The sequence below is a fragment of the Pseudoliparis swirei genome, chromosome 3, assembly GCF_029220125.1.
Source record: "Pseudoliparis swirei isolate HS2019 ecotype Mariana Trench chromosome 3, NWPU_hadal_v1, whole genome shotgun sequence".
Lineage (NCBI taxonomy): Eukaryota > Metazoa > Chordata > Actinopteri > Perciformes > Liparidae > Pseudoliparis > Pseudoliparis swirei.
In genome coordinates this window covers 16,447,351-16,591,529 of record NC_079390.1, presented here as the reverse complement: position 1 = coordinate 16,591,529, position 144,179 = coordinate 16,447,351, and the positions used below count along the sequence as shown (strand labels likewise).

The following is a 144,179-nucleotide window of genomic DNA, read 5'->3' as shown; positions in this document are numbered from 1 at the left end:
ACATGAAATGGCATATATCAAACATATGTACGGTATATATCAGCTGAACTACTACGAGTCCTTTTATCACATGTCAAAGCTACACAATAACAATCTTTTCTGCACGATATGAGATAATAGGAGTCATCAATGCTGTGACTAAAAAGCCCAGAAGATGTACTGGGCCACAGAAAGCGTCTGATTTGTATCTTTTCTTTAGCTTCAGTCAAATATGCCGATGGGGCAATGGATTTGATTATGTTTGAAATGTTACGATGCGTCACAGTTTCATTTTATGATGGTGGGTACGTGAGGCGTTAAAAACAGGCACCTCTGGGTTATAGACCATAGACATACAATACATTGATTATAGTCTTTACCTTTACTGTAGTGATGTGTCGGTCGCGAACGAAACGGCTCTAAGAGCCGGCTCTTTGACGTGAACGACGGGAGTCGGCTCCTGATTGGGAGCCGCTTTTTTTTTTTTCTCTCTCTCTCTCTCTCTCTCAAGCCGCATTTGATTGGTCAATATGTGTTGTGTCGTCTCTGTGCCTGCGCTGAGCAGAGGGGGGAGGGGCGGGAGTTACACACACACAACAAGCAGCACACGAACAGGAGGGAGACGAGTCACGAGAGAGAGAGAAAGCAACGGACTGGAAAGGTAAAACAAAAAAAAGTTGAGAAAATGAGCATCAACAGAAAACGCAGCAAAATATGGACACATTTCAATTACATTGACCAAACAAAGGCAGAATGTAGAGTCTGCAAGACTAAAATCTCATATCGAGCTGGCTCCACAAACAACCTGCACAGGCACATGAGAACTGTTCATCCGTTAGTGCAATTGGAAGAAAAAAGACAAGCAAGTGAGCCTGATATTCATGAAGGTGCCAGTATGTCTACAGCAGGGGTGCTCACACTTTTTCAGCATGCGAGCTACTTATTATGTGACCAAGTCAAGGCGATCGACCGACGGGGGGGGGGCTAGTAAGTGTGCTCACCTGCCGCGCGAGCCGAGAAGAGTTGTTGACGGGGGGGGTGGGGTGGTAGTGACTTTTTCTTTGCTCCGTCCCGATGCGCGCAAACCGGTGTCGGGAGCTCCGCGGCGCACGAGACAGCGAGCAGAGGACTGTTAACGCAACACGTAGAGACAGAAATGACGTGCTTCTGCTGTAATGTGACGCTATAGAGAAAGTGACAGGGGGGCGGGCCAATTTTTTTTAATGTCATGCGATCTACCAATACTACGCCGCGATCGACTGGCAGGTATTGAGCACCCCTGGTCTACAGCATCGTCCAGTACACCACCACAACCACCTAAAAGTACACCCCAGAGCTCTATGAGCCAATTTTTTCAAAAGTCTATGACCACAGCAAGACAGAAGACAATTGATGAAGAACTGGCCAAAATGATTGCATGTGATTTCCAACCATTTTCAGTTGTGGATGACAAAGGATTCAGAAGGTTTATTCATGCACTCGATCCAATGTATGCAATTCCAAGTAGGAAAACAGTCTCACAAGGAATCATCCCAGGCCTGTATGACAGAGAACGTGCTACACTGCAAGAGAGCGTTAAAAAAGCCACAGCAGTTTGTCTAACAACTGACAGCTGGACATCCCGTACCACCACATCCTACTTGTCAGTTACATGTCACTTTGTTGAAAGTTACAAAATGGTGTCCTGTCTTCTGGATTGTTTTGAGTTCAGTGACAGACACACTTCTGACAACTTAGCAGAGGAGCTGCTCAAAGTGGCAAAAGAGTGGGGGGTGGAAAACAAAGTGGTTTGCTGTGTTAGTGACAATGCAGCTAACATAACCAAAGCAATTAAAACCCTGAAATGGACCCACCACCCATGTCTTGCACACACAATCAACCTGTTTGTAAGAGATGCTCTGAAGGTGATGAAGCCCACTGTGAACAAAGTGAAGACGATAGTGGAGTTTTTCCACAGGAGCACAACAGCCACACACAAGCTCAAATCTACCCAACTACAGATGGGCATGCCTGAGCTGAAGCTCAAACAAGACTGTGTCACAAGGTGGAACTCCACCTTTCATATGATAAAACGGATTCTGGAGTCCAAGGATGCAGTCATCTCTACCCTGGCTGTTATGAATGCATCAGTTGATCCTCTGAGCCAAGAGGAATGGCATGCACTGTTCTGGAGCCATTCGAGCAGGTCACTGTGGAGATCAGTGCAGACAGGTGTAGTGTACAAATGTTATCACATGATTATTATTGTTATTATTATTTGTTGTTGTTGCATTATTGATATGAAAAGTGAATTAGACATGACCAGAAGTAAAAATATATACTGCTAAATAAAACAAAGCATAATTTTAACACTTATTGTTTACTCTTTTTCAGCTATGTCACAGCCTCCAAAATGTTAATCCTCTGCAAAGGTGTGCAGAGAGTGACAGCTGAGCACCAGACCAGAGTAAAGTGACAGAGTTAGTGGCTGCTCTCTGTGCATCCATTGACAGAAAGTTCCACAGAATTGAGTATAACCCTATTCTCTCAGAATCCACCGTTCTTGACCCAAGATTCAAGAAGCTGGCCTTTCATGATAACAGAGCGGTTGATGAAGCTCTCCAGAGAGTAACTGCAGCAGCAGCAAGGTCCGGCCAGCCAACTTCACTGCCAGAGGGCCAAGAGGGAGAAGAAGCAGCAGAGCACGAGGAGCCACAAGCATCTGCTGTTTGGAGGTTCTTTGAAGAACGTGCAAGTGGCGACACTACAAGAAGGAATCCTTCAGCAGATTCGATTCTGGAAGTGAGATCCTACCTTGAGGAGCTCCTTTTCCAGAGAAGTGCAGACCCACTGAGCTGGTGGGAGACCAAGGCTTCAGTGTACCCACGCCTTACTTGTGTGATGGCACGGAGACTATGCATTGTAGCAACGTCAGTCCCCTCAGAGAATCTTCTCCAAAACAGGGCAGATCATTACAGAGAGAAGAAACAGGATCAGCCCCTCAAAGCTGAGGCACTTGATCTTTCTCAATGCAAACCTTCACTGAAGGACAAAACTGCTGATTTTTTTCTTTTACACATTTTAATTTATATTTTGTTGTGTGACTCTGTAAGCTTCTGTATGTTTCACTTTAAATTTGTTCAGTATAAAAAAGCTAAACATTTTAAATAGTTAAAAGTTAGTTAAGTTCATTTGTAAATAGTTAAACGTTTGTTTTCGCACTTTCTAATTATTATTTGTTATCACTCTGTAGAGTGTACAAAAGTGTATTTATATAATAAACATTTGATATAGTGCATTAGTAATTCATATTGTGATAAATTTTACATTATTGTTGGTAATAAATTAATTTAAGCACCCAAAAATCTGAAGAGCCATTTGGGAGCCGAAAGAGCCGGCTCTTTTTAGTGAGCCGAGCCAAAAGAGTCGGTTCACTAAAAAGAGCCGGAATTCCCATCACTACTTTACTGACAGAATATGGCTGTTTTTTGGGCTGCATCCGTTCTTTGGACTTTCTTGTTTTCTTTCTCAGGTAATCATCCTGATAAACCAGGAAGGTCTCAAATAAGGAATAATGATATTCGGAATGAATTCAGGTTTTGGTTTGGAGTGAAGACACATTGCTGAGAAGAAGAAGCTGGTTATTGTGAAACTACTGAGTTTGTCATGATGAGGATGAGGATGAAGGTCAAGATGCTGTGCTAAAGATAATGTTTTGAAGGCAAAGCAGAATAATGAAAATTAAACTGGTGAACATAAAGAGACAGGACGTACGGATCGGTTAGTTGATGGGCGCACAGCCGATACCCGAGGTATGTGATCAACTCGACGTGGAGCCCTTGGATGTCTAACAATTTTGACCAGTGAGTAGTCTATCAATTCTAGCCTTTTTTCTTTCTTTTTTCACAAGTTCACCAAGAAATGTACATTTCTATCTGCAGTTCTCGGTCCAAGCTCTCCTCACAGACTGGTAGTTGACCATCACCACAGGGGGATGCACGCTGAAATCTTGATTCCCTTAAGAATCTGCACCACAAAAAAGAAAATAGAAAACAAAGAAGACAAATTAAATACATTGAGCAACTACATGTAAAGAATATATATTATAGCTTAGCATAGCCTAGTATTGTTTGCATATAGATTATGTGTAAGGTGGAAAAACACTGAATGAGAGTTGAATACTTCAGCAGGGCGCTCTGGTGCCTGACTGATCTAAAGAAAGATAACAGTGACACCTAAGGAATTGTTATGCACCCCCCCCCCCCCTTCTGCACTGCACTCATCCAAGAAGATGACTAGACAGAGAGCTCATTGTATTCATAGTTTAGAAAGAGCAATCACAGTCCTTACCTCACCAGGAAGATAGATAACGAAGGGTCCAGATGGGGCCATTATTCTCCTTTTTAGACACTCGAGGCCCATCACTGTCCCTCCTCACTTTCTCCCCCTTCACCTATCCCCCTCACACGCTCACACACTCACACGTGGGAAGAAGCCCCCCGGTGTGTGGACGACCTTCGGAGAAGATCCAGGCCCCATTCCTGAAGAGATAAGGCCCCGAAGGGAGTCTTCTTACAAGAGAGGGACTATTAAATCAACTACCTCCCCTTCTCACACTTCTTTTCACAACATATGCACTCATTGGCAGACGAGAAGAACCAATGAAGGAGCGACAACGGCGGAAGCAGAGGAACAAGAGCCAATGAGAAAACCCCACCCCCTTATCTCCTGACGAATCAGAACTGTTCCTTTCGGCTATTTAAAATGGCTGCGCACTCTGAACCGGCGTCTTCTCTCCAGCGCTGGGGCCACTGGTCCCAGCTGAGGAGGGGGGTCCATGCATGATGTCTACTTGTATCCTGATTTCTGAATAAAACGCTTATAGATGTAACGTCGAAGTCTACCGCTCTTTCTTCCAGTGAGTGTCGTCCAGGTGGTGTGTCGCTGTCCAACTCCAACATACATCTTCCTCAAAATGTACAGTATGCCTCAAGAAAGAGTCTGAGCAGTGACGTCGTTCCGAACATTCCCAGCATGAGTCAGCTCAGTGTTGACGAGACGTCACTCAGATTCAACCTGTCCTAGAGCTCAGGTGCACAACTCAACCGGGACCAAAGCGCAAGCTTCAGTAAGTCAACTACAGTGAGTCAAAAGAAGTAGTGGGAAAAGCCCTGCAAAGGACGCTCATTACCAGTCTATTACACACAGCGGAGACTGAGTCATCTTCCCTCTGTGCCTGCAGGCTCAGACTGGGTTTGATTAAAATCTGAAGCGTCTGGTTGATGATCGGCGTTTCTCAATATGCGTACTTGTGCGTACTTTCCTCTACTTGTGTCCTCGTGACTCGTGAAACGTCAGTCTCAGCCCGAGTACATGTTCCAATTCAAAGTTCGCTTCTCGCAAAGCACGGTCAAAATGTCCGGATGTGACTTGATCCTTCCACTTTCCGGAGGATGCATCAGAGGAGACTTGTGCGTACTCTGGCCAGCATATCTCCCAGAATGCATTTCACCAGCAACCGGAAACAGTAGCGGATGCATGATGTCTACTTGTATCCTGATTTCTGAATAAAACGCTTATAGATGTAACGTAGAAGTCTACCGCTCTTTCTTCCAGTGAGTGTCGTCCAGGTGGTGTGTCGCTGTCCAACTCCAACAAAATGGTAGCAGAGGATGGTTGTGAAAACCGGTCCAGAGACCTGAGGAGGGACAGCACCTGAGATCCCAGACGGACCACTTGTTCTAAGACCCGCTCCGAGAAACTGATCGAACCGCGCGGTGTCCAAATAAGGTAAGACTGAACCTGTTTATTTCCAAATCAGTCAAATTGAACACTCTAAATTTGATCAGGAGTATTGGATGTGAGTATTGGAACTGCCAAATTTTTTGACTTGATTTAAATAAATAGAATAAAGCGTAAAAAGGGAAATCACGATACAGTTTGACACAAAAGTCCTCTAACATAAGTGAGGCCAGCGAGTAACGCTGGGGAGACGACCCCGAAAGGAACCGGGGCCGCGCAGTCTAAAGTCCTCTAACATAAGTGAGGCCGGCGAGTAACGCTGGGAAGACGACCCCGAAAGGAACCGGGGCCGCACAGTCTGAAGTCCTCTAACATAAGTGAGGCCGGCGAGTAACGCTGGGGAGACAACCCTGAAAGGAACCGGGGCCGCGCAGTCTGAAGTCCTCTAACATAAGTGAGGCCGGCGAGTAACGCTGGGGAGACGACCCCGAAAGGAACCGGGGCCGCGCAGTCTGAAGTCCTCTAACATAAGTGAGGCCGGCGAGTAACGCTGGGAAGACGACCCCGAAAGGAACCGGGGCCGCGCAGCCTAAAGTCCTCTAACATACGTGAGGCCAGCCATAAGGCTGGAGAGACGACCCCGAAGAAGTGTGGGCCGCATTGTAAGTCCTCAGATATTACGTGAGGCCAGCCATAAGGCTGGAGAGACGACCCCGAAGAAGTGTGGGCCGCATAGAAATTAAACACATGTGTATGCATAAAACTGTGAATGAATGTTGAATACCGGTGGTGAATAAAAGTTGTCAAAGTGGAATCAACAGAGCAGAGTCGAAACCTCACGGTGTCAACGCAAGCTCTAGTCTGTTGAATTGCACGAGTGATAAATGAGGATTTATTGTTCTGAAAGGCACGCTGTCGAGTAAAGAACACATTGTATGGCGACTATGTACTACGTTTAAGAGCAGGTACGAGTTTGAGATTGAGGAGGATACTGAGAAACAACGAGGAAACTCCGCTTAACAAGAGCAGAAACGTAAACACAGGAGGGGGAGACAAGCAGTTGCGCGGCTCCGCTGAGGGCACGCGCCTTTCACACAACAGAGCAGCCCCTCCCCTACCCACTTAGCTGCGCGCGCCGTCCTCCACCCTGCAGGCACCCAGAGCGAGCCAAGTTGAGAGCAGTACAGAGCAAGAACAGTAACGGAAGAATTCCTTTTGAAGATAACTATTAATTAGTAGAGTGTGCGACCATCTTTTACTTTTTGAAATGATGTTTTAAAGAAATGCATTGTTTTGCCAAATTTTAATTTTTCTTTAAATTAACTAATCAGTTGTCCGGCTAGCTCAGTCGGTAGAGAATGAGACTTCTAATTCAAAGGTTGTAGGTTATTCAGTTTTAAATTGATCCTCTTTATTATTTTATTATATAGTCTATTTTATATTTTTATTATAATTTTTCCTCAGTCTCTCTTAAAGATTTGACCCCTTTCAAGCATAACTGCAGTTTTTCCCAGCCACAAGGCACCTCTCTTAGCAGTTCAGATAAAAATAATAAAAGAAAAAACTGAGAAAAAGGTTGATGTTTCTAAGATAATGATGATGCCACCATTTGATGGTGAGGGAGGAGCAGCCTATTTAGATAGAATCAGAAAGTTGTAGAACGACAAACTAGGGAAATATTTCCTTGAGGATAGCATGACTGAACAGTTTTTAGGTGATCAATAGAATCATCAGTGACTGTGACCATACAGACCGAACTGAAAGGGATAGGACTAAAATACATGAACTTCTATGACTGGGAAGCTCAGGTCAGACGCCAAATAGATAAAAATAAACAGAGCAGAGAAAAGATGAACCTGACCAAAGCAGAAGTAAATGGCACAAGCCACAGTGCAGCAGACTGCAGCACAACTACATGGACCTTAAGTCCCGTATAGTCCGTATCCAGCCCCTCCTCCAAATCCATAAGCACTGATCTATCAACAGCTACAGCAAGCCACGTTTGCACCGCTTCAAGCTTAGTTCCCTCAAACCTTATGTTCCGCAACAGGCGGGTCAGCAGCCCATAAATGGGGCCCACAACAGAGAGAGAATTTGCATAAAAGAAGCCCGTTCAGGAGTAAGAGGGGTAACAACTGGGGCAACGGAGGCTTTAGACGAGTATTAATAAATTTTTAATTATAGTCAGGCTGGACATTGGGCTAATTTTTGTCCTTATCCACCACAGGGTTAGCAGTCTCAGTCAGGACCACTTCAGTACTCCCATAATGTCTAACCCCGCCATAACAAGCACCCAACAAATAGCCACAGCCACAAGGCAATAGTGATCCACGGCACCAGGCCCGGACCAGAGACACACAATTAGGCGTGCCCAGATCCAACAGCTGACAACGAACTGTATTCACTGAACAGAAATGTGCCACACCCACTAGTCACCCAATGATTCAACTGGAGACTAAAGAGACACTGAACAGGAAGCAAAGGGTCCGGTGGAACAGAGTAGATGATGATGACATCACACCTCTGCATGACAACAGCCAGCAGTGGAGACTTTGGTTCAAAGTCCTGCATCCCTACTCGCCACCAGGGGACCGAAGACATTGTGCCCTTAACTCCTCCTTGATACAAGATGAGATCTGAATTCCTGAGGGACTGCCTGCAACACGAGATTGAGGTTCGTGAAGACCCAGCTGAGGAGGCTTGGAGATCTATGCAGAGAAGCAAGGAGTAGCAGCGGCTCGTGAATAAACACCAGAGTTGCAGATTGTATGCAGTCATTGACACCGCAGCTCCACATCACAGTGTTTGTCCAGAGTGGAGGCATAGAGAAGAACAATGGTGAAAGCAGAGGTTGAGGCTACGGACTGGGTACACACACACAAAATTAACACTTGCATTACTCCACATTTGAGAACATGTAAAGAACTGCACACACATCGGAGGTCCAGTTAGTATTAGAGACACATGCTTAGACATACACATAGTAGAGAGAACACTGATCATGGGGACACTGACAACATGCGTAGCTTATTTCCAGACACTTTTAGGACTAAAGGGTGAACTGATGTGTGACTGATTCCGATAGCTCCCGTAGAGATAGAGTTAAAACCGCATATGATTCCAATTTAATCGTCACCAGCATCCCTTAAGGATGGAACAGACTGTAGATATATTTTTTTTTTAAATCATAGAATGGTTGTTATAGACAGGTGTACTGGAGAAGACGAGGGCTCCCTGGGATACATTAATTAATTAATTTCCTAAAACCTGGAAAATGGGCCTTGATTTGGGGCCAATAAATAAATTTGTAACCCGTTCTTTACTAATTAGGCCGACTTATTATGACATTCCTTACCCAAGCACAATGATGATGCTGTGAGTTCAGACAAGACATGGTTCTCCTGCATTGATTTGACAGACGCAAGCATTTTTTATTTTATTTCTCTTTCTTCATGAGTTTTTTTTAAAATTTTTTTTAAAAAATTTTTTTTTTAAAAAAGGGGGGGAAAAAAAAATTTGGGAAAAAAAAAAGGGGCAAAAAGAAAAAAGATAAAAGGGGGGGAAAAAAAAAAAAAATTTTTTAAAATTTTTAAAAAAAAAAAAATTTATTTTTTTTCCTTTTGGGGGGGGAAAAGGGGAAAAAAGGTTTTTTCCCTTTTAAAGGCCACCCGGAAAAATTAAAAAACCCCAAATTTTCACCCCCAAAAAAATTTTCAAGGGGGGAAGGTTTGGGAAACCCAACCAAAATTTTTAAAAAAAAAAAGGATTTCCGGGAAAAAAGTGGTTTTAAAATACCAAGGGGGGGAGGGAAAACCAACCCCTTATTTTTTTGGGGGGGAAAAAAAAAAACCGGTTTTGGCCCCCCCAACAGGGGAGGGCAAAAAAAAAGGGGAGGGAGGGGTTTCCCGGACAGAGTGGAGGTTTTGGGATCTTAAAGTGGGAATTAAAACCCCCCGGGGTTTTTTTAAAGCAATTTTTTTTAAAAAATTTTAAACCGGGTTAAAGGGGGGTTTTTTTTTTGGGGAAAAAGAACAAAGGGAAAAAAAATTTTTTTGGGGGGACCCAAAAAGTTGTTGGGGGGTGGGGGAAGGGAAAAAAAAAAAGAAATTGGCCCCGGGTTTTTTGTAGGCAGGAAAAAAAAAAATTTTCCCCCAAAAAGTTAACAAGGAAAAAACAAAACAGGGGGGTTTTTTGGGGGGGGGAAAAAAAGGCCCGGGGGGGAAAAAACCGAAAAAAGGGGGCCCCCCAAATTGGGAAAAATTGGAGGGCCAAGGTTTTGGGTGACCCGCCCTCAAAGGACGGGTTTAAAAACCTGGGTTAAAAAGGGACTTTTTTGGGAAAAGGGGGAAAAATTAAAAAAAAATTTTTTGAACAAAAAAGACCGGGGGGGGGGGATTAAAAAAAAAAAAAGATTAGCGGGGTCCATCACCCAGTAAACCCTTTCAAAAGGGTTGGGGCCCCTGAAGGGGCAGGGGGACCGGGGGGGGCCCCAATTGAAAGGGGAGGGGGAAAACCAGAAAAACCCGCCCCCCCATGGGGGTATTTTTCCAGGGCCCCCGGAAATGGAAAAGAAAACAAACCCCCAGGCGATCCGCTAAGTTGAGCCCGGAAAAGCCCCACAAGCCGGAGGAAGGGGAACGGGGCGAGGAAGAGGAGCAGGAGAAGGACCGAGGGACCGAAGGCTTAACCCCCAAACCCGGTAAGAACGAGTCCCCCGGGGGAACAGAGCTTCAGCGGGGGGGGAGAACATCAGGACCAAGACCAACCGTAAATGAAAACCCCAATAATTAATTTAGACAGAAAAGTTTAAGGTACGATTCCGGAGGAAGATTAAGATGGTCTTTTTTTTGGGGGAAAAAAAATGCGTTTTTTTTTTGGTTAAAAAGGGGGAGACCCCCGGGGGGGGAATTATTAAAAGGACAAAGGGGACCCGCCATTAGCTACAAAAACCCGGGGCAACAAGGACCATCGGCCCCACAAAAGGCTTGTAAAAAAAGCAGAGGATCGCTGGGGGGTAAACGGGGCCCGGGTGAAGCGGGGGGGAGGGGTCAGCGGGGGTTTTAAGGTGGGAAAAAGGAAATATCGGATTTCAAATGAAACCGGGTTTTTGAGGGGCCCATATTTACCAAAAAGAGGGTGAAATTTAAAAAACAACCGGTTCAGGGGTTTAACCGCCTTAACAATGGGCTTTGAAGTAAAGTAAAAAGCCCCCTTTTTCTGTTTGACCCCCGGGTTTAAAGGGTTTGAGCCGGCTCAAGTTTAAGGTCTAAAGGCTGGGGCCCTAAGGCCGAGGATAAAGGAGCACCAGACGGCACCGGGGGACCGGCCTTAAACCAGTGACAAGTCCCCCCCCCCTTTAAGGGGAAAGGTCTCCCAGTCTCAGGAAAAAGGGGGGGAAAAAGACCCCGAGGGCGGTATGGTAAAAGGGGGGGGGGCCAGGGGGTAAAAGGGACGGGCAGGGGAAAAAGGTATTTTTAGGGGGAAAAAAAATTTTAGGGGGGTTTTTAGGCGGCTTCCCTGAAAGAGTAATTTATTTTTCCCTTTTTTTTAAAAAAAATTTTCCCAGTTTTTAATTTCAGGTTTTCCACGTTTTAACCATTTTTATTCCCCCCCCGAGGCACCCCAGCCCCCGGGTAGCTGCCGGGACCCCCGACCTCATCCCCCCGGGGATTTGAGCCCCCACATCCAGAAATTTTTCTGCAAAAAATTCATGGAACCCCCCGGGGGGGAGGTGGTTGGGTGGGCCAAAGAGGGGCCTAAATGAGCCCGGGAGGGCCAAAATAAAAATTTAAAATGGCCCCCGGTCCAGCCTTTGGGGGTTTTGGGGGGGGGCTGTAAAGAAAACCCCTTTCTCCCAGCGCTGCCCCCCCCCGCGAATCCTCCCTTCATTTCCCCCTTCTCGGCCAACGATCGAAATCTAGGGGGAGTTAGAGCCCCCCCCCCCCCCGCCGTTTTTCCCCCCCCCCCCTAAAGGGGGATCCTCCCCCCTGTAAAAAGGCCTGGGACCTTACCCGGTTTCCCGGGACATTAGCAAGGGGGAGCCCGGGGGCGGGGGACATTTTTTCCCCTGAGGCCCCCCCTGGAAAAAACCCTGCTTAGGGAAATTTCCCGGGGTTAACCCGATGAAGAGAAGTAAGATTTTTATTTCCTTTGCCAAAATTTCAAAAATGTAAAGTGAAACGGAATAAGTGAAACGAGGGAACCGGTATAAACCAAAGAAAATTAAATCCAAAAGGGGGAAAACCCCCTCAAAATCCCAAAAGGATAACCCCCCAAAAAAACCAAAATTATAATAAAAAGAGCAAAATAAAAAAAAAGGAAGATAAAATTTGAAAACGAGGCATAAATTTTTAAACCCGGGGGCTTTTACCCTCCAATTTTTCCCCCTTTAAACTTAACAATAAAAAAGGGGGGAAGAAAAACCTTGGGCCCCCCGGGGGAAAAGCCCCATCAAAAAAAAGCCCAAATCTACAAACGGCCAAACATTATTTCCCTAAAACCCCTTTTTCCCCCCCCCCCTCCCTGGGCCCCCCTTAAAACCCCCCTTTCCCCCAATTTTTTGGTTTCTTTTTCCCCCCCGAAAAAATTTAAACCTTAAAAATTTTTTTTTTTTTTGGGGGGAAAAAATTATTTTCAGGAGTCTTCAGTAAAAGGGGACTAAAAAACAAACCAGGAACATAGCCCAGGGAGGCCGGCCCTACAAAATCTGGCTGGGAAAAAAATTTCCCAGGAAGGGTTTACTCCCGGGTTGAAAAAAAAGGGTTTGAAAGAATAATTTTAAGCTTAGCAACCAGAAGCAAAATTAGGTTTAAGTGGAAAAAGAATAAATTTAAACTTACGCTCTTCCAGTCTAAAAAAAACAGGAACCCAAAAATTTTTTGCCCCCCCTTTTGACTGTATAAAAAAAAGGCTTTGTATTAAGTTTAAAAAAAACAATCACTCCTTACCTCCCGGAAGTAAAAAGGGTCCAGGGGGAAATTTCCCTTTTAAACCAGGCCCCCAATGTCCCTTACTTTTTTCCCCCTTATTCCCCCCCCAAGAACAATACACTGGGGCCCCCTTTGGGGGCCCCGGAGAAGACCAGGAGAAAATAACCCGAAGGGCTTTTAAAAAACTTTAAAAAAACCCTTTTTAATTTTTTAAAAAAGATATTCAGGAAAAAAAAAGGGGACACGGGGGCAAGGAACGGCCAATGAGAAAAACCCCCCCCTTTCTCCTGGAATGAAATTTTTTTTCCGGATTTAAAAACCGCACCGAACCGGGGCTTTTTGCGGGTGGTCCCCCTGGGGGGGGGTCCTCAAGTCCTTTTATCCTGTTTCTGAAAAAAGCTTATGATGTAACGCCAATCTGTTTTTTTCCCTTTTCCCGGTTGTTGCCCAACCCCAAATACATTTCCCCAAAAGTACATTGCCCAAGAAAAAACCCCCCCCCAAAATTCCCCGAATCATATTTTGGGGAAAAAGAAACCTTCCAGAGCCAGGTGACTCCCGGGGAAAAAACAATTAGAAGTAATACAGGAGCAAAAAAGTAAAAACCCCCCAAAGGGGTATTACCAGTTATTAAAAGGGAATAGCATTTCCCCTTTTGGGCCCCAGGTCAATGGGGATTTCGAAAGGGGGATGCGGGTTTTTAATAGCGGGCTACCCCCTTGTCTGGTTGATGATGGCGTTTCTCAATATCTTGCGTGCTTGTCGTGCTCCTCTGCTGTGTCCTCGTGACTGCGTGAAGCGTCAGTCCTTGATACATGTTTAATTCAGTCGCTTCTGTTTAAATGTCGGATGACTTGATCCTTCCACTTTCGGAGGATGCATCAGAGGACATGTAAATTACTCTGGCCAGCATATCTCGATGCATTCACCAGCAACGGAAACAGTAGCGGAGGAGAAAATAAACTGCAGTAACTTTTTATGACACTGTTGACGAGTCCGCAGATATAATTTTGAGTTGTTTTGTTTGTTGAGCTGTAAAATAATTTACAGTGAATAATTAGAGTAAACTCCAGGAGCAGGAGCAGCTGATGTGGTGGCGTCATCAAGTCAGCACATTGTCATGAAAGACCGTCCTCCGTCGGTCCGATACTCGGAGTTTGGACTCCCAGACCAGACTCCCAATTCCCGAACTCCAAAAAGAACACAAGTCTGTACTACATTGCTTTAAGATTGAAACTTGTAGGATATCTCTCTCCCAGGTCGGTTTTTATCAGTGCAACAGCACACTGCTCTGACCTAAATGAGCAAATACAAATCCTTTGAAAGAAGAAAGATTCAATTCAATTCAATTCAGTTATTTAACACTTAGCCCAATTTACAAATTTCCTAGGTGACCACCAGTGCTTTACAATCTGTACACATAGACATCCCTGCCCAAAACCTCACATCGGACCGGGAAAACTCCCAAATAACCCTTCAGGGAAAAAAGGAAGAAACCTTCAGGAGAAACAACAGGGTGGATCCCTCTTAGGATGGACAGATGCAATGAATAATGTGTGCAGAAGGACAGGTTGGTTAAAGCCATTCAATGAATATGACGAAGTGAGCATAGTAGGCATTCCTGATGGAACCTCCGCAGTCCATCAGGCAGATGGCGGTGGGGAGGAGGTGGGCGGGTCTCAGCAGTGGTCTCAACAGGACAGTGGGCGTGTCGGTGGCAGGAATTCCACGGCCCAGACTGGAGTGATCCATCAGGCAGATGAGGATCTATGCCGTCTCATAAGGTCCGATGACCCATGGGGCGGTAAGTCAAGACTCCGGGGAGAAAGCAGAGTTGATAGCGTGTGATTGAGAGATGAGAAATGCATCCTTAAGGAGAGAGAAAAAAGAGGAGATAGGTACTCGGTAGAAATCTAAAACGTCCCCGGCTATAATATAGCAGCATATCAAGAGGCTGGACCAGGGCAAACCTGATTCAGCCTAACCTCGCTCTGTCAAAGGAAAGTCTTTGATCTACTCTTAAGCGGTGACTGTGTCTGCCTCCGGACTGAAATTGGAAGCTGGTTCATAAAGGAGCTTGATAACTAAAAGGGCTCTAACCATTCTGCTTTTAAGACTCTAGGAACCACAAGTGATCCGCATTTAGTGAGCGTAGCTCTCTAGTGAGGCAATATGGTACCTAAAGCTCCTTAAGGAATGTGATGGTGCATCACCAATCAGGAGGCTTATGCGTTAAGAAGAATTTAAAGTGATTCTTGATTTTACTGGAGCTAGTGCAGAGCAGCTAGTGCAGGAGTGATGTGATCTCTTTTCTTGGTTTAGTGAGAACACGAGCCTGGCATTCTGGATCAACTGGAGGAACCTAAGGACTTATTAGAGCAGCCCTGACTAATAGAGGTTGCAGTAATCCAGTCTCGGAAATGTGACGTGAACCAATTTTCTGCATCTTTTGAGACAAGATGTGCCTGATTTTGAAATATTACCTAGATGAAGAATGCAGTCCTGAGATTTAACTACGTGGGAGTTAAGGGCAAGTCCCATCAAGATAGCGCCGAGATTCTTTTGCAGTGGTGTTGGATGGTTGGACAATGCCGTCTACAGAAACCACATCACCGAATATAATTAGTCATGAATATAAGTGTCAAAATAATTTAGTATCATCACTTTTTATATCCCCAGTGTGCACCTGTATTCTGTTGAACCTCTCATTTTATCAGTAAGCCTGGGTGGTATCATCTATATATGGTATATGTAATCATCAGTGTTCTGGGTCATGGTCTCAGGTTCATCTGGGATCCAGTCTGATGAATGAGAGTTTAAACCAAATTGGTGCACGTGCCTGAAGTATGATAAACTGCTCCAGTCTCTGTAACAGGATGTCATGGTCAATGGTGTGAGATGCAGCACTAAGGTCATATTACTGGGACTTGAGAGGAGTCCTTTGTCTGCTGCCATTGAGAGGTCATTTGTAATTTTCTGAGTGCTGTCTCGGTGCAACAATTGTTTTCCTAAATCTGATTGAAATTTCTCAAATAAACTATTATGATGTAGAAAATCTTCCAACTGATTTGCGACCCTTTCTCAGGATCTTGGAGAGGAAGGGAGGTTAGAGATCGGTCTGTAGTTAGCCAACATCTGGATCCAGAGTGGAGGCTTCTTCAGGAGAGGTTTAATAACAACCACTTTGAAGAGTGTGGTACGTGTGTGAGACACATTGATAATATCTAATGAGAACGCCAATTAAAACCGCGTCTTTAAACAGCCTTATAAATGGATAGGGTCCAAGACGTGTTGAGTAGAAACCGTTGAAGATAATTGGTCACGGTTGATGGGAGAAAACTCTCCAAATACACCAGGGCATGCAGCGGTTTCCAGGCCATTCCTTGAGGACAGATTGGCACTGGTTAAGGGCAGAGAATATTAATCTTGTCCTAATAGTTAAAATCTTTCATTAAGAAGTTCATAAAGTCATTACTACTAAGGTCTGTAAAGATGCTCGGCTCCACAAACTGACTCTCTGTCAGCTGGCTGCAGTGAAGAAAACCTAGGGTTGTTCTTATTTTTCGATTACTGATGATAGGCTGCTCTGGCATTACGGAGGCCTTCTTATAAGTTTTTAAGACTATCTCGCCAAACTAAGCGGGATTCTTGAGATTAGTTGAGCATACATATGCGTTCAAGCTTCGTAACGTTTGCTTCAATTTAGAGTCTGAGGGTTGCTCCAGGGGCAAACCTCCTTCACTCACTGTCTTGCTAACTTCTTCAGAGGGGGCTATCGAGTCAGTGTCATTCTCAGAGAGCCTGTGGCACTATCCTTAAGATGATCAATCTGGGACGGACTAAAGAGATTAGACCAAGGTCCTCTGTTATAGTGAGGCATTAGTAGCAGATAAAATACAGAAGGGTCTTCTTTAAATTTGCTTCTAGCACTGTCAGTTAGACATCTGGTGTAGAAACTTTTGACCTAAGGTACACTCCATTAGTATAAATTCAAAGTTATGAGTTGTGGTCTGACAGAAGAGATTCTGTGGGAAGATGTTCAAATGCTCAAATGTCAGCATACATAAGCCAGAACAAGATCAAGCGTGTGGCCAAAGCTGTGAGTGGGTTTCTGTACTCTCTGACAGAAGCCAATCAGGGGTCAACAAGGAGATGAATGCAGCACTAAAACAATCATTGTAACATCACATGAATATTGAATCTACAATGTAATAACTTTATCAGTTTTAGAGCAAACTTGGTATAAATTCTGGGAATTTAGATATAAACTCTGAAAATGGACCTGGTGGCCGGGACAGACTCACAAAAAGAATTGGCTGTAGTGGTTTTCCAGGTTGGATTAGCGAAAGACTGAGAACAAGGCTTTCAAATGAGGTGTGAGTGTAATTTTGGTTTAGGATTAGTGTGGGCTGGAATTCAAGATGGCTGCTCACCTCCTAGGCCGGTGCCTCGAGGAATGTAGTATTAATATGACTTGGAGGTCAGTTCATTTAGGCAGACATATTCTTCATGGCTCAGCAGGTTCCAGTTAGGCAACAAATCGTGTGATTGTATCGATATTAAATCATTTAAGCCAACACAGCTTTTGAATGACAGAGATCGAATATTTGGAGACCACATTTAATAGTCCTGTGTTGTGCACTGCTGAAATAATTGGGGTTAACTTGTATAAGGTTATTGTGTCGATCCTCTTCTGCTTACTTTTGATTTATTTAATTGAAGTGGCCGTGGGACAGACACAGTCTCTACTCTAAAGTCATGGGTGGGTAACTGCTCGAATGGAAGAGCAGAGAAGGGTGTTAAACTACAACTCTGCTCCCGGTTCCTGATCTGAACGCTGGGTTGTCATAGATTAAGTCCGGGGATCAACTTGGGCATATTCGCAGAAATGAGAGCGCCGTCCAACGTGGGATGAATGCCGCCTCCTCATCAGATCAGGTTTTCCCAGAAAGTCTTCCAGTTGTCTACGAGCCCACATTATTCGCTGGGCACCACCTCGACAGCCAGCGGTTGAAAGACGACATTCGCATACAATTGTCTGTCTGCAAATTTGGGAGAGGGCCAGAGAAAATTACGGTGTCCGACAACGTCTTGGCATAAGACACCGATTCCACATTAATTTTAGTGACTTCCGACCGACGGCTCGGCGCCATTACCACGCGTATTACAATCTGACTGTATCTCCGCTTCCTTAGCCAGCAGCTTCAAACAAGTCCGCGCCCGCTCTGGCCCCGGGAGGCACACGACTGTGGTCCGGGCTCGCTATTTTCACGTCCTGACTATAGAGCTCCCGATAACCAGGTGTGTTCTCAGCGGTGTGTCGCTGAGCAGGGAAAACTGGTTCAAACGTGAAGTGGTTGGTGCACAGCGGGGTTCTGTAGACTTACTACTCCTGCGAACAGTTACCCAACCACCCGACGCACGGTTACCGCTGGGAACAGCTATCAGCTGACTGTAGCTGCCCGACTACGGGAGAGGGCGGCTAACTAGCATAGCTGTCTGAGCTCGATGCGCGGAGCCATGCATCTAACCCACTTAGACCTGCCTCCAACCTAGCAAATAAACTACACTTGTTGCATGTATCGTTATCATTAAGGGAGGCAGGGGATAACTATACATGAGACACACTGAGCAAGAGGAGCGGAGGAGAGAAGAAGAAATCATGCTCGCTGCTGAGCTGGCAACCAGAGCTTACGAAGAGTGAGATGATGCGTTCAGGAGATTCCTCCTATGTCAACATAGGATGGATGCCACATTTCAAACTGAATTTGGGCATAAACTTAAATCAGGTTAAGACCCTTATTCAATGCTTTGTAAGGCATGGATAGTCCTCACTTTAGATTAATAATTACATTTACAAATACTTTGTAATTCATAGTAGTCCTCACTTTAGATTAATCATTACATTTAAAATGCTTTGTAAGGCAAAGATACTCACTTTAATAGGTCACAAATACTTAACTAACGGTAACTAACCTCCCAGGTCGGTTTTATCAGTGCAAGCTGCACACTGCTCTGACTATAAAGGGATTACAAATCCTTTGAAGAAAGATTCAATTCAATTCAATTAAGTTTATTTGTATACCCAATTCCAAATTACAAATTTGTCTCGGAGTGCTTTACAATCTGTACACATAGACATCCCTGCCCCAAAACCTCACATCGGACCAGGAAAAACTCCCAAATAACCCTTCAGGGGAAAAAAGGAAGAAACCTAGGAGAGCAACAGAGGGGATCCTCTCCAGGATGGACAGATGCAATAGATGTAATGTGTACAGAAGGGGGGGGGGGGGGGGGGGGGGGGGGGGGGGGGGGGGGGGGGGGGGGGGGGGGGGGGGGGGGGGGGGGGGGGGGGGGGGGGGGGGGGGGGGGGGGGGGGCAAACCTGATTCAGCCCTAACTATAAAGCTCTGTCAAGAGGAAGGTCTTAAGTCTACTCTTAAACGAGGTGACTGTGTCTGCCTCCCGGACTGAAATTGGAAGCTGGTTCCATAAAAGAGGAGCTTGATAACTAAAGGCTCTGGCTCCCATTCTACCTTTAAGACTCTAGGAACTACAAGTAGTCCCGCATTTAGTGAGCGTAGCTCTCTAGTGGGGCAATATGGTACTACAAGCTCCTTAAGATATGATGGAGCATCACCAATCAAGGCTTTGTAGGTTAAGAGAAGAATTTTAAAAGTGATTCTTGATTTTACTGGGAGCCAGTGCAGAGCAGCTAGTGCAGGAGTGATGTGATCTCTTTTCTTAGTTTTAGTGAGAACACGAGCTGCAGCATTCTGGATCAACTGAGGGACCTAAGTGATCTATCAGATCAGCCTGATAATAAGGAGTTGATGTAATCCTGTCTCGAGTAACGACGCGTGAACCAATTTTTCTGCATCTTTTGAGACAAGATGTGCCTGATTTTTGAAATATTACGAGATGAAAGAATGCAGTCCTTGAGATTTGCTTTACGTGGAGTTAAAGGACAAGTCCCGATCAAAGATAACGCCAAGATTCTTTACAGTGGTGTTGGATGCCAGGGCAATGCCGTCTACAGAATCCACATCACCAGATAATTGATCTCTGAGGTGCTCAGGGCCGATTAAAATTACTTGGTTTTGTCTGAGTTTAACATCAGAAGTTGCAGGTCATCCATGTTTTATGTCTTTAAGACATGCTTGAATTTTACAGAGTTGGTTGCTCCCCTCTGGTTTTATCGATAAATATAGTTGAGTGTCATCTGCATAACAATGAAAGTTTATGGAGTGTTTCCTGATAATATTGCCCAAAGGAAGCATGTATAAGGTAAATAAAATTGGTCCAAGCACAGAACCTTGTGGAACTCCGTGATTAACGTTGGTGGTTATCGAGGCTCATCGTTACAAATACAAACTGAGATCGATCTGATAAATAGGATTTAAACCAAATTAGTGCCGTGCCTGAAATGCCAATCGACTGCTCCAGTCTCTGTAACAGGATGTCATGGTCAATGGTGTCGAATGCAGCACTAAGGTCTAACAAGACCAGGACAGAGAGGAGTCCTTTATCTGCTGCCATTAAGAGGTCATTTGTAATTTTCACCAGTGCCGTCTCGGTGCTGTGGTGTTTTCTAAATCCTGATTGAAATTTCTCAAATAAACTATTATGATGTAGAAAGTCGCACAACTGATTTGCGACCACTCTGGCCAGCATATCTCCCAGAATGCATTTCACCAGCAACCGGAAACAGTAGCGGAGGAGAAAATAAACTACTGACAGTTAACTTTTTATAAATATTACTGTTGTTGAGTCACGGAATGTAATTTTAGGTTGTTTTGTTTATTTGACTGTAAAAAATAATTTACAGTGAATAATTAGAGTAAACTCAGGAGCAAGAACAGCTGATGTGGTGACGTCATCAAGTCAGCTGCTGTTCCAATCGCAGAAAGACCGTCCTCCCGTCGTCCCGTCCTCCGGAGTTTGGACTCCCAAGACCAGACTCCCAATTCCAGACTCCAAAAGAACACAAGTCTGTACTCGTGTACTTTGAATTGAGAAACGCCGGATATCTCTCTCCCAGGTCGGTTTTATCAGTGTGCAACGCTGCACACTGCTCTGACTGATAGGCAAATACAAATCCTTTGAAGAAAGATTCAATTCAATTCAATTCAGTTTATTTGTATAGCCCAATTTCACAAATTACAAATTTGTCTCGGAGTGCTTTACAATCTGTACACATAGACATCCCTGCCCCAAAACCTCACATCGGACCAGGAAAAACTCCCAAATAACCCTTCAGGGGGAAAAAAAGGGAAGAAACCTTCAGGAGAGCAACAGAGGTGGATCCCTCTCCAGGATGGACAGATGCAATAGATGTAATGTGTACAGAAGGACAGATTTAGAGTTAAAATACATTCAATGAATATGACAGAGTGTATGAATAGTTCATAGTAGGCATATTCCACGATGGAGACCTCCATGATCCATCAGGCAGATGGCGGTAGAGAGGAGGAGTGGGCGGAGTCTCAACAGTGGGCGGAGTCTCAACAGGACAGTGGCGTAGTCGGTAGCAGGAATTCCACGACCCAGACCTCGATGATCCATCAGGCAGATAGGATCTATGCCGTCTCATAGGGTCCGATGACCCCATGAGACGTGAAGTCAAAAGGACTCCGGGGAGAAAGCAGAGTTAGTAACGTGTGATTGAGAGATGAAAATGCATCCTTAAGGAGAGAAAAAAGAGGAGATAGGTACTCAGTGCATCCTAAAACGTCCCCCGGCAGCTATAAGCCTATAGCAGCATATCAAGGGGCTGGACCAGGGCAAACCTGATTCAGCCCTAACAATAAGCTCTGTCAAAGAGGAAAGTCTTCAGTCTACTCTTAAACGAGGTGACTGTGTCTGCCTCCCGGACTGAAATTGGAAGCTGGTTCCATAAAAGAGGAGCTTGATAACTAAAGGCTCTGGCTCCCATTCTACTTTTAAGACTCTAGGAACTACAAGTAGTCCCGCATTTAGTGAGCGTAGCTCTCTAGTGGGGCAATATGGTACTACAAGCTCCTTAAGATATGATGGTGCATCACCAATCAAGGCTTTGTACGTTAAGAGAAGAATTTTAAAAGTGATTCTTGATTTTACTGGGAGCTAGTGCAGAGCAGCTAGTGCAGGAGTGATGTGATCTCTTTTCTTAGTTTTAGTGAGAACACGAGCTGCAGCATTCTGGATCAACTGGAGGGACCTAAGAGACTTATTAGAGCAGCCTGATAATAAGGAGTTGCAGTAATCCAGTCTCGAAGTAACGAACGCGTGAACCAATTTTTCTGCATCTTTTTGAGACAAGATGTGCCTGATTTTTGAAATATTACCTAGATGAAAGAATGCAGTCCTTGAGATTTGCTTTACGTGGGAGTTAAAGGACAAGTCCCGATCAAAGATAACGCCAAGATTCTTTACAGTGGTGTTGGATGGTTGGACAATGCCGTCTACAGAAACCACATCACCAGATAATTGATCTCTGAGGTGCTCAGGGCCGATTAAAATTACTTCGGTTTTGTCTGAGTTTAACATCAAGAAGTTGCAGGTCATCCATGTTTTTATGTCTTTAAGACATGCTTGAATTTTACCGAGTTGGTTGCTCTCCTCTGGTTTTATCGATAAATATAGTTGAGTATCATCTGCATAACAATGAAAGTTTATGGCGTGTTTCCTGATAATATTGCCCAAAGGAAGCATGTATAAGGTAAATAAAATTGGTCCAAGCACAGAACCTTGTGGAACTCTGTGATTAACGTTGGTGGTTATCGAGGCGTCATCGTTTACAAATACAAATTGAGATCGATCTGATGAATAGGATTTAAACCAAATTAGTGCCGTGCCTGAAATGCCAATCGACTGCTCCAGTCTCTGTAACAGGATGTCATGGTCAATGGTGTCGAATGCAGCACTAAGGTCTAACAATACCAGGACAGAGAGGAGTCCTTTATCTGCTGCCATTAAGAGGTCATTTGTAATTTTCACCAGTGCTGTCTCGGTGCTGTGGTGTTTTCTAAATCCTGATTGAAATTTCTCAAATAAACTATTATGATGTAGAAAGTCGCACAACTGATTTGCGACCACTTTCTCAAGGATCTTGGAGAGGAAGGGAGGTTAGAGATCGGTCTGTAGTTAGCCAACACCTCTGGATCCAGAGTGGGCTTCTTCAGGAGAGGTTTAATAACAGCCACTTTGAAGGAGTGTGGTACGTGGCCTGTTAGCAGAGACACATTGATAATATCTAATAGAGAGCCGCCAATTAAAGGCAAAACGTCTTTAAGCAGCCTCGTCGGGATGGGGTCCAAGAGACAGGTAGACGTGTTCGAAGTAGAAACCGTTGAAGATAATTGGTCACGGTTGATGGGAGAAAAGCTCTCCAAATATACACCAGGGCATACAGCGGTTTCCAAGGCCATTCCACTTGAGGACAGATTGGCACTGGTTAAGGGCAAGAGAATATTAATCTTGTCCCTAATAGTTAAAATCTTTTCATTAAAGAAGTTCATAAAGTCATTACCACTAAGGTCTATAGGAATGCTCGGCTCCACAGAGCTGTGACTCTCTGTCAGCCTGGCTACAGTGCTGAAGAGAAACCTGGGGTTGTTCTTATTTTTTTCGATTACTGATGAGTAATAGGCTGCTCTGGCATTACGGAGGGCCTTCTTATAAGTTTTAAGACTATCTCGCCAAACTAAGCGGGATTCTTCGAGATTAGTTGAACGCCATATGCGTTCAAGCTTCCGTGACGTTTGCTTCAATTTGCGGGTCTGAGGGTTATACCAGGGAGCAAACCTCCTCTTCCTCACTGTCTTCTTCTTCAGAGGGGCTATCGAGTCCAGTGTCATTCTCAGAGAGCCTGTGGCACTGTCAACAAGATGATCAATCTGGGACGGACTAAAGTTAGACCAGGAGTCCTCTGTTATATTGAGACGTGGTATCGAATCAAATACAGAAGGAATCGCACCTTTAAATTTAGCTACAGCACTGTCAGTTAGACATCTGGTGTAGAAACTTTTGACTAACGGAGTACACTCCGGTAGTATAAATTCAAAAGTTATGAGGTTGTGGTCTGACAGAAGAGGATTCTGTGGGAAGATGTTCAAATGCTCAATGTCAACGCCATAAGTAAGAACAAGATCAAGCGTGTGGCCAAAGCTGTGAGTGGGTTTCTGTACTCTCTGACAGAAGCCAATCGAGTCCAACAAGGAGATGAATGCAGCACTAAGGCAATCATTATCAACATCCACATGAATATTAAAATCTCCTACAATAATAACTTTATCAGTTTTAAGAACCAAACTTGGTATAAATTCTGAGAATTCAGATATAAACTCTGAATATGGACCTGGTGGCCGGTACAGAATCACAAATAGAATTGGCTGTAGTGTTTTCCAGGTTGGATGTGAAAGACTAAGAACAAGGCTTTCAAATGAGGTGTAGTGTAATTTTGGTTTAGGATTAATTAATAGGCTCGATTCAAAGATGGCTGCTACTCCACCTCCTCGACCGGTGCCTCGAGGAATGTGAGTATTAATATGACTTGGAGGAGTCGATTCATTTAGGCAGACATATTCTTCATGGCTCAGCCAGGTTTCAGTTAGGCAACATAAATCAATGTGATTATCTGATATTAAATCATTTCGTAACACAGCTTTAGATGACAGAGATCGAATATTTAGGAGACCACATTTAATAGTCCTGTGTTGTTGCACTGCTGAAATAATGGTGTTAACTTGTATAAGGTTATTGTGTACGAATCCTCTTCTGCTTACTTTTGATTTATTTAATTGAAGTGGCCGTGGGACAGACACAGTCTCTACTCTAGAGTCATGGGTGGGTAACTGCTCGAATGGAAGAGCAGAGAAGGGTGTTAAACTACAACTCTGCTCCCGGTTCCTGATCTGAACCCTGGGTTGTCATGGATTAAGTCCGGTGATCAACTTGGTCATATTCGCAGAAATGAGACGCGCTCCGTCCAACGTGGGATGGATGCCGTCTCTCTTCATCAGATCAGGTTTTCCCCAGAAAGTCTTCCAGTTGTCTACGTAGCCCACATTATTCGCTGGGCACCACCTCGACAGCCAGCGGTTGAAAGACGACATTCGGCTATACAATTTGTCTGTCTGCAAATTTGGGAGAGGGCCAGAGAAAATTACGGTGTCCGACAACGTCTTGGCATAAGCACACACCGATTCCACATTAATTTTAGTGACTTCCGACCGACGGGCTCGGGCGTCATTACCACCGCGTGTATTACAATATAACTGTATCTCCACTAGTCCTTAGACAGCAGCTTCAAACAAGACTCCACGTCGCCCGCTCTGGCCCCGGAGGCACACGACTGTGGTCCGCGGCCGCTATTTTCACGTTCCTGACTATAGAGCTCCCGATAACCAGGGTGTGTTCCTCAGCGGTGTGTCGCTGAGCAGGGAAAACTGGTTCGAAACGTGAAGTGGTTGGTGCACAGCGGGCTTCTGTATAGACTTACTACTCCTGCGAACAGTTACCCAACCACCCGACTGCACGGTTACCGCTGGGAACAGCTATCAGCTGACTGTAGCTCCGCGCCGACTACGGGAGAGGGCGGGCTAACTAGCATAGCTGTCTGAGCTTCGATAGCGCGGAGCCGTGCATCTAACCCACTTAGACCTGCCTCCAACCTAGCAAATAAACTACACTTGTTGCATGTATCGTTATCATTAAGGGAGGCAGGGGGATAACTATACATGAGACACACTGAGCAAGAGGGAGCGGGAGGGAGAGAAGAAGAAATCATGCTCGCTGCTGAGCTGGCAACCAGAGCTTACCGGAAGAGTGAGATGATGCGTTCAGGAGATTCCCTCCTATGTCAACATAGGGAGGGATGCCACATTTCAAACTGAACTTTGGGGGCATCAAACTCTTCCATCAGCGTTTTTAAGCCCCCTTATTCAATGCTTTGTAAGGCATGGATAGTCCTCACTTTAGATTAATAATTACATTTACAAATACTTTGTAATTCATAGATAGTCCTCACTTTAGATTAATCATTACATTTATAAATGCTTTGTAAGGCAAAGATAGTCCTCACTTTAGATGAGGTCACACAAAATACTTAACTAACGGTCAACTAACCACCAGTAACTACCTGAATTAATCATGAATTGCAGTATTAAAACACGTTTATAAAGGACATGTTAACATACCATCGGTTCATATCTAAATCATTATACGTATGAATAAACGCATGAATATATGACAAACTAACACTTTATAAAGTATCTTTCTATATATGTCCTTAATAATTTGTTTGTAATACATATATGACTTAAATTACAAATGGGAAATCCATCATTTATAAACTATATGAAAACCCAATCATGAACAGCATAATGGTCACACTTATTGGCAGTTATTACAAAGTCTTACTGAGGTGTTTTCCAACTATTCTCAATAGAACCAACACAGTTGGAAAGCTCCATGAAAAGCTGTGCCATGTGTGGAACGTGTGAGGAGACGTCCGCCTGCTGCACTGATCCACACAGCCACGGATACAGTCAACAGGACATGATGAGCATTGACTTGAGCAAAGTGTGCGTATGATGCCCAGAGAGGAATGTGGTGTCACATATAGATGTTGGAATCATCTCAACTTTCTCTTCTGACAGTATGAAGATGTCAAGGAATATTCCGGGCACTGAGGGTCCATGTGCTATTTCACTATGTAGCAGCTCTCGCCCCGTTACCCGTGGGTTTCCCCCAAAAGCACCAAGGATCAGCCACGCACACCAAGGTTCTGTTCGGTAACATTTCTTTATTGTGTTCCACACAGCACAGAGCAGACCGCAAAACTGCGCCTCTGCTCACTCTCCTCCCTCCACTCTCAAATGAGAGCTTTTATGAGGGCGGCCTCGGCTGCTGACTGATTTCCAATGGGCGGAGGAGGGGGCTCTGGGGAATCGGGCTCAGGATGCAGGGGCTCTGGGGGACCGGGCTCAGGACGTGGGGGCTCTGGGGGACCGGGCACAGGAGGAGGGGGCTCTGGAGTCGGCCGGGATGGGGGGACGGGGAGCTGAAGCCCGCCGGGACGGGGAACAGGGAACTGGGACCGGCCGGGATGGAGACGGGGCAGGGGTAACTGGCGCCGCCGACGGGACCCGGGGGTCAGGGGTCTGCGGCGCCGACGGGTCACGTGGTACAGGGGTCGGCCTTCGCGACGACGGGTCCCGTGGATCGGGGTTCGGCAGCGCCAGCGGGTCCTGGGGATCGGGGATCAGCTGCGGCGACGGGTCCCGGGTATCACTCCCTCCAGGAATTAGATGCCACCGTTGTTCTTTTTCATTACTGACAGATGTTTATTGGATGCGGGCGCACTTCGCCATCCACCATCAATCCACAGTCGAACTGTACAAAATACATTTAACAAGGTTGACGTTGACATTACGTAAAATACAGTTGACAAATATATGCGACGAAAACATTAACATAAAACATAAACGTACCTCACTGGCTGCACATAAACCACGAGGGAATGGGTCCACTTTAAACATGTATTCTTCTCTTACTTTACATTACATGTCATTTGGCTGACGCTTTTATCCAAAGCGACTTACAATACTGTTACATTCATTCACTGTAGACGCAGCTACAGGGAGCAACTCAGGGTTAAGTGTCTTGCTCAAGGACACATCGACTAGGGCGGGGATTGAACCTCCAACCCCCTGATTGAAAGACGGACCTGCTACCCACTCACCCATAGTCGCCCCTTGCACTTCCTAGCTTCACTTACTTGAACTTCTAGCTTCTCTTACTTGCACTTCCTAGCTTCACTTACTTGCACTTCCTAGCTTCAACCACATGTTCACCTGCGATTGTTGCAATCAAATGCGTCCCAGCGCAACACAGGACACGCAAATAGTTCCCACCAAATACAAAACAAAAACAAACCAACATTCAATAAACGAGTTGTACAAATAATATATTCAACCAAACTTACTACAAATGACATAAATAACATTCATGGCAGTTACACTCCCACCAAATCACATTCTTTGAGATTTCACTTCACAAAAATAACCATGACATTTATTCTGCTTCCAGCAGTAAAACTGTCTTGTGTACAGGCCTGTCAAGATAGACTGGCTTAGTGGTGCGTTTTCCCTGGTTATTTAAGGTTGAGTCACTAATTAACAGTTTTACCTTTCTGACTCTTCCATCAGTGCTAGGGTACACCTGTGCTACTCTTGCTAATTTCCATTGATTTCGTGGAGAGCTTTCTTCTTGTAGGATGACGATGTCGTTAACCTTCGTATTTCTCTTATCCTTTTGCCATATTGGTCTTTGCTGAAGATTAAGGAGATACTCCTTCTTCCACCGTGTCCAGAATTCATTTGCCAAGAACTGTACCTGGCGCCATCTCTTGCGAGGTAAAGATCTTGACTCACAAATTGACCAGGAGGGGGGCTTGTTATCTTCGACTTCATCATGAGGATATGGTTAGGTGTGAGAGGTTCAAGGCTTGTTGGATCATTTAAGTGCTCTGTTGTCAAAGGTCTGCTATTTACAATAGCCATCACTTCATACAGAAAGGTTCTGAGTGATGCACTGTCAAGTCTTTAGCAGATTGGTCAAGGATCGCTGTTAGAACGCTTCTGATGGTTCTAATGTGTCTCTCCCATACACCTCCCATGTGACTTGATGATGGAAAGTTCATTACAAACTCACATCCATGTTTCTTTACCTGTTCATGATCCAGGTCCTTCATTGCATTCATGAACTCTCTTTTTGCACCAACAAAGTTGGTGCCTTGGTCACATCTCAACTGTCTTACGTTTCCACGTATTGCGATGAATGCACGCAATGCATTGATGAAAGCATCTGTAGTGAGATCATCAAGCATTTCAATATGTATAGCTCTGGAGCACATACAAGTGAAAAGAAGACCATATCTTTTCAGTTCCTTTCTTGCTTCTTTTACATAGAATGGTCCGAAGCAATCAATGCCACAATATGTGAATGGAGGGGTCATTTCCAGTCTTTCTTCTGGCAAGTCTGCCATCTTTGGATCCTGTGTGTTCCTTCTATACTTTCTGCATGTTGTGCATTTGTAAATGTGAGAGGCAACTGCGCTGCTGCATCCTGTAACCCATATTCCATTGGATCGCAATTCATTGACGGTCATTCCTCTTCCTTGATGATGCACCTTTTCATGGTAATACTTGATGAGTAAGGAGGACACATGACTTGCTTTAGGTATGATGGCAGGATGCTTGACATGTGGGTGAGGGGCAGATCTTGTCAAACGTCCTCCAACCCTGAGCACACCATACTCATCGACAAAGGGACTTAGTTCGTGTAGCTTGTTTGTTTTGTCTTTGGGTTTTACTTCCTTGCATTGCTTTAAACATTTGATTTCACTGCTGAATGCTTCAGTTTGAACCAATTTGATGATGAAAAGCTCTGCTTCTTGTCTTTCTTCAACACTTGTGGCTTCATTTGTTTTTGGTTTGAAGCCTTTCATTTGCTTAGCATGGCGTTTAAGACGAGCAATAGCTTTGACAGCTCTGTCCCAGTCAGAAAACATTGTCAGACGGTCTAACAATGTCCTCTCTTCTTTTGCTTTGGTGTTGAGCACGTGTGCCTTTCGAAGTTCTGGATCATTGTCAACGACCTCGCTCACTTTGACATCTTCTGTAGGCAGCTCTTTTTTCCACAGAAAGCATGGCCTGTTAAACCAAGTAGAAGCTACAAGCTGATCTGCCTTTAGGCCTCTTGAAGCATGATCTGAAGATATTCAGAACGTACAAATCGCCATTGCTTTGGATCTGTAGTGGACTTGATTCTTTGGATTCTGTTAGCCACAAAAACGTGGAACCGTCTTGCTTCATTGTTTATATAGCCAAGGACAACCTTTGAGTCTGTCCAGAAGTACTCTTGAAGACCATCTATTTCGAGCTCATTTCTGAGCATAACACTTGTCCTTGCTGCTACCACTGCTGCAGATAACTCGAGGCATGGTATTGTGGTCACTTTGGTGGGGGCAACACGTGCCTTCCCCATGACTAACGAACAATGGACATCCCCTTTAGTGTTGATTGTTCTGAGATAAGTGCACTCCCCATAGCCTGTGACGCTGGCATCTGAGAAGTGGTGAAGCTCATACTGTTTGACATCCATGGAATTTGCTGGGAGATAGCATCTTCTGATCCTTACTTTAGACAAGTTTTGTAGATCTTGTAGCCACGCTTCCCACCATGTCTTGAGCTCCTCTGTGAGTGGCTCATCCCAACCGGCCTTGTCTCGACAAAGTTGTTGCAATATCTGCTTACCGAGGAGAATAAAAGGGGCTACAAACCCTAATGGGTCGTAGATGGAAGCAACTGTTGATAGTACTCCTCTCCTGGTCAATGGGTGTTCCTTAACTGTAACTGAACTGAAAGTCGTCAGATGACACGCACCATTGAATACCGAGAGCTCTTTCCATGAGTGGCTCTCCCAGAGCCATATCAAGGTCTTTGACACTTTCAGCACACTCTTCCTTTGGTATTGAATTCAATACATTCTTGCTGTTGGAGATGAACTTGTGTAGTCTTAGCTTGCATTTGCTGCAAAGACCTCTTGCTTCCTTGACGAGTTGAGTTGCCTCAGCATCAGACGTTACACTCACTAGTCCATCGTCAACATAAAAATTCCTTTGAATGAATTTGACAGCATTTTGGTTGAATTGATCTTGACCTTCAATTGCTAGATGTTTAAGACCAAAATTGGCACAGCCGGGTGAGGAGGCTGCCCCAAACAGATGGACTTTCATCCGGAAAGTTGATGGCGGAAACGCCAGGTCACCATTCTCCCACCATAGGAACCTCAGGTAATCTTGGTCTTCCGGCCTTACATGAAACTGATGGAACATCCGCTCAACATCACACATAATAGCGATCGGGCCCTTGCGAAACCTACAGAGAACTCCCACCAGGGTGTTTGTGAGCTCAGGCCCAGTAAGAAGGTGGTCATTCAATGACGTGTCTTGGAATCTTGCTGAGCAATCAAAGACCACTCGTATCTTCCCAGGCTTGTGAGGGTGGTATACTCCATGATGGGGAATATACCAGGCTGGTTGATTGTTGAGTTCTTCTTCGGGAACCTTCTCTGCATCACCACGAGCAATGATATCTTTCATGAAGTGCATGTAGTCTGAGCAGTATTTCTGGTCTCTCTTGAGCTTTCGTTCCAAACCCTTTAGACGCTGAACAGCACATGACTTATTATTCGGTAGATTTGGTTTGTCTTTTTTGAAAGGTAAGGGCATTTCATAATGTCCATCTTGATTTTGTTTGATTTCATCTCTTAGTTTAGTCAAGAAGTGAAGATCTTCCTGAGAGACTGTTGCATCTTCTTCAACTCTTTCACTAAAGTCAGATTCTAGCACCTTAATTACATCATCTGGACTGATCATTTCCTTGATCTGAGTCTTGCAAACATAGTGAACCTCACTTTTGAGCTTGATTGTTGGTTTGGGTTCAGGTGTCACTTTCCTTACAATGATGCGGTGACTTACTCCAATTGCGTCACTGTAGTGCTCTTGCGGGTCACCATAACTTACTATACTCCAACCTAGATCAGTTTTCTGAGCAAAGGGTTGGTTTTCTTCCCCACATACGACTTCTTTAGGCATTAGGGCTTGTGGGCAATTGTACCCGATTAGCAGACCAATTTCACATTCCGTTTGCGGCGCAATGTGTTCTGCAAGATGCTCCAAATGAGGCCATGCTTTAGCGGTCTCTGAAGTTGGAATGTGTGTCCGATTAGCAGGGATAAATTCACGAGTGTACATTGTTGGCACTGTGATCTTCTTGGAGGAGAATATCCCTCTTATTTGTAGGTCTTTGAGTCTTTTACAGAGTACAATTGTGCTTTTTGACGACATGGTAGATAGTTTCAGCTTCACTTGTTCTGTGTTCGTATCTAGAACGTTTGCCACTTCTTCAAGAATGAAGGAAGAATCACTTTGTGAATCTAGCAGAGCATAGACAAGAACTTCTTTACTTGGATCATCTTGCGTTGACACATAGACAGGTACAATCGCTGATGTCTGTGTAGTATTACCATCTTGCACAACTCTGTTTGATGTGGTTTCCTTGACAACGTCTTGCAGTTGTGTTGGCTGTAGCTTTCTTTCCTTGCCATAACTTGTGTATTTAGATAGCTCTCTCTTTGGTTCTTGTTCTTGTTTTGAGCGATCTTCGTGTAGGCATGTAGGATGACTTTTTGAGCAGGTGTCGCAGATCATCCGGTTACTGCAGCTCTTGGATTGATGTCCAGGCTTTAAACATCCGAAGCACAGTCTCTCACTCTGAATGAACTTGACTCTATCAGCGACAGTCCTTTCATTGAATCTGTGGCACTTGTGTAGACTGTGTCCTAATTTCTTACATAACACGCATGTGACTATGTTTCTTTCACTGGTGTTGGTTGTGAAGATCTTGGCACCTACAGTTTGGTTCTTGTAAGACAAAGGGTTTTGATTCTTGATCTTTGCTTTATCAGGTTCGCTTTGTCGTAATGCGTTGTAAGATGTTATAGGGTTGCACGCAATACTAGCTTCCATTGACAGGAACGTCACAAAATAATTAAAGCTTGGGAACCTTCTGTGTTCCAGTTGGTATTGTGTGGCCCTTCGGTTCCATCTGGTACTTAACCAGTCGGGTAGTTTGGCAGTTAGTTTTTGGTTCTCAATAGCGTCATTAAGAACCTTTAAACTCTCATTGTGAGCAATAGCGAAATCACAACTACGTAGGAAGTCCACAAATCTTCTTAAGTCGTCACTTTCCTTCGGAGCTAATTTTGGCCACGCATGTAGTTTGTCTCGGAAGGCCTTGGCAATCACAAAAGGCTCGCCGTAACGTTCCTTGAGCACGTTCCATGCTGCGTGATATGAATCTTCTGAATCAATCAGGAAATAACCTTCTACTGCTTCTTTAGCTGCTCCTCCCACATATTTCTGAAGGAAGAAGATTTTCTCTGCAGTTGGAATATTTTTTCTCTCAATTAGGGTCTGAAATGAAGACTTCCAATGATTAAACTTGAGTGGATCCCCACTGAAGATTGTAGGCTCTGGAATGGGAAGCCTATTTGCTGATATGGCCTCAGCCAGGACTTTAACAAGCTCTCCTGTGTCGTTTTGAAGCACACTTCTTGGAGCCACATCTCTTCTTAGTGGTTGTGGGTCCTGATACACAGGATTCACCTGGTCAATTGCTTGCTCGAACCTAGGCAGCTCATACTTATGTGGACTAAGCCTTTGGTCTGGATAAAACTCATTTTCATCGTAGACTTGAAGCCTTGCTCTGGCTGCATCCAGTCTTTTTAGCTCCTCTAAACGTCCAAGCTCTCTTTTCAACTCTTCTACAGAACCTTTTCTTGCAGCATTCTCTTCCTGCTGTTTCTTTAAGAGAGAAGCTTCTTGTGTCTCCTTTTCTATCCTACGTTCAGTCTCTTCTCTCCTACGTTCACTCCTACGTTCAGTCTCTTCTCTTTCGCCTTGAAGACGGCGAGTTAATGCAGCTGCTTCTTGGTCTGCAACTATCCGCTTGTCCTCAACTTCAAGTCTTTGCAGTTTCTCTTGCTGGCAGTCTTGCTCGGCCATAATCTTCAATACAGCTCTGGTAGCTGCATACTCCGCAGCGGCTTCTTGTCTTTTAACGGAGGAAACGTTAGAGCGAATGGAAGTAGCCTTAGAACACTTTGAGTCCGGAGATGAAACACTGGACATTGTAGATGCGAATACAGAGCTTGCATCAGGCCAAATCAGTTCCTCCTTTGTTCCTTGAATTTGAGACTGTGCATTGTGTACAACAATCTTGGTGACTGATATACATTTATCCAGCTTCCGGCGCATCTCATGAGGTGGGCTGTCGATCCTTCGATAATCTTCATAAACAATATTCAGTTCAGATGATTCTCTTTCAATAGTGCTGATGTGATCTTGTAGGATGTTGCTAGGATTTTGTTTGATAACAGATTTCTTAGCCAACTTAGTTAAGGCCTTCCAGCGCTCGTAAATATTGTCAAAGTGAAGTAGAAGCTCTTTTGTTTTTTCTTTCTGCAATTATTTCCCTTTTTCTGTTAATGTACGGGCTCTATAACTTCGTTGAGGCTCTTCAAACTGTTCTGCTTGTTGTACAACGCTAGAGTCATCTCTCTGCTCTGCCTCTGCTACTTGTTCTACAAGTGATCCTTTATATTGACTCTCTTCACTCATTTGTGACATTTTAAATTATTTGAAAATAGCCTGTACACAATCAAGTTGTCTTAAGTTGCAATGCAGTTTACAATACACATTTTCCAAACATACTCAAGAGAATAGGATATGCCATGTTAGGTTACTGTCTTTCAAATTAACCCTTCAAATAAAATACAGAATTTCAAACTTCACTTCAAAATGGCAGCTTTCTTAAATGCACATAAACGAAAAATGCACTTTTCTTAAGGAAATCAATTAACTATTTATAATGAAATAATTAATGATCAATATCACTAAATATCTTGCATTAATGACTCTTAATATCTTGCTAAACACTGTTATGTTATTTGGCTACACACAGCCCTTCGTAGTCCATTGTACTTTTTTCAATCCTTGTGTCACCTTTCAGAACACACACTTAAGTGCCTGACTTACGGGCGTCTTCATGAAAAATGGATGAACTGGTGTGTCCTTTAAAGGGTACCTGTAGTGCAAAACAACAACGTGCTACATCCATTCGGCGCATCAAATAAATAATATTTACCCCGCCGCTATTGTCAACAAGTCATGCATAGCCCGAGGATTTACATTTCTTTGTCAACATTCCGAGTCCGTGAACACTTCAGGGCGCAGCCATTTTGCTAGTTATTTACTCATGTCAAAGCTAACTATGACGTTGAGTCGTTGAAAGGAATTCAGCCAATCTTGGGATAGATCGGTGGGCTCAAACCAGTTAGGCCTCTCGCTTATGGGAGAATAAAGGTGAATATATTCAGAATATTAGTAATAATCACACCAACTCTGGTGATTGCAAATTAGCCTACATGAAACAACTGGCAAACTTACCGATTTGACAGTTCTCCCTCGGGTGCAGGCCCCCGAACATGTCGGCCGATCATTGCATCAATGAAAGACATCTCCAGCGCTGGCTTATGCGCGATGTAGCTATCAAGCTCACTCTTTTGTGTGAAGCAGATGAGGTCTAATGACATTATATCATCGGACATAAGTTCGTGCTCTTTACAACAAATGCACTCTATGTCTGTTTTTTGTGGCACACATTTCCCACAACTGCACCAAACATCCGCCGACTTGCGTGCACGGTCCGCACAGTGAAGCATCTGGACCGGCGGTCCTTCAGCATCAACTTCATCAGAATCATCGCTATCATCGCTGTCACAATTCACTAAATGTGGATAGTCTGCTTTTAAAGGTTCAAACAAGTATCCAGTTGCTGAATCAGACAATCTTTCATCGTCCATTGTATCAATCTCTCAGCATTTGTTTGCGAGCGCTCAACGTTGTTTATATTGGTATCTGAACACATCCGCTGTGGCTGGCTGTCGATCTCTCAACGATTTGACGTCACACCACCCGCGACATATTCAAGCTCCAGTGCAATGTCGCATGTCGGAGTTGAGGACTTTGAACAGCCTAAACTACGTATTGTTATTGAATACTGGACCGTCAGTGCATGAATAACCTTTAGAAACACATTATCTTTTGATCTGGCTACATATTCGCTTTCACTACAGGTACCCTTTAACAGTGGATGTGACTCCGTCTTGACGAGCTGTCTTGCACGAGCAGGTCCGGGGAATCAGCAGGCTTGAGTTCGACTATCACTCCCTCCAGGAATTAGACGCCACCGTTGTTCTTTTTCATTACTGACAGATGTTTATTGGATGCGGGCGCACTTCGCCATCCACCTTCAATCCACCGTCGAACTGTACAAAATACATTTAACAAGGTTGACGTTGACATTACGTAAAATACAGTTGACAAATATATGCGACGAAAACATTAACATAAACGTACCTCACTGGCTGCACATAAACCACGAGGGAATGGGTCCACTTTAAACATGTATTCTTCTCTTACTTGCACTTCCTAGCTTCACTTACTTGCACTTCCTAGCTTCAACCACATGTTCACCTGCGATTATTGCAATCAAATGCGTCCCAGCGCAACATAGGACACGCAAATAGTTCCCACCAAATACAAAACAAAAACAAACCAACATTCAATAAACGAGTTGTACAAATAATATATTCAACCAAACTTACTACAAATGACATAAATAACATTCATGGCAGTTACACCGGGGATCGGGGGTCTGCAGCGCCAACGGGTCAAGGGGAACATGGGTCCTGGGGATCGGGAGTCGGCAGCACCGACGGGTCTTGGGGATCTGGGGTCGGCAGCGCCGACGGTTCCTGGGGATGGGGAGTCGGCAGCGCCGACGGGTCCCGGGGATCGGGGTTCTGCAGTGCCGACTGGTCACGGGGAACGGGAGTCGTCCTTCGCGCCGACGGGTCACAGGGAACGGGAGTCGGCCTTCGCCCCGGCGGGTCTTGGAGGGCCTTGAGGAACTGGCGGTTCTCCTCCGCCTGTGCCCGCCGCATCTCCTCCATCCGGGCCAGCATCTGCCCCAAGCTGCTTAACAGCTCCTCTGGCTGGTCTGGCTCCACCCCTTCCAGGCGCTTTTCTTTATCCGGGGGCCCCACGTTGGGCTCCACTGTAGCAGCTCTCGCGCCGTTACCCATGGGTTTCCCCCAAAAGCACCAAGGATCAGCCACGCACACCAAGCTTCTGTTCGGTAACATTTCTTTATTGTGTTCCACGCAGCGCAGAGCAGACCACAAAACTGCGCCTCTGCTTACTCTCCTCCCTCCACTCTCAACTTAGAGCTTTTATGAGGGCGGCCTCGGCTGCTGACTGATTGCCAATCACCAGCAGCCGAGGCCAAATTGGAGACAGCTGCCACACACTCATTCACAGTGTAAAGTTTAGCGAGCAAGAATATGCAGCAGAGTTGAAGGAAGTATTCAGACCTTCTATTAAAAGTAGATAGTGTACAAAAACAGTTCGAAGTGGAAGTCTTGCGAAATTTTTCGAAAGTAAAACCAAATGTAATGAAAGAACCAAAAGTGAAATCACTTATTATGTAGATTGGCCCCTTTATCCTAAATTATTGGATTATAATCATCAATAAATGATTGCACATATCACTTTCATATCGCAGCTTCTTAAAGTGGAGCTCATTTTAATGACTCCACATGCTGGGCAGCTTAGTGTACACTAATACATCACAGTGGATTGGGTGATCTACATTTTGTCATTTTAATCTGAAATTTTAAATGGTCTACACAGCTGTCAAATACAAAAAAGGCAAAAATACAATGTTTGTATAACTGTAGCAGAGTAGAAGTAGGCTGACATTTAAAAAGGCTGACATTTAAAAAGATACTCACGTAATTAAAGTACGAGTAATATCACCTTGTAACAAACACCAGAAAAGGACATGTGGCAACGTATACCTCCTGGATATCCCCATAACAGGAAGCTCTGCTTTCAATTCAATTCAATTCAGTTTATTTGTATAGCCCAATTTCACAAATTACAAATTTGTCTCGGAGTGCTTTACAATCTGTACACATAGACATCCCTGCCCCAAAACCTCACATCGGACCAGGAAAAACTCCCAAATAACCCTTCAGGGGAAAAAAAGGGAAGAAACCTTCAGGAGAGCAACAGAGGAGGATCCCTCTCCAGGATGGACAGATGCAATAGATGTAATGTGTACAGAAGGACAGATTTAGAGTTAAAATACATTCAATGAATATGACAGAGTGTATGAATAGTTCATAGTAGGCATATTCCACGATGGAGACCTCCACGATCCATCAGGCAGATGGCGGTGGGAGGAGGAGGGCGGAGTCTCAACAGTGGGCGGAGTCTCAACAGGACAGTGGCGTAGTCAGGAGCAGGAATTCCACGACCCAGACCTCGATGATCCATCAGGCAGATAGGATCTATGCCGTCTCATAGAGTCCGATGACCCCATGAGACGTGAAGTCAAAAGGACTCCGGGGAGAAAGCAGAGTTAGTAACGTGTGATTGAGAGATGAAAATTCATCCTTAAGGAGAGAAAAAAGAGGAGATAGGTACTCAGTGCATCCTAAAACGTCCCCCGGCAGCTATAAGCCTATAGCTGCATATCAAGGGGCTGGACCAGGTGAACCTGACTCAGCCCTTACTATAAGCTCTGTCAAAGAGGAAAGTCTTAAGTCTACTCTTAAACGAGGTGACTGTGTCTGCCTCCCGGACTGAAATTGGAAGCTGGTTCCATAAAAGAGGAGCTTGATAACTAAAGGCTCTGGCTCCCATTCTACTTTTTAAGACTCTAGGAACTACAAGTAGTCCCGCATTTAGTGAGCGTAGCTCTCTAGTGGGGCAATATGGTACTACAAGCTCCTTAAGATATGATGGTGCATCACCAATCAAGGCTTTGTACGTTAAGAGAAGAATTTTAAAAGTGATTCTTCATTTTTTTTTCAGCTCATAATCAATATCTTTGACCTGCTTTTTTACCACCTCAGCATGCCTGTACTTCAACCTGTACCACATACAACCTGTAATACAACCTGAACTACATAGAACCTGTACTACAACCTGTACTACAACCTGTACCACATACAACCTGTAATACAACCTGCACTACATAGAACCTGTACTACAACCTGTACTACAACCTGTACTACATACAACCTGTACTACAACCTGTACTACAACCTGTACTACATACAACCTGTACTACAACCTGTACTACAACCTGTACTACAACCTGTACTACAACCTGTACTACATACAACCTGTACTATATACAGCCTGTACTACAACCTGTACTACAACCTGTACTACATACAACCTGTACTACATACAGCCTGTACTACAACCTGTACTACATACAACCTGTACTACAACCTGTACCACATACAGCCTGTACTACAACCTGTACTACATACAGCCTGTACTACAACCTGTACCACATACAGCCTGTACTACAACCTATACCACATACAGCGTGTACTTCAACCTGTACTACATACAACCTGTACCACATACGACGTGTACTACAACCTGTACTACATACAGCGTGTTAAAGGAACCCTGTCCTTTACTTGGGCTACTGAGGCATTTTGGTTCCTCCGGCTAGATGATTGACGCGCTCTGTGGTTCTGCTGCTTGCTGTTCGTTTCAGACAACTTGCCTCCGACACTCTGAATGTTATTCATAGGTTTTTAATTGTGTGAAGTCAGGTACAAAAACAGCCTACCAGCTCACCGTGATACGGTCAAAACTTTTTTCCCGTTCCGGGGTCAAAACACCTCCCGTCGCCAATTACCTGGTGATTAATATAGGCGTACAAAACACCAGCAACAGCGCCACCCAGTGTATACATAAAACATACATTTACCTACACAACATTTGGCTCTTACACACCGGCCCCTAATTGTTCATGCAGGCAGACATAACAATTCAAACAAAAATACAAAAAAAGGTAGCCAAATATTGAATTGCCCAAGTGTAAGTTCAACTCTTTTCTCAACATTGAATCCACTCTAACAGTAAGTACGGCCGCTGATAACTCGAGTCTGGGAATAGTTACAGCCTTCAGGGGTGTCACTCTAGCCTTACCGAGCAACAAGGTGACCTGGATGTCTTTTTGTGATTTAACATCCGGGCGTATGTTACGGTTCCGTATCCACCTTCGCTGGCATCCGCAAAGTGATGTAGTTGAGCATGTCTGACCTCTCCAAAGTCCACTGGTTTGATAGACCTTTTCATCTTGAATGTAGCCAGCAGAGCCAAATCCTCCAACCACCTTTTCCACTGGTGTAAGATGTCTTGTGATAAACCATCATCCCAGCCACAACCTCTCCTACAGAGTTCTTGCTGCATCATTTTGGCCAGCAATGTGACTGGTGCCAGGAACCCAAGGGGATCATACACTGAGCTAGTAACTGACAGCATACACTCACTGAGCTAGTAACTGACAGCATACCACGTCTGGTAAGAGACTGTTGCTTTAACTCCATCTTGAACCTGAAAGAGTCAGTCTCCACACACCACTGCAGGCCCAGAGCTCTTTCCACTGGCAGTATGTCTTGGTCCAGATCCAATTGCCTTAGCTCCTTTGCCTTTAGATCCTCTGAAATGGCTTGCAAAACAACACGACTACTGCTGCTCCATTTTTCTAAATTGAAGCCCCCTTTCCGACACAGAGCAAAAACATGACGTCACAACTGGTCCGACGTTTCCTAAACAAAATAAACAAACAAAAACTCACGAAATCCGTGATTTCAAAGCCTTGTCCAGACGTTAGTTATGTTTAGAGAATAGAGAGAGGGAGAGAGAGAGAAGAGAGAGAGAGATAATTCTTATTCCGTTCTATTTAACAGGAGCTAGTCTAGGATTTGCTGGCCAGACTGAAAAAAAAATCATAAGGCCTCTCTTGTATTGTTCAGAGGGCCGGGCCAAATGTGGAGGCGGGCCGCATCCGGCCCGCGGGCATTAGTTTGAGGGCCACTGCTCTTGGCTGTTGATGTCTATCAATATCGCTCATTTTGAAAATGACGTCAGAGGGCTATACGGATCCGTATCAGACCAGCAAGGAGGGCGATACGTGGCTGGCATGACGACCATTAGCCAACCAGAACGCTTGTACTGTTGTTGCGATATAAAAATGTATCTTTATTCATAAAGAAAATGTAAGTAACTCTGTCAGAATTTTTTTTTGGCATTGGGTGCCCTTTTTTTTGGTTTGAGCACCTGCCCCCCAAAATGTCTGTGCACGTGCCTGTATATTAATAACATAATATGTACATTCACCCATCTTTTTATTTCGTTAAATATAATGTTTTAAACCTGGTAGGCTGTTGCACTGTCACCACATTGAGAGATGTTTAGATCCAACAGATACATTGGGACTGAACTTAGACTGTAGCCTACCTCACTACTATTTAGTCCTGATGTTGGTCTCTAAACATCTGTAAATAGCCTGCTGCTGAATACTGAACCCTGTTAGCAATGATACCATAGACCTACATTGCAATCAAAGATGTAACACATCCCTTTAAACAGGTGTGTGGCACTAAATATGAAAAGCTAAACACATCGCATATGAAATATGCTCAACGGAATGGAAATAAAACAGCAAACAACGGAAATGTTTGTTCCCATGAAGCTTTAAAGTGTACAGGACAATTTACATCACTGTCATTATGCTCAGACATATTTGTGAGCCGTGTTTGCACCAACATGCTTTATTGCGCATAGCCTACGGCAACACACAGTACACACACACACACACACACACATACACACCCACACACACACACCCACACGGTCAGCCCCTCTGAAACCTGTAGGCGATTCCTTGTGACGAACCCAAGCGACTGACTAAGGTTTCAGTGACTAAAGGAGTGAATCAGTAACTGCGACCGTGGAAGAAAAGCCCGAGTGACGCACACAGGGAGCTGCTGTGGTTTTCATTCTCTGCGGTGATGCAAAGAAATACTTCCTCGAGGGGGTAGACAGTTCCTTCAACTCCAGCATGGACTGGGCTGTTTGCTTCCACGGTGGTGTTGTCAGAAGTGTGAAGTGATGACGTTCTGTGTTTGTTTACAAGTACATTTCCTGCATCTGTTCTCTGAAGAGTAATTCAATTTCATCACAATTCTGTTTGTTTTGTATAGCTCAAAATCACAAATTACAAATGTGCCGCCTCAGAGGGCTTTACAATCTGTACACATACGACATCCCTGACCTTTGACCTCACATCGGATTAGGAAACAACTCCCAAAAAATTTACGGGGGAAAAAAGTGAAGAAACCTTCAGGAGAGCAACAGACGAGGATCCCTCTCCAGGATGGACAGAAGCAAGAGATGTCATGTATACAGATGAACAGCGTTACAACACTCAGTATGACAGAAATTATGAAAGTAGAATATTGATCTAATCAACTAATCAAAATCAGTAGTGGAATAATAACAGCATCAGTGAATATAGTAAGATACTAATAATAATACTACTATGTAAACCTGTGAGGAGAGAAAGCGCAAAGACTCCCGGGAAGAATTATATTTTATTAATGTCCATTAATGGGACATACAATCATACAGAAGGAGAGAGAGAGGATGAGAGAGGAGCTCAGTGTATCCTAAGATGTCCCCCAGCAGTATAGGCCTGCAGCATATCTATAGGGGCTGGACCAGGGCAAACCTGAGACAGCCCTAACTAGGTTTCTGGGAACCATAATCTGAAGGGCGAATGTGGGTCAGTGATGAGCAGCATGAGAGTAAACAGAAGCGTGCGAGCACCTTCAGTGTGTTTGTGCCACGGCCACTAAGTGACAGCCACACCCCAACAATATAACAGATGTGATAAGAATTGCAGATAAAACGTCCGTGAGTCACATGTTAGTGTTCCATTGAATATCATTGACATGCATTTGATGTAAGGGGCTGCTCTTCATGAGGTGGAAGACGCCATACGACTCCAGAGAGAGGACGAGGACAAAGTGAACTTCTTCCGTAGACAAATGGTCCGACACATTTTCTTTTATTTGACAATACAGATATACAATACAAATCATTAAAGCCTGGTTCGTGACCAGAGTTCAACAGTTTGCTCTTCTGGCCTCAACACCTATTGTTTTACTTACAGCTACAGTGAACATCATTAGAACGACCTGTAACTTAGATGCTGGACGAATGAAATTAATGGGGCAGTTGAATGGGTTTGTTTATCACCATCGTCAAGGCAACTCGGATTACTTGGACTGCGAGGACAACAATAAGGCACCCGCTCTGACGGCCGCTCACCTCTGCTGATGAGCAGCCATGTCAACGATGTTAACACACATTGGAGGTTCCAAACAGACATTTGAACAATGTTAATACTTTTTTCTTTCACATGTTGTGCTTATGAACACTTGTAACTCTGGGTTAGCAGAGTGAAAATGCATCTTGATATATGGATGTAACGTGTGCCGTCTCTGGAGATAACCCGGCACACAGCCGTTCCGGAGCCCCACACACAAACAACATACTTCATGTGCATTTCCAGAGTGCCGGCTCTAGGTTCTATTGTTACCATTACAGATCCACGTATTCACAGCAGCAGAACAAACACACATACACACACACAAATCCCTTTGCTTCACGCCTCAACTCCATCAGAGGAAAAGCAAGTCAGAGATCCTCTTCTACAGTAGGTATAGCTCATCAGTGCACTGTGGCACGTTTGGCAATGTCTGAAATAAGCTGGACACTGATGCCACCTAGCGGTTGTATCATAAACTGTTTCCCTGACAAGATGCACATGGACCATTGGACTCTTCAGCATCACGCCTCGGCGTAAATAAAGGAAACAAAAGAAAGGACGAATAAATAAGTGGCATAAATAGAATGTAGTGGTATCGTCGAGTGTTTTTATAATAACTAGTTATTAGTTATGATAAAAACACTCGACTATAAAGGAGTTGAACAAAGCAGGAGGCTGTCTGGTCCTCTGCAGCAGGACGATGCAATGACGCAAATATAAAATCTTCCTCTTCAACATGTTGTCTGTGTTAGCCTGCCTCGTTAACTGTGTCTCAACTATCCATATCTGATCCACACAGGTTTCTTAACATAACACACCCTGAGGGAGGCTCATGGGGATTCTGTTACCACCCAACAGTCGACCCATACGGGGCTGAGGGGGGCTGTAAAATCATTGTCCCTCTCAGATGTGTGCAGTACCCCCTTTAAAGAGTGTGAAAGCGCTTCTCTGGCCACAGAAACCCGAGCTGTCGAAAGTGGTTCGACTGGCTTTGTGTAACTGGCACATTCTTATCTGGTGTCCTTAAACAACACAAGGATATGTGATAATGCCATGGAACAAAGGTGTGAGCGTTGCATTTCCTTCTCCAACACAGCAAGGTAAAACATGTAAAAGTCTCTCTCATTACGAGACTCTTTTAAAATTCCAGAACAAATTTGGCAAAGAAAGAAAAGAGCAATTGATAATTCCAGTCTTGGCTTGGTTAGAGAGGAAAAGAGGAAAGTCAAAATGAAGGAAGGCTAGGCTTCAAGGACACAGTCTCACTTCCACTGTCTCGTTGGCACTTTCTATCCCGTCTGTAGTGATCACATCTAAAAGCAATACGATACTCCCTCAAACGACCCTGTGTTAAAACTACTCATATGCAAAGGTCTTAGTTATACTTTAGCTTCGGGATCTATTTAAATATCTTTAGGTTTCGGAGATTCAAATATACACAGAATCAAACATACAACAATAAATATGCTCATGGACCAAGACTGAATGATGACAGAGCTTTTCCTGTTCCCAATCTCTAATTAAGAAAATACCCATCCCCTTCAGTATTTACCACTGCGGTGGCCGACACATCCTTTCTGGATTTAAATTGAATGAGCAAATACAATTAGTACACTTCAATAAGATTACAGAAAAGCTAATTTAATTAATTGTGAAAAGAATCTTACATTCCTTTAAACTGGACTGAGTGCTTTACTGTTCTTTGTAAAATCCCCACAGTGCAGAGTTGAGGGGTCCCCAGGGGGGTGCCTTGGGGTCCACCTGGGCTGAGTCCCGAGCAGTGGGCATTGGGCAGTTCCCTGTGCCGATGGTGTCTGGGTATGGCAGTCACCGGCCTTCAGTCGGCCCCCGTCCCTTCAGCTCAACTCGTCTTCTGTGGATCAATGTGCAACGTGGGCCAAACTCCACAAAGAAACTGGACAGAACCAGGATAAGACAGGACAAATAAGGAAATGAATTAATGAAGGCATTTAAATCAAAGCTGCAGTGCATACAGTGGCTGCGGGCTGGACGTACCTTTACGTTTGGTCTGTGCTTGAGGTAGGTTGACCTGATCTGCAGGCTAAAAAGAAGAGGAACATTAGATTGTGAAACGAGTGAGTATGTCTCACCACAACCACAATCACTGCATCGCAGTCGTATGCCTCAGCCAACCTCTCATGTCACAGTGTAAATCTAGGTGTGTCATAAATATCATCACCTCTTCACTTTATCCGATCAGACATTTATCTGAAATTGTCCGAATTAGAATAATGGATTCTTAAATGATGACATAAATGTGTCTTAAAGGTCACTTGTTACCTAATTCTAGTCAATTAATTTGAAGAACTTCCCTGAAAGCTTAGTGTGAGTACATACAGGTAAATTCAGGAGGACAATCCCCCTGGAAACATGATTCCACCGCTGCCGCCGGTGCTTTGCCGTTATAGCCACTGCGCATATCTCCTGTTGCTCACCTGAGAAGTATGTGCAGGTAGGACCCGAGGCCTGTGAAGATGTGCCACCAGGCATGGAACTGTGTCACTACTCCGACCCCAGAGGGAAGTCTCTGCCGGCTGGTTCTGAGAGACCAAAGAAAGTTAAATTCAGAACAAAAGAAAGAAAACTCCAACAGAATGGGATTGACCAGAAGAGGATGCTTATTAATTGTCTTTATGAATGTTTTTTTTTAGATATGATTGTACTTTACAAATGGGAATCAAAATGTAACATGATTGCATCGTGCATTTTAGTTTGAAATAAATCATGTTACGTTTTTTATTCCACAGGAAATGAGCTGATATTACTTGGAATTGCCTGACTTGTCCTTGAGATAAGAAAATGATTAGCATTATTGTTATGATGTCACATGAAGGTTAATGTCACTGACTGAACATATTCCACACTGCTGCTGTTAAATGTGATCACATCTCAAACTCAAGCACATTAATGCTTAATAACAAGACCCGCTGTGTTTTTCTGCTGCAAATACTCACCTCAGTGTGTCACAGAAGATGTTGTCAATGTTCCACAGCAGGAAGCCCAACATAAAGACTCCTAAGGAGGTGTAACACAGTGGCCGCAGCCATGGGTACACCCTAAGGTCGACAAACAAAAGACACAAAGAAGAAACCCTTTCGCTAGTTGTTGCTGCATTTTATATTATTGACGAGCAATCATTTGGTATGGTAATGTTTTCCATTTTAAACGTCCTCTTGGCTAACTTACCATGTCACAATGAAGATAGATCGTATCACTAGGCAAGCTACGAGCGCGCCATACATGACCTAGAGGAAGACCCAGTTATTAGTCCAGAGGTGACCAGAAGATGAACATTGAGATCAGAGGTAACATCAACGCCAACACAGCCTAGACCATAAAAAACAAAGTTGTCTCTCAGATGTTCTGCCATCCAACAAGTTTGTTTCTTTGAGTGTGGTAACTATTACGTCTCTCTTCTTTATTAGAGCGACCGACTTTTAGTCATTTTACAGGAAAAATGATTTAAACTATTTCTACATCTTCAGAGGTAATAATCTAGAAAATGAATCGGCGAAATAAAAAATAAAACACTCTTCGGTTGCGCTGAACACAACTCGTGTGCATAACACAAGTGACTGTTTTTAAAGGTTTATATGATCAGGATTATGAGATTATTCTTTATTTCATAGAGTAAGACACTCTGGGGACATGCCATTAACAGCACAAGTTATTTCCTCCCCATTCCTGGTCTTTAGCAGGTCCCTTCATGTTGCTGCTGATGCTGTTATATTGATCGACGTTCCTTTGTGGATCTCTGAAAGCAGGACTTCAATCTCAGACGCATAGGCTGGCATAGCACTCATTTACACACAGGTGCATCCATCATGTTCACGCTGATCATTTACACAGCGTATGAAAACCAAGCTGAGATAAGAATATTAAAATGTTTTTCCGTAAGGTCCAGTGTTCAGTTTTGATCCCACAGGATTCAGCAGTTTAGAATTTTTTTGAATGTATCTTTTTTTAATTCTTTTATTCTACGTATTATAAACATCAGCAAACAGTAAAGAAAACGTTAAATGTTGAATACTTTCGTATATTTGCTTTGGTATGAAATGCTACTGTATTCGCATGGAGCACACTGAGTGAGATTGAGACACATTTGTCGAACCCAATCTGTTGACACAAGGTAAGAAGTGAGTGAAGGCACGCTCAGCCCAGATGGCAAACAATGAGCGGTGTGAGCGCGTTGAGCGTGACGCAGCGCTCTCCCTCACCTGATGAAAGACGGGCTCCTTCCACTGCAAGTACACCTGCAGACAAAACCACAAGAAGCACTCAAGAGGAGAGGATGGATGGCTTTTACATCGTGCTTTAAACAAAATGACCCCGTTACAGTGCAAGAGGATACTCACCAGAGTGACCGAGACGCTGAAGATTAACAGCAACGCAATCGTAAATAAACTGATGCTCTTCTCTTGTTTGAAACACTCATATCTGGTTAAAAAAAAAGGAGAAAGAAATAATTGTGATTATCTTAACAGTTTGGGTTATAATAAATATAATATAATAAATAGAGCAAGTTATAACGGAGGGGTTAATGTGTAACCAAGGGGTGGTGCTGATTAAAACAGAGCGCAGAGGCGTGTCACTAAAATGAGAATAACTGGTCCACCTTAAAAGTCAGCTCACTTTAAATAGCAGGTGCCACGGGGACTTAGCGTTGGTCTCGTAGCATTTATTCCCTAATAGATAAACTGTACACAAACAGCTGTAACGGTGCTGCCAACTCTCAACCGCACACTGTTGCACACTAACGCTTGGCCCTCAACCCAGAGGAGGTCTGTCGGGCTGCGAGGGCTGGAGCCGGCTCTTCCTCCTGATGAGGTGCAGGTGTTTAAAGGGCTGCAGGGGCCGTCCCACATGGTTTCAGCCTTGCTTCCCAGAGCGAGCACCCACCACCCAGTCGTTATTACACAGTCATTCCTGGGACGGCGTCCATGCACCTTGTTAATGTGCTGAGCGATGTGGATATAATCAAATATCACGATATCTTTACCCAGATACCTCGATGTCAAAACAATAGTGGAGGGTTGACTATTGGTCCCTTCACAAAACATTTACACAATGAGATTTCTGAAAATTGTCTGGCAAATGCAAATTGAATGTCTCGGAACACTGATTCAAGGAAGAAACCACCCCGGGCGAACTTCTTCACCGGTTGACACAGGTCCAAGACTTTCTGGCGAGCACAGCATCCATCATTTTCGTGTTCCCGCTTGGGCAGCTCTGCTTCCCCAAGTCAGGCTTGTAGGGGGACACTGAGACCCACAAGGTTTAACAGCAAGTTCCCTCCTAACCATGCACACATGGATGCTAATGTTTTAACATAGACCTGGCCAGTGATGATATGGAAGAAGGACTAATGCCCAGTTTAGAATCAATATCCACAAGAAGATGATACACAAATTTCTTGGATTGGATGAAGTGACCAGTAAGGTATTCAGAGGCTCATTTTACAGCCACAACCACACAAATTCTGTCTTCATCAGCAATAAATCTAAAAGGTTGAGCCACTTACAGGCAGTAGACAAAGACGCATGTACTGTAAATCATCGGCAACTCGTCCAGTAACTGCAGATGAGAATGCAAAGAAAACACAAGTTAGTACCAATGTACGACTACATTGTTTATGCATAGCCTAACATGGTGGTAGGCAGAACATGTTTGACCTCATGAATCTATTACAAATATTTGTAATGTATAGGTATGATTCATCAAGGAATTGATCAAAAAAGGCAAGATTCCCAGTTTTTGCTGACATTGCAGGATGATTATTTAACACTGTATCTCACCTGCATCTCATACAGCAGCGTCATGTGGAAGCACCAGGAACCAACACCGACAGCTGGCCGATGGACAGACAACCACACAAAACATTACATTAGAGGACGTCAGGATGTATTTGAGTGTGCACAACGTGATAGGCGGCGCCAGCAGACAATACCGCACAACATATTATATTATCACTAACGACGACATGTAAAGCAGAGCGATTCAAACTTGTGATTTTAACGAACTAACCTGCCAGTCCAAGGAAAGAGCAGATGTAGCGAAACTCGAGGCCGTCTCGGAACGTCTGAATGGCTCCATAAATGGGAGGAAGGATCATAATCAGGTTGCTGACAGTGTTCCCTGTTCAAAAAGACAACAGACACCAATTAGAGCCGGACAACATGGCCTGTGCAACATTAGAACGCCTCTGAATTATCACCTCTGTGATTGGCCACGTGACTGTGGTGAGAGTTCAGTGAGACGGGCTGGTAACATGTGATCATTATAACATCTGCATACATTACAGTAGTGCACTGTTAACTAAATGCAGTGCATTGTAATAACAGTCTCTCTCTCCATTGAGCAAACCTGAACCCTATTTATAGTTCATTTATAGTGATCTAATTGGTTCCAGGTGTTTTCAGTTGTGGGTACAGATAATTGATAATTGAGTGTGGTGTTTCAATGGAAGTCTTTAGCACACACAAATGAGTAGTGTGTCGAATGGAGATAAATGTGTGTTATTATTTTTTTGTTCCAGAATTTCAGACTACGTGAGTTATAATAGAGCCATAAGTAGTTTTTGAGGCCTGGCAATTACAAAAGAAAACTGGGAGTAGTTTGAAAACTTCTGCTGCTCACTGGTGTTGACACATGTCCTTTATCTGCAGCTGTCTGATTAAAGACGACAGTTCGTTGCTAGAGTCCTTTTTAAAATGGGTGGACTTTGGTTACTGATAACAAATGTACTACAACATATGAGTGTTGTGTTTTTACACATTTCAACGACAACCTCAAACATCTGAATGCGATGGGACGCCCGTGTGAGAGACTCTTTATGAGCGGCCTCTTTGGCTCTGCTTTCTCCCCCGTAGCCGTGTGCTGATGTAGATAGTGCACAACGGCACACGTCGAATGAGGATTAAAACCACGCCGGTGTCTCTGGTCTTCTCCCCGTGAACGATGACACATTCCATTGCCATTGTAACCTGGATCGACGTTTAAATGCCACAGCTGGGCCCGTGTCCTCTGTGCAAACAAAAGCTTAAAATGTCCTTGATGTGCGGCTTCCACGCCAGTGTTTGTGTTTTAGAAACAATGAAATGTGCTGGATCCGAGTCAGCCCACAACTAGTGGCCTTGAGTAAAACCTTTTAGGACAATAACATTAAATGTATCACAACAAAGGCGTGGAATGGACAAAATACACAGAAGATAAACAAGCAATAATATAACTAAACTTTGACCAACTTGGCTTCAGATTACCTGGGACTAACTGTGGCGTCACTGAGCAACTGCAAGTTCCTCAACATGGAAGTGAACATTGTACTAAAAAGAGTTAAACTTCTATTCTACATTGAATCTATATGAATAGCACAATACAATAGTGTTTGTTTAGCTTAATGTCACATTGTTGTGGCAAGCATTCATTTAAATGTATTGTGAATTAATACAAACACTGTAAGAGGACACATAGTTTAGTACACAGCTTAGTTCTCTTGATCTTCCTGAGCTATTGAGTAACTTTACATCATTATTTGTGAATGTTCCAGTGTACAGGAGTTTGGCTCAAAGCTTTTCAATGAAACCGTTTCACTCTTCCTCATTTCTGATTAAAGCCCCGCTGACAGTCGTTTCTGGAACAGCTGACACATCTAAATCTAAGATAATGGTTCCTGAGGAGCCCGTTTTTTTATTCTTGTTGTTGTTGTTTATTTATCATGAGACTTTCCCGAATTGTATGGAGGAAATGCGTGAACGAGCGAAACGCACTTCGGGAGGACCGGTTGGAGTAACGCCCCGGTGAGCGGAGCGACACGGAGCAGGTGTACCGGACAGCGCTCGTCTTTCCCCGTTAGCTCTCGGTGCCATGCCGCCGGAGCTAGCTAACGCGGAGTTCGGCTACACTCAGCGGCCGTTCCCATTGGCCGAGCGACGCCTGGAGCACGAAGCCGTCCATTGGGATGAAGCTTCGGCCGCTGCCCCGCGTCATGTGTCCGGATTTCAGGGGCGTTCGGTTCGCACACCGCGACCAAGCGTCCGACCCGAGAGGCTGCGGAGGCGGGGCCGACAATTTAACCATTTTCAGTGAAAAAAAAACAAATGAAGAAAAAAAAAGCCAATTGTATTTCACTTACAGAATTCCGCGATGTAAAAAGAGGCGACATAATTCTCTTCGCACCAGTCCAGCGTTGAGGTCGGCCGCCCCCAGTATCCCTGCCTGTCTGCCGAGGGAGCCATGATGGAAGAGGAGGAGGCTGTGGCGCTAACGGGTTAGTAGTCCCATCACCGCGGCGCGAGCCCGCCCCCCTCCCCCTCCCTCTCCCCCTCCCCCTCCCCCTCCCAGTCTCTCCTTCCTCCTCGCGCACAACGGTTACACAGACACTTTACAGAGACAGCAGCCTGCTGCGGTTAACACTACACACACGTGATTTAGCTCCACACAGACCATGGCGAACTTGTGTGTGTGCTCAGCATACAGTAAACAACTCAAATGTTGAATACAATATACCCTGTTATGTTTGTGACGTATAGTTGGTGTGTTCTCTGGTGACGTGTGATAATGATAATAAACGTGCATTACACGAAACACCCCCAACGCTGATGATGATGATGATGATGATGTTTTATTAAGTGATGAACTGGAAAGCTTGCTTTATTCCTGTGTACATTAAGCGACCGAAAGATCCAAAGTTTCACACCCGCTCTTTATTGCCACGTCAGCAATTAGTTGACATAATTTGTCAAGCAGCTCAGATAAAAGAGGAACATGTGCCTATCATCATTATACAACATAGTAATAGAGTCGAGATACACAATGTCACGAGCACAACAGGACCAGTCATTAAACGATTTAAGACACAACATGCTTGTTGAATTCTAAAATGAAGGACATCAGTGGAAAGCAGTCAGGCACTTCATGCACTTGTATCCTCCATCTTCTGCAGGTGGCTGATGAACTGCATGCAGCAATTCATTGTAGCCTAAGGAGGTTTAAGAGTGAAGCCTACAGTACCTCACACATCATAGTCAGAGCCTCTATTAAAGAGCATGTATCTGTAAGTAAGTGCAGCTTAAGTAAAAGCATGGTAATTACCACGTTAAAGACGTTGATGCAGTCATATTAAGGGATTCATTTCAAAGGGAACTAAACTTTATTACACACCGGACTCGACCTCTTCCCACAGCTGAAGATACTTGACATTCATGTAAGACCCTCACTGGATTGGTAGAGATGTCTTACATTACAATGAACTCAATTCATAATAGTAAATATGTTTCTTATAAAACAGTATTTAAAACAAATATTAATACTGTTGCCTGATTAGTATTCCTATCAATAGGTCTGTTCACTTCATGTATGTTATAGTTCCCCCTGTTTACGTTTTACAGTTAAATACATAACTAATTATATGATGCATTATTTATGAAATTCTCAAAAGAATGTCGTATGATAGATTATAAATAATGGAATTTGCCCACTGCATGAAAAACCATCATTGTTCTGAAGTCATGAACCCAGATGTCCTTTAGGTGGTGTGATACACTAAAAAGGATCCACTGATGCAACAATACAGGATATTTCCTCATGTTCACTGATAAATAGATGTACTTTGAAACTGAACCTATATTTAAGTTATTGAACCCCTTGCTAGCGGTCAGGTGGGAGGTTAATGATGTGGCTTTTAACCAGTGCCTTGCTCATAGGAGCAGCTGCCGGACCCATCTGGACGTACGCAAATGTGTTTTGTTTCGTCTAAACATGCAGTTTACTGATTAAACATGTTTACCATGCAGTGTGAACCTTTACAACTCTCCCACATTCCTCGTCCCGCAGGACACACAATTGCGCTCGCTGGGATCTTTCTCATGTTATTGAGCTGGAACGTCCCGGTGGAGACCTGTGCTCAGCCGAGCTGCCCAAGGCCAAACTGCTCCTGCAAACAGACAAAACCCGGAGGCCGGCTGGTTGAATGAGTCTTCTGGTACACGACGGATATCTAAAATGAAGATGACACTTGGGGGTTATTCTTTTCCTGCGCTTTTATTGCAAAAACTGTAACAGTCTGAAACAATTCATATTGTGAAATTGTCAAATTGTGCGTGCACACATTGTGAAATAGATGGGGTTTTTTAAACTTAAATCTGCTGTGCTTTGGGTTGTTTGCCAGTGTAGGTCAGTGCCTGATCAATAACAAGAAAAAACGTCAATGTCGCACCTTGGTTCTAACTAAATGCTTGTCGTGGAACGCGAAACAATTATTCATTTTCTCAGAGTTTACAAATTAAAAGCAGTCGCACTTGACAAACTGAAACATTTTGTTAATTTAAACAATGAGCACCATCAAATCTCTGCAGAAGTAAGATTGTTGTCCACCTAAGAACATTGTTAAGACTGGTCAACAGCATTTCAGACATTAATCAGGGAAATCATACTTAATGTAAGTCTTCAGTCCACATTGTGATCTGCCAATGTAGAACGAAAAAAAGAAAGATATCAAATATTCTTCAAGATATAAAAAAAGGAGGGGAGTGCACAATACTTTGTTCACTAAGTTTGAACACATCTCTTCAGCCATGTATTGTGGAATGCTGATGTCATGTGACATTAAGGAATGCGCTTTCATTTCCCACCGCTCTCGGCATCCCACAGTAGAAAATACACACACACACAAAGACACACACACACACACACACACACACTGAGCCGGGCTTTCAGGTGAATGTGGTCACAGCTCATCTCTCATCTTATCGCCCTTCGGCCGGACCATCCTGCCTAAGAACAGGATGGAGTTTGTCTTCTGGTCCTTTACGATGAAGATGAACGGGTGGTCTGCGTAGAACAGTTTGGGGTTCTTCAGCGTGTCTGTGCCTAAGATGCTCATATCCATTTCGTTGCCGTCGGTATCCCACTCTATGGCGGAGGCGTGGAACACGCTGGCCAGGTAGAGATCCTTCTTCCCGGACATTCTGGACAAGTCGGCTTTGGATTTGTTCACGGCCTCCGTCAGGCCCAGCACCCCGAGGTGTTTCTGAACGGGGGCAGAAGCTGTGTTAAAGAAGCTAGACATTATGACTGAGGTGCCCTTCTTTCGCATCTCTTACCTGCAGGTCGTGACTGACTTCCATGCTGACTTTGGGCAGAGACACGGCCACCGCCGTCTGCTGCAGCTTGCCCATCCACACGTCCAGCTGCTTCTTGGTCAGCATCTTCTCCAGTCTCTGCAGAGGTTCCACTTGGTGGGGCAGAATGAACAGCACCGTGGACTTCTTGTGAGCCAGAGGCATGCTCAGGAGAGTTAACTTGTTGGTTTTGTCACTGTAGAAGCCGTAGAGGCCTGAGGAAGCAAAACAGGTGTGTTACGAACATGAGCTATCTCTGTTGTGTTTTTTTTTTTAGTCTAGTTCGATCAGCAAAATATACAACAATCAGAACCATATACATAAATATATATATATACAGGACTGTCTCAGAAAATTAGAATATTGTGATAAAGTTCTTTATTTTCTGTAATGCAATTAAAAAAACAAAAATGTCATGCATTCTGGATTCATTACAAATCAACTGAAATATTGCAAGCCTTTTATTCTTTTAATATTGCTGATTATGGCTTACAGCTTAAGAAAACTCAAATATCCTATCTCTAAATATTAGAATATCATGAAAAAGTATACTAGTAGGGTATTAAACAAATCACTTGAATCGTCTAATTAACTCGAAACACCTGGAAACACATTTTCAAATGTTTGATTTTGTTTTGCTGTTATAAATCTTTTTTTTTACTTGGTCTGAGGAAATATTCAAATTTTATGAGATAGGATTTTAGAGTTTTCTAAATGAATAAAGTTTTTTTTTAATTTTTTGTGCATAATAGAATTTAGAAAATATATCAAATTATTCTAATCACTTCTGACAGTCCTGTATATATATGTGATATGGCACGTGCACAGATAGAGCCCTAGTGGTGCTCAAGCACCAGCCCATTTGCCCTGGATGAGTAAAGTGCCCTTTTTGCTGGAGACACTTTTTTTTCATTTATCAGGATTTAAGAATAAAAGTTACTCTCTCAGTCATCAAGTCCCCACAAATGTGTTTTGATATCCTACGGATATTTATTTGAGTTCTTGTGAGAATTTCTCCCCGACATGCTCCGCGGCGCTCTATCCTCTTGCCTTGTTTATGTGTTATCTCTTTGTCTATTCCAGTCTTACGACGATCAATCTTGTAGAAAACGGACAACACGGTTCAGCTAAAATAAATTTTAATTTATAGTAAAGTAACAACACAAGTGATTCAAACTATAGTTTTGTGTCTTCTTCACTTTCAAGAACACATTTTCGCTGCTTCTGAATTTCCTCTTGGCTGTTGATGACGATCAATATCGCTCATTTGGAAATGACGTCAGAGGGCAATACGGATCCGTATCAGACCAGCGAGGAGGGCGATAGTGGCTGGCATGATGACCCATTTGCCAATCAGAACGCTTGTACTGTTGTTGCCATATCATAATTCATCTTTATTCTAGGGCTGTGAAACGATTAAAATGTTTAATCGGGTTAATCACAGGTTTTTGTGGATTAATCATGATTAATCACATATTACCGATATTCTCGGTATATTTTGTGAGAACATAGAGATTTATGACAAAAGACGGATATATACATTTATACATTCTTCTATACAATGGTGCTGCAACTCAGCAGTTATTTAGCAGTTTTCTTCCATATGGAACATTAATACATCTTCATCCTAAACAGAATGTTTAACCCTCCTGTTACCTTTCGGGTCAATTTGACCCCATTCAATGTTTAATGTCGGTGTTCTTTGGGGTCAATTTGACCCCAGGCTGTTTTTCACTGTGTCAAACATATAAGAAATATCAACTTTTTTATTTATTTAAAGGGCTATTTAGGTAGTCAACAAACAAGCATAAAGTACCTCACACTTAAACTTGGGAAGCAATATTAATTCTAATAATTTTCTGGAGTTTTTAATTGCTGGGGTCAAATTGACCCCGAGGGTAAAATATGTTAGTAAATGTAAAGGTAACAGGAGGGTTAAACAGAACATTTTTCTCCTGTTTGTCAACCATTAACTCCACCATGATAAAATCTGGGGGGGGGGGGGGGGGGGTGCTAGTGAGTTTTTCTAGTGAGATATCACGGCAGAGCGATGCGCGTTTTGGGAGCGGCGGCACTGGGCTTAGCCCAGAAGAGTGAAGCAGCGAAATTTGTAGACATAGAAACACTCTCAGACAGCAGCTTGCTGTTACGTGCGCCTGCTGCCAGTCTGACTCCGCTGTTTTGGGTGAATGACGTCACGTGCGACCTGGAAGTGTTAACCACTTGTGTGCTAAATCCTTTTTTTTTTAAATTAACATTCGGGGCTAATTAAAAAACATCCGGGGCTTTAGCCCCGGGTTTTTTAGCCTAGGGACGCCACTGGTTGAGACCCCTGATCTACAGGAAGTAAAAGTCGTAACAAGGTTTCCGTAGGTGAACCTGCGGAAGGATCATTACCGATGAACAGCACGACCGTCTGCATGAGAGCGGACATAGTTCAGATTGAAGTGGTGTATTGGAAGCTCATTTTGCAAGTGACTTTTTTTTCGTCCCGACGACCAACAACAGACGGATTGGAAGCTCATTCTGCGCATGCGTTAAATGCGTTAAAAAAAAAAAAACTAGTTAAACCTGAAATTGAATTAACTGAGTTAATGCGTTATTTTTCACAGCACTACTTTATTCATAAAGAAAATGTAAGCTAGCTGTCTAATCCTACCCAGACGAAACGCAGGTCGAGGACAGCATCATCAGTGCAATGCTGATTATGCTTCAATTCTGTCAGAATTTTTGGGGGGGAAATGGGTGCCCTTTTTTTTGGTTTGAGCACCTGCCCCCCAAAATGTGCACGTGCCTGTATATACATACAGGACTGTCTCAGAAAATTAGAATATTGTGATGAAGTTCTTTATTTTCTGTAATGCAATTAAAAAAACAAAAATGTCATGCATTCTGGATTCATTACAAATCAACTGAAATATTGCAAGCCTTTTATTCTGATTTATTGCTGATTATGGTTTACAGCTTAAGAAAACTCAAATATCCTATCTCTAAATATTAGAATATCATGAAAAAGTATACTAGTAGGGTATTAAACAAATATACTACAAATCTATAGTTTAAGTACGCTTTTACCTAGACTTAAGACCTTCCTTTGAGAGAGGGCTTATAGTTAGTGAACTGGGCCAGCCCCTGGTGATATTGATTATTGATATGCTTATATCCGGGGGGGGCTGCCTCGGACGTTTTACTCTGAATTTTTTTCCTTTTTCTCTTTCTCTTTGAATTCAATTCTCAAATCATCTCTCACTAACTCTGCTTTCTCCCCTTTCTTTCCTTCCTTTCTTTGGTTTCCGGACCTCATGGGGTCGGGCAGACGGCATAGGATCCCAGATGCCTGATGCCTCGCCCGTCAGGAATTCTGCCTCATGACTACGCCACTGTCCTGTTGAGACTCCGCCTCCTCCCCTCCCCACCCCCCCTGGATCTGATGGATCCTGATGGATCATATCGGGAATATGCTCTATATGAACTCTATATATATTCACTGAATGTATTTAATTTGAAATAATCTGTCTGTCTGTACCTGTACATTGCATCATATACATCCATCCTAGGATCCTGGAGAGTTCTCCTCCTCTGGTCTTCTTCCTTTTTTTTTCTCCCTGAAGGGTATTTTGTTAGTTTTTTTTTCCTTTTCCGGGTTTGGGGGGCAGGGATGTATGTGTGGATGTTTGAAGATTGTAAAGCACAGACAAATTTGTTTGTAAATTTAATATATACAAATAAACTGAATTGAATTGAACTTGAATTGTCTAATTAACTCGAAACACCTGCAAGGGTTTCCTGAGCCTTGACAAACACTCAGCTGTTATAAATCTTTTTTTTTACTTGGTCTGAGGAAATATTAAAATTTTATGAGATAGGATTTTAGAGTTTTCTTAAGCTGTAAGCCATAATCAGCAATATTAAAAGAATAAAAGGCTTGCAATATTTCAGTTGATTTGTAATGAATCCAGAATGCATGACATTTTTGTTTTTTTAATTGCATTACAGAAAATAAAGAACTTTATCACAATATTCTAATTTTCTGAGACAGTCCTGTATATATACATATACACAAATACATACATATACATACATACACACACATATATACATATACACACACATACATATATACACACACATACATACATACAGACACATACATATATACATAAAACAAAAAACTAAACAAAAAAACTTGTCCCCATTAACCGTTACTTATGATGCTTCATCAATGCTGTTACGTCTATACTTCTCCAGAGTCATGTCTTAAACATTTTTCTTGAATATCACCATCTTGAATATTCCACTGTTTCACCCCACAGACAGATATGTACATGCTTTTTAGAGTCTTATGAACAATTGGCTGTTTAAAATTCCATCTCCTTCTTAGATCATACTCTCCTTCTCTAACTCTAAAAATGTTTTGAATATTGCCAGGAAGTAAATTAAGTTTAGCTTTGTACAGAATTTGTGCTGTTTTGAACTCTACTAAATCACTAAATTTCAGTGTACGTGATTTTAAGAACAGTGCATTGGTGTGCTCAAGATATCCTACATTATTCACTATTCTTATTGCTCTCTTTTGCATGATGCATAATGACTGTAGGGTGCTTTTGTAGGTTTTCCCCCACACAATGTGTCATGTATGGTAGAACGAGAGTATAATATAATGTCTGCAATGATTTATAGTTCAGTATGTGCCTTGTTTTGCATAATATCCCTACAGTGTTGGACTAGAATAGATCATCCCACTAGGTGTAATAGGCACTCCATAGTTTTACTCTATTGTGAATGTTAAGATGAGATGTTATATACTTATAAATGATTCTGTGTCATCACTGACAGGGATGGAATCTGTCAACGAGATATTGTTTGACCTGCAATGGTCTAGGGCAGGGATATTCAATTAAAAGTCAACAGTCCAGTTAGAGAGGAAGTTCTCATGCAAAGCTCATCACAATAATGTCAAACTTGCGTTATCATTTAGTTGTTTATGTATTGAAGTAGATGATCAGTTTTAGAAGCTAACAACTGTCAAATCAACTAAAGAGAGTAACTTTTAATAGCTCAACAATATTTATAATCAGCTTTAAAATTCAACTGAATCTCACAATAATGATAAATAATTCATAATTTGTTAATAAATAAATGTAAAATTAGGGATGCAATTAAAAAATAAAATAGATAACAGAAAGCTTTTGTAAAATGCGACTCTTACAATAAAGTACTTCATTTTAGAAAATATAATTTGACTGTGAAGGATTGGATTGTGAAGCTTTAAATTCTGTTAATTCAGGTGTGAAGGGATCAATCAAAAGCAAGTGACTTCTTTTCGTCCCGATGTGCGCGCACACGCCGGCATCGGAGCTATGCGGCGCGCGAGACGGAGAGCTGAGAAATGTTAACGCGACACGTAGAGACAGAATTACATGCTGCTGTGTAGAGATGATCAATATCAGATCGGTTAAGTACGCAAAGGCGCGAAGTAACACATTACGCATTGTTGATTATTTTCGCGCATGCGTACCTGCGTACCAGTTATGTGCACCCCTGCCTATATGGCCACTTTTAAGATTTTTGAAGGGTGAATAGAATCACCAATAGTAAAAAGTTAACTTCTTAGCTAAGGCTATAACGGAACTACAATCCAGTCACACATAACTTCACGTCACCACCACTAGGCTAGAGCTTTAGCAACTGCCTTTTCTAAGACACGTAACAGCTTCTTAAACAAAACGTTAACATCTCTTCAGCTTGTGTTCACCACAAACCTTATTGCAGGCATCAAACCAAAAACACATTTTAAAAACCCGTTGATTTCAAGACGGGAAAACCTGCAGTGCAAACATTCTGACTCATTTTGGGGTTTAAGTACTTATTCCTTTAAAACCCTATATAAATGTAAGTGCTGATTTTCCACACAAATATGGATGTATTCCGTTAAGTGTAACACGTGTTGTTGTTTCTGAACTGTCTCCATTACCTGTGCGGTGCATCATCTGCAATGAAATGGTGTAGCTATTGGGCAACATGAACCCACGGCTGTCCACCATCTTATGATGGAACTGCTCATCCCAGTGAGCTGCAAGAAGCAAAGAAAAACAATTAATTCTGAGAGCATTTAAAGAAATAATACTGATGGTGCACCAGTCGTATGCGCAGCAGACTCACGTTTGAAGAACATAGCGTTGACGATCATCGCCCCGTCAGTCTGCTCTACTACCTTAATTACCTCGTGCAGCTTGCCATCGGTAGACTTGGCCACCCACTCGTTGATGGAGCTCAAAGCACTCTTCTTGTCTCTGAAGTTGATTTTGAAGTGGTCACAGTTGTAGTGCATCTTGCTGCTCTTGATGAAATTCTCCACAAAGGTGACGGAGCTGGGTCCGTACAGGCGGTTGCTGATCTTCCAGGTGACATTGCGGGTCTTCGGGTCACTCACCTCGGTCAGGAGCTCGGCCAGACCGGTGTGCAGCTGCTCGTCTTTGACTTTAGCCGCATTCAGAAGGGTTTTTACCTGAGAGGCAGTGGAACCTTTGCCCCCGAGAGCCACCAGACCCAGAGAGGAGGCCACGACGACGGGGGATATGAGTATGTTTTCTAAACCTTTTTCCTTGGCCATGTTTTGGTAGAGCTTGAAAGCCAGCTTTGCGCTGTTGTCAGCCAGGATAGTGGCGTGGGTACTCAGGACTTTGTCTGGAGAGGCCGTGGTGGCAGCAGTAGCTGACGAGGCCAGGAGGACCAGGGCTGCCAGGCTAGTCGCCCACATGTTGCCACGGTTTAGAGAACACCTACGAGGCACATGAGGACAAGCGTCAGTCATTCATGTCATGTGCTGACCTCAGAAGGAAGGCTGGGCGATCGTTAGAAATGATTGTTTATCACCTTTTACTCTGCCAGGATGAAATCATACACCGAGATATCGTGATACACAATTGCATCTTCTCAACTGATAATAATTGATCAGCACATACCAGCTCAAATTCCTAAGAAAATCTGATAGTTTTTCTCAATTAGATGAGAGTTTCCAAAACCATGCGGTTATTTCATAAAGATTATTGATTGAATTACCACATGTTATATTGTGAAACATATTGTTATTGAGATATAAACGTATCTATTTCGTGATAGACGATGTTGTCTATCCTGCCCTAGCTGGAAGGTACTAGGAAGACTAGGAAGATTAACTAGGAAGATATAAAACAATTGTCTAGGAAGACTAGGAAGACCAACTAGGAATATAGAAAACTCTTGTCCGGGGTAATGTTTGTTCTTTTTCATTTTGAAAAATCTCATTCGCCGAATTTTTCCAAACTCAGGGAGTCCATTTTGTGGTGTTTTTAGGGTGTAGTCTACAGTGTTTAACCCTTGTGTTGCCTTAGGGTCATTTTGACCCGAATCAATATTACACCCTCCCCCCGCTTTAGGATTAATTTGACCCCATTCAATGTTTAATGTCGGTGTTCTTTCGGTAGTCAACAAACAAACATAAAGTGCCTCACACTTAAACTTGGAAAACAATATTAATTCTAATAATTTTCTGGAGGTTTTAATTGCTGGCGTCAAATTGAACCCAAAGGGTAAAATATGTTAGTAAATATAAAAGTAACAGGAGGGTGAAACATTGAATCGGGTCAAAATGACCCAAAGGCGGGGGGAGGGTGTAATATTGATTCGGGTCAAAATGACCCTAAGGCAACACAAGGGTTAAGGATAATAGCAGGACAGCTGGGTTAGCCAGAACCATTTCAGTGAGATCTCTCTCAGTAGAGCTCAAGGAAAAACTTACATGCAGCCACGTAGGCAGCTGCAGGATGCAACTAAGCTAAACATGTTGGCCGGACTTGTCTGAGATGTTTCATGCGTTGGCAACACAAACGATTTAGGATTAGGAAAATAAGAGAGGAATATGTGTGGTTAATGCTTATTGGTTCCTCGCGGTGCATAAGAAGTGACCACGTAATGACGCACACTCGACCAATGTCAGGCTTTTATCCCAGTCCACGTATAAAGAGAGCATCATTGTTTCTGAAACAATGCAAATCAGTCTGTGTCCTGACAGATGAATAAAGTTAGGTTTCAGCCGTTTAATGAAATGCAATAAGTAAACCCACAGTCTGCTTAAAAGAGAAGAATGACATATGCAAGAGTCTCCTCTCAGCAGCTCTAGACATGTTCCTACAGGCTCATCTAGGAAGATGGGAGAGATGTCTCACCGAGGTCTGTCTATGGGAGGGATCACTTTTAAAATGCTTTTGTCTACATCATTCTTCAAATGTTCTTTTGCTGTATTTTTAAAGTATGATTTGAAGATGAATCTTTATTTAGAAGAGAATAAATACAGATGCATACAGATGTATAAAATGCTAATGATGTGAACTAAGAAGCATGTGTAAAGTAACACTGCATAGGACCTGTTGAAGTCGCACTCTCTATAGATGACCCAGTGACTAACATTGGTACTTTTGATTTTGATAAAGTTTCGTTCACGTCCTTCAGAACATAGATCCATAACCAGTTTGAGTCTTTTAGGAATGAATGATGGTAAACTATCTTGGGAAGTTTAAATACGCAAGAAACTGTATGTACTGTATGTAAAGGTCATCAACAAAAAGGTATTTGTATTTTGGAAAAGAAAGTAGCAGTCAACTCCCTTAATAATACTTGTTCTTTTCTAACATACTTACTTACATACTTTGACATTTGATTCTACTTTTTGTCTTGTATTTGAATAAGAACTAACAGCCTGAATACAAGACACTGCTTAATTCTGCCAGACTCTGTGGCCTCTTTTCACATGCCTGGGCATTCCCCACCAGTTGAACACTGCTCTGCATCGTCTCCCTTCCCCCTCTCTTACTCCGAGTACTTTGTATCTTACCTTATTAGGTTTTCAATAATTCAGAAGCTTCCCCTCAAGCTTCCTCAGAAATAGATCCCCCAGTGCTGATCCGCTCTATGTGAAGTTAATGTATGTAACTGGAATCAGAGTTATCTGAGACAGTTGCAGGAATTTCCATGCCCAGTTAAAATCTCTGCACTGGTCTCTTCCTCTCAGGCCGGTCCCGCCCACAGTATTCAGGGGAGAAGAATGTTCCCCCTCCAGGTCCTAAAGCCTGAAATTGTTTCCCAGTTGCAGCGCTCAGAAAGCAACCAGTCGCCCCTCATTACTTACTGATTATGGTTGCACTGAAACTGTGATAGTTTCCCCTTCAGTGTCTAAGACAGTTTCACACAGCTGCTTTAATGAAATGAACAATACAGAATTGCACTGAAACTGTGATAGTTTCCCCTGCAGTGTCTAAGACAGTTTCACACAGCTGCTTTAATGAAATGAACAATAGAGTAATATTTGTCATATACGACATAACTTATTTGTCCTTTTATAAAATGGAGCTATATAGAAAATAAGAAAAACATGCTTTTACATTGTTACTTTTATGGTGGTGTCACTTTTGCAAAGCAGAAAAAACTTTTAATGTCATGAAAAATGTACAAAACTCAGTGTTACTCCTAAACTGTTTTATATATTTGAGCATGAGCATGGCATGAATGGTCTTTATTTGTATTGTGTCATTGTTTTGACCTTTTTCTTTCTATTTCCCACCCTATAATTGCCCCTCTCCAACTCTGCCACTTGATCTGAGACAATGCAGGGGTTTAGCACGTAGATGGCTTACTGGCCACAGGGACAGGGGCCCAAATGTCGGGGCCCCCCTTGACCTAAATGAATCTCAAAGAGACACATACCAACCAGGAAGAAACTCAAAATGACCATAAAGACACAGTAAACGACTGCAAAGACACAAATACAACTATAAAGAGATGAAAACCGCTGCAAAGAGATGTAAAGAGACCCAAACGGCAACACAACCTCAAAGAGACACAAACTGACTAAAAAGAGACACAACACACCTACAAAGATGGCAATACAAATAACTCATTTTACACAAGCAGAGATAGAAATAAAACATCTATAAAGTGATGAAAATGACTACAAAGAGTCACAAAATGAGCACAAAGAAACACAACACCACAGAGAGATGCATAACAACTACAAAGAGGCACAAAAAGAGGCTAAACAACTTGCTCCTGTGTAGGAGAGGTGGGGCCTTTTGCATGTCTGTACCCAGGGGCCCATGAGGTAGCCAGAATCCCTCAAGAACTTACACTCAGTGCGTTTACATGCAATCGAATTATTGGCTTAGTCGGACTGAAATCGAATTATCCGTTTCATGTAAACACCTTAGTCGGACTATGTGCGGTCCGACTTCGGTCCGATTAACACCCCTGGCTAGCTCGGTCCGATCCAGTTGATAATTCGACTCTCGCGGCATGTAACTCTGAATTCGATTCGGAACTGGACTTTGCGTCTTTGCGCATGCTCGAGATCCCGCCGCCCTCCCCCCTCCCTCCCATGTCGTGACCCGGAAGTCGAAAGAGACGATAAATTAAATTCTCCGTGTACCTTCGGCGACGGCGTCTTTTCTCCGTTATCAACTCAGCCAATAGCACCATTTGCATTCGCTGTACTCCTATTAACACCATGGAAGAATAGTAGAGGGATGTAGCTTCGCCTCGCTCTCTGTTCGCCATCTTTCTCGAAATGTTGTTGTTGGTGGTGGTGAAGAGGTCAAGTGGAAATGGCTGTATCACCACGAGTTGTAATGAAAACAGCGCCGCCTATCGTATCGGATATGACATGCTTTCGGCCAATGATTCGAATTACTCACTGCCATGTATATTGGGATAACAGCAGATCCCCCAAAAGATAGCATAGTCCGAATAAAGCAAGATTCGAATTATACCATCATGTAAACGCACTGAGTATTTCAATTTGTACATGGCATCCTGGCATTTATGTAGCTTCCCATTGGTTGTAGAAGAGTTTAGTAATGTTGTGACATTTCTTTGACACTTTTTCCCAGGAAAGACCGACAGTACAAGGCTGTTTAGAGAAGGACATGAATCCATTCATAGATCTATTAGTATATGTTTTAAACAGCAACAGGAGAGCATTACATGTAATAATGGGAACAGGCAATTAACCTCATAAATAACAGAAGGTTTCCCACGATCACTGTCGACCACAAAAGATATTGACACAAAAGATCTGTGCTGGGAATCATGTGGCATTGTGTTAGCTGCTCTATCCCCAGAGGGAATGGTCTGCACGTTGCAGGAGACGACGCAGGAGATTCTTTGAAAGCATATACAGTCCATCTGACAAGAACAAAAAATGAATGAGACGTAAACTCAAGCCACATGTCTGATACCTCAGTGTTACACTGATGGTGCTGATGGTGTCAGAGAAGTGTTCTGGTCAGATCAAGTCCCCGACAGACACAGACGTGAAGAACCTAGTAGCAACATAGCATCTGTTGGTATGAGACACGCAGGCTATGCTCACCTAAGCGTACGAGCCATGGGCGTCAGAGGGTGCCCACGGGCCACAGAGGGAGCCCGGTGGCCCGCAAAACATTTTCCAATTCACATTAAAAATCAATAGTTTCGGGGGGATCGTTCTACTTTTAATGTAAATAAAGTACAACAACAATATCAACATAGACTAAAAGAGCTTGTTTATTGAAATAACAAAAACATAATTCTGTTCATTTTAAAATAAAGATGTTTTTTTAAAGGCCTTCTAATGTTTAATTGTATCTGATAAATATGAGTAATATTTATTCCTTGGCCCCTGGCAGCCTGTGAATTAGCACCCGGGATAAGAGCTGGAGAATCCCTGCAGTAGAGAGACTAGAGAGGCAGACAATATGTTGTTCTACTGCATCAGGACTCCTGTTGTCTTCTTCTGCCCATAGACTCAAGATCTCCACAACAACAACAACATAGAGCACCAAAGGCAAACCAGTACAGTACATGCTGCAGATCTATTCAGCATGATAGAAATCCATCCATTATGAATCAGTCCAGTCAGTTCAGTCAGCCGTGTGTGGAGCTTCTTTCTCTTCTTCCTGGTGTTATGTCCCCCTCCCCCCACCCCCCCTGCTTGGGAGTGGTGTGTGTTGATGTGGGTCAGGCAGCAGAAAGTTACAGTCGGAGCGGATGCATGTCGCTGTAACACTGCCCTGTTCTCTAGAGCTTCGTGCAGCTGTTGTGTACTTTAAGGGAACATTCGTTCATTTGAACTATTGCTTCAGTCACATTTCGAATCCCAAAAATGATGTGGTTTAACTTTTCATCTGTTTTCAGGTTAGTTCCACAAAACGACTCGTTCTAGCAATGCAAATCAGTACACCTGGTATTATGTGCCTGTACTGTATTGTGTTCTAACTACAGTGCATGTTTCATGCTTTAAATTAGGTGTTTCCCCTAGTCCCATGAGGCACACAAGAAAAAACACAACGGTTTTCTCAGGCTTGTGTATAGGAGTAATGTTTAGAATCTGAGGAGTGGCCCTTCAATGCCTCACAGTGACAGTCATGACCAGGGGTCCCCAAACTTTTTCCTGAGAGGGCCACATAACATTTCTCTTGTCTGCTGGAGGTCGTGCAGACAGCATTAAACGGAGCGGAGCAGCGTGTGCGCTCTGATCGCTCTTTTAATGAAGTGTCGATACTAAAAATATGCTAAATCACATCGTTTTTAACGTACGGGTACTTCATTAGTATCGCTACACCGTGCAGCGTGACAGCAGCAGATGTAGCGGACCTAACTTCAAGCTAACCTAACTTCCCAAACTCTGTCGACATCTGAACGCTGATTGGCCGAGCACCACTTCACATTTTCTCCGCGTCTCACTGCAATCTCAACGGCAGCGGGCCAGGTGAAAAAAATAATAAATCGGAACGCGTTTCTGGTATTGTTCAGGGGGCCGGTCCAAATGTGGAGGCGGGCCGAATCCGGCCCGCGGGCCGTAGTTTGGGGACCACTGGTCATGACAATCTTTTATGGAACCAGCTTCCACCTACAGTCCAAGAGACACAGTCACCTCATTTAAGAGTAGACTTAAGACTTTCCTCTTTGACAGTGTTTATAGTTAGGGCTGAATCAGGTTCACCTGGTCCAGCCCCTTGATATGCTGCTATAGGCTTACAGGCTGCTGGGGGACGTGTAGGATACACTGAGCACCTCTCTCCTCTTTTCTCTCTCCTTATAGATGCATTTTCATCTCTCTATTGCACACTCTGCTTCCTTCCCGGAGTCCTTTTGACTTCACGTCTCATAGGGTCCATCCGCCCACTCCTCCTCTCTACCTCCATCTGCCTGATGGATCATCGAGGTCTGGATCGTGGAATATGCCTACTACCAACTATTCATACACTCTGTCATATTCATTGATTGTGTTGTTACCGTGTTTTAATGTGTGTATAATGATTCCTTCTGTACACATAGCATCTATTGCACCTGTCCACCCTGGAGAGGGATCCTCCTCTGTTGCTCTCCTGAAGGTTTCTTCCCTTTTTTTCCCGTGAGGGGTTGTTTGGGAGTTTTTCCTGATCCATTGGGAGGTTCTGGGACAGGTATGTCTATATGTACATATTGTAAAGCACTCTGAGACAAATTTTTAATTTGTGAAAATGAGCTATACAAATAAACTGAATTGAATTGTATTCACTTCCAGAACAGAAATCTTAAAATGGGCTGTCATACCAACTAGCCGACCACTATCTCCAAATTCAAATGTAAGAATTGAAATTCTCAAAACTACCTTAACTACCTCAACCTACCTCAACCTTGGTGACGACCCCTCCAGTCCAACTAGGGGTCTGGGCTCCCTTCTCCGGCCTTTCCTTCTCTGAAAGGAATAGGATCATAAGCTGATGACCTGAGCCTTGTGTGGTTCCCAGAGCTCACCCCCCTGAACATAGACAACACATGTTTACGTGACTGAAGTTTATGGTTGATGCATTAAATTGTGTCATTCTTTAAATAAAAGTGCTTATTCATCCCATTAAACTTGTGTGGTCTCTTTCTGTTGCAGCTGCAGAGCTGTGTTAGGGACATTTCCACCCACTGTGTTGAGCTGATGACTTCTCTGTAAAACCGCTGAGAGCATTAGCCAAGCATTATACCTCTATCCTGTGCAAACAATGACTCAAGGACATATCCTTCTAATGGCACTAACATTACAAGTTTCAGGTTTTTGCAGTGTGCCAATTGTTTTGAGAAACACATCCGAGATGTGCAAAAAAAGCGAACATCTTTTTTAAATTGCTAGTCTGCGTCTGTAGCTCAGTGGGGTAAGGGGGTCGTCCTGCAACCCCAAGGTTGTCGGTTCGATCCCGGCTCTCCCCATTAGTTGTTGCAAGTCGAAGTGTCCTTGAGCAAGGCACTGAACCCCCAGTTGCTTCCCGGGCGCATCACTGCAGCCCACTGCTCCTTAATAACTAAGGATGGGTTAAATGCAGAGAACTAATTTCCCCTTGGGGATTAATAAAGTATATATCTATCTATCTATCTATCTTCATGCACATTCCAGTCAACTTCCTGTCTGTGACAATGTTGTGATGCATCCGTTTACAGTAGCCTACTTTATTGTCCAAACACTACAGGGCTACCTGATAACTGTAGAAACGGGTTATGTGATGAATGCATGCTTCCATGTGTGTTCCTCGTTAGGTGTGTATTCATATCTGATTGGTATTAAACACGTTTGGATTTAGCTTGGATGCTGTGGTCCTTTTAACTTTGTATTCCTAATTTTTCCCACATATTCACGACTTCCTCTATCTCTCCAACCGAAGGGACCAAAGGATCCAGTGTTTCTCTGCGGTGTTTATGCATGTTATTGATTTAATCACATTCATTCACTGCATCCCGTTCAGGGTCTGCATGTATGTCTTGCATCAGGCATTTTCTCTGCCTCTTCATGAAAGGTCCTTTAGGGAGACTGTGAGTCAGTAGCAGGTCTGTCTATCAATCAGAGGATCGGCGGTTCTTCCCCGCTCACTGCCCGCCCTAGTCGATGTGTCCTTGAGGAAGACACTTATCCCTGTAGCTATGTCTACGGTGTGTTAATGTAATATGATTGTCAGTCGCTTTGGATAAAGGCGTCAGCTAAATGAAATGTCATTTTAATTCAATCAAATCTTCATTTTTAGGTAAAGCAGAGTCGGGCTCCAGTTTCTGAGTCCTGTGTATCTTTACATTACAATATTGAGCTGACGCTTTTATCCAAAGCGACCATGTTACATTCATACACTGTAGACACAGGTACGGGGAGCAATTATGGGCTAAGTGTCTTGCTCAAGGACACATCGACTAGGGCGGGGATTGAACCACCAAAATCCCCTAATTAAAAGACGGCCCTGCTAACCACTGACCCACATGCTGAAGAACTGGAAGAACATAAATACAAAGATGAACAGATTCATTTATTATAATGTCCATAATCTTATGTGAAGCTTTAGAAGCCAGAGAGACAAGGGACCGACAGTCCGTTGGGTTCAGACGTTCTCTGCTGGCTGCAGCAGAGAAACACCGACGCGTCGGCTGAGCAGTAGAAGTATCTCCGAAGACCACTAGAGGTCAGCGCAGAGCTAACAATGAAGGCAGGAAGCAAAACGACATTCTCTTCATACTACCGTTGATACTGCTGTTTGGCAACTGCCATAGAGCTGTTCCAATCACTGCAGCTTTATTGTTAGAATTAAAAGTTACAAAATTAAAAAAAAAAAAATTCTCCATTTGAGGCCAGAAAGAAAATTGTGCAAAGCTGATTTGCTATATGCAGATTACAGTTTTCGGTACATTTGAAACTGGATTCTGCATATTATGCTGCATTATGTTTTGTAATAAATGTAGGCTTAGAAGTTCACCCTTGCGTTTTATGTCAATCCTCGGGATGGTCCTGTCTGTCCCAAAATGTGCACATTGTTATTTATTGCCAAGACATTGTCAGACAAACTGTACCTACTCTGATCTCCAGCCCTTTGTCCGTCATCACATAGCAACACTGGATCTACAAATGTTATTATTTTACACGTCCCCAGGGCGAGCTCAGACATTGGAATTGGCTCCAACATGTCAATACTTTACGCCCTTCTTTCAAAACCATTTTAAATATCTTCTGTGCCCTGAAGGAATCCATGACTCAAGTGGAATGTGCATGGAGTGTGCCTCTCTTCTTTTACTGTAATATGTTCCCTTGTATTGCCTTTATCTTCTGCATGCGCTCTAAAGTGTGACATTTCACTTTGAGAAATATGAAAAACCGCTTGCCCTGCCGTGTCTTTTAAACAGGGCTCGGTGGAGGAAGAGGTCTTGTACCTAAATAGGACCTTCCTGGCTAAATGAAGGATCAAATGAACATTTAAATAGATTATCATTATCACACTTGATTTACACTAATGACTTTATCGTAGTTCTGCTGTGATGAGTTGAACAACACATTCAAACATGTCATGGGATAACTTATTATCAGGTCCAAATGCCTCTCCTCACATCAGACGCCATCGCAGGACCAGCATGCAACTCTTCTGCGAGAGAACTTCTAGTTGAGGGCATGTCACTGCCCTCGCCTAATTGTTTGGGATTAAAGGGATCTGACGTAATTATCCCAAGGTCATATAGGGTTAATCTCTGACTGCTGGGCCTGGAATAGATCTCTGAGAATACAAGACGCTCCTCTAGCTCGTTGCCAGGTGTTGTGCTGGTCAGGTGCAAACCCTCAATGGTCTAGTAGCACTAAACTGAAAGGAGGAGCACGGTACTGGCATGCAGAAGCCCCATAAGGGTTTTAAGATGCCTCTAACTCTATATATCGAGAGCGGTGTCTCAATACAGTCTTGTGAGAACATTTCTACCCTCATGTCGGCCCCCATGGAAACTCTTCGTGACAGTAAAACCCATCCAAACCTTCGCCCTCGTAGCCCTGTCTGGTACATTCCAGGAAACACTAACATTTCCTATATGGGGAGAATGCCAACCCTCCATTTTCCCACCCACCCCCGCAGAGAAGTTTAATTAAATTATTTCTCTCTCTCCTTCTGTGACCTTTCCCTCCTGACATCTCCACACTTCATGGCAATATGTGATTTAACCCTCAAAACACCCAGCACATGACACATATTATGTCCACAATGGAACAGACCAGGCTGGAGACGGTCAACAGGAAGAGGTACAAACCTTAACTACCCCATGTATCTTTTCATGCCTCTTCTCTCCTTCCTCTCTTTATCATCGTCTTTCAGTAATGATTCCTCAGATTGCAATAACAGCTAACATTTGACCAGATAGCGAGTTTCAAAATCTTTTGAAAGTACTATAGACTAAATATGTCCAAACTGTTTGAACGACGCCTCGATAACCACCAATGTTAGTCACGGAGTTCCACAAGGTTCTGTGCTTGGACCAATTTTATTTACCTTATACATGCTTCCGTTGGGCAATATTATCAGGAAACACTCCATAAACTTTCATTGCTATGAAGATGATACTCAACTATATCTATCGATTAAACCAGAGGAAACCAACCAACTAAGTAAAATTCAAGCATGTCTCAAAGAGAGTGTGCTCACCTGTGCGCGCATCACGACTGGGCATTACGCGCGCCGGCATCGAGCCGAGAAGAGTTGTTGACGGGACGGGGGGGGGGGGGGGGGGGGGGCGCTTAGCCCAGAAGAGTGAAGCAGCGAAATTTGTAGACATAGAAACACTCTCAGACAGCAGCTTGCTGTTACGTGCGCCTGCTGCCAGTCTGACTCCGCTGCTTTGGGTGAATGACGTCACGTGCGACCTGAAGGTGTTAATCACTTGTGTGCCAAATCATTTTTTAGATTTTTTTTAAATTAACATTCGGGGCTAATTAAAAATCATCCGGGGCTTTAGCCCCGGGTTTTTTAGCCTAGGGACGCCACTGGTTAAGACCGAAATGACACTTGAGAGCCCTGAGAATGTTTAATATTAATTATTACACCATTAGACCACCATTACATTTTTCCTCTCGCGCACCCCCTAGGGCAGTGGTCCCCAACCTTTTTTGAGCCACGGACCGGTTCCGTGTCAGAAATAATTTCCACGGACCGGCAATATAAATGACGTAATACATATGACGTCATACAATTATACGAAGGGCATAAAGTGCCAAAACTACAACTCATCATTACGCCGAATTAGTGTGAGCCGTGCGCTTGTTTACCTGCAACGAGCCGCTAATGGAGACGGCGACACAGACCTGTGTTTGGTCCGCTGCTCCTCACCGAGTTCTGGTCGCTGTCATTAGAACACCGGCAGAGTTGTTGTGTGAAATGTCCCTTCAGGCCACCGTCATTTGCATCTCCAGCACATTTTTTTCTTGCTCGGACGGGCTCGATTCACCGGGTGGGTTTGTTTACAAATGGGTTGCAGGTCTATTCTTTTGCAGTCGGGTCTTTTGTGGTTGGAGTACCGCTCAAACTCTTTTAAAAGCCTCTTCCACCCGGTCAACGTCTGAAACATGTAGAATGTTCCGCTGTTCACTCGCCCTGCAGCAGCGACTTTATCGGCCAACTTGAAAACAGTTGTCATTTCCCTGAAGTGACAGAATTCATTGAGCAGGTTGAATCTGTTTTAAGATTCTTTGGCACTGTGCCGCCAGCAGAGGGTTCGGCGCGTGAGACTCGCCTGCAGCGATAAACCCGAACTTTAAGACTCCTGAACGCGGCTCAGACGTACACATGGGTGGATCCGGTCCTTTTTCAAAATAAAATATTTTTCCGACTGATTAAAAAAAAAAAAATTACAACTTTATTTATTCACTTTTTTTCCGCGGCCCGGTTCCAACCAAGCCGCGGACCGGTACCGGGCCGCGGCCCGGGGTTTGGGGACCCCTGCCCTAGAGGCAGCTCGCGCACCACACTTTGGGAATCCCTGTCCTAGAGTCTTAAAAAGTAGAATGGGAGCCAGAGCCTTTAGTTATCAAACTCCTCTTTTATGCAACCAGCTTCCAATTTCAGTCCGGGAGGCAGACACAGTCACCTCATTTAAGATTAGATTTAAGACTTTCCTCTTTGACAGAGCTTATAGTTAGGGCCAGTGTTGGGAGTAACGCGTTACAAAGTAGTGGAATTACAGTAACGCGTTAGTAACGCGTTACTGTAATTCCACTACTTTTAGCGGTAACGAGCATGTAACGAAGTATTTTTTTTAATCAACTAACGCAGTTACAATTCCTGAAATTTAAATGAGTTCGTTACTCTCTTTTGTGAAAAATGAACACTTGCAGACAAGAAGACAAGCTAGGCCTACTTTAGCTGCTTCTGATCTGACATCGCAGGACCTTGGTGGCGCAATGATATTGTAACGTCTCGGACGTTATGGCACTGATGACACGGAGACGGGACGACGTTATTAATCCTCACTTTATTGGGCATGCACCAACACAGACAGCGTGCTCCTCTCGGCTCAGCAGCTCGAACGTCAACAACAACGGTTCCCGTCAACCACCCTTAACTTCCGTTTTCCGGCAGGTTAACCCCGCCTCCCCTCTACTCCGCCAATCACAGGCACGCCCCCTCGACCAGCATGCACGGTGCCACACTGTGATTGACAGCCACTTCCAGTGTTGCCAGGTCCGCGGTTTTCCCGCGGAATTGAGCTACTTTTGAAGTGTTGCCGCGGGTTGAATTTTTTTGTCCGCTGGTTCGGGCAGACCAATTTTGCATGCAAATTACATGAATATCTTTAAATAAAAATCCATATTTTAAATGAAATAATTTATTTATACCCACATCCTACCAAACTGACTCCAGATCAGCACGTACACGCCGACACATCCGCGCACACAGGTGAGCACACTCTCACTAGCACCCCCCACCCCCCTCAATTATATGCAGCACCTCAAGGCACCTTTGTTTTCTCTTTTAATTAGTGTTAATACTGTAGGCCAATCACTTTTATTTCATTGGGCCTAATGTGGTAAAAAAAACACTGTTAAATGACTGAGACAGTTATTTTGTATTAAGTTAAGTATTAAAAGGGACTTTTGTACTACTGCTTGATTTGAAGGCTTGTTGCCCTGTTGATTGCAATAAATAGGTCTACAACATATGTTTATTGTGTTTGACTGTTCAGTACTGTTCATTACATTAAAAAAGCAGACATAAAAGTAACTTAAAAGTTACTTTCCCTAGTAACTAATTACTTTTGATATACAGTAACTAGTAAAGTAATTAAATTACTTTTAAAAGAAGTAACTAGTAACTGTAACTAATTACTAATTTTCAGTAAATTGCCCAACACTGGTTAGGGCTGAATCAGGTTCACCTGGTCCAGCCCCTTGATATGCTGCTATAGACTTATAGCTGCCGGGGGACGTTTTAGGATGCACTGAGCACCTATCTCCTCTTTTTTCTCTCCTCAGGGATGAATTTTCATCTCTCCATCACACATTACTAACTCTGCTTTCCAGTGGCGGGCCGTGGGCCTGGGGCCTGGGCCTTGAGTGTGGTCCTACACAGTCCCACCCGAATTAATCCACCTCTTATTACTATCATTATGATGCCATGGCTCTAGACCAGGGCTGCTCAATACGTCGATCGCGGCGTAGTATTGGTAGATCGCATGACATTAAAAGAAATTGGCCCGCCCCCGTCATTTTCTCTATAGCACGTCTTTGTTCATTTATTAAACTAAACAGCCGTCTGATGTTGATCGTATCTACACAACAGCATGTCATTTCTCTCGGCTCTCCGTCTCGCGCGCTGCAGAATGCGCGCATCGGGACGGAGAAAAAGAAGGAAAAAAAGTCCTCCTTACGATGTTTAACTTTTCTTGAAAAGTTCGTGTTGAGAAAGGCGTTAAAAGTATATGCTCGAACAAATCGACATCTTCTCCTCCTTCCGCCATTGTGGGTTGAAAAAACAGCTTAGTAGTCCGCGAATTAATTCCTTTATCAAATTCAGTTTCCTAGTTTTGAGGTTTTGCATCTACCTGCCCATAGGACCCGCCTCTCAATATTGGTAATCCAATCAAAAGACGTGCAGCACGACGCCTGCTAGCTGGCTCCTGTGCCGGTTCCGGGGCCTTCTAGAAGGCCTACAGGAGCCAACTCTAAAGCTGATTGGTTGACACAACATTGTCATTCCCATTCACTTGAAGCTACCAGCGCCCGCAATGTTGATTCTGAAGGCCTAAGGGCAGATTTTAGCCCCCTGGCAACACACGATGGCTGAATATGATTGGATAAAAGATCTAACATAAAGACCAGCCCTCCAAATCTCAACCTGGCGCTGGCAGCAGCGCAACCAAGAGGAACGCTATGAAATTAAGAGAATAACTCTTACTCTGGGAAATAATTGAATACATATTTGTGGGAAAATATATTTAGAAAAAAATATATTTTCTGATGATGTTTAGGCCAGCAGAGAAGGCCTTGCTGGCCCTGACGGCCCTCCACTGCTGCTTTCTCCCCGGAATCCTTTTGACTTCACGTCTCATGGGGTCATCGGACCCTATGAGACGGCATAGATCCTATCTGCCTGATGGATCATCGAGGTCTGGGTCGTGGAATTCCTGCTACCGACTATGCCACTGTCCTGTTGAGACTCCGCCCACTGTTGAGTCTCCGCCCACTCCTCCTCTCTACCGCCATCTGCCTGATGGATCGTGGAGGGCTCCATCGTGGAATATGCCTACTATGAACTATTCATACACTCTGTCACATTCATTGAATGTATTTTAACTCTAAATCTGTCCTTCTGTACACATTACATCTATTGCACCTGTCCATCCTGGAGAGGGATCCTCCTCTGTTGCTCTCCTGAAGGTTTCTTCCCTTTTTTTCCCCCTGAAGGGTTATTTGGGAGTTTTCCCTGATCCGATGTGAGGTTTTGGGGCAGGGATGCCTATGTGTACAGATTGTAAAGCACTCCGAGACAAATTTGTAATTTGTGAAATTGGGCTATACAAATAAACTGAATTGAATTGAATATAAGGAATCCTGTAGGTATTAGTAAGTATTTCTTGTTTCCACACAGTACCTGAAGCAAATGAGGCAGTGCTACTTTACTAAATGAATTATACCTGATTTAAAGTAAGCCATCAACCGAGGGAACATTTACTGTTTGGATTTTCTTTTTCAAGGAGCAGTATTATTAAAATAATAATAATATTGAATTAAAACAATTCAATAGCAAAAAAGATATACAAACATATTTTACCTTTTATAAAGGATGTATGCATTTGAATGTAAGATGTCAATTATTACCTTCGCATTGAAAATGCGGAAGGTAATGTTTTGATCGCCGTGTATTTGTATGCGTGCGTGCGTGCGTGTTATTCGCATAAATCAAAAAGTATTAAACCGAATCGCATGAAATTTGGTGGGACTGAGAAAAACACTGAGAGCAAATCAAACACATAGGCCTAATGCGTATCAAAAGTGACAGTAAAAGTGCAAACTAAAATAGTAGGCATATTAAGCAGTATTTTAAGAGAGAGATTATATTGAAAAAAAAGTACAAGTAGTAGAAAAATATCTTGCACAGATTTATGACCGAAAACCTGCGCTCAGCGCTTGCGCTCCGACTTTAGTGATCTAATTGGTTCCAGGTGGTGTCACAGGTGTTGCATTCTGGGTAAAAATGACAGATAATTGAGCGTGGTATTTCATGTTAAGTAAACAACACACGCAGGCTTTTGAAATAAAAGTAATTAGCCATTTGTTACAACTTCTATATCGGGTGCTTTATTAGATAGGCTAAATACAGACTGAAACGTATCTCAATATAAAACATGTTCTTTCTCTAATGGGACCTTCATTCACGGCTCCGGTGCTTTTACCTGCGACAAAGACGTCGTGCACGCTATAAAAAGTCGCCGGTTGAACTCCGGACGGAGTCCCGTGACTGGTCTCACACTTATCGTGGTCAGAGTATTTTTTGCAGCGTGCTCCACAGCTCCACCCACACCGTGTCTGACGGATTACAGCCGTTTGAACTCTTTCTGTGACCGCTGAAGGTACGTCTTTATACTCGCGGGGAAACTATCCGGTAAGAGTTGTTGATACGAGAAGCAGTTAACCCGTTAAAGCCGCCGCGGTGCACTGGAGGCTGATGAGTGCCGCCGCGCAAAGTCACTTCACAGACTTCTGTGAATCCGTAGACTGAGGAGGGGACAGTATGTCAACATCCACGGAGATAACTGATTAACCGACAGCTTCCTCGCGTGCTCGACACGGTCCGGGACCAAAAAGAAAGACAAATAAAAGAGAGGGCTGCCGTGGAGGTAAGGGTCGTGTTTGTGCACACTTTGTCGGATTATCTTCCTATAATCTGAGTTACTGTCACTTTGCTCTGTGCTACGTTTAGTGACCGACTGAGTGGCCTGTCCTCACTGTGTATTTGTCTTTGTCAATATGTATGTGACATCATATTCTCATTATTGTGAAGCCCCCTTTTCCTAACTTTTAAATGCTATACTATGTCCAGTGTGCGGTCTAATCTGTGACGCACACCGTCTTCACGACGGCACGTGCGGTCGGTTTCTGTTCTCCCGATGTGAGGGATTAAAGAAAACACACCGATGACTACAGTCATGTCAGTCGTGTGTTGACAGTTGTGAAACTGCTTCTGTGACACCTGCTGCGGACTCGAGCGCTTGTTTCAGACACGCACGAGCAAACGCGACTAAAATTGGGACACTAGTCCCCCCCCTACCCACCTAAATCCGTTGTTGTTTCTCAGAACACCTCATCGTCAAACTCTCCCTTCATCTTGAACTCAGCTCCACACCTGTAGAGTTTCATGACTGCATCTTAAACAGCTGTGATCCTATCCTGGTGTCAGGATCTGCAGACAGACCGATGTAGACACAGCTGGCTCGTCCTGTGGTACTTCCTGTCACTGTAAGTGTCTTCAGGACGAGGTCTGGCCATGGTGACTCTCGGACTCACAAGATGAAATATTATTGTTCCTGCCTTGGCAGGTAATAAGAAATTATGACATGAACACATACTGAATTAATTTTGATCTGCCTCCATTTCCCGTCATGCCTACAACCTTTTCTGGCAAGGTGAACACTGAATTAATGAGGTAGATGGAGGTTCTGTGGTTAATTAAAACAATACTGAAAATAATCCATTGTCCAATAAACATGGTTGAATGTTTGTTAGGTTATCGACCTGTCGTGGGTTTCTTGAAGTGGTCTACAACCAAGTTGGCTTCGTCACCATCTATTGCAACGCAAATTAATCAAACTTTAATCACATTGGTCTGAAAAGGAGAAGATGTATCTGACTTCCTATCTGTACCCCTGGCCTCGCAGACTAATATCACCTTCAATAAATCAGGTTGCCTCAGAACCGACAGGTGTTGCCAGGACGACGAACACAGTGTCCTGTTCACAAGCTGAAGACTATGGAGACTTCATAGTTCCGGAGAACACCAGCTACTGATATAAACTCTAAACGCAGCTTTGTTTCTCATTTACTCCCATACCCCCAACCCGGGTAATAAACGCATGGCACTATTGGAAAGTCTATTTTTGGCAAAATCCGCTGAAAGATTAAGGGTACTATTAATGCATGCATATATAAAATGTGAGAGAAGGATAGAAGCCTGGAATGAGGCGACAGTGACCGAGATATAAAGGCTAATAATAGACGCATATGGCAGAATCTCTGCGGCAATCTGTCGGCTGAGACTTGGCAAATTATAATGCATCATCATTCAACGAGCACATGAATCTAACTTCCGCCGCCGACTTTGCAAGGGGCCCTGGAGGCATGCGGACAGTGACCAGGTTACTTGGCAGGGAGGTGAGGAGAGCAGTAAAGTCCTCAAGTAAGTGGCAGGTTCCTGAGTGGAAAATGAAGCCAGCAGAATGAGAGCCACGCCAAAAGCTTACTGAATACGAAACAGAAGCTACCAGAAAGAATAGCTCTTTACATCTGAGGGTCCAATCTACGGCACAGTTGCTACCGCTGACTCCTTACAGTCCATACACCGAAGTGTGTGTGTGTGTGTGTGTGTGTGTGTGTGTGTGTGTGTGTGTGTGTGTGTGTGTGTGTGTGTGTGTGTGTGTGTGTGTGTGTGTGTGTGTGTGTGTGTGTGTGTGTGTGTGTGTGTGTGTGTGTGTGTGTGTGTGTGTGTGTGTGTGTGTGTGTGTGTGTGTGTGTGTGTGTGTGTGTGATTTTTTTACGGAGGTGTAGAACCACTAGAAAGGGTGGGCCCCACATTTGGATAAAACAAGTTCAGGCCCCACAAAGGAGGTACGCAAGGGTGTGTGTGTGTGTGACACACACACTCCTTCAGGTGAGCTAGTTGCACACGTCTGTCAAGTGTTCTTGGAAGTCCTGGACCTTTTTTATGATCAGAGCTCTGTCTTTTTGTTCGGGGGCGATATGAAGAAAACTAAGAGCACAATATTTTTTCACCGAATATCTTGATATTATAAGATTGACTGTTTGTGCATTGGTTCACAAAATATTTACAACATGAGATTTTTGATAAATTATTTCCAGGGTAAAGGCAAGTAATGGAACAGCTATAACAGAAAATTGCATCAAACAGCAAAATTACATAAGCAATATTACGATATCCAAACTCTAAGATGATATCCAGTCTTATATCACAATATTGATATATTGCCCAGCCCTTACCAAAACCATCTGACCATCATGGCATTATCTGATAACAGACAGAGACCTGTACTTCATTTCCACGTAATCCACGGAAGGACTAAATTGGCTTTATTCCCATTTGTCCAGTGGGATAGATATGTGAATACGGGAAGTCAAACTTTTCATAACTGGATCCTGTACCACGCATCATTGATGTGGAGTTATTTTCATTTATCTTTGTACAGAAGCTTGAAATTACGTAGCTATAGCGGAGTGAAGTGTCTCAACCCTGACTGGACAGAGTTTACCTCATGATCACTGCAATACTGTAACGATAGCGCCATTGGTAAAGAAAACACAATGACACAATAGGCCGACCTGGCTGGAACAGGGCCCTGGTGATTTCAGCTCCAGTTGGCCCTTGTTTTGAGGATGGGGTCAGGATGTGAATGCTGGGAATCTGCCAACTCTGAATCTGGGAGAAGGCTCCCTCAGGCCCGTGAGTTCTCATACAATAACCAGTCAACAGTGAAAGAATGTAGATCTGCAAGGTGGCTGCATAACTATTTCACCCTCTTGAAGATTGTTGTTTCAATGATGGTTAGCAGTAGCACTGAATCTTACAAGGTCACACTGATCCCCTGAGAATACCTGAAAAGGAAGCACAGCTCAAGTGCTATACAGCATGAGACACACACAGTACCCAATTGTACTGTGGCATTAATGGAGTGCATAGACAGTGAGCAGATAGGAGCCAGGTGGAATAGAGCTTTGAGAAGTTTAAAAGCAGAATTTGTATTTTTGCAGTTTCTGTCCATTTATGTGCATTGTAAAAAGTGGTATAAGAGCCACTCTGAAAAGACATTGAATACAAGACAATTGCTGGCGTCCTCAAGCTTTGCTGCCAATGTTCAAACACGGACCAACTGGAGAGAAGAATAGTCATTTTCAGTTTTTAAATAATCCAATGATCCTAATAGTAACACAGTAATGCCACAACATATTTCATTTTGAGAATGTTGATAAAATTATACTGTATGAAATAGAAAGCCCAGATTGCTTAGGACCAGTATTTTTTTATATTGCAGGCACATCTTCAACTTACAAATTATATATTTTTTCCTTTGATAAATCTGCTTGTGATTCGAGCTTGTTTAGTTATTTACCTTTTTTTTAAATCTCTGAAAATGGAAAGTGACATGGAAACCAAGTGTTTGCTGTACACAGACCGGTCCCCTGTCATGTAGTAATTCCTGTGCACCGCGATAAGCACAAAGGAGCAGTTTGTTTTGTTCAGGACTGTTGACCAGGAAACACGCCCTTATCTGCCTCCTTCTGACTGGGACATTGCCGCTCATTGCTGCCTTTTATAAAAAAAGATACACAGTGAAATGTGTAACAGTTTATTTCAGCTGAGTCTTCACCTCATATTAGTTTGGTCTCAAATGGCACAGCTCGTTAATGAGGCTCGGCCGGCTTTCATACCTCCACGGTGTGTTGGCAATGTGGCTTAACGGCCATCAAGACTCTACTTGGCCTCCTTCACAGTATTGACAGTCACTCATGTCACCCAACCATGAGTACAATTCACTAAATGTAGACTGAACAAGACTAAACGTCTACAGCCAGGCCAGCAGTTCTGTGAGGCTACACTTGTACAGATTGTAAAGCCCTCTGAGGCAAATTTGTGATTTTGGGCGATACAAAATAAACTGAATTGAACCTGGGTGGGGATGGCCCATTGTTTCCATGGCCCCATTATTCTGGTACCCCAATGGTTCTAAATATGTCCCATTGTTGCCCTGAAGACAAACAACCTTTGTTCTAAAGGCGCATTGCTCTGAAGATGCAACAAAGAGAAGCACATGGCTAATTATTCATCAACTTCATGTAGATGGTTGTGGGCAATGCTGTGGCAATATAGATTTTAAGTCATGACACATCACTCTGTATTTTCTTACTTGTTGCCGTCGTTTGTTTGGTTGGTTAGGTTTAGGCAAGAGGCGTGAGATTAGTCAGGATTAGAGTAAGACTATCAGGGTAAGCCTATCAGAGGCAGAGTAGGGGTGTGGGGGGGGGGGGGGGGTTCATGTCATTGCAATGATAAGAACAAAATATTGCAGCCGTTTAAGAACGTCATTCTGCATAATAATTAGCCATATGCTAGTGTTCGTGGCTTTTTAGTCCAAAGGGAAACATTGTTTGAGGCTGGCGGAACAAAACAAAACCTTCGCACAGCAACTATCAGCATGCTAATGTGCTTACTGTGACGATGCTTACACACTGATATCTAGGTTATATTTACCTAGGTTCACCATGATATTTAAAATTGTTGGCTCTGGAGACCACGGATGTCTGTACAATTTATTTGAACTACCTATACATTATTTATTGAGATATTTCAGTGTGGGCCAAAGAGGTGGAATGGCATTGCCATCTACAGTATCAAGCCATGCTGCAAAACAATCAAACAAACAAAAGAACCAGTGATACTTTGAAAGTCCACATCTTCTCAGGAACTGTCACTCACTCAGGGCACCAAGGTTTTCTAAACAGAAGCCCTGCTGGCGCACGTGCTTGCTCAGACTGGGCGTGTGTCCAGCTTTATTTTTAGACTTGATACAAACTACTCATACTGTAGGTTACATGATCTGCTATTGTGCTGTTCCACAAGCTGCCGAAATGATGATGAGAAAAGTTTAAAAAGACTAATAACGTGTCCCAGACCTGGCACAGCATCTTAGAGGGAGCCATAAGAAAAACTAAACCAAACTAGACCTTCTGTGCCATTTGTACCTACCACCAAGGCAACAAGCTTTTCTCTGAGGCAGTATAAAGTTGGAGTTGGATGACGTCGTCTCACTCTTTCCCTTTTTCCTGGTGTTCTTCTTTTGGAAGCATCAAATCATACCCAGAGATAGGCGCTGCCTACCTACCGATGCTTGTTTTCCACAGTCATAAATGTTAACGGTTTACTCGGTGACTGTAAACATTATTATTATGATGTCGGTCCCAGACGTGACTCACAATTTGTAAAGTGTGTTGACTTCCACCAGGTGATTTTACTCCCAACAAGAGCCAGGACCGTCAACATGTTCAGTGTTTTGTGAAAGTATACCTCGGCAACATGACGTGACATGGTGTGACACGGCGTGTTGATAAAAGTTGTAATTGTTCCCACAAAAACTGATCTACTATTCAAAAGCTTGTTCTGTTTAGTAACCCTTTGATCTTCCCCAGGGTTCCCAGTCCTGTGTGGGATGTTAACGGACTGGTGTCGCGTTGAGGCTGAAGGAGCATGGTGAAACACCAACCCTTGCAGGTCTATGAGAAACAGGTCTTTGTGTCCTTTGTCACTGGGATCTATGGTTGCCGCTGGAAACGCTACCAGCGTTCCCAAGATGACAGCTCCAGGGTAAGACTGATCATTAATATAAGTATCATGATGATGTATAGAACTTCAAATATGATTTACTTGGCATACTAATAAATTACTTTATATTACTGTCCCAACTTTGTTGTAGTACTGTAGATGTTGTGTTGCTGATGGGTGAGCACATTATGGCTCTTTGAAGAAAGCTGGTTACTGTTAGGATGGGCTATTTTAGTTCAGCACTTATTTCAAGACCTTACTTTGAGCATGGTCAATGTGTTTTTCTACTCAACCCATTCCATTGAACAAAAAAGGATTTACCTGCATGACACCAAATCTTGCTTCAGCCTGATTGGTTGATACCACTCAGACTGCAAACATCTTGTCACGTTGCCTCCAGATTCTGTGTAAAACAGATAAGTGATTCCGCCTTTACGCAGAAAGTAAACAAACAGTGTCATCCTTCAGCTGCTTATTACACGTGGGCTGTCGACACTGTAATAGGCATGAAGTCACCACATCTCCGGGGAGTTGAAACAGAAATGTGCACTTCTTCATGAAGGAAATGTAAGTCGCTGTCCTCTCGGTTGTAATAAGAACAAGAAACATGATGTGATATTGTAACTGAGTGTATACAGCTATGATACATCCAAATCCAAACAGATACCCTTATCTTTATAGTTCCACGTATGCTACATGTACGCAGGGATCTTGTCGATGAACGTATGGAAAGTAGATTGTGTCCATTATCTTACTTACGGTACATAATTCACAAGATAATGGACACAATCCTGCTGACAGTGCGCTGAAACCCGATCGCACCTCAGGAATAAATGAGCTGTTTTCCATTGTGTGGTTCTGAAGGGCAGAAATAGGTCAGGCTTTGTGAAAGGCAACACAAAACAGTACCCCAACGTGCATTCAGTAATTATGATTATGGCATAAGGGGCTCCATTTATGCTGCTAAAAATAATTTTTTAGACCATGACGAGATGTAGGGCAGTGTTAACGAGTCAAAACTAAATGTCTCATACTTGTCTAACACCAAAAACTGATCCCCGCCTAACCTCCTTTTTAGTTTTGTTCCTGTTTTTTGTAAAGTATCTAATTAATGTGTAGCTTCATTCATTTGAGCTTTACTTGTTGAATAGTTTAGGAATCATTACACTTTAAAAGATTTAAATTTGAAAGGTTATTTGGAGGACTAATTAATTAGAGGTTGATGTCATCCCAATTTTCTATTTTTGTTTGCTGAATTCCTAAGTAACTTCTAGACCAGGCCCTGGTAACTGGGGAAAACGATCCTCACAAAGAAGCAGGGATCAGAAACAGCGCAGTGTTTGGATGTGTAAAGCAGAGCCCGACACCCAGCTGTGTTGGACGCCCACTGGGCAGCCGCAGCCACTGCTGCTGGACGTCGTCTTTATCACAAAGAGCCAGCGACTCGGTCGTAAATTAGTCCATTTACTGAATGTGTGAGGCGGTCACTGATGTGCTGACCAAAAGGGAAAAATACAAGCGCACAGCTGCCTCTTTCCCTTCTGTCTCCATTTACAAAGATTAATACACACACACACACACACACACACACACACACATACACTGAAACTGAGAGGTTCGCATTAATGCACTGAAATGCTGTCTGTTTACACTGAATCACAGTGATGTGTGGCTGATTGTGTCATCAAGGACACATTTAATTTGGCTGCAAAATATGTACTCAAGAAGTCTTTTAAGACCTTTTTTCTTTTTTGCCAACAGTTATTCGGGTCAAGAGCTTCAATTCAGTTTATTTGTATCACCCATTCTCACAAATTACAAATTTGCCTCAGAGGGCTTTACAATCTGTACACATAGACATCCCTGTCCCAAGCTTCAAATCCACACACTCAGTTATAGTTGACCGATTCGTCCTGTTAGCCAACTAACGCCAGGGCAGGACTAACTGTTAGCCAACTAGTGCCAGGGCGGGACTAACTGTTAGCCAACTAGCACCAGGGCGAGACTAACTGTTAGCCAACTAGCGCCAGGGCGGGACTAACTGTTAGCCAACTAGCGCCAGGGCGGGACTAACTGTTAGCCAACTAGCACCAGGGCGAGACTAACCGTTAGCCAACTAGCACCAGGGTGAGACTAACCGTTAGCCAACTAGCACCAGGGCGAGACTAACCGTTAGCCAACTAGCACCAGGGCGAGACTAACCGTTAGCCAACTAGCGCCAGGGCGAGACTAACTGTTGGCCAACTAGCGCCAGGTCGAGACTAACACTGCCGCAGCCTCATTACCGGGGACGGTGAATCTCACAGTGACGCCCTTCCCGGGTGAATTTGACTGGTTCTATACCCTATAGATGTTGTTAATCACGTCAAAATATTTAGCTTCTTTGCTTCAATTCTTTCAATTGTTCACCTTTGCTTTCCAGAATATTCAAACAGTATATGGTGTTCCTAGAGAAAAAATATCTATATTTGAAGACTACAAATTGCCTTCCCATGATTTATATTTGTCTGTTTTTTTATCTTTTATCACCTCCTTTATCATGTTTCCTTTTCTTTCGGTCCTCGCACACAATAGAGATTTATCTAGTCAACATTTTGACAATGCAAAGTCAGGGCTCGCATTGAGCGGGACAGTCACGCATTTCGGTCTTAAGTCACGAACTCCCGCCACACATCGTATTTCTCACGCTGAAAAAAACTCTCGGCTATTTAATGTTTTAATGTGTCGCAGCACGCAAACATGAGCTGGTCGCCCTACCCTCACCATGGAGGAATCAAGCGCTCCCCTGGAGTTCTGCTGTGACTTATCAGCCAATCAAAAAAAGAAATGGGCTACACAATAGCCACTCAGAAAGAAAACGTATCTGTTGTATCTGGGTAAGGTTTAATCCAGCAACCAATGAAAATGATGAGCGCTGTCTGGGTTTGTGCACCAGCAGTTCTAATTGGAGAGATGGAGAGACCTTCTGAAGGCCATGTAGTACTCAGGAGAAAGTGTCTGATATCTCACAGCACAGGTTGTACTGTACAGCGAGAGTGGCAGAAAATGTGAAATGTAGGTAACTACCACAATCTGGATGTAATGTAGTGAATGTGTTTTCGTACTCTACTAACCATCAAACCGCTTTTCTCATGTGCTTTTCAAGCACAGTTATACTGTTTTGTAGATCCCCTCTAACTCACGTTTTACTTACACGTGTGTCTTTGTATCAATTTGACAAATCCTTTTTTTATTGAAGCTTTTTATTGGTCCCTCCGTTTCCAGAAGGATTTACAATAACGCAAAGGCAGCCCCACTTGAGCAGTTGAGGGAGTTTTAGCAGGAGTTACTGAGGAGCATGCTTCTCCTCGTCACCATGTTTCTTCACGAAGGAGATTTTCTCAGCCAGGGATGACCTGACTCCTTAGTTACAACCTTTCTCTAGAGCAAGCCCATTTACCGAGGAAAATGAATGACAATGCAGAACACTTCATAATAAATAATAACCATGGCGGGATCATATGAGACACATTTTGGGAAGCGGTAAAGGTCCATAAAAGTGGATAATATCTAGGACGTCCTTCCACTGTTTGGTTCACAAGGTAAATTGACAATGTGACTCTGGCCCAGTGCTGAGTAGTCACCTGACCTCCATGTTGCCTCTCTACCAGTTAAAAACAGCCAATCGGTAATTGTCATACCCCCACACTGCCATGCCTTCCCTGGTGCATGCCCTCCTGGCAACAAGTGAAACCTCTCACAAGTCTCTATGTGCAGAAACCACTGCTTCATCAGTGCAGCCATATGCTCTCTACCTGCACATGCATCTCATTAGCTCCCAGCCTCTTGCATAAGCCAGTCCAGGAACGGTGTGGGGCAAAGCTGATCAATGCTCAACAAGATTTGTTGAAGGCCTATCATAGTTTACACCACCCGACACGTGGCATTAGCGCCTAATCCTGTTAACTACTGAAGGGACGAGTCCTTGAGTTCTGCACAAGCTCTCCTCTGCACCTTAGTTCCACATGTCATGCCGGTAGACTGAAAACATCTGAGTAGCTGAAGGGCATCCGGAGAGCACAGACCTACACACAGACTGTTTCCATGAGTTATTATAACATGTGTAGGGCTGCAACTAACGATTATTTTGATAATCGATTAATCTGTTGACTATTTTTTCGATTCATCGCATAAAAAAAGAAATAAATGTAATTTTCAACCCTTTATTCAAAACAGGTTTGGTCAAGGAAAACCTGGAAAAGTCATGGTATTTAAAAATGGTTATTTCCAGGCCTGGAAAAGTCCGTACATTTGTTTTTATCCCTAACGTTTTGTAAAAGTAATGCAAATGTGTTATATTCATATGTTTATTTACTGAATGTATATACTGTATGCTATGGAATTCTCATTGTTAGTTTAAATACTACATCTTCTCACTTGTTCATGTATACACAGTTAAAAAAAAAATTTAATCATGGAAATTTGGTTTAAAGTCCTGGAAAGGTCCTGGAGATCCACTGGTCAGCATGTGGATGAACCCTGTCACAAACAGAACTGGCAGCGCTTTACTCTCCTGAGTTGGCTATTTATGGGTTAAACGCGTCATACGTGTCGGTGAGGCGACGTGGCTTATCTCCGTTGCTTTGCTCCGTGGAAAAATATATACCGCCATCCGCCAAAGAATAATTAACCACTTTTTCTACGTTATACTTCAGAGCGGAGGGAGAGGACAGAACGCTGCGTTGTGAGAGCCAATCAGCGCTGAGCTGCTCCTCTGTTAATGAATCTAATTGGCTGCTGCTGCTCACGTGGCGCTGGATGCAGAAGTCATTCACGTCGTCGGAGACATTCACGGAGCTGTGTGCACCTACGGGTGACATTATGAACCCAGACACCAGGGCGCTACATGTCACGACGTGTGTGGCATTTCCACAAGAGGATAACGTAGAAAACGTGGTTATTTATTCCGTGGCGGATAGCGGAAAATATTTTTCAACGGAGAAAGGCAACGGAGATAAGCCACGACGCCACTCGCTGTGACCGCTGCGCGTGCAGACAACATTTAACAGAGCGGAGCAGCGCGTGAGCTCTGCTCAGGCGCTCTTTTAATGAGTATCGATACTAAAAATATGCTAAATCACATCGTTTTTAACGTACGGGTACTTTGTTTGTATCGATACACCGTGCAGCGTGACAGCAGTAGATGTAGCGGACTAACATTCAAGCTAATCTAACTTCCCAAACGCTGTGGACATCTGAACGCTGATTGGTCGAGACGCGACACGTCCCATCAAAGATGTTTTATTGCGAAGAGCACCACTTCACATTTTTTCCGCGCTCACTGCAATCTCAACGGCAGCGGGCCAGGTGAAAAAAATAATAAATTGGAACGCGTCTCTGATATTGTTCAGGAGGCCGGTTCACATGGGGACCACTGCTCAGGAGAGTAAAGCTGTCAGTCTGTTTGTGACGGGTTCATCCACATGCTGACCAGTGGATCTCCAGGACCTTTCCATGACTTTAAACCAAATTTCCATGATTAAACATTTTGTGAAAACTCTGTCTATACGTGACAAAGTGAGAAGATGTAGTATTTAAACTAACAATGAGAATTCCAAAGCATACCGTATATATACCGTGTAAATAAAAATTTGAATAAAACAAATGTTCATTACTTTTCCAAATATTTTGGGATTTTATTTTTTTCATTTACTTTTCTAGGCCTGCTAATAGCCATTTAAAAATTCCATGACTTTTCCAGGTTTTCCATGACCGTACGGACCCTGTTTTGAATAAAGGGTTGAAAATTAAAGTTTTTTTGTTTTTTTATCCGATTAATCGATTAATCGCTAAAATAATCAACCGATTATCAAAATAATCGTTAGTTGCAGCCCTAGTCATAACATCACCCGTAGTCGCACACAGCTCCGTGAATGTCTCCGACTACGTGACTGACTTCTGCATCCAGCGCCACGAGAGCAGCAGCAGCCAATTAGATTTACCAACAGAGGAGCAGCTCAGCGCTGATTGGCTCACAACACAGCGTTCTGTCCTCTCCCTCCGCTCCGCTCTTGTTTCTCCTTCGCCGCTTTGCGCTCAACTCAACTTTGTTTATACTCCGCGACATATTGAGCGCCGTAATAATTGCACGACACAACGAATCGATAATTAAATTCGTTGCCAACTATTTTATTAATCGATTTTATCGATTCGTTGTTGCAGCCCTAAACATGTGTGTAACTGCACTGTGATTTGGATCCACTTCAAACTTCAATGCGTTTCTTCTTGGTTCATGCTCCATCCTTCCACCAAATTTCCTGAAAATCGGGCTAGTAGTTTTTCCATATTACCAAAAATAGTAGAACTGGGTACACTGCTCTGCCCGATGAAGATGGTCATGACCCAAGAGTCGCAGAAAACGGTTTCTCAAATATCTGAGGGAACGTTTGATTTTAAAAGTGATTTCTGGGAAGTGCTGTGCAAAGACACCATGGTGATGGCCACATGTCATTGCATACATCATCTAAGATCTTGACAAAACAAGTAAAAGTAGTCATTGCATTAATTTAGGCTGAGAAACAGACTGCTGTAGATCCTAAAATTGTCTGACATTATAATGTTTAAATATAATTTGATTATGAGCTAAATTCAAGTTGATTGTGTGGTACTTTTTTTTAGCCAAGCTAACAAAATTATCTGCATCCTTCTACACAAAAATTACTTTTCAAAACTGTATATTTCCAGGATTTTTTACATTTGGGGGCAGCACAAACGAGCTGTAAACGCCACATTGACATGTTGTCACCCCATAAAGTTGCTATGCTTAACAAGTAAAGTAATATCTACTCTGGTTGATAGGTGGCAAAATCCACATCAGAAAAGTGAAGAGCATTAAACCTGTATTCTATCTACTGACCACCAGGGGCGACTCCTCTGGTTGTATAGAAGTCTATAGAAAATGACTACTCTTGATTTATTCCCTCAGTAAACATGAGTTTATGTCTCAATCTCTAGTTTCAAATCTTCTTCAACACAGCATGATGTTCATTTAGTAAATTATGGTATACGTATTTAGAGATAAGCAGACCATGAAGCAGGGTACGCTTTAGGGCGGGGCTACAAGGTGATCGACGGGTCACTACCACTGCGTGTTGAATGTTAACTGTTGTTATTCTGCTAGTTGTTTATTGCTGAGAGCGCAGAACAAACTCTTCATGTGCTGGTGAAGTAGTCTGTGTATGAGAACTGTTGCTTGTGCTTTCCTTCACAGTGGGAGTGTACATGGTTCGTCATCTTGTGCAGTTCTTTCCTCCTGCTTCTCTTCTGGGCCTACTTCTGGTTGGTGGCACAGAATGATTTCAACGAATTCAACTGGTGAGTCTGTTATCACACAGTGTGACTTTAAGCTGTTTGGGCCCAGAGTATTTGAGTATGAAACTCAATCAGACCTTATGGCACAAGGGCGACAACCAGACCTGCCAACAAATGTACTTTGAACTTTATGGAGAACTAATGCCATTGTTTAGTGGGTTCAGGCTTCAGAGCCACGGCAAAGTTCTCCTATTTGATGTCAATTACCTTTGCCATGCACATTGATCAGCCAAACCTCACCTGTTGCCACTCCAGGTTGGTGTACAACCGCTCTGGAGAATGGAGGGACGAGACGATCCCCATCCTCGCATCCACCACCGTGGGATTCAGCTACATCACATTCTTATTGGTAACGGTTGCACCCCTAGATGTTAGCAAACTTGCTTATTGCTCAGTAAACTGACTGAAGGCGGATTACCTTTTCAGATTTTAGCACTTTTCCATATATCCTTGGGCCAGCAGCTAAACCTCTACTGGGTTCACAAGGTGCTGTGATTTATCGCTCTCATTTTTGCCATGGATTTGCTCCACAAAATCTTCCGAAATAAAAAATGTAAAAAACCTTGTCTCCACAGATAGGACTGTTGGCTACATTGCTCACCACTATCTCTGGCGTCATCTCCATCGATGACTTATGGGGAGATGAGTGGGACATCCTGCTGCTTTCACTGCAGGTTGGTCCACAATCAGAAGGACATGTAATGACTGCATGATTTTGTTTTTTACTTGCATTATGCATAGTGTAATAGTCAGAGTTAAAGGGAGGTGTAATAAATATAAAACATCGCAGTTCCCATAAAGCGGCATCCATTAATCTTTTGATTGACGGATTTAAAGTATGATAGTGGGTTATTGTTGTTATATTGTCGTTGTTACTTGGTTGGCAAACTTGTCTGTTTTTTGTGCTTTTTTTTAAGCTTAAAGGCATAGTTTAACAATTTGGGAACCACTTATTTTTTTTTGCCTTGTTGCCAGACCTTTCATGAGAAGTTTTATGCCAATCGGGTCTGCCCATTAATAATGAACCAACAGTAAATTAGCTTAGCTTAGCATAAAGAAATGAAGTCGATGCTCTCGGCCAGGAAGTAGTCGTGGAACATTATGCTTTGTAAAACCATAACATGGTGAGCTTTTAGGGGGTCGGTTGGCAGATGGTCTGTATTCCTTCATTCAGAACCAGGCCAGCTGTTCCTCCCTGCTATCACTCTATATGATAAGCTAAGGTAACAGCTGCTGGATGTAACTTCTTTAACAGGCCATACGAGTGGTATCAATCATTGTGTTACTGTTATCTAAATCTCTTTGTTCAAACTGAGGTCTTGAAAAACCTACAGCTCTTAAATATTGAAAGAGTACTGCGTGGTGTAGTTATTATGATAACACTTCCAGTCTGGAAATGGCTGTCATCACTGGAAGTGAATTAACCTCACCAACAACACTCATGATCAGAAACCTACAGCACACACATTGTTTTTGTAAGAAGGAAAAGCTCTGATCATTGCACGTTGACCTATTTCTGACGTGTATTTATTATCTAAATGTCCTCAATGTTGTCCTGTCTAATTTAATAAGTGACCAACAATCAACATCAGTGTTCTCCATTTGTGTTTTGTTACCAGTCCACGGCACCTTTCCTGCACATTGGAGCCCTGGTGACCGTCACAGCTATCAGCTGGTTGGTAGCTGGGTATGTGGTCCGCAGAGAGCGATCCAGTAAGTGTTGACCTAAGTTTTCAAGTGCATGTCCCCGTCATCAGCCGGGCAGAATGCGCCTCTGATTTATTTGGCTTATAGATCCGTCGTGGTCTCGAGACGACGGGTCTACTACGGTCCAGGAATGGACTGTAATTTTGCAGCCTGGTCTTGGTCTCAGACAAAAAAGACCCGTGAAGACCACAACTGTGGGGGATCCAAAAACTGATTACAACTCCATAGCTTGGTTAATTTGTTGCAATCAGTACTGTGATTGCTTAGAGAAAATAAAGAAGATTGACACGCATCAAATTCACTTCTGTAATGAAGTTTTTAGTATTTTATTAAGACATTTATCATGCTACACATATAAATGCACACACATATGGCAATGGAAGAGGTTTTCTGAGGGTCTTTTTGTGGGAATGTGGAACTATCACATCGGTGCCTAATATTGTTTGAGTTCTACAAATATGTAAATTATGGTGTTATGTCATGTAATGACTCACACTGGTCGGGTCTTAGTCTTCACTCGGTCTCAACACCTCAAAGTCTTGGTCTCGTCTCGGTTTTGATACACTCTAGTCGTGAGCCTGACTTAGTCTCCATTTAGGTGTCTTTACGACAACACTGATGCAGAGTTACGAGGACTGGTGAAGATCTTTTTTTTAAAATATGATTTTAATATTTTTGAAGAAGGCCCTTTTGCTTTCCATAACGACGTTGAAAACCCCTTCACTCCTCATTCTCAGATTTCCAGGTGATGATGTTGCTGATTTACATGGTCATCCTCCTGGTTGTGTATTTGGCGCCGCTCACATTCACCTGCCCCTGCATCATGGATCGCCACAGCCTCCGACCACGGCCAGACATCATCGGTCGACGTGGAGCTCCGATGGTGAGTGGGTGCTCCAGACCGTCTGATCCAGTTCATTGCTCTGTGAGAGAACATGTCACTGAGGTCTGTCAGGTGTTCCCTTTTTAATAGGTGCCTTAATCTTCTCATGAATCACTGGATGTTTTTTTAAAAATCTTAAGTACATAGATGGAACGTGTCTGCACAAATATTTCACACAGCAGAGTGGTATCCAACTACACTACCACACTGAGCTGTCATTCCACAGCTGGGCTAGCAGATACTGTTCCACATTTCTAGCTGTAAACACATGTTCACAGATGTTTAGAGCTGTCCTTTCCTGCCCTCTAAAGGCAAACACACAAACATGCACTATGTACACACAAATCACAAAAACCCTCGGCTTTCTCTCTGCAATGTACCTCTTGATGTCAGGCAGTTTTTTTCTTCACGGGGTCCACAATGTTTCTTCAGTAGCTTGGAACAGACCAACCAAACACTGACTCTAAAAAAGGCCTCTCAGGTTTCTACATGACTTAAAGCCCACTGTATTTCTCCTACTTGCTTGGACATGGACGTTGAGTGGAGGGACATTCAGCTGTTTGTTGTTTTATCATTCTCTTACATCCCATTTCTGCTCTAGCTGGCCCCAGAAAACACCATGGTGTCCTTTAACAGAGCCCTGCAGTATGGAGCCAGCTCCCTGGAGGCAGACGTCACTATCAGGTTATTCACCACATGAAGCCTTTTTAATCCCAGGTTATTTATCTTTTCATGAACTACAGTCCCATTTATAGATCCCACAGCTGAGATATAGGTTGTTTGGTAGAAACCTTGACATTTTATGAGAGATGCACATTAATATTGCCATTTGATGTCGTTATCAGCATATTACACATTTTTATTGAGCTGCTGTTTTGATGTCAAGTTATTCTATTTTTAACAAAGTATAATCTAAATCATAATAGAAGTTGTATATGTTTTCTGACCATTTTGTCTCTTCCAGTGTGGATGGTTTTCCGTTCCTTATGCGGGACCGCACGTTGAGACGAACGACAGACATCCACAAGGTGTTTCCAGCCCGGCAGTACGATGATGCCTCTCTCTTCAACTGGACTGAGATTCGCTCTCTAAATGCCGGCCAGTGGTTTTTGGAGGTACTGAAATCCACTCGACCTCACACTGATTTCTTCATGCCGATTCCATCACAGCTATAACAACTAATTTTCCCCTTAAATCACCCCACATTATTCCCCATATTCTGTTTACACAAAAAAAGAAGTCCTTCAGGAATAAAAAATGTTTTTTGTTTTGAAGGAGTCCAGGAGGAATTACGAAAGGACAATAAATCGGCCTTTAGGACTGTGTTTTTGGTTTGAATTTAGGATACAGTGCAAGAACTTTAACATAGCAAGTTTGGAATCAGTCTGCAAATGCTTTAGTTAAAAATTAAACCAAACTTTTCTTTGGTTGTCAGTTTTAGTTTTCCAACAAAGTTCAAAATGTGGCCTGCAACAGTAAGGCTGTTTTTAGCCTCGCTGATTGCCGGAAATGCTGCTGAAGCAGTTGATCACTTTCTTTGTTGGCCGGTTCAGAGGAGTGAGGAGTCAGCACCAGTGGCGGCTGGTGAATTTTTTTTTGGGGGGAGCGCAGTTGGGCGACGCGGTTTAAATAGCACTCAACAATGAAAAGAAAAGAGGTTTTGAGTAGAATATTGTAAAAACCAAAGCTTTATTTCAAGAACACAGCGTGCTCAACACTGTCCAATAACAACTATCAACACACTGTAACTTTGGGCATGAGAGGTTCAGAGCAGAATTCTTTAAGAAACATTGGGTTGGGTTTTAGAGGTTTGCAAAATAAAAGAGTTTCACCCTCACATGAAAGAGGTTCAGAGCAGATGTTACAGATGTGGAACGGGCATGGAAGAAGTCGGCTCAGATGGTGGATTTTCCCAGCACTTATTTATTCTGCAGAAGACAACAGAACACACACATTTGCCTTCTGATCTGTCTCTGCACTTCCACTTCCCTCAGCAAAATAAAACCATTGTCCATGGAAGACAGGACCACATTAAATCTAAATAATAACAATTCTCATCAAAAACCATGACATGTAACATACAAGGGGAAAACAGAGACCCCTAATGGACAAAATAAATAACTACATGAGCTAGAGTCATTTCAGCAGAAACAGAAAATTCTAACTTTGAACAAAGGAAACACATACCTGGAGAAGACAACAGAACACACATTTGCCTTCTGATCTGTCTCTGCACTTCCACTTCCTAGACACGCAAAACACAATTTACACAAGGAAAATATACGTCGGGGCGACCGGATGTAGCTAAACAAACGGTGCCAAAGTGGCTCAATGAGACCGCCACCAAACGTATATGTTGACGGTCTAAATGACACGACAGCTGGACGCCGTGATCGTATTTGCGACCATTACTGTATGTAACATAAACGGTTAATTTTTATAAAAGAATATAGCCAAAATAGTGCAACATCGTTTTTCACTAAACTCACCCTCAGCAATATAAAACCATTGTGAGCAGGGTTGCCAGGTCTGTGTGACAAAACCAGCCCAATGGCCAATCAAAACCAGCCCAAAAACCAGCCCAATATCAGAACTCAAAATATGCCCGTGCTAAACCATATACACTGCTTTTAAAGTCCAACAGCATTGCTATCATTGCCAAATGTATTGTAATATCTACAAAGTAACAACATATGTTTAGTTTGCCAGCATTAAAAGCAGTTTTATTTCACCTAGGTCCTAAAATGGCCTTGTGTAATTATACAGTATATTATCATAAATAAAATGTGTGCGTGCTGATCTTGAGTCAGTTTGGTAGGATTTGGGTATGAATAAATTATTTCATTTAAAATATGGATTTTTATTTAAAGATATTCATGTAATTTGCATGCAAAATAGGTCTACCGAACCAAGGACAAAAAATTCAACCAGCAACACTTCAAAGTGGCCCGATTCCGCAGGAAAACCGCGGACCTGGCAACACTGCTCTATGGGCTGAGGGAACATACGGGTCTCTGATCTGCCGAATAATCCAATCGCGTGCGCATTTGTGCGCACCAAGATTCAGTTTCATCCGCCAATGTGAAGCCGGTCATTGCCAAAACGACTGAAATGTTGTATCGATGCCGTACACACGTTAGAACAGCGCCTCGAAAAAGGGAGGGCTTCTCTCCGTGATAATGGCGATATATTATATTTTTTCACATTAACTTAAGTGGTTGTTGACAGGGGCTTACGGTCTCCCACACACATTTAGCGCGTCAACACGGTATATTTACTATTTAAATGATTTGGCATATAATGTTTTTTGACAGGATTTTTAAATTTATTTTTCTTCTTTTTTTTTCATCTTCAAATTTTAAGAGGGGTGGCGCACTAGCGCCCCCTATGGACGAACCGCCACTGGTCAGCACACAGCAGTAGGAAAAGCTATATAAGAGTTTTTCACTGGAGGTACTTGAGCATCTAGTCCTATATGAGCACAAAATATCTGAGGCTGATTGGTCCTGAAGATTGTGTCCGATTAGCCGTGGACAGACAGAAGAACAAAATGCATGTTACATCTCTGTCTGCCTCTCATTTGCCCCAGAGTGACCCCTACTGGACAGTAGAAACCCTCACAGCAAGGGACCGCAGCAGAATAGGCAACCAGACGGTGTGCAGTCTGGTGGAGATGCTGCGTCTGGCGGCCCGGGCCAACGGCTCGGCACTGCTCAACATCCGCAGGCCTCCTCCAGAGCACCCTCGCTACCGGAGCTGGTTCATGGACACGCTGTGGGCTGTGCAGAAAGCAGGGATCTCCCAGAAGAGGGTGAGGACTGTAGGTCACTCCATATTACACTTCTGATTGCTTGAAGGTGTTGCTTGTAGATCTGTTGAGTTAAGCACACTAACGACTGCCACTGAGACTGGCAGCTGGTATTGTCCTCCAGTACACCGAGTTCTACTTGGGGGACAACCAACACTCCGAAAGAGATGTAGCCTGGAGTTTGACTGCTGAACACGGTGTATTCACCATGTTGACTGTGATTGCCGTAGATAGAACAAATGTATAATTTAAAATATCAATATGATGTTGAGAACTCTTCATGTAGCACCTTTTTTAATTTCATGAAAGTGCAACATCTTTGGATATGAGGCACACGCTGCATTCAGTCTGACCCGGGTCTGTCCCTGCCTTATGTGTTTGTGCCAGGTGACGTGGACCCCCGACACGGACAGGGGGAGGGTGCGAGGGCTTCAGCAGACCGCAAACGAGAAGCTGTCGTTGGAAGAGATGAGGCAGAGGGGAATAACGAGCCTGACCCTCCACTACAGCAAGGCCAGCCACAAAGACATCCAGTAAGAGCAAGCGTGTACCGCTCGGTGACGGGAGAGGGGGGGTGCTGCTGAGACAAACCATGGTGAAGATCAGAGGGAGCTTTGTTTGTTGCTGAAAGAACATAAACAGACCACATTGTTGTCCTTTTGACTTATTCCTCATAAGAATAACTGTGATGCAACTCTGTCATATTTCTGGACAAAGTGCTGTGCTTTCTAGGCTTTGCTTGCTGAGTGGGTGGAGGAAAGGGATGGAGGTAAACAAGTGTGGGAACCAATTAAAGTCAAATCTCAGCAAAAGAGATGTGATATTAGAATGAGTTGCATTGTCGATAATGCAGGCGCTAAGTTTTTACAAGGAAAAAGAATGAATGGAAAAGAAGAAGAAAAATCTTCTTAGAAAATATACAAATTCTCCATGGAATTTGATTAAACTCTGAATGGTGAAATGAAATGATTTCATCACCTTTTCTCAGGTGATCCTCATCTACCTGAAACATAGTGAGAAGAGCTGTTGTAACAGAAAATAAAGCCCATTACTCGTGAGCCTGTTTACACGGAGATCCCGCAGTAAAGAGGTTCCCCGTTCGCTGGTTTCTGGTTTACACTGAACAAACAAAGGCGATGTAATGCTGCTCGGCGTGTGATTTTTAGACAGCGTGCCATCCTTCTGGAAGCAAAAGAAGTGCTGGTGTACAAGGTGCCATGTCGGTGTTGGAAAAAATATGGTACCACGACCCCTTTACCCTAACTCTAAGGTTTGAGGTACGTACTTGGACAGACTATAAACCCCCATCATAAAACAAAAACCCTGTTTTATTGTCATATTACATATAGTCACATACATATATGAAATGTATCCTCTGGATATGACCCATCCTTAGTTATTTAGGAGCAATGGAGCAAAGTGCCCGGGGAGCAACTGGGGGTTCAGTGCCTTGCTCAAAGACACTTCGACATGCAGCTCATGGGGAGAGCCGATGGAGCCGGCCCCCTGCGGTTGCGGGAGGACCACTCTCCCCACTGAGCTACAAATAATGTGCTTTGTGGAGAAGCGCTCAGTACAGTCCCCAGCAGTCTCTTTACTGTTCCTATCTCTTCAGTAATGGTCCAACATTTGGTGTGTTTGCACATTTCTAGTGGTTCAACGGCAATAACGGGGCTTTAGTAACAAGATGATGATAAAGTTAAATTTTTTCTAGGCCCTTATTGCATATGTTAAAATGCATAAACAACATGAATGTCTTCACTTCGCCGTCATCAGGACACGACAATGTTTACAGCATCTTTAGGTGGCAGACTGTAGCTCTCCCAGTGCAGGCAGCTCTCATGCACACAACGCACTAAAAGGAGCAAAGGATTTAAAGGGAGACAACCTTTTCTCCTCAGTGCTGACATTTTTCTTTTTCTTTCTTTCCGCAGGGAGTATCTGGCTAATAATGTGAGTGTGACTGTCTACCCAGTGAATGAGCCCTGGCTCTACTCCCTCCTGTGGTGTAGCGGGGTGCCTTCTGTGTCCTCCGATGCCCCCCAAGTCCTCCGAAAGGTGCCTTACCCCATCTGGCTCATGGTAAACAGCTCTCCTCTTCCTGTCTCTCATCTGACGCCACACACACACATAGACAGACACACACACACAAGGTCACACACACACACACACACAGAGACACGGTTACACACACACACACACACACTCACACACAGACAAGGGCACACACAAGTACACACACACACACACACACACAGACAGACAAGATCAGACAGAGAGACAAGAGGACAGAGACTGACGAGGGCCCAGCAAGGACGCAGAGAAATAGCGTGGCGTTGAGGGACAACAGGACCCTGGGAAAAGAGTGTGAGATGAGGGCAGAGATCTGAAGTAACAATCCTCTGTCTAGACTGCCTTTGTGCACGCAGGCCTTGTGTTGTGTTTACAGCTTCAGACGACATGCACGTTAACGGTGACCTCCGGTGGCGTTGACTGGGAACTGCCGTTCTCTTTCCCTTCTGTTGCAGAGTCGGAACGCTTACAACTTCATCTGGATCACGTCCAATCTGGTCTCCATCGCCGTCGTCATCGGGATTTTCGGTTTCCAAAAGTAAGTGCAGTGATCATGTTGCCGGTCACAGGCAAACATCAACTAGCGATCACACCCTTTTGTCAGAAAAAAACTGTCAAACGAAAATTATTTTTAAATGCATACATTAGTTTAAAGCACTAACATAAAACATGTATTACATCATTTGAAAATTGGTATACAACCAATGCAGATAGTTTTGATTGTATTTGTTGTAATGCAATTGCATTTGTGCTACACACAGAATTTAAACTTTCCATTCAACATCAACTTGTCACGTTTATTCAGAATAATTCACTGAACACGTGGTCCGCTGCTTTTCAATTAGAAACAAGCTGCTGTGCACAGAACTGCTCATGTGGGTGAACTGAGCCTCTAAAGTGATGAAGTCTTGTTTGTTTTCCGGTATAATTTTAATTTGATCTGCTTAAGGAAACACAGTACATGTTGTATTTTGTTTTAGCTCATCATCTATTTTAACTCTATTGTTTCTCCGAACAAATATCATCTAAATGTTTGCAGGAGCAGCATATCGCTGAATATATCAAAAGTTGTGTTGTTAAAGGGAAAGATGGTTCTGATGTACAGCGTGTGGCTCTGTGAGCTACGTCTCTGTATACAGTAGATGGAGTTGGTAGAACCAGACAGGATAATGCGTGTGGGAGCAAAGCAATGTACCTAGACACCTACAAGTCTGAGTTTGAGGTGTACTATTCAGTGTTTGCTGTTTTAAAGGTTGAGTTCCCACTGCAGTGCATTGCTTTGGTCCTGTGCTGGTGCTCCTGTCTGTTCCTCCAGCTACTGCAGTAATACGCTGACTGTGGAGAAGAGCCCCATCAGAGCGTCAGCACCATCCCTTCACGGTGTCGACTGTTCATTCTAACCTTTCTTTATCTATTGTCTGTCTCTTTCCTCTTGTCTTTTGTCTTCTGACTGTCTGTGTTTCTCCTCCACACTCTAACATGTCCTGTTCCTCTCTGTCTCTCTTTGACATTTGTACTTTGTCCTGTGCTCTGCCTGATCTGCATGCAACCTCTCCTCCGCCGCCCCCCTGGCATCTGTCAGCTATCATGTGATCAGGTAACTGCTGCGACTGCTTCGGCCTTTGTTTCTGCCTCCTTGTCTGTCCTACTTGTGCATTTTCTGCCCGACGCCCCAAGGCCAATTTCCTTCCTCCTGTTTACCAATGTGCATCTCATTAAGTGTATGTGTGCTCATATTTTAAAGGCCCAGTCTGGGCATAATAATCATTGAATTGTCTGATTCAATGGACTCATTGCCCCTGCATGCTTGTGACAGTCTGTATCGGTGTGTGCTGTCCCAGGTGGAGGATGAGAGGGATGCAGACTTATAACCCGGAGCACATCATGCTGAGCGCCGTGGCCCGCCGGACCAGTCGGGACGTCAACATCATGAAGGAGAAGCTCATCATCTCAGGTGCAGCTTTGACTACATTCACATCTGGAAACGGATGTCTCGGGTTGAAACTGGACGTGTGAAATGCAGCCATGGGACTTTGCATCCATACGTTTAGCTATTTTTATACAATATGGCCATTCAACCAGTCTTTCTCATTATAGGTAGAGATTTGTCCAAATATCCACAGGTGCAGCCTCAGTCTATCTGTGTGAGCATCCACACTCGTCTGGGCTGTCACAATCAGATTTTCACTCCTTCGTCAATATGTTGAAAAAATTATATTTAATATTTGGAGAGGAAAAAAAAAAATCATGCTTATTAGTCAAATTCATCTTTATCTTTTTTTGCAAATACATTACACTCAAAATATGAGTGTAGGGGGTGGCAAGAGAGTTTGTTACTATGGGGGAAAAAAGCATGTTTAGGAGATACTGGATTATTTAAGATATCTTGTGTTTATAATTAACATATCAATATTTAATTTTTTTTAAACACCATTGTTATTATTGGTTTAGCACAACACGCCTAACTCACACTTATTCTTATAAGTGTGTCCGGTAGTCTAAATTGAGTTCCCTCTGGTACACAGCATATGTCTCAGGCTTTTATTGTTAAAAGTAAGACCAGAAGGAGTGGATCTGGTCTGCTCTGCCTTTGTCAAAGGTGAAAGGAGTACAAAGCCTCCGTGTTGTAGTGTAGGAGCGCGGGAATGAACGCTACGGACAAAGTTACTTTCTTTGGCTGCACACCTCTGTGGCCGTTTATTTCCTCACACAAAACATTTCACCCGTGACACTGACACCTCGTGACCTTTAACCCCTCAACGCCACCCCGTTGCCCTGGTTACGCTCCCAGCTCTTAAAGGGACCCGGTCACGTATCCTGCACACCACCCTACTAGTCTTGTGAATTATGTGCTCCCAACAGAGTCCCCTACATACGACCCCCCCAGAATTCACCAAGACTAAAGAAAACAACAACAACAAAAAACACACTCAAAGTCTCGGGGCCCGAATCAACCGTCCTGCCCGACTCCTTTTTACTGGAGCCCTAACCGGAGGCAGCGCGGCCGTTGCCGGCAGCTTCTGGGCCTTGCAGCGGCGTGGTGGAAATATAGGAGGGCGCCCGCGCCACGGGGGTTCGATCAACCTTACTGGCTGGTCTAGGTCGAGCTGTGCTGGTTTCAGGATGTTTACTTAGAAGTAGGGTCATTTTTTCATAGACTTCTGTACTATCGGAAGTCTTTCTTCAACCAGAGGTGTCGCCCCCTGATGAACAACTAGGCTAAATCTTTCCCAGTGAAATTGCGTTTATCAACATGTTGAAATGTGTTCATTAGTCAATCATCAATCATCTCCCTGTCATCTGTTTCAGAACTCAACAATGGGCTGAGCAGCACAGAGGAGCTGTGTCTGTACCCTGAGAACGGTTATGCCACGTACTCTCATGGAGGCCTCAGTCACTGAACTAACACACGGCTGGACCTCCGAGTTCAGCGCTCGACTGACTGGACCTTGTTTTGTCCTCAGAGGAAGGATACCAACTTGTATCTAAAGTGTTTGGCCTGTTGATTTATCAGTTTTTAAAATAACACATGTTGTAAATGTGTAAGTAATATATAATACATGCATGTAATATAACTTTTGTAAGTGTATTTTCTTTCCGTAATACTGCCAGCATTTTCAATGAAAATAGTTCACCACTTACCTTTAACATGGCTGTTAAGAGTCATTTTCATGTTTTCAGTATTATATCATCACTTCAGGGGTCAGCTGACCAGTGACCAAATGTCTCATGAGTGTTATGCTATTTCCTCCTGAACGGATTTGTGTTTCTCAAAACATTATTTCAATTAGTAATCATTTAAACACATCATTGTATCAACATTATTACAAGATACATTTGGTGTGCTGGGGTATTGTGAGCATATTGTGATGGATGTTTTTTTCTGTCATGCCATGATTGGTTTACTGTTTAGTCATATTAGCTCTTACATCTTTCACGTGACTGCCTTTTTATTTACTAAATATTTAGTGTAGTCTTTTAGTTCAATAAAAGGGGTACAACGTTCTAGTTACAGCTTCACAGCCGCAGGCATATCGGCTGTTCAATAAAAGTGATCTTTTCTCTTTGAAAAATGTGCAGTTTGTCTTAAATAATAAATCAGTCAATTTTTAAAATGGAAATAAAGAATCCTGGAATCTTTAACAATAGGTCAGTAAACTGCAGCTTTACTTTCATGTATTTTACCATTATCACTAACACTCTCGCTACGCTAAGTTGGTATAGGGTCAACGTTAGGATTGTTACACGTTAGCATGGTGACGTTAGCATTTAGCTCAGAGCACTGCTGCTGGCTGTCGACTCGCTTGGTCTTAAGACGAGTCTAAGGAACAGAGACTGTTGCAAGTAGTTTGCTTCAGTTGTAGTTAATGTTTATCATGTAGTGTAACTTCCTGTAAAGTGGGGACATTCTCATATTTATCAATGACAAACAGTAAAGCAGTTAGATAGCATTTGTTTCTATGATTCGTTATGTTAGCTCAATATGGTGTCTCATTCAACTCTTTCTGCATCGCATGAATATCACTAAAAATGCTAATTATTTCCTCACGTGCTACAAACCAAACGACTAATCAAGAAAAGACTAATAAAATGTATAAAGAAAATAGCCGTTGCAGCCCTAGACATATGTACTACTGAAAACTGAATAATCTACTTTTTACTGGATGAACTGTTGATGTCACCTTAACTTCAGCATTCATACATTTCATCAGAATCCACTGTATTGGCGATTCAGAGTGTTTTCAACCACAGTAAATTATAATTACACTCAAAAGAACACTGATTAATAACTTGTTTATTTAAAAAATATATATCTTTACATTTGTACACAGGCATACAGTAGTGGAGTTGAGAATTAGCCGTCTTTAAGGCTCAGCATGGCTGTTTTATTGTATGTGATGAGAAATTCCGCTGTTCAATGTTTTTGAAAAAGTTTTTTATTCACAAGTTGTCTTCAAACATAATAAAGCATAATGACGATACAGAAAGCAGATAATTCTCACGAAGCTGCCGTCTCAGCTGGCTGCGGGTACTGAGAGATAAAGTGCAGGTCTGGGCTGTTGTCGGGGCTGACAGATGGCATGTGGCAGCCGGAGTCTCTTGGGCAGTTGTTCTTATCCGCCTTCATGTTCTCGCCAGGGGTCTCGGCCCCCTGATTGGCCTTGTTCTCCAACTGACTGTCAGCTGTGAAGCAGAGAAGAAGGCTTTGTTGGATGTTCGGTCCCCGAGTTGAATAGATGAGCGCTACGTAATCCTTTAGAGCTATTATTCCTGTGCACCAGGGCTCAGCGGCCTATCTGTGTCCTGCTCTATTCTCAGCTACACTCTTTGGGGTTATCCTTAACCTCTTTAGCTGTGGCCCGGATACCCTCCCAGTCTTATTTGCTTGAGGTGCAGCGTCACTTGTCCCTTTCCCCTTCTGGTTCTAAACGTCTCGGCAAATCATCTTTGGGTTTTATCGGGACACTAAATGTCCTCTTCCTGCATTTCCCAGTACTCACAGTGCAGTTGCTGCAGGGAGAGGACAGCGGAGAGCAGGTGGAGCCTCTGCTCTGGATCAGTCACATTCAGCTCTGTCAGGTGATGCTCCCTCAGCCTCTTCAAGTCGGCCACTGTTTGGTAACCGTTCAGCTGTAGAGACAGGAAATGCTCCTACGGAAGGAATAATTCAGAAGCTGAAGGAACCCAGTCTCGTATGGACGATGAGTGCATCAAACTCCCAAAGTCAAAGTACCTCCATACTGAGGTGCTTCAACACTTCGTGGACAGTTGATTTCTTTCTCATGTGGCTTTGTGTCTCCATGTGCGTATGAGGACTCGCCTCTGTTAGCACATCTACATAAATGAACTTGAAATTTCCCATTCTGCCATTCAGCGTGCCGGTCCATATTCCCATGGAGGGCTTGGCAATTATGTCGATCACATCTCCCACCTGGATGAAAGTTTACTTTTAGTACTATTGCATGTTCAAAACGCATACAATCTCACACGGAGAAAAGATGCTACTTTACATATGTTACGACAATATAAGTAACACAAATACAATGTCAAAATGAATTTAATACAAACATGCTTTATTGCTTTCATATTTCTGTTCACATCCCCAAAGACAACATAGAGTAAAAGACTGAAATAATGAGGTAAACAGACCATTAAGAAAAATGTTATGGTATTCTGTGTTAAAGTATAAGCTATGCATAGAGCATGTTACTTTGACATCTTACTTAGTTTAAGTTCTCATTTTGAGCCCAAACATGTTTTTCTGGAACCGGACGAAGTGGGTTTTGCTAGTGTTTTTGTTTGAGTTGTCGACGTTAACCCCGTGTTTACTGCAATTTATCCTCAACATGTGTCAATATCCTCTCGTTACATGCATAGGGTCTTTTCAAAATAATTAATTTTCACTGGAAACTAATCAGTAAGGTTTAGGGAGCAAGCGTTCGGTTAGCTTTCAGAGAATATTGTGAAATACTTACTTAGGTTTAAGCAACAAAAGTACTTTAGTTATGTTTAGGAAAGTGCCGTTACTAAAATGCACTTGTGACAAACAAATCAACATTGACTTTCCAGCGTTGCTTACCTGGAGTTTGAGGGATTCGTTGTCATATGGACTTGGCATGAAATCGGTATGGACCTTTGCTCTGCCACCAAGCCGTCTTGTGCACAGGAGCTCGTCCTCCAGCCTCAGACTGTCTGTTACTGGAGCAGCCTGACCCACTGGTGACTCCACCTGGGGAACAGCAGACCAACAATAAAGGGACAGCTAGTTTTCTAAGTGAGCTAGCCACACGTCAATAATTAGTTTTTTGTTTTGTCAGAGGTCGGTGTCGCTCCACAAACTAGAGCATCCATATGGGAGTAACGGGACACCTGAGGGAACGAGCAAGGGTTGCATAATTCATCAAGTTGTGGTGGGAAGAAAACACTCTTGGGCCTGAATGTGCTTACTTGAGGAGCTTTGCCCACTGTTGAGGCTGAAGAGGCTTTCCAGAGAGTTACTGGACCGCCCCTGTTCATTACTAAATGGTCGCCGACCAGCTTTCCCCCTCTCGGTTTCATTTTTCTGCGTGTTTCCAGTCTGCACAGTAAAAACACCACAAGTCAAATTTTGTTATCCAGCCTTATATGCTTTATGTTCCCTACCATCCGTCATCTTCCACTTCAGGCGAACAAAAGAGGGAGCTAACCAACCAGGGAGCTGAGTCAGGGCCCAAAGCTGGAGTGTTTGATTCCTCATGCGACAGAGAGGCTCAATGTCCCGGTTTATGCTGCGACACGCAGCTCCTCTGGCAAGCAGAACACTTAATCCTGCAAGGGTTGCCTGGCTTTTTATAGCTGAGACCTGCAGGAGGTGTGTGGCGGGAATAATCCCCAGCTACCTGCGCTCAGCTCTTAACTTCCTCTTCCCTTACGCCTTCAGACCATGTTTGCATCAGCAGCATCCGTGTGCGATTTCTGGAGTGGGGGATCGTGGAGGGGCTGCACTTAAACTACACAGGCATGCAGCTTATTACATATATGATCTGATTTGATCTGAATATTGTCAGGCAGGATCTCGTCAAGCAAGCGATGGCTGGGATGCTGCATGCTGCATGCGAAAACCTGCGTTTTTCTAAAAGCACCACTTAACCAGCCACATGTACACACTGATCACATGGAACACAGTCACTGCCAGTCAGCTGACATATTGTTGGATATCATTTATGACTTCTTTCTTAATGAATAGTCGAAGCAAGCAATCACAATGAAGTTACATGAGGCCATTTTCCAGCAGTCTTGTGGACTGTCATTACAGGGTAAATGGTGCCAAAAGGTCTGCTGTGAAAGGACCTGGAATGTGCTTAATATAAATAACTATTGTTGCCAGTGATGACAATGAGCAATGATTTAGTGCGTGACTTAATGCGGATGTATCATTAATTCTGTTAAGAAAGTCCAGACTTAACACTCAGAATTATTAATCTCTCTGATGAGAATAAGGGTACAAAACACACAGGCAGTCATATACAAATACATGTTAATACACCGACTGAGTGGCACACAGCTGGCATGGCTATGATATGATCAGATATTTTGAAAAACGTAGGTAGAAATATAACAAAGTAGAAGTGTTCCTGTTGGTCCTTTGTGCTTTCTCTGATTGTGTACCAGTTTTTGTTTCTTGGAAATTGCAAACAAAAAAATGTACGCCATCCTCTTGAGCTTTCAGGTATTTTTCTTTTTCTTTATTAGAATAATACATGTGCAGTGTAGTGAATACACGCATGTGTGGATTTTGCAGTGAAACAGTGTATTAAAATATATAATAAATGTATGTATTATCTCATCATGACTGATGATCATGTGTTTTCACACCCTTGTGGTTCCTATTATGAGCTGCAAACGTGTGCAATGTGAGTCTGGTCGAGGTTTGATGAAGTCGCTGGATGACGCTTCTTATGTCTTCAAAGGAAGAAAAAGAGACATCCTTCCACTGTAACTTATATGATATTGTTGTGTGAACACATCATTTAAAGCTTTAGTCCTTTTTGTTTTTTTCACCAGGTCGACCAGATGAGGCGGTAAAACCTCCACGAGCGTGTTGGATGTGCCACGTCGTGTTCGGCGCTAGTTATTTTCAAAGTCTTGTGTAAAAAATGCATAGCCGGTCCTTTGATTGATAGTCGGCGGTGTGGCCGGGCAGGTGTGTGGCTGACAGCTGTCTGCTTGGTAATAGATGTTTCATTAGGGGCCAACCACAGCAAACGCAGGGTGCCACGATGCCAAAAGCAATCGCATTAATAAAAGCTGTGCGGAGTGTGTGACATACAGTGATGGCTGACGGCTCTTTCTCAGGCGAGGCCTCCGCGTGCTTCCTGTCACTGTGCGATAAGGTCTCCGCCTCCCTCCTCTGCAGCCTTGGTGCGGTTAAGTCGCCTTTCTGCTCCTGCGTTAGCTTTAAAAACAAAGCACATGTGAGTAGACGGCTCTGTAAATTCAAATCATATTTGGTTGTGCATGGTGTGGAGGACGTGAAAGTAAAAATAATTCCTCGATGGGCAAACTGGCAGATGGAGGATGTCGCTTCTCTTACCAGAGCGCTTCCATTATCCGACGGCTTCGTTAGAGGGGAGAGCTGTTCGAAAGCATCAAATCTCCCCAATCTGGTCAACTGTTTGCGTGAAAGATTAACATGTGTCTTTTACTGGTGACAGATGGGCACATAATGTAGGTGTGTGTGTGTGTGTGTGTGTGTGACCCCAAAACATAAACAGTTTGTTTATTCCCTGTTCATGACTTGTATTTGAGTGATGTTGTACTGTAGTGTTCAGATCTGACATCTTCCTACAAGAGACAGTGAGTCCTTCTTTACTTGTTTTCCATCAGCTTCAGTTAGCCGCCCACAGAGCATCTGTTACACTAACTCTTGGCTCATTCCCAACATTGACTGTTAGTGAAATGATATTTTACTACAACTCATATTTACTCTGACCGGCCTAATGACAGTTTGATGTTTTGTTGCTATTATGAAATTGCAATATATGACACAGTAGATGTGCTAACTGAGGCCAAACAGGAAACTCATTGTTAAGATGTTCTGAATACCTGAAATGCAATAATAATATAAATGTAAAAGCACTAGCTGGAAATTTAAATTACAGTTCAGTTGGTCTAATAGTTCCCCAAAGAGCTCTGAGGTGCAATTAGAAAGTCAGGCCACGCAAAGCCCACTTTAATGACACTTCAGAGATCCTCTGGGAGCAGAGACGTCCTGCACTGTAGCTTCATGTTGGTGTCTGCACACTGCAGGCTTCTCAGGCTAAATCCACATTAACATCTGAAGAATAAAAACCGTAAACTCAACTTTAAAAGTTTGAACACTCAAGTTAGACCTCACAGGAAATGTGTTGGTCTGCTCTATTCCACCAATCTTCAACAGGAGGAACTGTGTAGCATAACCAGATGTGAGTGAAAGGCTCAACAATAACGTCCACATTGTTTCAAGAGGAAGCCACTTAAAGGGCCAGTACGTAGTATTTAAGGGGATTTATCAATAGAAATGGAATATACATTTATTTTAGTGTATAATCATCTGAAATGAATAGTCATTGTGTATTTATTGGATTAGAATGAGACCTTCATATCTATATATGGACCAGGTCCATGTAGCACCACTATGTATCTACAGTAGCCCAGAAGGGACCAAGCAAACACTGGCTAGGTAGGGTATTATGGGTTACTATGTTAACTGAGACCACCGTAGTATTTGCTTCGAGGTGGAAAGTGAACATCTGTTTGTTAAATATACCGCAAGGCAATAAATAGCAAGCAAGCCACCACTTAGCGCAGCTTAGCATAAAGATGGAATACAAAGTAGACAGCTAACTTGTCTTTGTCTTAGGTAACAAAATCCACCTGCCAACCTACCATTTCCCAATATGTCCAACTATGGTAGAATTTGGGGTAAAACTTGCAACACGGCTGGTTCGTTTAGTTAATCTCATTCTCTGGTGGTGATGTCACTGCGGTTTGTCTTACTGTGTTCGGTGGAAGCGGCCGATCCGTGATGGAGCGGATCATTTCTGGAGAAGACAGATCTGAGAGTTTTCTGTCCAGTTCCTGGATCAAACTCTCAAAGCGGTCCCACTCTGTCGTCCGGGGCAACGACAAGTTGCCGCTGCACACCGGCAGCTCGTGTTGGGGTTGGCGACAGGTGTGGTAGAAGGGAGTCCAGGGCTGCGGACACTCAAACGGGTTCCACTGATATCCACGCCGTGGACTCCAAAGCCCTTCCTCCTCCGAATCCTCATAGACGTCGCTGGTCAGCTGTCGTTGCCGCTGTGGCGATGGCGTCGTCGTGGAGGGCTTGTTCTCGGCGCTCATCCCCAGGCCGATGCAGCTTAGCACTGGATTGTTGTTACTCGACACATCTGCCAAGTGATCTGAAGAGGAGCAGAAGGTTCCGGGGCTATTGATTCAACGCAACTTCCGGTGCAGGTTGAAGAACATCATCCGCAATGACTCGCCATCGTTCTCCGAGGTCCTCTTCCCTCTCCCAGCTCCACTCTGATGGGCCTTCTTGGCTTGCACCAGGTTCTGTAACCTATTAAGTCTTCCTGTGGTACGTATTGATTCTTCTGTGTCAGCTGCAGTTTCACCGCCCTGCATTAAAGAAACAACATTAGCGTTCAATGCAGTGAACACACACTCTCCACTAACTGCATGTAATGGAGTACAACAACTAACTCTCAGCAGTAAAATGTTGCTTACACATCGGTGCATCAGCATTAATTCAATTCAATTCAATTCAGTTTATTTGTATAGCCCAATTTCACAAATTACAAATTTGTCTCGGAGTGCTTTACAATCTGTACACATAGACATCCCTGCCCCAAAACCTCACATCGGACCAGGAAAAACTCCCAAATAACCCTTCAGGGGGAAAAAGGAAGAAACCTGGAGGAGAGCAACAGAGGAGGAACCCTCTCCTAGGATGGACAGATGCAATAGATGTAATGTGTACAGAAGGACAGATTTAGAGTTAAAATACATTCAATGAATATGACAGAGTGTATGAATAGTTCATAGTAGGCATATTCCACGATGGAGACCTCCACGATCCATCAGGCAGATGGCGGTGGGGAGGAGGAGTGGGCGGAGTCTCAACGGGACTGTGGCGTAGTCATGAGCAGGAATTCCACGACCCAGGCGATCCATCAGGCAGATAGGATCTATGCCGTCTCTTAGGGTCCGGTGGGCCCATGAGACGTAAAGTCAAAAGGACTTCCGGGAGAAAGCAGAGTTAGTAACGTGTGATTGAGAGATGAAAATTCATCCTTAAGGAGAGAAAAAGAGGAGATAGGTACTCAGTGCATCCTAAAACGTCCCCGGCAGCTATAAGCCTATAGCAGCATATCAAGGGGCTGGACCAGGGCAAACCTGATTCAGCCCTAACTATAAACTCTGTCAAAGAGGAAGGTCTTAAGTCTACTCTTAACGAGGTGACTGTGTCTGCCTCCCGGACTGAAATTGGAAGCTGGTTCCATAAAAGAGGAGCTTGATAACTAAAGGCTCTGGCTCCCATTCTACTTTTTAAGACTCTAGGAACTACAAGTAGTCCCGCATTTAGTGAGCGTAGCTCTCTAGTGGGGCAATATGGTGCGACAAGCTCCTTAAGATATGATGGAGCATCACCAATCAAGGCTTTGTAGGTTAAGAGAAGAATTTTAAAAGTGATTCTTGATTTTACTGGGAGCCAGTGCAGAGCAGCTAGTGCAGGAGTGATGTGATCTCTTTTCTTAGTTTTAGTGAGAACACGAGCTGCAGCATTCTGGATCAACTGGAGGGACCTAAGAGATTTATTAGAGCAGCCTGCTAATAAGGAGTTGCAGTAATCCAGTCTCGGAGTAACGAACGTGAACCAATTTTTCTGCATCTTTTGAGACAAGATGTGCCTGATTTTGAAATATTACGTAGATGAAAGAATGCAGTCCTTGAGATTTGCTTTATGTGGGAGTTAAAGGACAAGTCCCGATCAAAGATAACGCCAAGATTCTTTACAGTGGTGTTGGATGCCAGGGCAATGCCGTCTACAGAATCCACATCACCAGATAATTGATCTCTGAGGTGCTCAGGGCGATTAAAATTACTTGGTTTTGTCTGAGTTTAACATCAAGAGTTGCAGGTCATCCATGTTTTATGTCTTTAAGACATGCTTGAATTTTACAGAGTTGGTTGCTCTCCTCTGGTTTTATCGATAAATATAGTTGAGTGTCATCTGCATAACAATGAAAGTTTATGGAGTGTTTCCTGATAATATTGCCCAAAGGAAGCATGTATAAGGTAAATAAAATTGGTCCAAGCACAGAACCTTGTGGAACTCCGTGATTAACGTTGGTGGTTATCGGCGTCATCGTTTACAAATACAAACTGAGATCGATCTGATAAATAGGATTTAAACCAAATTAGTGCCGTGCCTGAAATGCCAATCGACTGCTCCAGTCTCTGTAACAGGATGTCATGGTCAATGGTGTCGAATGCAGCACTAAGGTCTAACAAGACCAGGACAGAGAGGAGTCCTTTATCTGCTGCCATTAAGAGGTCATTTGTAATTTTCACCAGTGCCGTCTCGGTGCTGTGGTGTTTTCTAAATCCTGATTGAAATTTCTCAAATAAACTATTATGATGTAGAAAGTCGCACAACTGATTTGCGACCACTTTCTCAAGGATCTTGGAGAGGAAGGGGAGGTTAGAGATCGGTCTGTAGTTAGCCAATACCTCTGGATCCAGAGTGGGCTTCTTCAGGAGAGGTTTAATAACAGCCACCTTGAAGGAGTGTGGTACGTGGCCTGTTAGCAGAGACACATTGATAATATCTAATAGAGAGCCGCCAATTAAAGGCAAAACGTCTTTAAGCAGCCTCGTCGGGATGGGGTCCAAGAGACAGGTAGACGTGTTCGAAGTAGAAACCGTTGAAAATAATTGGTCACGGTTGATACCTACCATTTCCCAATATGTCCAACTATGGTAGAATTTGGGGTAAAACTTGCAACACGGCTGGTTCGTTTAGTTAATCTCATTCTCTGGTGGTGATGTCACTGCGGTTTGTCTTACTGTGTTCGGTGGAAGCGGCCGATCCGTGATGGAGCGGATCATTTCTGGAGAAGACAGATCTGAGAGTTTTCTGTCCAGTTCCTGGATCAAACTCTCAAAGCGGTCCCACTCTGTCGTCCGGGGCAACGACAAGTTGCCGCTGCACACCGGCAGCTCGTGTTGGGGTTGGCGACAGGTGTGGTAGAAGGGAGTCCAGGGCTGCGGACACTCAAACGGGTTCCACTGATATCCACGCCGTGGACTCCAAAGCCCTTCCTCCTCCGAATCCTCATAGACGTCGCTGGTCAGCTGTCGTTGCCGCTGTGGCGATGGCGTCGTCGTGGAGGGCTTGTTCTCGGCGCTCATCCCCAGGCCGATGCAGCTTAGCACTGGATTGTTGTTACTCGACACATCTGCCAAGTGATCTGAAGAGGAGCAGAAGGTTCCGGGGCTATTGATTCAACGCAACTTCCGGTGCAGGTTGAAGAACATCATCCGCAATGACTCGCCATCGTTCTCCGAGGTCCTCTTCCCTCTCCCAGCTCCACTCTGATGGGCCTTCTTGGCTTGCACCAGGTTCTGTAACCTATTAAGTCTTCCTGTGGTACGTATTGATTCTTCTGTGTCAGCTGCAGTTTCACCGCCCTGCATTAAAGAAACAACATTAGCGTTCAATGCAGTGAACACACACTCTCCACTAACTGCATGTAATGGAGTACAACAACTAACTCTCAGCAGTAAAATGTTGCTTACACATCGGTGCATCAGCATTAAAGGAGACACATCATTTTCATGTTCATATTTGGGTTGCTATTACATGTTTACATGCTTTAATGTAAAACACCAACATTATATTTATCAAACTGTCTGTCAGATTAAATATGCATTCAATTTCTCTCTGAAACGTTGCGTATTAGTGGCCGTCACTTTAAGGCTCCTTCCCAAAAAAAGCGATTAATCGGATAAAAAATTTAAAATGTTCATAATTTTCAACCCTTTATTCAAAACAGGGTCCGTATGGTCATGGAAAACCTGGAAAAGTCATGGAATTTTTAAATGGCTATTAGCAGGCCTAGAAAAGTAATTGAAAAAAAATAAAATCCCAAAAATATTTGGAAAAGTAATGCAAATTTGTTTCATTCAAATGTTAATTTACACGGTATATATACGGTATGCTTTGGAATTCTCATTGTTAGTTTAAATACTACATCTTCTCACTTTGTCACATACAGACAGAGTTTTCACAAAATGTTTAATTATGGAAATTTGGTTTAAAGTCATGGAAAGGTCCTGGAGATCCACTGGTCAGCTTGTGGATGAACCCGTCACAAACAGACTGACAGCGGTTTACTCTCCTGAGCAGTGGTCACCATGTGGACCGGCCCCCTGAACAATATCAGAGACGCGTTCTGATTTTTTTCTTCTTTTTCACCTGGCCCGCTGCTGTTGAGATTGCAGTGAGACGCGGAAAAAATGTGAAGTGGTGCTCTTCGCAATAAAACATCTTTGATGGTGTAAAGAATATATATTATAGCTTAGCACAGCCTAGTATTGTTTGCATAAATATTATGTGTAAGATGGAAAACACTGAATGGAAGTTAAAATCTCCAGCGGAGCACTCTGGTGCCTGACTGATCTAAAGAAAGATAACAGTGACGCTTGGTGAGGTTCTGTGAGCCCCCCTCCTCCGCATCCACACATTCCGGAGGTGATCACATACAAAGAGCTCTCTATACTCTCAGAGCGTAGGAAGGGTCCTGATGTGGCCATTATTCTCCTTTTAGACACTTGAGGTCACTCACTTTCCCCCCCCCCTTCACCTATCCCCTCACGCTCACACACTCACACATGGGAAGAAGCCCCCGGTGTGTGGACAGCCTTCGGAGAAGATCCAGGCCCCATTCCTGAAGAGATAAGGCCCCGAAGGGAGTCTCCTTACAAGAGAGGGACTACTAAATCAACTACCTTCCCTTTCCACTCCCTTTCACAACATGTTCTCTCATTGGCGTACGAAGAACCAATGAATGAGCGACAGCGATGGAGGCAGAGGAACAAGAACCAATGAGGAGACACCATCCTCTTTACCTCCTGACCAATCAGAACTGGTCATGATGATTATTTAAACCGTTGCGCCCTCTGCTAAGGCGCCTCTCTCTGGTCTGAATACTCTAGGTACCAGCCGGTGGGGGGTCCATGCATGATTGTCCACTTGTATCCTGATTTCTGAATAAAACGCTAATAAATGTAAAGTAGAAGTCTACCGCTCTTTCTTCCAGTGAGTGTCGTCCAGGTGGTGTGTCGCTGTCCAACTCCAACAAAATGGTAGCAGAGGATGGTTGTGAAAGCCGGTCCAGAGACCTGAGGAGGACGAGCACGAGAGACCCCCGGACGGACCACTGCTTTCAAGGCCCACTCCAAGAAACTGATCGAACACCGGTGTCAACAAAAGGTAAAGACTGAACCTGTTATTTTCAAATCAGTCAAATTGAATACTCTAAATTTGATCAGGAGTATTGGAAGTGAGTATTGGAACTGCCAAATTTTTTGACTTGATTTATAAAGCGTAAAAAGGGAAATCACGATACAGCCTGGCATAAAAAGTCCTCAACAGGAGGCCAGTTTGATTAAGCTGGAAGCCGAGTTCGAACAGAACCCGCATTAGGAGTCCTCAACAGGAGGCCAGTTTGATTAAGCTGGAAGCCGAGTTCGAACAGAACCCGCATTAGGAGTCCTCAACAGGAGGCCAGCGGTTAAAGCTGGAAGACGACCCAGAAGTGTGGGCCGCATAGTGAGTCCTCAAATTTTCTGAGGCCGGCCACAAGGCTGGAAGTAGACCCCCCCGACGAAGTGAGGGCCGCATAGAAGTCCTCAAAGTTTCTGAGGCCGGCCACAAGGCTGGAAGTCGACCCCCCCGACGAAGTGAGGGCCGCATAGAAGTCCTCAAATTTTCTGAGGCCGGCCACAAGGCTGGAAGACGACCCAGAAGTGTGGGCCGCATAGTGAGTCCTCAAATTTTCTGAGGCCGGCCACAAGGCTGGAAGTCGACCCCCCGACGAAGTGAGGGCCGCATAGAAGTCCTCAAAGTTTCTGAGGCCGGCCACAAGGCTGGAAGTCGACCCTCCGGCCAGTGAGGCCGCATAGAAGTCCTCAAATTTTCTGAGGCCGGCCACAAGGCTGGAAGACGACCCAGAAGTGTGGGCCGCATAGTGAGTCCTCAAATTTTCTGAGGCCGGCCACAAGGCTGGAAGTCGAGCCCCCCGACGAAGTGAGGGCCGCATAGAAGTCCTCAAATTTTCTGAGGCCGGCCACAAGGCTGGAAGACGACCCGACGAACTGAGGCCGCATAGAAATTAAACACATGTGTAATGCATAAACTGTGAATGAATGTTGAATACCGGTGCATGGTGAATAAATGTTGTCAAAGTGGAATCAACAGAGCAAAGTCGAAACCTAACGGTGACAACGAAAGCTCTGGTCTGTTGAATTGCACGAGTGATAAATGAGGATTTATTGTTCTGAAAGGCACATTGCCGAGTAAAGAACACATTGTATGGAGATTATGTACTACGTTTAAGAGCAGGTACGAGTTTGAGATTGAGGAGAATACTGAGAAACAAAGAGGTAACTCCGCTTAACACGCAAAAATACAAGAGCAGAAAGGAGGGGGGACAAGCAGAGAGCTGCTGCGTCCCGCTGCGGGCACGCCTTCACAGACAGAGCAGCCCTCCCTACCCACTTCGCTGCGCGTCCGTCTCAGAGCAGAGCAGAGAGAGCGGAACGAAGCCAGAACAGTGACTGAAGAATTCTTTTTGAAGATAACTATTAATTAGTAGAGTGTGCGACCATCTTTTACTTTTTGAAATGATGTTTTAAAGAAATGCATTGTTTGCCAATTTTTTTATTTTTCTTTAAATTAACTGATAAATTGCCCGGCTAGCTCAGTCGGTAGAGAATGAGACTTCTAATCCCAGGGTTGTAGGTTATTCATTTTAAAATTGATCCCCTTTATTATTTTATATAGTCATCTATTTTATATTTTTATTATAATTTTTCCTCAGTCTCTCTTAAAGATTTGACCCCTTTCAAGCATAACTGCAGTTTTTCCAGCCACAAGGCACCTCTCTTAGCAGTTCAGATAAAAAATAATAAAAGAAAAAACTGAGAAAAAGGTTGATGTTTCTAAGATAATGATGATGCCACCATTTGATGGTGAGGGAGGAGCAGCCTATTTAGGTAGAATCAGAGAGTTGTAGAACGACAAACTAGGGAAAAATTTCCTTGAAGATAGCATGACTGAACAGTTTTTAGGTTATCAATAGAATCATCTGTGACTGTGACCATACAGACTGAACTGAAAGGGATAGGACTAAAGTACATGAACTTCTATGACTGGGAAGCTCAGGTCAGACGCCAAACAGATAAAAATAAACAGAGCAGAGAAAAGATGAACCTGACCAAAGCAGAAGTAAATGGCACAAGCCACGGTGCAGCAGACTGCAGCACAACTACATGGACCTTAAGTCCTGTATAGTCCGTATCCAGCCCCTCCTCCAAATCCATAAGCACTGATCTATCAACAGCCACAGCAAGAAATCATAGAATGGTTGTTATAGGCAGGTGTACTGGAGAGGACGAGGGCGCCCTGGAATACATTAATTAATTAATTTCCTAAACCTGGAAAATGGGCCTTGATATGGGGCCAATAAATAAATTTGTAACCCGTTCTTTAATAATTAGGCCGACTTATTATGATCAGATCAACGTGCTAATTTTTTTGTTTTAATACTGTACATGGGGTAAAAAAGTGCGAGTCGGATTAACCAAGGGCCAGGTCAAACTAAATTTTTTCTTGTTCCTTTGTGAGAAGACGAGGTCAGTGGGGTGAGACACGTTAGCATAGTAGAAGACGCCAGTACGTGGTTGTTGTTGTAAATTACATCCGACACACCAGTTACATGCTGCTGCTTTTTCACCAACACATTTTGACAATTTGGATTTAAGATATTTTTTTCTTGAGTACTATTGCCAGTGTTGAAGATATAGTGTTGGGTTTACTATTGATTTTGATAAACAATAGTGGTTATTATTACAGTAATGCCGTTAGGCGATTTAGTAATTGATTTCTCATCACTGTTTCAGTACTGAGTTTTTATTTGTTTATCTTTTTGTTTTTTTTGACTGACAGTTTTAGAGAATAGTGTTGGGTTTACTGTTTTTTGGGAAAAGACAGTGGTTATTATTACAGTAAATGCCGTTAGGCTTACGAGTAATTGATTTCTCATCACCGTTTCAAAACTGAGGTTTTTATTTTAGTCGGTTTCAAAGGATAGTTTTGGGTTTACTGTTTTTTGGAAAAATAGTGGTTATTATTACAGTCGTCCGTTGGACGTACAAGTAATCGATTTCTCATGAACTGTTAAGAAACTGACACCTATTTATGCGACGTGCTAAATTGGCAGTTTTGTTTAAAGTAACGAATATTCTCCCATTCTACAGTATTTTGTTAAATGTTTTGTGTAATAAGAACGTCCTTTTCCCATTTTTGACAGCTGCAGGCTGTAACAAGTCTTGATGCTTGACTGTTTTGATTGTCTGTGATTGCTGTTTAACCAAAGTAACAGTTTCTGCCATCTTGTTTACGAAAGATTGAAAAAAAAAAAAAAAAGATTTGCATAAAAGTAACAGTCTTTTCCCATATTTGAGACTACGTTGTATAATTGTGTACACTGTACATTTGCTAATTTGAAATTTATCCCAACCGCACCGCACCCACGTATAGACACAGTGTAGAATAATTGGATTTTAGAATTAAAAAAAATATATATTTTTAATTATTTTTGAAAAAATTCTGAACTTGAATTTTTAAATGTTTTCTGTGCTCTACATTTACATTTCCTTACATATATTAAGCCTCAGCACCTGATCCCCCTTAACAAGAAAGAAGTTGACTGCAACATGCATCCACCTTGAGTTTTCTGAATCAAAGGTTGTTTCAGAGAAAGGAGGGATAGAAGATGCAGAGACAGTTGTGGCTGATACCGAGATGTGGCGTTCGAGGAGTGATCAGGTCTGACTGGCACACAGCTTTGCAACCAAACACTTACCACATTTAGAAACAAGCACCTACAAGAAGTTGAGAAATATTTCTAGAGAGCACATTCACACGGAGCAGTCTATTGCCCAATCACAGGTGATAGTCGCGAGAGCTAATCAACAATTGAAGCAATTGAGACAATGATGGCTAAATTATCCTCAAAGGAGGGAGAACATTTCTCTCCCATGAGTTATTGACATGAAGACCCATGCGGGGTCTACAGAGAGTTAGGAGACAGTCCTAGACTTGACATATTTCAGAGAATATTCTGGGAAAAATAACTGACCAGATCTAAGTTTTTCTCCAAGTAGGTTGCTGAAGCCCACTAGGAGCCAGCTGATGAGTCATCAGTGGAACCAGGTGACTGGGTAAGACTCGAGGTTCACAAGAGGAAGTGGACTGAGCCCAGGTGGACAGGGTGTCTTGAAGTCATTGCAAGGACTTCACAGGCCCTCCAGGTGAGAGGCTTCACAAGAGAGGAGCACCGTATAACACATTGTACATTTGCAGATCAGCCCGAAGAATCACAACCAGCCGCTGAATAGTTGCCTCATCAGGGTAATTCTGAATAACAGATGTGAGGTCACTTCCACACATTTCTGCCTAGGCGCAGGCGAGTTAAGACTGCAACACAGAAAGTTGTCGCACGACATCAACTCTCACTGTTCACTGTGTGAGACTTGCCATTAGCTGCACCACCAGGTGCGACTGTTTGTTTTCCCATGATGCTTTCAAGGGACGAAAGAAGATTGACGGACGAATACCTGCCTGCTATCAGATCCTAGTAGGATTTGAATATTTCTATGCCCTAGTCAAGGGCCATAGATAGGATCATTTATCATAACCAGTAAAGATAAATAAAGTTAGATTGGATTGGATAAGTAATTGAGACTCTGTTGGATGACGGATGGCCATTTAATAGATGATTCCTCCCACACGGGGTGAAGCTGTTCCTCGACTCAGTTAAAGATTGCGAATTCAAGCCTAGAAAGTATTAGATACTTATTAAATATAGAAATTAAAATACAATTTTTCATAGTCAAGTGTCACATTCTGTATAGATCCGGCCTAGTGGCTGTTGTGTTGTGTTTTCTCATTCTCTTCAACAGCTACACCTGACGCCAGCATCGACCTCCATCGTGTGCTGACTGCCTGCTGTGAGGACCTGCCATGAGGAGCTGCCCACAGGAGCATCGGACACCATCATCACCCGGCTCAGAGACTGAGGAGCCAATGAAGAGCACGCTCTACCACCCACGATGCTGCCCATGGGAGTCATGTCGAATCCAGGGCCCATGCGACACCAGTGAAAGAACAACAACAAGCCTGGCCAGGACGATCCAGACGAAATCAAGTTCAAGACCACCGGATAAAGACCCCATCGACAGCCGGAGGAGACGCTGACGCGGACCAGAGGAGCAGAGGAGCAGAGGAGCAGAGGAGCAGAGGAGCAGAGGAGCAGAGGACCAGAAGGACTTCCAGGACCAGACAGGATGAAGCAGATGGATTGCAGCGGGGACCGGATCGTCAACTGGTTATCAGGATGCCAACCTGCTACTCACCAGCCGCTAGGATGCAAGACCCCCCCCCCTGCCTGACCACTCTCAATTTCACCTCTTTCCTTCGACACCTGCACATTACAGATTTAACGCACACAGACCTACTGACTTCCCTAGGATGGAAGATCTAAGAGGGTGGATCGGAGTACCACATGACAGAAACCACGCCCCTGTTTCCATCCCTAACAGAGAGAGACTCTCTCCCCGAGAAATAGGTATCTTACAGGTCTTATGGGACCTTAATCTAGGCAACGAAAGATTATATTTCAGGAGACTCATTCACGTCAAGTGGCAGAGCTAAGACAGGACGAGGAGACCAGGACACATTGGGGCAGCTTTAGCTCAGTGGGGTAAGAGGGCCGTCCTGCAACCGCAAGGTCGTGGGTTCGATCCCCGCTCTCCCCATTAGCTGCAAGTCGAAGTGTCCTTGAGCAAGGCACTGAACCCCCAGTTGCTTCCGGCGCTTCACCGCAGCCCACTGCTCCTTAATAACTAAGGATGGGTTAAATGCAGAGAACTAATTTCCCCTTGGGGATTAATAAAAGTGTATATTTATTTATATATTTTAGCCACTTAGGGAGGCCAGGCCATGACAAGATCTGGCATAAAGAGGGAAATAAATATTCCCAGAGAAAGGGTTCACATCCAGCGGATGTGAAAAGAGGGATTTGTAAAGAATATATATTATAGCTTAGCACAGCCTAGTATTGTTTGCATAAATATTATGTGTAAGATGGAAAACACTGAATGGAAGTTAAAATCTCCAGCGGAGCACTCTGGTGCCTGACTGATCTAAAGAAAGATAACAGTGACGCTTGGTGAGGTTCTGTGAGCCCCCCTCCTCCGCATCCACACATTCCGGAGGTGATCACATACAAAGAGCTCTCTATACTCTCAGAGCGTAGGAAGGGTCCTGATGTGGCCATTATTCTCCTTTTAGACACTTGAGGTCACTCACTTTCCCCCCCCCTTCACCTATCCCCCTCACACGCTCACACACTCACACATGGGAAGAAGCCCCCGGTGTGTGGACGGCCTTCGGAGAAGATCCAGGCCCCATTCCTGAAGAGATAAGGCCCCGAAGGGAGTCTCCTTACAAGAGAGGGACTACTAAATCAACTACCTCCCCTTCCCACACCTTTTCACAACATGTGCTCTCATTGGCGGCCCACGAAGAACCAATGAATGAGCGACAGCGATGGAGGCAGAGGAACAAGAACCAATGAGGAGACACCATCCTCTTTACCTCCTGACCAATCAGAACTGGTCATGATGATTATTTAAACCGTTGCGCCCTCTGCTAAGGCGCCTCTCTCTGGTCTGAATACTCTAGGTACCAGCCGGTGGGGGGTCCATGCATGATTGTCCACTTGTATCCTGATTTCTGAATAAAACGCTAATAAATGTAAAGTAGAAGTCTACCGCTCTTTCTTCCAGTGAGTGTCGTCCAGGTGGTGTGTCGCTGTCCAACTCCAACAATGGGACGTGTCGCGTCTCGGCCAATCAGTGTTCAGATGTCCACAGCGTTTGGGAAGTTAGGTTAGCTTGAATGTTAGTCCGCTACATCTGCTGCTGTCACGCTGCACGGTGTAGCGATACTAACAAAGTACCCGTACGTTAAAAACGATGTGATTTAGAATATTTTTTGTATCGATACTTCATTAAAAGAGCGCACGATCAGAGCTCACGCGCTGCTCCGCTCCGTTAAATGTTGTCTGCACACGCGCAGCGCAGCGGTCACAGCGAGTGGCGTCGTGGCTTATCTCCGTTGCCGTTCTCCGTGGAAAAATATTTTCCGCTATCCACCACGGAATAAATAACCACGTTTTCTACGTTATACTCTTGTGGAAATGCCACACACGCCGTGACATGTAGCGCCCTGGTGTCTGGGTTCATAACGTCACAATTAGGCGCACTTAGCTCCGTGAATGTCTCCGACTACGTGAATGACTTCCGCATCCAGCGCCACGTGAGCAGCAGCAGCCAATTAGATTCATCAACAGAGGAGCAGCTCAGCGCTGATTGGCTCTCACAACGCAGCGTTCCGTCTCTCCTCTCCTCTCCCTCCGCTCTTGTTTCTCCTGCGCCGCTCTGCGCTCAACTAAACTTTGTTTATACTCCGCAATTTATTGAGCGCCGTAATAATCGCGCGACACAACGAATCGATAATGAAATTCGTTGCCAACTATTATAATAATCAATTTTTATCGATTTTATCGATTCGTTGTTGCAGCCCTCATTGATATACTTTATAAAGCGTTGATTCGAAGGTAATGACAACACACCGATTCTTATTAGGTGAATATACACGAAAGGAAACATATAATATTTCATTTCTGCCAATATATCCCATTATATATATTCAGCAATATGGGTGTTTAACAATCTAATATATAAAATAACATATGAGTCTCGGGGGACAATTTAACTTGTGATATTTTTCAAGTTTGTTTTGGCTGATAACACCACTGTGGGTTTACCTCAGTAAGATTTTAAGGACAGTACTTGGAATTGAATATTTCTTATTTCCACCACTAAAATATTGCCTTTAAGTCTAGGCATGTAACAACGAGGCTGATGGCAGAGTTGAACCTCCAGAAACACGCTGTGCTCCCTCTCAGGCCATGCTCACCTTATCACACTGGCACTGCCCTATCATTTTGTTCTCTGTCATGTGGAAGAGATTGCTGTCCTACCCTCCCCTCCCCTCCCTCAACTATCAGCCGTTGGCATGAAAAGCACCAAAAAGTACAAAATCCAGAAGAACACAGGGCAGATATAAAAGAGAGCCTTATAAAAGGAGATTTAAGATTACAAAGCAGATCAGAGTGAACTGGGGATCGGATTTGGCAGACTTACAAATGACCTCCCTGTTATAGATTCAGTTTTCCCCCCCGTGTAACTTCTGTCCATAACACATAAACCTTCCAAGCGAGTTAACTTTGAAACATTGGTCAGATTACTCTCTCCACAAAAATAAAGGGAGTGTTATCTACCATCAAAGGGCCCAACAGCCTTTTTAGTGGTTTTACTAATGCTGTTAAATAAGCTGTGCATGGAGGATGAACATATAAATAAACAACCACAGCATTTACCCCGTGTGCACTCATATGTGCACAAACATCCACGTGTGTATGCGGTATTACAAAAGACAAGGCAGCTTTGCAAATAATCATTATTTATGGAACTTAAGTGATTAAGTCCACGTGAGAAGGGAGTGTCACAATATTAATTGTGTGCTCTGTATGCAAAGACTCCAAACAAAAATATGATTTTTATTTAGAGAATATAGAGTTTAAGACTCCATTTAACATGAACACTCATCCACTCATCATAATCTGCTCTATTGGAGGGTTGAACCTGCCTACGGGGACAGTACTGTGCTTTTACCTGAGCTGGTGGATCGGCCTGCATCCTGTGAGAGTTCAGCTCCTTCACTCTGTCGTCTCGTGTCAACGCACTCTGACATGGAGTGTTACACATCTCTGTAGGATCAATCCACACAGGTCAGACCATGCTCTATTTCCTCCTTGTTATCTCCCTGCCAGGCGGATCATGCAATCGGTCACATGTGTGCAGGCGTGCGTGTGTGCATTGTTAAGAGAGACGCGTACGTGAACCGAATTCTGTCGCCTCGGGTGAGAGACGGAAAGAAAAAGGCATGCCGCCGTCTTCTCGGGTAGGGGAAACCGGGGGGGGAGAGGGGAGAGAGGGGAACGAGACCGGAGAGGAGAGATGGAGAGGAGGGGGAAAGGTTTGAGGTGCGAGCCTCACACGGGTACTTTATTGAGGGAAATAATCGTGCTCTAATGACAGGCGTGTAGATAACTGTCTTTAAGAACACGTCGCGGGCCCAGGCGCAGCGTCACCGCGACTGCTAACCTGTCGCACTGGAGAGGACGCGGGTCCACACGGTCACGATGCCCTGTCCTCTCTTCTGACGAACGGCCCCGGTCACGGTCTCCGCGCCGCACGCCGAGGGGAGGAAACTCGGCGAGGCGAGACCGAGTTAAGGGGAGAGGAGGCGGAGATCAGTAACTCCTCTATATGATTCCGCGATCGTTCGGGCCTGATGAATGACGCGCGTGCACATAGACAGTGGTAGCTGTTATTCCCGGCACGCGGCACCCCGGATGATGTCAGATCGATCTCCGCGGAGAGAAATGCTGGGTATTCAATAATCTAGTCTCCTTCCAAACACGCTCGAGGTTACTAGGCTCGTAGAGCGACTGGCGGGACACTTATTAATATTCTTATTTTTAGGACAAACTCCGCGACGAGGACTCGGTGGTACGAGTCCCTCTCTTGGTCCCCGAACCAACCACGGCTCGGCGGAGAGACGGAGGTCTACCGGCTGCAGCGATATCTCTCTTTAGTACAAAATGTCAGTTACCAGTGTGTGAGGAATCAGTATGTGCCCTGTGTGACGTAGATCAGTGGGTGTAGCCGTGCAGATGTCGCTCAGACTCACCTCGGGGGCGGGGGGCCGCTTTCGGGTCTCCTCGTTGGGTCTCCTCGGGCGGGTTGACGGGTGAAGAAATAGGATTCACAAAAAAGTAGGTCCACGAACCGAATGTAAAGTTTAAGACTGCAAGGCAGCCAAGTATTTTATTCAAAAAAGGAAGAAAGAAATAAACAAAGTACAATTATTAATGATTTCCCTCTCGGGAGCCTGACGCAAAAGTCACAAGAACTTAAAAAACTCTTTTTCTTCAGCCTGTTCGTCACCTTTATACCCTCGGCTCCTCCCACTTTTACCGGATATCCGTCCCTCTTTGGGGTGCTGATGGGGGGTTCATCCCCCCCCCCCCTCTCTTCCTGAGAGGTTCTGGAGAGACTCTCTGTCCCACTTCAAAGAGGGGGACTGTTGTCTCCTCTTATCTCTCAGGCACGTAGGGTACCCGCTTTATGATTCTTTCAGACCTGGTGAGACTTCCCGATGCCAGTGACATCAAACACACTCTAACCGGGGTCAGGATACGGAACATATTGGGAGACATATATCACATTATCATATCAATGACCATTGATCTACAGGCAGGTTAACACACATGAATCCAGGCTTGTGTTTATCCACTTTCGTAGTAACTTCCTCTCTGGCCCATTTGGTCAGGATATGGGCTTCGAACACCCAATCAACCAGGTCTTCATTTGAGTATCACAAGAGGTGCCATGGTTACCTCTCGTGTCGAGCCGGTTGTAAACGCCTCCGCTGACCTCTCAGGACCCCTGTTCTGTCACACCTGGCCCTCTGCTTTTCGTCCCAGCGATGGCCTCGATGCTTTCATCTGATTTTACAGCCACTCTCCTTGTCGGCCGGCATGATGGATTCCTTGTTGCTTTCCTATTGTCGTAGTCTAATGGAACTGGGGTCCCCTTTGATCTGTTTTATTACCCACATTCCGCATTTACTTTTCCCGGCCTGGTCTATTCTCGCTAATCCCAGAAAAATTCGCATTTATTTGTCCCACTTCTAACACCCTCTCTTGTGAATTTTGATAAACCCAGCCTCTTTAACATTCCAATTACTTTTATGCAAATGGCACTTAATCTGTTTCCCTTATTATCAGTTATCTGTGTTAACCCGACTACTCCTCACACCCACTCTCGGATTAGCCACAGATACTTAACATCACAACCTGAATTATGCCTCAACCAAAACCCCTATATGTTCATAAAAAAACAAAATACAACATAAACCATTGAAACCTTGAAATTAGTAACATAAAAAGAATACCTCAATACAAGTCATATCACATATTTTATTTTCCCTTTTTCTCTTTTTTTTTCTTCCCATGTTACTCACGCTCAATCACCTTGGTACTCCTCCATTGTCCCAGTGTCTCTTCCGCATCGTTGTCACCATATAATCCACATAGTCCAGAAATCAGGACCGCCAAATGTCTATGAGTTATGATTACCCATCAAGTCCAATATTCCATTCGTAGACAAACTGTCCTGACCCGCTGTGCAATGTACAGCCGGGTCTCTTCATCGAACCCTCTGCACAGGGTGCAATTGAGTTCCTTCGGGGGAACCCTCTGTACGAATTACAGTTGAGTCCCCCCGGTCGAACAGTTCAGTTCGAAAAGGTCAGCACCGGGACGCATCTGCCCCGGTCCTGCTTGTAGAAAAACAATGTGGGTGGAGCCCACACTGTTGTAGTGTTGACCCTGGTTGTCAACGTCGGGCCCCCAGTATGAAGCCTCATACTGCTCGATCTCTGCTGCTCCCCTGCGGTCCTGGTAGTGCCACGTCCGTGGGCTCTGCTTCCAAGAGGCAGGTCAGCTCGGGGGATTCTCGAAACGCCGTTGGCCTTGGTGGGATCCGTGACAGTCTGTCTTGATCCCCAGGTAGAGGTCGGAACGTCACTGCATGCGCTGCTCGGTCTTCAGGAAGACAGATCACTGGTTCTGGTCACAGGATGCACATGCAGGGCTTCTCTCTCGATCTTTCAGATCCAGGCTTCGCTGTGTGGATGACGCGAACAGACCTGGACCTGCTTGACATTGGGATTCATGGTGCACCCATTCTGGGCGGAGGGTGTGAACTTGTCAAAGTACCGATGGGTGATGTGAGGTTAAAACAATGAACACAAAAGGTAATAATAAAGAATATATCAAAGAAAAACCAGAAAGCTAGTTATAGAAACCTTCTGTTGGACTAATTAATGCATGTTTTTTTTTTTTTTTTTTTTTTTTTAAATATATATATAAAATCGAAATAATAATAAAAAATTAAAATATTAAAAATTAAAATCAAACATTACTATATCAAAGAAAACCAGAAAGCTCGCCATAGAAACCTTCTGTTGGACTAATGAATATATATAATCATTTTTTTTTTTTTTAAAGTTTAATAAAATTAAAATAAAAAATAAAAATCAGAAGACATTTTTTTTTTTTTTTTGACATAATAAAAAAATATTAAAATATTAAAAATAAAAAATATTTTTTTTTTAAAAATATTAAAAATTTAAATTTAAAATTTCAAAATTAAAATTTAAACATTTAAACAGTCAGGGCCCTTTTAAGGCCAGGTATGGCGCGAGCAAATGATTCTGTACGCGACTTTCAATTCACGGTGCTCGCCTATTAGATAGCCGCGCCAGCATCAATGATTTACTGAAATTCTATTAAACGACATAACGTGGAATGTGACGGAAAAACTAACAAAAAGAAAAATATAGCGGGACATGCACTGGTTCAAAAGTAAACTCCCCTCAGGTGACAAGGTCACCCTGTGAGAGAAACAAACAAAAAACAAAACAAAAAGATAAAAGGTCAAACGGGCGCAAAAGTAAACTCCCCTCAGGTGACAAGGTCACCCTGTGAGAGAAACAAAAAGGTCAACAGGTCGCCCGTCCCCAAAATTCAAAACAAAAGAGTTACCCCGTCTAAACATTTACCATTAACTGGCTAAAAAGTGATAAAAAATTAAAAACAAAAACAAAAATCCACACATTCAGTCGATCAGTCAGTTCGTTAAAAATGTCTTAAAAACCTGTCAAAAAATTGTTGTTTTACCTGTCATCAGGAGATCCTGTTTAAGAGAACCGCCATTCCCCTAACACCCTCTCTCCTTCTCCTTGCGCCCCTCGTCCTGTTCTTAAGGAACATCTGTGGGAGGCGCTCTCCTACCTGTTTGTTTAGCACCAAGTTCAAATCTCACCTTCGGAGATCTACCCCTGGTCTGCACGAGCCGATTCCTCGGGCTCGCACCTGTTGAATGTAGTGCACTTGCTAGAGCCACTACGCCATATTTTAACATACGGAACAGTATGATAATGGTGGGTTTGATGACATAACATATCCCCTTCAGAATTTTAGCCGTGATGTATCGGGCTAAGGGTAACAAACCTAATTTATGCAGCAGACCAATTATGGCAACCAATATCACCATAATCAGAACAGGTATCAGATATTTCCGCCACCAGAAATATCCTGGGAGGTCAAAACAATAAACAAAACTGAATAAAAGTATCAAAGAAAAATAGGACGCTCGTCCTTAAATCGTCTATCAAAGTTATTATTGAGTCGTTACAACATAACGCCCCATTACTGTTCTTAGGCCAAACGTGGTAACGCAGGGCCCATAAAAAATCAGGCGACAGGAGGGGAGGCCCTCTCTGGCTAAACCCACAGGGGGTTTGGCTGCCTTTGAGAGACAATTTCAGGTTACTCAGGCTTTCGCCTTCCCAGATTTTGTCCCCCGAGCAGCTGAGCGTCCCCACGGCTTGTGTTGTGTGTGTGGTCAGGTCACCGACGTCAAGTTCAAGTTCAGGATCGATGGGATAAGGACTTGCCATTCGACTTAAGTCGCTACGGCGTAGCTTTCTTAAACCCATCTACCATGGCACATTGCTGACATCGTGATTTGACCTGTGTTGTGTGTGTGTTTTCAGAGCAGGGATGCCGATCATGTTTCAGAACCTTTAGAATCTTCTCATGACCCACATGCCCTAGTCCTTCGTGCACTTCAGTGACCACCTGATAGGCATCGTCAGGCGGCACCTCAGTGAATGCGTCTTCTCCCTTCCATCCCGGTGGAAATTTCAGGGAGAGTTTGGCCTCCTTGAGTCGTGTCTGGGCCATTAGGTTAACTTGTCTATTACCATCATGATCGTAATCTCTAACGTCGGTGTGACCATTAACATGATTCCAATCTAGGTACATAGAACAAGTTATTTCTGCGATCAGACTCCACAAATGCGCGTGGGCAAGTGGTTCGCCTTTTACATTGGTAAAATCTCTTTTTTTCCAGTGCTCCAATTCCTGAGTACCTGTTTTGTGACAGTAATCACTGTCAGTTACCATTCTTGGTCTAGAAATGTTGTTCTTCTTAGCTGCTAAGAGGCCTTCCAAAAAGGCATTTACTTCAGCTGTCTGTGCCGTGCCTGCGCACCAGCCTGTTCTTTTTATTAGTGTCTCTTTTTATTTAATTTGTTTTGGTTTCACGATCGGTCAGTTTTATTTTGAACGGTAGTAGTTTTTGAACCGATCGTATCTTCCTCGTTCGAGTACCTCTCTCAGTTTCTCGGGGTTCGGCAGGTTAGTCTTGGCTACCTGGTCTTGGATCTGGGTCTCGATGTTAACCTCTTTTAGGTACGCTATTTTACGGCATACTGGTAGGTTTTTTAGCGCCATTAATCTATCCCGGCCTTGGACCCCTATCAGGCCACAGTGCTCAATTTCTTTTAACATTACTTGATTCCCGTCGGCTAATTCCACGGAGATCTGGTTACCTGTGATCCTGCCCTGAGGCTGAACGGACAGGTCTGCTCCTGTGTCTACCCTGTAGGTGTCCCCTTCAAAATCTGCGTTTAACTTTCCTGTACCGTTCTCCCAAGTATACTCTCTCAACATCTCTAAGATCGGGCGGGGTTCTTCTTGGGGTGTTCCGCTTCCCAGTCCTCCTGCTGCTTCCGTAGACTGTCCTTTTCCTCTTTGCTCATGGCCTGATAGGTGACGTTGTCGACCCGTGGTCTTCGGGTCTTGTCGGCCTTCGATGGTAAATGTTGCCTGGGGGTTTGACTGTTGCCCTGTGGCCCCTGCGGGTATTGACCTCGGGGCGGAAGGTTTTCGCGGGGTCGGTTCTCTGCGGGATAAGTCTGATTTTGTTGCCGGTTTTTGTGGTTTCGTTGGTTTAACGTCTGCTGCTGTGACTGGGCCCTCGGGGTAGGCTCTGACCTGCTGTTCTCGGAGGCCCCCCATCCGTTTTTTGACTCCTGCGGTGTGGGGGAATCTGACTCATGGGCTGGACCGAATCCTCTAACATGCGTCGATTGGAGTCCCACCGACAGGCCTCTCTGGTCTGCCTCTCGTATGGGAGCTCGCGCCACTCGGTGGCCAGTAAGGTCCCACCTTGGATTTTGGCCAAAACCCGCTCCATATAAACCGGATCGTCGCTTAAGGCTCGTATTTCAATTAGAGCCAGACTCAAGGTCATTTTGTCGCTTCTGAGGGCACTGATTACGTCTTTTACTTTGTTGGAGATTAAATTCTCTCCGGGCAGTAGTCGTACGGTTGAAAGGATTGACCATGGGGTCACTCCTAGGGGCAGGTTACATTGTCTCATTACTCTGAAAAAACCCGTGTACGCGGGATCGGTCAGAATTTCGGGTGGAACCATGCTTCTGCACCGGGTGAAGAATGTGAGGTCCGACTCACCCTTGTAACGTTCGGGGATCAGGTACTTTAATTCTCTGGGGCCTATGTTGGGGTGTGTCCGACCTGACCCCTGGGTGGAGTTGGGCAGTAGCAAGGAGCTACTTTCGAGCCTAATTTCGGGTGGGAGGTCTGTTCCGGGGTTTGGGTCTGCCAACGTCGGGTAGGGTGTCGGCTGGGCTGGGGGTTTGTCTGCTCGCTGGTCCGACGCCTGTGGGTTTTGTACGTGGTTTTGTACGGCTTCATCTCTTCTTACTGCTCCGGTCCGGTACCAGTCGTATCCGGCCGATAGGTATGAATCCTTCCATGGTCGGGGAAGTCGGGGCTGTTCTAACACCGTGTTGGCCGATGGAGCGGCCTGGGAATATTGAGCTTCGGCTTGCGTCACTGGGTACCATGGGGCCAAGGGCTCGGTGGGATGGACAGGATTACTAGCGAGGTTTGGTGGGTCGCTAAAGGTGGTCCTTGGGTTATAGGGGTAGCCTTCGGTGGTATACCAGGTTGGTTCCTGGGCAGGAGCCTGTCGGGGGTCATACTGTCTCCTAGCTATGGGCTTGGCTCGTGGATGATTGCCCCGGGAGATGGGCGCTAGAGTGGGCGCAAAGCTCACGCTGCGGGCCTCACGCGGGTTTTGGGATGGATCAGGACGCATCGGGTCTCCGCGGTCCTGGCCTTTGTCTCTAGGAGTTGAGGTCAGAGGAGGGTCAGTCAGGTTAAGTCTCCCTATGTCGGGTAGCCAGCTGTGACGGGACGGTCTTATGTCTTGCGCCCGGAGTGGGTGGGGCGTTGGGCTTCTAGGGGGTAGGTATCTCTCTTCTCCCTCACTGTCGGATTCCTCAGTCGACTTGCAGCTGTCTGCGTAGGCCTCTTCTAGCTGGGCCTTCAAGTAGGTTTTTAAGCTGGGGGTGTCCACTAATATCCTGACTAAGGAGCAGATGTCCTGAAAAGGGTGACTTAACGCTAAGGCCTGTAGTATTATTTTGGTCTCTATTCCTTGGTACGTCTTTCCCTGAGTCCGGCACCGGATGGTCATCACTGGCCATGATCCTTCCGTAGCCCATGCTTCTAGGTCCTCGATAAGAGTGTACCAGATGGGGGAAAGCTCTTCTGGCTGAGGCTGGGCTCTCTTGGAGTATCTGTGTGCGGCTAAAACTGCGTGTCCTATGGAGGTATACCACTGCTCTGCTTGCCCTCCTGGGGGAACGTCCTCCATGTCCCCTACAAGTAGCTCCCTCTCTGTTCTGCCTCCGTGTGCTTCTCTGTTGGCTACCACAGTCGCCCTGGCTCGCCTAACATGTGCTGTGCCTAACATTCTCCTGACCTCGGCTTCATGGTCTGGGTTGGTGGTAAGTAGGGGTTCGTGTAGAGTCAACAAGGGACCTCGTCCTAGGGCGGGGTCGATCTGATCCGGGGCTTTCACCTCGATTAGGAATCTGGTCGTCCCTAGTGTGAACGTGTCTGTCACGTCGGGTCCCGAAAAGTCCGCTTCCAGTAACGTCTCTGTTGGTTGGGGTCGGACGGGTCCGCTACGTCTGGCGGGGATGGGGTGTGGGGTTTGGGAAAGTGTCGAGGGCTCTAGGACGGAGGCCCACATTTGGTACTCTGTCCGGTCCTTAAGGCACAATAGTATGTTCAAATGACGGCCGGGGCGGAGCAACCCTATAGGTGGTTGATGAGAGGCCTTAGCCCGAGCACAAACAGAGCAGGCAAGGACGTATTCCTTAGTGTTGCTACCCATGGAGGGCCACCAGAAGTGTCGTCTGAGGAGGGACAACGTCCGACTAATCCCTGGGTGACAAGCGAATCTAGAGTTATGTCCCCACTGCAGAACCTGAGAGCGGGCAGCCTCAGGAACAAACAACCGATTTGCAGGTCCTGTGCCCGGATCTGGTTCCTCCCTTTGCGCCTCACGGACCGCTGACTCAACCTCCCAGGTTAGAGCTCCCACAACCAATGATGCAGGCAGAATGGTGTCGGGCCCACTCGGGGTCTCCTCAAAGGCAAACTGGCGAGACAGGGCATCGGGCTTGATGTTCTTTGAACCAGGGCGGTAAGTGATGGTAAAGTTGAAGCGGCCAAAAAATAATGCCCACCGGGCCTGGCGGGAATTCAGCCGTCTAGCTGACTGGATGTAGGCCAGATTCTTGTGGTCTGTCCATACGATGAAAGGGTCTCCGATCGCTCCAGCCAGTGTCTCCACTCCTCCAGAGCCAACTTCACCGCCAATAGCTCGCGGTTACCCACATCATAGTTGCTCTCTGCTGGAGACAAGCGTCGAGAAAAGAAAGCACATGAGTGCAATTTCTGGCCAGGTCCGGAGTGTTGGGAGAGAACAGCCCCCACCCCAATGTCCGACGCATCAACCTCAACGACAAACTGCCGCATAGAGTCGGGTTGCACCAGAATTGGTGCGGAAGTGAAGCGGTCCTTTAATAAGGCAAAAGCTTGATCCGCCTCAGCAGACCACCGGAAAGGAACAGCAGGAGAGGTGAGTCTTGTCAAGGGGGCCGCAATCCTACTGTAATCCCGGATAAACCGACGGTAAAAGTTGGCAAACCCAAGGAACCGTTGTAACATCTTCCTGGAGGAGGGTTCGGGCCACTCTGCCACCGTTTTGGTCTTCTCTGGGTCAGTCCTCACCTGCCCACTCGATGATGTAGCCGAGGAATCCAACAGAGTTGACATGAAACTTGCATTTCTCTGCCTTCACGAACAACTTGTTCTCCAACAGTCTCTGTAGTACTTGGCGGACATGATGTTGATGTTCTGAGCGGTCCCGGGAAAAAAATCAAAATGTCATCAAGATACACAAAGACAAAGCGGTTCAAAAAATCTCTCAAAACGTCATTAACCAGTGCTTGAAAAACTGCAGGTGCATTTGTTAGTCCGAAAGGCATTACCAGGTATTCGAAGTGGCCCAGTGGTGTATTGAAGGCAGTCTTCCACTCATCTCCCTTACGAATTCGTACCAAATGGTATGCATTCCTTAGGTCCAGTTTGCTGAAGATGGTGGCTCCCTGTAAGGGTTCGAAGGCAGAACTGATTAATGGCAGAGGGTACTTGTTCTTAACAGTGATGTTGTTTAAGCCACGGAAGTCTATACAAGGGCGGAGAGACTTGTCCTTCTTGCTGACAAAGAAGAATCCTGCCCCTAAAGGTGAGGAGGACGGTCTGATAATGCCAGCAGCCAGTGAGTCATTAATGTATGTCTCCATTGTCTCTCTCTCTGGTCGTGACAAGTTGTACAAGCGACTTGAGGGAAATGTGGTACCTGGTAGCAACTCGATAGCACAGTCGTAAGGGCGATGGGGTGGCAGAGAGAGTGCCCTCTCTTTGCTGAATACCTCGCCGAGGTCATGATATTCCGTAGGCACAACCGACAGATCCAGAACAGCAGATCTTGGGGAGGCAATGCTGACCTCTATTGGGGGCAACGCGGACTGCAGGCAGGATGAATGACAGAAACTACTCCATTCCATGATCTTACTTGTTGTCCAGTCAATGTGGGGGTTGTGTTGCTTCAGCCATGGATGTCCGAGAACTAGAGGTGTCTTAGGGGCAGAAAAAACAAAAAACTGAATTAACTCACGGTGGTTACCAGACAAAATGAGGGACAGGGGCTCAGTGCGGTGAGTGACCAAAGCTAGAGACTTGCCGTCTAATGCACAAACTCTGACTGGAGGATCCAGAGGTTCCATTGTGATGCCCGCCTGGGAAACTACCTCTGTGTCCAGAAAATTCTGTTCAGCACCAGAGTCAATCAAAGCAAATAAGGGGAGAGTGAGCTGTTTAAGACAGTCTGGCTGGGACTTGAGTTCTGGATCTGAATTTGCAGGGGTCTTCTGATGTGCTCGCCAGGGCCCCCACGGCTACTGGTGAGCCCTGTCTTTTGGGCGGAGCGGACACGCAGCAAGAAAATGTCCAATCCTACCACAATAGATGCACTCACCCGCTCTGATCCTTCTCTGGCGTTCAGATTGAGAGATTGAAGCTCGGCCAACCTGCATGGGCTCCTCAGGCTGCATCGAGGAACAGGGGTTTGGGTCATGGGTGTTAGAGAAACCGGAGGAAGGTCTCACGAAAGATGGGGTGGCATGGACGCTCCCAGAAGAGTGGGATGGATCGTTCCTCTCCCGACGTCTCTCTCTAATACGATTATCTAACTTTATCGCCAGATTGATCACCATGTCTAGGGAGTCGGCCACATCATGAACCGCGAGTTCATCCTTGAGTCGCTCAGACAAACCGTGCAGAAAAACTCCTCGTAGAGCGTTGTCGCCCCATCCGGACCCCGCTGCCACAATGCGGAACTCCACCGAGTAATCTGCAACACTCCTTTGGTTCTGTCTTAAATTAAGCAGACGTTTAGAAGTATCTTCAGCACAAACAGGATGATCAAAAACTTGTTTTAGTTCACTCATGAAACGGCCAAAGCAATACACACTGATTCCTCCATCTCCCAACACAGACTCAGCCCAGTCTAATGCTCTTCCTCTTAGTAGTCCCGTAACATAAGAGATCTTAGCCTCATCGGACGTGAAAGTGAACGGTTGGCGAGAAAACACTCGTGAGCACTGGAGTAGGAATCCTCTGCACCTCCCCAGATCTCCAGCATAAGGTTCAGGAGGTGGCACAGGTGATTCCTTGATTACCTGAGGCGGAGCGGGGGATGGAGCTGATTGACTGCCGACAGTGCCCAATAATCCTTGAATCTCCGACAATTGGGTCTTGATGGTTCTGTTGTCATCCAAAAGCTCTTGTATTGCCTCCTGGTGTTGTCCTAATAAATTTCCATGACTGGCAACTGCCCTTTGAAAATCTGCTGGGTCCATTCTTTGTGGTTGGATCGTTCTGTTAGGGGTGAGCAAGGCAGGAACCCAAAAGCAGCACAAGGAGTCTCTTTCAAAATCAAAAAGGTTTCTTTAATTGTTTTCTGAGAAGAACCACAGTCTGGCAACAGGAGAGAAACTAACGATACAACAAACATCAAGGGGTACGAGTACAGTTTAAGTAGCCAGCGTCCTAATTGACGATCAGTCCCAGCTGCTCCGGCAATCACCGCCCAGGGGAGGGAGGAGACAGCCACACCCTCTTGGTGTGCCCTAGACAGACAGGGTAAACACACAGGAGACAGATGGACAGGGAAACACAGGGAAACACTGTCTTGTCTTGACGACAACATGACATAGCTAACGTAACTACCAGGACACACTGTATCTCCCTGCCCCTCAGACACCACTACAGTCAGTTTGGTGAGTTTCATTTTGGTTTTGGTAAGACTGTCTTGGAGTCAATTGCCTGCATAGCCTACATAAGCTCTTGTTTTTTTAGTTTGAATAAAGTGCTTTTCATGGTGCCTTGCAGACAATTTGTGACTAGACGGGCGGTTAACCAACTGTGATCGATGCAGACACTCCAAGCGGAGATCTGCAGAGTGCACCTTTCTCATTCATATATTGTAAAACATATAAATGACATCACCATTGATCCTTTAGCTGTCATAGACACGATTTTCTCTGATGTGCTAAAACTGTTTCTTTCCTCTAATCTCCAACTTTGTTTTTGCTAAGGTAAATGTCTTTACCTTTGCTGTGATGACAAAGGTCCCTCTTGTCACCTGATGACATCCAGCAGGTATATTTCCTGTCCCCGTCTGCAACAGACAAGGTGGAGGGGGAGGAAAGCAGTTGACAAGTGCTCTCATTGTAACTGTATCCAGGAAGGTTCAACTTAATGTAAGATTGATATGAGTAATGTGGGCCTGACATTACTTCTGCATAAAGTCTGAAAGAAAATCGTTGAAAAGATGAACGTCAGGGAGTGTGAACATTTTGTACTAACCTAAAGTTTCATCGTTCGAGGGTAATGTCGGCGTACATGACCTTAAATGAAAAAATATATACATATTTTAATTTCCTTTTGGGAAATAATTTCGTTCCAATGGATATAATACAAACAAAACTAGAGACAATCTCAAGAAATGCCTTCTTTGAAAACATTCACGAGCTAACAAAACTCAGATACCATCTGTTATTCCTCTTTACTTTGATTGTAATCTGAGGTCGGTCCTTGGGGGAACAAAGACACATTTTACCGGATGACAAAATCAGAAAGAAATAAATAATTGGATGCAATAGCATTTAACCAGCTGATGTGAACACTGGTGTTGTTGTAGCAGGTGTCTGTACAAGCTGAGAGGTTATACTCAAGCTGGCAATGACATAAGTAAATGGTAACAACACTTGTATGGCACTTCTCTCGTCTTTCCACCAGTTTTTCTAGTCTTTAGAGGTCTTTAACACAACAAGTCCTTCACCCATTCACACACATTCATACACTGATGGACAGGGCTACCATGCAAGGTGCCACCTGCCCATAAGAGCATGAACTAATCATTCATACACCGCCACCACAATTTCAGGCTACGTGCCCAAGGACACACCGGGGGTTGAACCACTGATCCTCTGATTGAAGGACGACCCCGCTCTACCACTGAGCCACATACAGGCGGAACTATTTCAGGAACTATTGGGTGGACCCGAAAGAAATGTGGTCCAACTTTTTTTGTTGGCATTCTAACTGACCAACATGCTTACATGCTATCATGGTAAATATTATACCTGCTTAACGTGTTAGGATTGTCATTTTGTTCAGCCGCTGTAGCTTTAGTAGTTCACAGAACCGCTGGCTTGGCAGAACGCTGTTAGTATTATTTCCTTTGCATGCACCTGCATCTGCTGTGCAGGATCCAGCAACACACAATAATATGGGAAGAGGTTTGATTCTCGTCTTAGAGAGGGGATCCGTAACCGTGAGCGTGCCTGACCATCACCACTTGCAGCTCTTTCTGGCTCTAACTGGTTTCCAGAGGTTGACCTCTGGTTGTGCGGAGCAGCCTTTTCATCCTTCACCACAGAGACACTCAGCCAGTAGGTGATCTAAGGAGTGTCACAGGCTCCAAACTTCAGTTGAATCTGAATGAAACATATAGACAATACACTTACGGAACGGATGGCTGGATCTGAGCCGCCCCATTCGAGCTTACACCTGTGGAGGGAAGGGCTGCACTGATACTTGGGAGGGACTTCCTTCGGTGTTTGTCCGTAGGGCGGTTCATACTCGCTTTCTGTGGAGCCATCCTGAGAGAAAAGAAATACCGTCTGCATGGTGACAGAAGGCTGCTTTAAAAACGACAGCACACTGATTGGCTGCGTTCAAATGTTCAGACTAAAAGTCTCATGTTGCTGAGGGTCATCAAGGAGTCTGGAATCAATCATCAGTCCGACTTCACAGGGCAAAATCAGTTGAAAGCTTCACATCATGGAGAGACAAGCATCTAACGGTCCGGCATCTACTGGTGTAATTATTCTGCACGCACAGCTTGTCACTCAAACATGTTTAAACATCTGTCAATGCAATTTTTTCATTCAATCCGTCAGCAGGTCAGCAGTCTGCCATGAACGCATCCATCAAACTGTCTGGCCATGTGAGAAGAAAATGCTGGAGGATATATTGTTTTATATAATGAAGGCTAGTAAGTGGAAGTTTGTTAATGAAGACTCTCTCTCTCTCTTACAACTACTTAAGCTGTTCACTCTTTCAGTTTGACCAACCCGATGTCACGAAACAAACTGTTAAACCGCCTCCTCTCTGCTGTGTCCATCCACATCTCCAAGCCCTTCACCACCACCAATCACCAAAGACTCTTGTGCACCATGTCAACCTTTGGAAACTTATCATGGGCAACAGCACAAAGAAATTTCCTTTATAATAAATCTATTTGAAATCAATTTTATGTCATGGAAAGAAGTTTATATTCTACCGTCACACACATTCCCCACATGTGTGCTAAGGCTCTTCTAATATATATTATTTTAGTGGGATAAATATTTTAAAGGGGAGATGTCCTGTTGATTTCTGAATATAGCTTATTCACCCTTTGTCTGAAACGCTCTGTTTTAGCGCCTGTCTCTTTAAGACCCCCCCCTCCCTGAAAAACCCAGTCTGCCCTAATTGGCTTGTGAGAAAAATACAGTGCACCATGGGCGGTATATTGTTAATGAGTCTGCATAGGAGACTGATCTGATTGGCTTGTTCAATCACATGGTGTCTGATGTAGGCAGCACACAACACATCTGGCTTTGTTGTCTTGTGTCACAATTAATAACAAGATAAGAAACTCAAAACAAGTCTTTTAGATACATGTTATATCACATTTAAAATAAATGTTAATTCAATTAAATGATTTCTCCAGCATCTGGGGATGTAGACAATGCTTCGAACAACATGTAGACCAGGGGTCTCAGACTCGCGGCCCACGGGCCAATTGCGGCCCCCTGCCTGAAATCAAAGCTTGGTGTTAGTGCGGCCCGCACGTTTTTTTCTCACATGCATCTGGGCGTTTTCTATTTTTTTTTAACACTTGTGGGCTACCATAGCTCAGGCTCGTGACAACAACGCGAATTAGCAATTGGTCACTTGTAACATATTTCGGGACTGTCACCGAGTGGAGGGAAAATATATCCTGTCACCCAGTGCTATACGGTTTTTTTCACCCAGCCCCAGTCATGTCTTTTTCTAAACCTGCTGTGAAGAGAAAAGTTGGCAATGAGCACAGACAATTTCAGGAGAAGTGGGAGACGGAATCTTTTTTTGTTGAGCACAGGGGCATCCCAACGTGTCTAATATGCACGGATAAAGTTGCGGTGCACAAGGAGTATAATATCAGACGGCATTACTCAACTAAACATGCTGAGGAGTATGCAAAATACCTGGGAGATGAGCGAGAGGACCGGGTCGCCAGACTTAAAACATGTCTACTGAGGCAACAAGATTTTTTCAAGAAAGCAAGCAAAGAGAGTGATGCGGCTGTCAAAGCTAGTTACGTGGTGAGTGAGATGATCGCTAAGGCAGGAAAGCCATTCAAAGACGGCGAGTTCATCAAACAGTGCATGTTACAAGCTGCAAGTATAGTCTGCCCGGAAAAAGGGACAGTTTAGTAATATTAGCATTTCAGCCAACACAGTGGCAGAGCGCATTTCTGACATGTCAGGAAACATTTACGATCAACTGCGTGAAAGCTAAACATTTCCGTTCATTCTCACTCGCTCTTGATGAGAGCACAGACGTCACTGACACTGCGCAGCTCGCAATATATGTCCGTGGTGTTGATGATAATTTTGAAGTGACGCAGGAGTTGCTCACAATGATTCCAATGCATGGCCAGACCACCGGTCAGGAAATATTCCGCCAGCTGTGTGATTCCATTGTGGATGCCGGCTTACTATGGAAGCGTTTTGCTGGAATAACAACTGACGGAGCGCCATCAATGACAGGGAGGAAAAATGGACTGGTGGCACTTGTTAAAAAAAACTGGAAGAGGAGGGTGTGGAAGAGGCCATCACTCTGCACTGCATTATCCACCAGCAGGCCCTTTGCAGCAAATGCCTGAAGTTTGACAATGTGATGTTTGACGTTGTGAAATTCATCAACCATATCAGATCCAGGGGTTTAAAGCACCGGCAGTTTCGCGCTTTTTTGGAGGAAATAGATTCAGCATATGAGGACGTGCTCTAGTTCACCGAGGTACGTTGGCTTAGTAGGGGGAAGGTATTTAAGAGGTTTTTTGAGTTGAGAGCAGAAGTGAAAGCCTTCATGGAGAAGGATGGGATGACTGTTCCTGTACTAAGTGATCCCAAATGGCTAATGGACTTAGCTTTTCTGGTTGACATCACACAGGAGCTGAATGTACTTAATAAGAAGTTACAAGGCCAGGGCCAGCTTGTAAGTGCTGCATATGACAATGTCAGAGCATTCTCCACAAAAATTGTATTATGGAAAGCCCAGCTTTCCCAGACAAACCTCTGCCATTTCCCAGCATGCAAGGCACTTATGGATTCAGGCACAACATTCAGTGGTGAGAAGTATGCTGATACCATTGGAAAGCTACAGGATGAATTTGACAACAGGTTTGCAGACTTCAAGACACACAGAGCCACTTTTCAAATTTTTGCTGACCCCTTCTCTTTCGATGTGGAAGATGCCCCCCTGTGCTTCAGATGGAGCTAATTGACCTGCAGTGCAATTCTGAACTCAAAGCCAAGTTCAGAGAGGTGAGTGGAAAAACAGACAACCTTGGACAATTTTTGAGGGAATTGCCCCCCACCTTCCCTGAGCTTTCCAGGATGTTTAAGCGGATCATGTGCCTTTTTGGCAGCACCTATCTGTGTGAAAAGCTCTTCTCCACAATGAACTTTAAAAAGTCAAAGTTCAGGTCCAAACTTAAAGATGACCATCTTAAAGCCATACTGAGGGTCTCAGTTGCTTCCTCCCTCAAGCCAAATGTGGATCAGCTGTGTGAGAGGAAGCGCTGCCAAGTCTCTGGCAGCAAGGAGTAGGAGGAAGTAAGTTAAGCTTATGTTCTGAAGAACCGTTCATGTTCTGCACGTTCTGACTTATTAGTAAAGATTGAGAAGATTGGATCAGTTGTCAGTTTTTTTTTGAATACTTGAAACCCTTTTTTTGTGGAATACTTGATGCGGCCCAGCTTCACCCAGAGTCTACCTCCAGCGGCCCCCAGGTAAGTTGAGTTTGAGACCCCTGATGTAGACTAATAATGGGCAATACATAAATCAATTAATAAATATATATTTGTAAGTATTCCAGAAATGTGAGTTTGATTGTTGGGTGGGGTTGTGATGGGGGAATTAAGACCCTTTATTATAATGTTTTACTCTTTTCTTCAGGCACTAAATTTGCTTCTTAAACAAACTGCTCATCATTTAGAAACAGTGGGATTGATGTGACATATAACCTTTGATGTATGCTGTTGGTTCATGTGTTGTATTTACAGCATCCCCCCATTTGGTGACTGTGTACATACATCTACTGATGCCTAATCTGGACACATCTTCAGTGATGTTCCTGGGATCATTGGACGTTTCGGGTCTTTCAACATCATACGCCCTCCTCCAGGTGACCCAGCTTGTGACCAGACCCCAGCTTGTGTCCAGATGGCTAGCTAGCTACCATGACTCCATGGCTCCCCTCTTTTAAGCCACAGCCATCTTCAGAATCAGAATCAGAATCAGAAACAGGTTTATTGCCAAAGAATGAATGTTTTCACAAACAAACGAGGAATTTTTTTTGGTGGAAGGTGCAACATTTGGACATGACAAACAACAATCAACGCAAGGAGGGAGGAGGAGTGGGAGGAAGAGGGAGGAGGAGGAAGAGGAAGGAGCGGGAAGAAGGAGGAGAGAGGAAGGTGGAAGAAGAGGTGGTAGTCCTGGGGTGACAGTCAGTCAGTCCGGGGTCCATTGATGAGCCCGACCGCCGTCGGGAAAAAGCTATTGGTGTGGCGGGAGGTCGTGGTCATGATGGACGCAGCCTCCTCCCGAGGAGGGACTCGAACAGGAGTGTCCAGGGTGGGAGGGTCGGCGACAATCTTTCTGGCCCGCTTCAGTGACCTGGAAGTGAACAGGACCTGGAGGAAGGCAGATTGCAGCCGATAACCCTCTCGGCCGAGCGGATGATGCTCTGCAGCCTGCGCTTGTCTTTGGCTGTGGCTGCAGGGTGCCAGACGGTGATGGAGGAGCAGATGATGGACTCAACGATGGCCGTGTAGAACTGTACCATCATCTTCCCTGGCAGGTTGAATTTCCTCAGCTGCCTCAGGAAGAACATCCTCTGCTGGGCCTTCTTGGAGATGGAGCCGATGTTCAGCTCCCACTTGAGGTCCTGGGAGATGATGGAGCCCAGGAAGCGGTAGGACTCCACAGCGTCGGGGGAGTCACACAGGATGAGAGGGCGGGTGGGGCTGCATTCCTCCTGAAATCCACAACCATCTCCACTGTCTTCAGGCGTTGAGCTCCAGGTTGTTCTGGCTGCACCAGGTCACCAGGTGGTCAGTCTCCCACCTGTAGGCGGTCTCGCCCGCCAGAGATGAGTCCAATGAGGGTGGTGTCATCCATGAACTTTAGGAGCTTGACGGACTGGTGACTGGAGGTGCAGCTGTTGGTGTACAGGGAGAACAGCAGAGGGAGAGAACACAGCCTTGGGGAACCCGTGCTGGTGGTCCGGGAGCCTGAGACGTGTTTCCCCAGCCTCACGTGCTGCTTCCTGTCGGTCAGGAAGTCTGTGATCCACCTGCAGGTGGAGTCGGGCACGTGCAGCTGGGAGAGCTTGTCCTGCAACAGGGACGGGATGATGGAATTGAAGGCAGAGCTGAAGTCCACAAACAGGATCCTGGCGAGGTTCCTCGGGAGTCCAGATGCTGGAGGATGTAGTGAAGGGCCATGTTGACTGCATCGTCTGCAGACCTGTTGGCTCTGTAGGCGAACTGCAGGGGTCCAGGAGTGGGTCGGTGATGGTCTTGAGGTGTGACAGGACCAAGCGTTCAAAGGACTTCATGACCACAGAGGTCAGGCGACGGGCCTGTAGTCATTGAGTCCTGTGATCTTGGGTTTTGGGGACGGGATGATGGTGGAGGCCTTGAAGCAGGCTGGAACGTGGCATGTCTCCAGGAGGTGTTGAAGATGTCGGTGAACACCGGAGACAGCTGGTCCGCACAGTGCTTCAGGGTGGAGGGGAGACGAGTCCGGCCCGCTGCTGGGGGTTCTGCTTTTAAACAGCCTGTTGACTGCTCTCCAGGATGACGTCGCTGAGTTGATGGAGGGTGCTCCAGAGGTGTGAGCCCTGATGGGCTGGGAGGGTGGGCTGATGGTCTGTGGCTTGTTGGTGGGGCTGTGGGGATGGTCTCAGGACTGCTCCATTGTCTTTCAAAGCGGCAGTAGAACTCATTTAGCTGTCTGCCAGAAGCACATTGTTCATGGAGTGGGGTGATTTGGGCTTGTAGTTGGTGATCTGCCTGAGCCCTCTCCAGACAGAAGCAGAGTCGTTTGCTGAGAGCTGCTGTTGCAGTTTCTCAGAGTACAGTCGTTTAGCATCTCTCACCGCCTTGCTAAACCTGTATTTGGACTCTGTGTACAGGTCCTTGTCCCCACTCCTGAATGCCTGGTCCTTCTGCAGTCTTAGCTTCCTGAGCTCCGCTGTGAACCAGGGTTTGTCGTTGTTATAACTCACCCTGGAGCTGGATGGAATACAGCTGTCCTCACAGAAGCTGATGTAGGAAGTTACAGCCTCTGTGTACTCATCCAGGCTGTTGGTAGCAGTCCTGAAGACATCCCAGTCAGTACAGTCAAAGCACGCCCGTAGATCCTCCAGAGCCTCACTGGTCCACTTCTTGAACTTCCTCACCACAGGTTTGCAGAGCTTTAGTCTCTGCCTGTATGAGGAATCAGATGAACCATGGCGTGGTCAGAGTTTCCCAGTGCAGCTCGAGGGACGGCGTGATAGGCCCTGCTGATTGTTGTGTAGCAGTGGTCCAGAATGCTCTTCTCTCTGGTAGGGCATTTAATTAACTGTCTATATTTAGGAGTTCGTGGCTGAGGTTTCCTTTGTTAAAATCCCAGTACAATAACTAAAGAGTCCGGAAGGTCCGCTCCACACGCCGTATCTGTTCAGCGAGTGTCTGTTGTGCCTCGTTCACGTTCCCGGCGGCATGTAAACTCCGGCCAGGATGAATGAAGCGAACTCACGTGGGAGTAGAAGGGTTTGCAGTGGATGATAAAAGATTCCAGGTCCGCGAACAGTGCTGTAGAATCACGTTGCACCAGCCGTTGTTGAGGTAAAGCAGATTCCTCCACCCTTTTTTTACGGAGAGCTCCGAGACCCGGTCCGCTCGGAACAGCTGGAAGCCAGCGAGCTGGGCGCAGAGTCTGGTATCGAGCCACTAAGCCATGATTCCGTGAAACACAGAACGGAGGATGAGGAGAAGTCTCTGTCTCTCCCCACCAGCAGCTGGAGTTCGTCCAGTTTGTTGCACAGTGAGCGGACGTTGAGAGAAATATGCCCGGCAGCGCTGTACGAGATCCCGTTTCCGTGGCATAAGCGCTCGACGTTTCCCTCTCCGCGGCGTTTCACCACGTGGGCGGTGAGCACACCTTTACAAAAATGTCCAGTAACTCCACAGAAGTTAAAAACGTTGGAAGTAAATCCGCTGGAGTTGTTCCCCTGATATTCAAGAGCTCTTCTCTGGTGAAAGAGCTCTGGGAATCCCAGCAGAAAACAGTATTTAAAACGAAAACAATAAAAAACATCGCGCACCAACACACCGAGGCGACCTTTCGCGGCGCCTTGAGGCTCTCTCTGCCGCATCGGTGTTACTGCGGATGGCTCTCCTCTTTCTCTCACCCTCGATGCCTAAACTACTGAAGGCTCTGGCCAAGGAACGGGCTGCAAATCCTCTGCATCCAACCTCCACAGGGAAACACCTTGCTCTCCAGCCAGCCTGCTGGCAGTCACTGACCAGTCCTGCGTACTTGGAGAGCTTCCTCTCAAAGGCTTCTTCCAAGCGATCTTCCCACGGGACTGTCAGCTCCAGCAGCACTG

At 44.3% G+C, this 144,179-nt stretch overlaps 4 protein-coding genes across 11 annotated transcripts; 1 reads left to right on the top strand and 3 right to left on the bottom strand.

Annotated features, from left to right (window-relative positions):
• Window positions 1-42,229: 42,229 nt before the first annotated feature.
• acer3 (alkaline ceramidase 3) lies at window positions 42,230-50,792 on the bottom strand. Its single transcript, XM_056444806.1, has 11 exons — window positions 50,663-50,792; window positions 48,556-48,666; window positions 48,327-48,379; window positions 48,053-48,105; window positions 46,887-46,968; window positions 46,749-46,784; window positions 45,718-45,776; window positions 45,486-45,587; window positions 44,967-45,071; window positions 44,527-44,572; window positions 42,230-44,425 (listed from the first exon to the last, which is right to left on the bottom strand). Exons 1-11 carry the CDS (start codon window positions 50,763-50,765, stop codon window positions 44,372-44,374), a joined length of 804 nt encoding a protein of 267 aa, XP_056300781.1. The 5' UTR covers window positions 50,766-50,792; the 3' UTR covers window positions 42,230-44,371.
• Window positions 50,793-52,550: 1,758 nt separating this feature from the next.
• Window positions 52,551-72,415, bottom strand: serpinh1a (serpin peptidase inhibitor, clade H (heat shock protein 47), member 1a). Of its 2 annotated transcripts, none has more exons than XM_056444794.1 (5): window positions 71,743-72,415; window positions 59,811-60,430; window positions 59,623-59,721; window positions 53,631-53,863; window positions 52,551-53,557 (listed from the first exon to the last, which is right to left on the bottom strand). In XM_056444794.1, exons 2-5 carry the CDS (start codon window positions 60,406-60,408, stop codon window positions 53,255-53,257), a joined length of 1,233 nt encoding a protein of 410 aa, XP_056300769.1. In that variant the 5' UTR covers window positions 60,409-60,430; window positions 71,743-72,415; the 3' UTR covers window positions 52,551-53,254. The 2 variants fall into 2 exon arrangements, with proteins under 2 accessions (XP_056300769.1, XP_056300762.1); XM_056444787.1 differs by lacking the exon at window positions 71,743-72,415 and adding an exon at window positions 62,521-62,692.
• A 4,083-nt stretch (window positions 72,416-76,498) lies between these two features.
• Window positions 76,499-102,485, top strand: gdpd5a (glycerophosphodiester phosphodiesterase domain containing 5a). 7 transcript variants are annotated; one of them, XM_056408164.1, is made up of 17 exons: window positions 76,507-76,808; window positions 82,384-82,558; window positions 89,766-89,869; window positions 90,122-90,215; window positions 90,293-90,352; window positions 90,442-90,540; window positions 91,486-91,579; window positions 92,311-92,456; window positions 93,058-93,140; window positions 93,421-93,571; window positions 96,046-96,276; window positions 96,652-96,797; window positions 98,199-98,322; window positions 98,793-98,875; window positions 99,920-99,934; window positions 100,179-100,291; window positions 101,647-102,485. In XM_056408164.1, the coding sequence occupies exons 2-17, from the start codon at window positions 82,442-82,444 to the stop codon at window positions 101,736-101,738; spliced, it is 1,752 nt and encodes a 583-aa protein (XP_056264139.1). In that variant the 5' UTR covers window positions 76,507-76,808; window positions 82,384-82,441; the 3' UTR covers window positions 101,739-102,485. The 7 variants fall into 7 exon arrangements, with proteins under 7 accessions (XP_056264158.1, XP_056264139.1, XP_056264117.1 ...); XM_056408142.1 differs by having other exon boundaries at window positions 76,511-76,808; window positions 96,046-96,267; window positions 98,199-98,346; XM_056408132.1 differs by having other exon boundaries at window positions 76,511-76,808; window positions 98,199-98,346.
• Window positions 102,486-102,587: 102 nt separating this feature from the next.
• On the bottom strand, window positions 102,588-106,555 carry samsn1b (SAM domain, SH3 domain and nuclear localisation signals 1b). The gene is given in 7 exon segments (XM_056408197.1): window positions 102,588-103,521; window positions 103,839-103,989; window positions 104,072-104,269; window positions 104,918-105,032; window positions 105,034-105,067; window positions 105,286-105,415; window positions 105,481-106,555. Coding segments are annotated over 7 exon segments (816 nt in total). The 5' UTR covers window positions 105,484-106,555; the 3' UTR covers window positions 102,588-103,336.
• Window positions 106,556-144,179: the final 37,624 nt, after the last annotated feature.

Excerpts from the sequence above, each read along its gene's own strand:
- acer3 (XM_056444806.1), bottom strand. The coding sequence starts at position 50,765 with ATGGCTCCCTCGGCAGACAGGCAGGGATACTGGGGGCGGCCGACCTCA. Across the intron at positions 48,106-48,326 it reads CGCTGCTGTATGAGATGCAG|TTACTGGACGAGTTGCCGAT; the intron begins GTGAGATACAGT and ends TCTCATCTGCAG. Across the intron at positions 44,573-44,966 it reads TACCTGCACATACTTCTCAG|CCTGCAGATCAGGTCAACCT; the intron begins GTGAGCAACAGG and ends TCTTCTTTTTAG.
- serpinh1a (XM_056444794.1), bottom strand. The coding sequence starts at position 60,408 with ATGTGGGCGACTAGCCTGGCAGCCCTGGTCCTCCTGGCCTCGTCAGCT. Across the intron at positions 59,722-59,810 it reads CAACGCTATGTTCTTCAAAC|CTCACTGGGATGAGCAGTTC; the intron begins GTGAGTCTGCTG and ends TGCTTCTTGCAG. Across the intron at positions 53,864-59,622 it reads GCAGATGATGCACCGCACAG|GCCTCTACGGCTTCTACAGT; the intron begins GTAATGGAGACA and ends TTGCTTCCTCAG.
- gdpd5a (XM_056408132.1), top strand. The coding sequence starts at position 82,442 with ATGGTGAAACACCAACCCTTGCAGGTCTATGAGAAACAGGTCTTTGTG. Across the intron at positions 82,559-89,765 it reads CCCAAGATGACAGCTCCAGG|TGGGAGTGTACATGGTTCGT; the intron begins GTAAGACTGATC and ends TTTCCTTCACAG. Across the intron at positions 89,870-90,121 it reads GATTTCAACGAATTCAACTG|GTTGGTGTACAACCGCTCTG; the intron begins GTGAGTCTGTTA and ends TTGCCACTCCAG.